Source organism: Ovis canadensis, chromosome 26, assembly GCF_042477335.2.
Source record: "Ovis canadensis isolate MfBH-ARS-UI-01 breed Bighorn chromosome 26, ARS-UI_OviCan_v2, whole genome shotgun sequence".
NCBI classification, from domain to species: Eukaryota; Metazoa; Chordata; class Mammalia; order Artiodactyla; family Bovidae; genus Ovis; species Ovis canadensis.
In genome coordinates, this window is record NC_091270.1 from 25,060,618 (window position 1) to 25,204,796 (window position 144,179).

Here is a 144,179-nt window from a genome sequence, read left to right on the forward strand (position 1 = left end):
CCTACTTGAAAATCATATCCTTTCACCTATTCAATTATCAATGGAGAAGAAATCTTAGTAATAGTATGTCTTATTTATTAATTAAGTGTATGTATTTAAATACACACATAGGCATATGTAAGTATGTGTTAAAATATATATAGGCTTTTTTTTTTAATGAACAGATGTAATGCTTCTCTCTCAGTTAAACTGATTCTGCTTGGTTGATTGTTTTCCCCTCGTATCCTGTGGAAGCCTACATATTTGCTCAGAATTGAAGATATGGAAAACAGAGAATCATAATGGTTGCTTTTTTGAAATGTTGCCATACGTGACTCCTTTTTGCAGACATAATTAAGGTTCCTAACCAACTGACTTTATTTTAACCGAGAGAAAGCTGACCATGGGTAGCAATGACCTAATCAGGTGAACTAGGTCCTCCCTACCCAGGGCTTCCCTGGTGGCTCAAACAGTAAAGAATCTGCCTGCAGTGCAGGAGACCTGGGTTTGATCCCTGGGTTGGGAAGATCCCCTGGAGGAGAGCATAGCAGCTCACTCCAATATTCTTGCCTGGAGAATCCACACGGACAGAGGCGCCTGGTAGGCTGCAGTCCATGGGGTCACAAAGATTTGGACCAGACTGAGTGACTAAGCACACAACCGGTTGACTCTGTTTTAACCAAAAGAAAGATGACCATGGATAGGAACGACCTAATCAGGTGAATCTTTTAAAGAGACTCAAAGCCACAGACACATGCAAAGCAAAGGAGCTACTCCTCCCAGCTTCTAACAAACAGATGCGTGTATTGTGAGTTGTCCATGGAGGGCACTAAGTGGCCAGGACCTAAGAGCGGTCCCTAGATGCTGAGAGTAATCCCAGGTCAATAGTGCGCAAAAAAGTAGAAGCTCCATTTCTCCACGTGCAAGGAGCTGAATTCTGGCAATAACCAGTTGGCTGCAGGAAAACTCAGATGAGAGAGCAGCCTTGGCTGACATCTAGATTTCAGTTTAGTGAGACTCTCAGCAGAAGACCGAATTATCTCCCTGATCCCAGAGAAATTGTGAGATAATACACTTTGTTTCAAGCAACAAAATTTGTAGTGAAGCAATAGAAAACTAATCTAGACTATAAAGAAAAGGATTTAGAGACATATTCGATTTGTAAAATAAAAACATTTTTTTAACCTTTTTTTTTTCCTTTTTTTCTTAGTTTTTTATTTTTTAAATTTTAAAATCTTTAATTCTTACATGCGTTCCCAAACATGAACCCCCCTCCCACCTCCCTCCCCATAACATCTCTCTGGGTCATCCCCATGCACCAGCCCCAAGCATGCTGTATCCTGCGTCAGACACAGACTGGCGATTCAATTCTTACATGATAGTATACGTGTTACAATGCCATTCTCCCAAATCATCCCACCCTCTCCCTCTCCTTCTGAGTCCAAAAGTCCGTTATACACATCTGTGTCTTTTTTCCTGTCTTGCATACAGGGTCGTCATTGCCATCTTCCTAAATTCCATATATATGTGTTAGTATACTGTATTGGTGTTTTTCTTTCTGGCTTACTTCACTCTGTATAATCGGCTCCAGTTTCATCCATCTCATCAGAACTGATTCAAATGAATTCTTTTTAACGGCTGAGTAATACTCCATTGTGTATATGTACCAAAGCTTTCTTATCCATTCATCTGCTGATGGACATCTAGGTTGTTTCCATGTCCTGGCTATTATAAACAGTGCTGTGATGAACATTGGGGTACATGTGTCTCTTTCCATTCTGGTTTCCTTGGTGTGTATGCCCAGCGGTGGGATTGCTGGGTCATAAGGTAGTTCTATTTGCAATTTTTTAAGTAATCTCCACACTGTTCTCCATAGTGGCTGTACTAGTTTGCATTCCCACCAACAGTGTAGGAGGGCTCCCTTTTCTCCACACCCTCTCCAGCATTAATTGCTTGCAGATTTTTGGATCGCAGACATTCTGACTGGTGTGAAGTGGTACCTCATTGTGGTTTTGATTTGCATTTCTCTAATAATGAGTGATGTTGAGCATCTTTTCATGTGTTTGTTAGCCATTCGTATGTCTTCTTTGGAGAAATGTAGGCTCTACTACAAAGCCACAGTCATCAAGACAGTATGGTACTGGCACAAAGACAGACATATAGATCAATGGAACAAAATAGAAAGACCAGAGATAAATCCACACACATATGGACACCTTATCTTTGACAAAGGAGGCAAGAATATACAATGGAGTAAAGACAATCTCTTTAACAAGTGGTGCTGGGAAAACTGGTCAACCACTTGTAAAAGAATGAAACTAGATCACTCTCTAACACCGCACACAAAAATAAACTCAAAATGGATTAAAGATCTAAATGTAAGATCAGAAACTATAAAACTCCTAGAGGAGAACATAGGCAAAACACTCTCAGACATAAATCACAGCAGGATCCTCTATGATCCACCTCCCAGTATTCTGGAAATAAAAGCAAAAATAAACAAATGGGATCTAATTAAAATTAAAAGCTTCTGCACAACAAAGGAAAATACAAGCAAGGTGAAAAGACAGCCTTCTGAATGGGAGAAAATAATAGCAAATGAAGCAACTGACAAACAACTTATCTCAAAAATATACAAGCAACTTATTCAGCTCAATTCCAGAAAAATAAACAACCCAATAAAAAAATGGGCCAAAGAACTAAAAACATATTTTTAAGAAAAATAAAGAAAATTTGAAGCATAAGATGTCTGGTGGGAAGTTTCCTACCATTTGTAGGAATTTCCCAAGCTAGAAGTTCTATATGTTAGTCACTGTCCACTAACTTCACAAATCATAAAGTTTTTTAAGTGAAAGATTAAATCTGAATATCTATTATGCATGATTTAGGCAAAAAAAAAATTGTTCTTATATACACTGACCAACCTCTGTTATTTATTATTTATTTATTTAATCTATTTGCATGACTAACACAGAACAAATGAACTAAATTTGGAGTATTGTCCATGATATAGTTGATCTGAATTTTTAAATATATGGTATAAATATAATTAAATCTTTTTTCTACAATCACAACCTCATCTTGGTCAAAGTATGATATAGAAGATCTGTTGAAACTTTAAGCATCCACCAACCCTAAGATCTTCAAATTTATAAGTAGTGCTGAAATACATCTGACCATTATATAAATCTTCAATATAGTAAAAAAAAACTTTTTTAAGATACTGCGGTACCTTCCCACTTCCAGTGATATGAACTAAGCTCACTGAGAGTTAAGATTTATACTTCCATCCTTCATGAGTCAGGTGAATACTAATCCTGTAAAATAGGAAATAACCGGTAGTGTTTAGTTTTCTGTGTCAATTTACTAGAGGACAGTCCCCAGTTACTCAAACATTATATTTCATGGTATAAGATACTCTAGATGTGATTAAGGTCCATAATGAGTCAACAGTAAGTAAAGGAGGTTATCCGAGATAATCTGGGTGGATATGATTCAAACATTTATAGAAGCTAAGAGCAAAATTGAGACTTCCCGGAAAAAGAATGTGCCTACAGACTGCAGCTTCAGCTGTTTCCTAAGAGTTCTAGGCTGTTCTTCCTGAAGACCTGTCCTGTCAATTTCAGAATTGCTTAGCCAGCCCACAAAATTTTGCAACTCAATACCTTGAAGTAAGTCTTATAATCTGGATATTGTACTAGTTGTGTTTTGCTGGCAAGCCCCTTCTCTGATTTGGATATAAAATCATTTTGGTGGATGTTTTTATTTCAATAATCATCAAGGATATAATATTTAAACAAATAAACAGATATCCTAGCAGGCAAACGCAACTACCATGGAGCAACTGAACATTAAAATTAGCAGCCTTAACAACCCATGATGGATTTCAAGAAAGAAAAATTACCATGATATCCATATATCTTCATATTAGGTGTTCAAAATGTATGTTGCTTAATAAATGTTCTCCGTGTGTATAATTATCACTGAATTGATTTTCAGTTTGAATTACTCACATATTATGCAAAACAAAAAAACAAGAAAAGCTAAGAAGAAGAGGGGCTTCTCAGATAGTATGTACTCTTTTATGAAGGCAAGCTTTAAATGGCATTGAGGTCACATCACCAAGGATTCAATCATTTCTGACAATTCTTTCAACAGCAAGGATTATGGGCTGACATCTCATTATTGGAGAGGTGAAACATAAATAAATATCCTACACTGATGACCAGAGATACTGAAAGTCATACAGTTATGAAGTATGAGAATAAACTCTATTACAAATGAATAATAATGGAAAACAAATATTTAAGAAAGTTTTATAATTATATATTCTTTTTATTATAAAAAACTTGTAGTAATCAGGTACTAATCTTGTTTAAACATACAATTTAAAAAATATTTATAGTCCCCTAATTCTCAAAATTCCTGAGAATTTAAATGGCAAAAAAATAAAAATGAAGAACAGAATAAAGATTAATATTTATTTTAAAATTAAAGGACAGATTGTATAATCCTTCTTGGGGTGGAAAATATACATCTTCTTTTTTTTGTATAATATGGGTTGAAAATAAAAGTGCAGAACAATTGCATATTAAATGAAAAGAAGAAATTTGAACACAACATCAGAAGATGTGTGTCAGAAGAAAGTGTGAACATTGTGCTTATTTTATAAATAATATTTTTAAAGGAAACACTGCTTTCTAAGAATATATAACACAATTCATATTAAAACATAAAAATATGCAAAATCAACTTTATGATGAATTTAGAGCAGTTACTGCTGCTACAGCTGCTAAGTCGCTTCAGTCGTGTCCGACTCTGTGTGACCTCATAGACGGCAGCCCCACCAGGCTCCTCCGTCCCTGGGATTCTCCAGGCAAGAACACCAGAGTGGGTTGCCATTTCCTTCTCCAATGCAAGAAAGTGAAAAGTGAAAGTGAGTCATTCAGTCGTGTCCAACCCTTAGCGACATCATGGACTGCAGCCTACCAGGCTCCTCCATCCATGGGATTTTCCAGACAAGGGTACTGGAGTGGATTGTAATTGCCTTCTCCGTTACTAGAAGGAACCAATATTTTAATTCAATAAGTTTACTGATACAGACTCTATAGATATATCTGTCCACATTCTACAAGGGCACAGAACAAAGATGGAGCAGGACTGGTGTTAAGGACTGAATGCTTGCATTCCTTCCCAGTCATACGCTAAAGCTCTAACCCCCTATGTAACCCCCGTGCATTCAAGATGGTGGAGTAGAAGGACCTGTGCTCATCCTCCTGTGAGAACACCAAAATCACAACTAGCTGTTCAACAACCATCAGTAGAAGGGTGTTGGAACTCAACCAAAAAGAGATACCCCGAGTCCAAGGACAAAGGAGCAGCCACAATGAGATGGCAGGAGGGACGCAATCATGATACAGTCAAATCCCATACTCATCTGGTGTACGACCCACGAACTGGAGGACAATAATACCAAATGAACTTCTCACACTTTGTGAAGCTTCTAGGCTCCACATCAGACTTCCAAGTGCAATAGTATTGAGAAATAGGTCTTTGGGAGAGTTTGGAAGTGAAAATGAAAGTGAAGTTGCTCAGTCGTGTTTGCAACCCCATGAAGTCTACCAAGATTCTCCGTTTCCTTCTCCGTCTGCCATTTCCTTCTCCAGGGTTAGGAGGGTTTAGATAAGGTTATATGGGTGGGGTTCTCATGATGAGATTGGAAATGGCAATCACTCCAAGCCTCTGCTTGCAATGCAGCAGACCCAGGTTCAACCCCTGGGTAAGGAAGATCTCTTGGAGAAGGGAATGTCAACCCACTACAGTATTCTTGCCTGGATAATTCCTTGGAAAAAGGAGCCTGCGGTCTACAGTCCATGGGGTTGAAAGAGTCCAACATGACTGAGAAACTAACACTTTCCCTTTCATTTTCCAGTATTCTTGCCTGGAAAAATCCCATGGACAGAGGAGCCTGGTGGGCTACAGTTCATGGGGATTTAGAGTCAGATCTGATCGAGCAGCTGAGCACAGTTGCAAGCAGAGACTAGAGGACTTGCCCGCCTCTTTCTGCCATGTGAGGACACAGCAGTAAACGGCCACTCGCTGACCAAGGCGTCATCAGTCACCAAATATGCCAGCATCTTAATCTCAGAGCTCTCAACTTCCAGAGCTGTGAAAAATAAACATTTGCTGCTTAAACTCCAGTGCACATCATTCTGCTATAGCAGTCCAAACTAAGACAATAGGTGTCATAGATGTTTAAGCAAGTGTAAGGCATTCAGTGTTGTGGAGAAAACTAGCCAGCGTCATAGGACTGATTTGATATTTCATCCAAACTACAGCATTGCTATCAGTGAGGAAAAATCTCACTTGCCCAAGAATTAAGGATAAATATTCTCCATCTCAGTAAATGAATTAAAATTTTGAGTTACTGAAAACGTGTTTGATTATTAAAAGACACGCATTAGAAAATTACTGGTTATGCTTATACATTTATATTTAATAATATTATAATTTTAAAAATTGGCAAAGAATTATCCTAATTTTATTTCCTCCAAAAATTTTCAGGCTTTGTTCACTGTCTGTAACATCATATAATGGTTTATTCTGAATATTTATCTGAAATTAAATAATGCCTTCAAATATCACGGAAAGTCATATGGTCAGAGAGTTGATCATTTAAAAGTATATTTATTTATTTTTAGCAGAAACCAAAAGAAAGTCAATTTCTATACTACCAAAATTAAAATTCTTGTTATTGATTTATTTGTTCTTATATCTTCTCTTTTGGTGGTATATTAAGCCACAGGTAAGAGATATTTATATTCACAAAGACATACGTAAGGGTATAGACTTTTGAATGCAGTTTGAATAAATATGTTTTGATGAAAAGGAAATAACACTGTCTTGATTTTCAATAATTCATTAGTATTTTAGAACCATCACACACACATTTCCCATGTATACTCAATATTAAGATCACATGATTACTATAAGAAAATCATAGTTAATGTGATTTAAAATGCAAGAAGCACGATTGATTAAATTTTACAGTAAGAAATCAACAGAACAAAAAACAGTGTTCTCTCTAATTTAAACAAAAGCAGAAAAGCTTCTGAAAGGAAAGGACATATTCTATGAAGTATTAAAATCATCAAACTAAAGCAGCATGTAATGTAACCTCCCTCAGATCTTCCTTGAGTGGACTGATTATCTGAAGCCTCATTTGAATGAGAGCGGTGGAGACTTTTCTGTACACAGAGCTGACCTGCGTCTCCTCTGCAGAACTTCTCCAAGTGCATTGTCAGAGCTGGTGACCTTCAAAGGCAGCATGACCAAAAGGGCCTAGAGGGATGAGTTCATCCACATCTTTCTGTGCCCTCTGAGTACACTGCAGTAATTTTGAAGCTGATACCTACCTTTAATGAGCTTGGAATTTTAAACTTAAAAAATTCCTGATTATACTGTTTTTAATGGTGATAATTCCATATCACATTAGTTGTTACCTAGCTTCTCTGAGCAAAGTCACTGTTAACGGACAGTTAAGTTTTTTGTCTTCAAATTAAATGAATCAGAAAATGAACAGACTTTTCTCACCTAAGATTTATCTCTGAAACACTATTTATTTGGACCCATGTCTTCGGGTAATTTTAAGCTAGTGCCTCAAAATTTTGAGAGACATTGCTTTAAGAGTTCTTTTTCTGTTTTTCCATTCCATCTTCCTCAAGATATGGTGATTATGAAATTTATATCCATGCTTAAGACTATATCCAATTTCAGATCCATATCTATAGCATAAATGAAACTATAAATATTAAATCAACTTTGACAAAAAATATGCATTGCACTTCTCCTCATTTTCAAATTATAAACATTCCTTCTCCCTTTAACTGAGTCTTCCACACATACTGTGAAATTTCCTACTTTCTCCTTTATAACTCACTTTCTCCTAAAGCTCTGTCTTGGAAAACACCAGTGAATTCCCATTCACCATATGTGATGGTTTCTCTTAATCCATATTCATTGACATCTCTGCATTATTTGACACTCTCTTGAAAGGTTCATTTTACAAATGAATTTTCCAAGGTAACTAGAGTGTTTCATGAGATGCTTAGTTAAAAAAAAAAAAAAAAATCTCTGGTGATCAAATTAGCATGGGTTAGGATGAACAAAATTAAATAGTTCTTTCCCCTGAGATTTCTTACAATCTTTCACATTAGTAATGTGTTTGCCACCTTCCAGGAGGAAAACTATTGCATTTGCATTCTTTATATTACTTTGATCATGTAACCTGTTCTTAAAACTCTTAGAAGTGATGTTTTGCATCAAATGCTTTAGTTCAGTTCAGTCGCTCAGTCATGTCCAAATCTGTGACCCCATGGACTGCAGCATGCCAGGCTTCACTACCCTTCACCATCTCCTGGAGTTTGCTCAAACTCATGTCCATTGAATCAATGATGCCATTCAACCATCTCATCCTTTGTCATCCCCGTCTCCTCCTGCCTTCAATCTTTCTCAGGATCAGGGTCTTTTCCAATGAGTCAGTTCTTTGCCTTAGGTGGCCAAAGTATTGGAGCTTCAGCTTCAGCATCAGTTCTTCCAATGAATATTTATGAAGCTCCAATACTCTGGATACATGATGAGAAAAGCTGATTCATTGGAAATATTTTTAAGTAATTTCTAATTTTAAAGTAGAGAATATGAGAGAGTAAATATTTACCACATTAATTTTCAGCTAAACTTCTTAGTCTTGCACTTACAAAAAAATGAAATATTGAACAGAAACCAAAAAATCATTTTCTCCTATCTAGTCCCCTTCCTGAATTATATAAGTAAGGTTGTTGTCCTTTTTTATAATGGAGCCTTTATAATTACATTATCTATATGTAACCATATAACAAAAAAATAGCCTTTATAACTTTTTTTTGTCTAACTTACTTCAGTTATATATGCTAACCTATATGATCTACTTTATTTATTTTAATTGCTATATAGCTTTGGATTTACTGAGGTTTTCTGACCCACTCTTTGAATGATAACTACTTGGAATGTTTGCCAATTTTTTTCTATTAGAATCTCCCATCCACTTGTTCTTTTTTTTTTTTTTTTTTGACCACACCACATATGATGAGGGAATCTTAGTTCCTTGACGTATGATTGAACCCACGCCTTCTGCAGTGGCAGCATGGAATCTTAAGCACTGGACCAGTAGGGAAGTCCACTGCCCCTTTTTATGTTTTCGCTCTCACCCTGGACCTTTTAACACTATGATGTTTTTTATCTCTTCCCAAATTTGAAGAAGGTATCTCATATTTAATCCCTGTGATACATTAGTATTCTATTGTTTAATACAGTAGACATATATTTAGATTATGCATCTCTGTGTTCTGTTCTGCATATGAGACATCCTATGTGAGAGCACCTTCCTTCTGCCTAAAATTCATTCTGCTCTTTCAATTTTTTTGGGGGGGTTGTTGTTTGTTTGTTTAAAAAATGCTGTTTGTAGCATTTTACTTCAGCAAGTCTACCACTTCTCTTTTACATACTGCCAGCTAGCACAAACTATTATCCTCTGATCTGCTTCCTTTCAATCTTAATATTTCAAAATCAGATACCAACCTCACTACTGCTCTTTTAAATGTCTTTCTTCCCTGACTGATTCTAAGATTTCTCTCTCCTTTCCATCTAGCAGCATTTTTTCAGCTTCACCATGTTGTGCCTACTGTGAATATTCTTTTATTTTTAAATACTTAATTGTGATATAATTGGCATGCAATGAAGTGGAACTTAGATGTATTTTAACAAATGCCTATACTTGTGAAACTATAAACACTATATGCGCAATGAACATTTATGAATAGATCATCATCAAAGTCCTCTACCCCTGTCTCCCTGTCCCCTCACAAGCCCAGAAATTCACTGATTTCTTTTCTATCGTCAGTTTGCATTTTCTAGAATTTTATATAAACGGAATCATGCAGAACGTACTCTTTTTATCTAACATTTTTATCTCAGTTCATTCTTCTTCATGGCTGAGTAACATTGCTCAACCCTTTATCTGTTGATGAGCATCTGATTTTCTCCCTAGTGATTGACTGTTACAAATAAAGCTGCAGTGATTATTGCAGAGCCCGTATACCAAGGTCACAGACGTGGAGCCTCGTACCAAGGTCACAGGGCAAAAATCTTCAGAACTGACCGAGCCCCATAGAAACTGTTGTCGTGAAATCTCCTGACCTAAACTGTCCAGGTCCCTGGCTCCTCTATTAGGTAAAATACCCACTCTATAGCATCCTGACCAATCACCTAATGCCACCCTACCAGCAGGAATTTTCTTTGTCTTGAGGCTGTAAAAACTGACTACTAATCCACAAAAGGGGTCAGCTCCTCCTGCCCCTCCCTGATCTGTCAGGAGGTCTGCCTGCTGTGTTTGCAGCATCTTCATTATCTCTTCTCTTTGTTCTTAGTAAACTCACTCTGTTCTGAAATACTCTGTGTCTGGCAATTCTTTTTCCACCCACGCACAGACCACAACAGTTACGGGCATAGAAGTCTTAACATGTGAGTCTATGTTTTCCTGGGGCTTCCCTAGTGGCTCAGATGGTAAAGAATCTGTCTGCAATGCAGGAGACCTAGGTTTGATCCCTGGAGATACCCTGGAGGAGGGCATAACAACCCACTCTAGCATTCTTGCCTGGAGAATCCCACGGACAGAGGAGACTAACAGGCTACAGTCCATGGGGTCACAAAGAGTCAGACACGAGGAAGTGACTAACACTTTCATACTTTATATTTCCTGGCACCGTGCATTCAGATTAGAGTTTGACAGGTATTTCCCTGAAACACGCCTGTCTATCTGTGTGCATACTCAGTAGTGTCCAACACTTTGTAACCCCATTGGCTGCACTCACCAGGCTGTCTGTCCATGGAATTTTCCAGGGAAGAATGCTGGGCCGGGTAGCCACTTCCTCCTCCAGGGGATCTTCCTAACCCAGGCATTGAATCTGCGTCTCCTGCATCTCCTGCTTGGAGACTGGGTTCTTTACCACGGCACCACCAGGGAAGCCAACTCTGAAGCACAGCAGTCATTAATTTTAGTCTAATCTGAATTCTAGATCCACCTCTGGCCTTGCATTCCATGAACCAATTCTACAACCTTATAATAACCATTTCTCTTCATTTAATCTAGTGTTTGTATATTTTCTGCTTATAAAGAAAAGTATATAATAAATGATCCCCTCCTTGTTATTTAAACTAGTCTCTGTGGATTTTTATTACTTATAATCGTAGGAAACTTTACTAATTCAGTTGCTCAGATAAAATTTCCTTCAACTCTGCAGCACAAACCTTTAAGTCTGGAAGCCATTACTGTAAATATCAGTGATGATGACAGATGTTATATATTGGGTTTGGCTTAACAATAATCTGTGAATTAATTATATTCTTTTGAGGCAAACTTGTGCATTTCATGTTAATATGGATTATCCAAAACAAGCTTGAGTTTCATTTTCTTGAAGGATCCAGATAAAACTAAAGAGAAGTTTGTCAAAATAACATATTAGCAGACAGGGGCAGCCATAATTATATGTATTTTTATCATGGAAATCTATAGATGGAAAGTTCACTGATACAAGATGAAAATAAACTACTCAATCTTGAAAAAGAAAAGTAATTAAGAATTGATTATTCTGGAAGTTACATATATGACATATTAGGAGAAATCACAATCTCATACAGAAAATAGAGTTCTTTTGGGTACATGGAATTACCTTTCAATAATTCAAGTAGGAAAAATCTAAAAAATGCACCATGGTACCTGTAGAAATGGGAGCATACTATATTTTTACATAGTAAAATTCTTAGAGCTCTTTAAGAAGTTATTTCTGTGACAGAATAAAAAATCAAAGTTAAACAAATTATAGAATTCCATATAATATAAACTTATGAAACAATTACTGAGTTGCACAAATATTTATGAAGCTGACCTTTATAAGGGCACTAACAAAGAAGCATTGACCGCATCCTTTCCATTCTAGTCAATCACGGTTTAAAGTGCATTTTAAACTTTATTCTAGTAAATGCCACTAATCTGGAAAAAAAAAGTAAATATGTAATGTATAACTTTTCTTCTAGGATATATAGGAGCTAGCAAGCTTGGACATTAATAAAAGACATAGCCCAGTTATTTATAACCTTAAAGAATCTAAGGCTTATATATGTATATATTTATGTATTCATAATATGTGTTAATACAGATATCAGATATAGATAACATATGAGTAGAAATATTCCAAAACTACATTCTAGAAATCATTCCCCAATTTTGTGTCTGAACACAGGTTAATATTCAACTAAAAAGCCCACATGCTTCCACTAAGAGCCCTTAGGCTGCAATGGAGATGGACCTCCCTACGTGCTGCAACTAAAATCTGACACAATAAATGTTTTTTTAAAAACGATGACGTTGGTCTTTTGATTATTAATTGTTAGGTGCTATACACTGCAAAGTGTCATGCTTCTAAGGCAAGAGAATTGTCTATTATTTAGATACCATGGTTAATATTATTTTAATAATTACCACTATAAGACATCCACATTAATAATGATTCTAATATTTCAAACTTAAGCTGATTGAAATTTCAGATGTAATTAGAGAAAAGAATCTAATAAGTACCCTTTTGTGGCTTCCTCTTTTAAAATTTTATACATATATAAGGCATATAAACTTTTCTCAGTTCTTTAGAACTTTGTATAAGATTTCCTCAATGCCAAGAGAGTTAATGAAATTTTGGACAGACAGATTAAAGAAATGGCATGACCAACCAAAATTGCCCTTTTAATGATAAATTCCTTCAGCACTGAATTATACGTCCATTCCATAAATCTGATGATCTTAAGGAGACATTCATTTTAAACTTAATTATTTGATAAAATTAGAAATAAAATATTAATATGCATCCCAAAGATATTTCTATTTTATTATATATTTAAAAAATGTTCTCTGTTACCATATACTTGAAGGCAAAATATATTCAAAATAAAAAATGTCCTTTGGAACACAATATTTTAAAGTTCAATAACTACAATGAAACCTAATGGCTTCGAGCATTTCCCCAAGACTATTTAATACTTTTCTATCACAGGATGTGCCTGTATTATGGATTCTTTCAGAAAAACATTCTTCTCTTTACTCCTTTTGAAAAGTTCAATTCTAATAATATCTGACTAATTATAGTTCACCTAATCTCACATATATCTCCATTAGTGAAATTATGAAAAATGTGAAGAAATTTGTATAATTAGAATCCCTAGAATCTTTCATTTAAAAATAATCTCACCATAATAATAATCACCATTATATGATATAATATCATAAGAATGACTGAGGTGTTAGCCATAAAACTTTCAAAATGTAATAAACAACTGTTACAAATTTATGTTATTTTTAAATGAAATTCTAAAATCCAATCCAAAACATAAAAGTCAATTTAAATCCTAATTTAAACAGTGGAGAAAGGGCTTAAGTTACACAGTGGGCTAATTTTTAATTATTTAACTTGATGTAAGTTAAATTGACTTAGACATTTTGAATTACTTTATATTATTAAAACATCTAAATTAGAATTTAAGAGCAAAAGCCTAACTAAACACATAGTTGGAACAGTGCAATTGAACAGAATAGCTCAGGTTCTTTAGGAGGAGAATAAAAACTTGGAAGTTATCAAAATACACATCAGTATTACCTCCCATTCCAAAAGAGAAGTTTAAATCATAGAAAACTTCAGTTGTACACTGGTCTATTTAAAGACATTCCGAGGCGAGGAAGGACGAGTTCCTACATTAACTGCATAGGGTATATTAACTAGAATTGCTGCTGCCGCTATTACCTATGAGGATGAAAATTACACATGAGGTGGTTCTGTGGCAGGGTGGGGTGAAGAAAATTTTGAGCTTTGAAACAAAACAGAACTGGCTTTAAGATCTGGCACCACACTTTGTCAATTGGACAGTTTCTGAAATATATTTAAACACGGTGTCTTATATTTCACTATGTATGGAAGAGAGGGACACATAGTGTCCTCCTTCTTTGGAGGGCTTTTGTAAAAATCACAAGTAATATAATGCTCCCAGCAATCATGCAAGTTAGTGAGGGGGAAGTCATTATTCCACAAACTGAACCTGGGAGGACCGTAGATTTGGGAAGAATCAAAAAACTTTGGGGGAAAATTTGCTTTTTAGAAGCATCTTCTTGATCAATATCTTTTGTTAGAGAAGCAGTGGGGCATTTCTTGTGTGAAGCCCAGGACAAGGCACCAACATGTTATACACAAGGTGAGCAGCGGGCTAGAATAATGAGGGGATATGGAAAATGTGTACAAATGGGAGCAAAGGACACAGTGAAGCTGGCTCCTTCCATGTCCTTTCCCTTTGCTTCTGCACATCTCTCATCTGGGGTGCTGCTCTAGAAGCTTAGCTCTTCTTTCCACCCTTGGCTTCCTTCCAATGTATTTTCAGAAGTTAGAGCATTACTGTTAAATTTAAAATCAGAAGCCAGCTAGGAAAAGACAAATACTGTATGATCTCATTTGTATATAGAATCTAAAAATAGAACTCAAGCTCCTAAGAGCAGAAGTAGAAAGGGGGCTGTCAAGGATGTGGTGCAGGGAAATAGGGTGTGGCCCCAAGGATACAAAGTTTCAGGTAGGCAGGATGAAGAAGTTCTGGGAAATCTAAGGCACGTGTCCTGGTTAACTATAGCCAATACTGTAATGGATACCCGAAGTTTCCTAAGAGAATTGATCTTAAGTGGTCTCACCACACACGAACTATGTGAGATGATGGATCCATTAATGGCCTTGATTGTGGGGATCATTTCACAGCATATGGTGCTGTGCTTAGTCCCACTCAGTTAAGTCCAACTCTTTGTGACCCCATGGACTGTAGCCACCCGGCTCTTCTGTTCATAGGGATTCTCCAGGCAAGAATCTGAAGTGGGTTGCCATGCCCTCCTCCAGGGGATCTTCCCAACCCAGGTCTCCTGCATTGTGGGCAGATTCCTTATTGTCTGAGCCTCCAGGGAGCACTGGTGGTGTCACAGTATATTACGTATATCAAAACATCATGTGTACATCTTAAACGTGTATCAGTTCTGTTCAGTTCAGTCACTCAGTCGTGTCAGACTCTTTGCGACCCCATGAATCACAGCACGCCAGGCCTCCCTGTCCATCACCATTTCCCGGAGTTCACTCAGACTCACATCCATCGAGTCAGTGATGCCATCCAGCCATGTCATCCTGGGTCGTCCCCTTCTCCTCCTGCCCCTAATCTTTCCCAGCATCAGAGTCTTTTCCAATGAGTTAACTCTTCTCATGAGGTGTCCAGATTACTGGGGCTTCAGCTATAGCATCATTCCTTCCAAAGAAATCCCAGGGTTGATCTCCTTCAGAATGGACTGGTTGGATCTCCTTGCAGTCCAAGGGACTCTCAAGAGTCTTCTCCAACACCACAGTTCAAAACATCCATTCTTCGGCGCTCAGCCTTCTTCACAGTCCAAATCTCACATCCATACATGACCACAGGAAAAAACATAGCCTTGACTAGGCAGACCTTAGTCAGCAAAGTAATGTCTCTGTTTTTGAATATACTATCTAGGTTGGTCATAACTTTTCTTCCAAGGAGTTAGCGTCTTTTAATTTCATGGCTGTAGTCACCATATGCAGTGATTTTGGAGCCCAAAAAATAAAGTCTGACACTGTTTCTACTATTTCCCCATCTGTTTCCCATGAAGTGATGGGACCAGATGCCAGGATCTTCGTTTTCTGAATGTTGAGCTTTAAGCCAACTTTTTCACTCTCCTCTTTCACTTTCATCAACAGGCTTTTTAGTTCCTCTTCATTTCCTGCCATAAGGGTGGTGTCATCTGCATATCTGAGGTTATTAATATTTCTCCTGGAAATCTTGATTCCAGCTTGTGTTTCTTCCAGTCCAGTGTTTCTCATGATGTACTCTGCATAGAAGTTAAATAAGCAGGGTGACAATATACAGCCTTAACATACTCCTTTTCCTATTTGGAACCAGTCTGTTGTTCCATGTCCAGTTCTAACTGTTGCTTCCTGACCTGCATACAGATTTCTCAAGAGGCAGGTCAGGTGGTCTGGTATGCCCATCTCTTTCAGAATTTTCCACAGTTTCTTGTGATCCACACAGTCAAAGGCTTTGGCATAGTCAAGAAAGCAGAAATAGATGTTTTTTCTGGAACTCTCTTGCTTTTTCCATGATCCAGCAAATGTTGACAATTTGATCTCTGGTTCCTCTGCCTTTTCTCAAACTAGCTTGAACATCAGGGAGTTCGTGGTTCATGTATTGCTGAAGCCTGGCTTGGAGTATTTTGAGCATTAATTTACTAGCATGTGAGATGAGTGCAATTGTGTGGTAGTTTGAGCATTCTTTGGCATTGCATTTCTTTGGAATTGGAATGAAAACTGACCTTTTCCAGTCCTATGGCTACTGCTGAGTTTTCCAAACTTGCTGGCATATAGAGTGCAGCACTTTCACAGCATCATCTTTCAGGATTTGAAATAGCTCAACTGGAATTCCATCACCTCCACTAGCTTTGTTCGTAGTGATGTTTTCTAAGGCCCACTTGACTTCACATTCCAAGATGTCTGGCTCTGGATTAGTGATCACATCATCATGATTATCTGGGTCATGAAGATCTTTTTTGTACAGTTCTTCTGTGTATTCTTGCCACCTCTTCTTAATATCTCCTGCTTCTGTTAGGTCCATGCCATTTCTGTCCTTAATCATGTATAACTTTTCTCAATTATACCTCAATAAAGCTAGAAAAATAGGCCTAATTCAGCAGGCCGCTTTTCTGTTTAACTCCCCCTTAGCAGCTTCTCCTATTGTTCAGAACAAACACCAGATTCCCTACAATGATCTAAAAAGGCCTCAAGAGACGTGAAACCCTGATCAGCTGACTTTATTCCTATGCCCTACATTGCTCCAGCCTCTGGTTTCACCCGTTTTTCTTGAACTTGCTAAACACACTTCCTTTATAGTGTCTCTGTTCCTGATCTTAGTCTGCCTAGAAGTCTCTACTCCCAATAAAGACATGATTAACTCAGTCAATTCTTTTACGTTGTCATTTAAATAACATTGAGCTTCCCCTTGCCCATTTTATAATATAAAGACTGCTACAAACCAGGTTCTTCCTGAGAGACAGGAGCCAAACCTTGAGACGAGATGTCGAGGTCTTCAGCAAACAGGGCTTATTCACACACAGCACAGCAGACCGAAGAACACGCTGTCTCCATCTCGAGTCCACCCACTGAAGACAAGGGGCTAGGGGTATTTGGGGGATAAGTAATAAAAAGCAGAAGGTGCAAGGCACAGGGAATGTGGGGACGGCAGGGAAAGGTGGCTGAAGAAAGTGTGGTTATCCTGGTTCTGTGCAGGTATAACTTAAGCTGCAGTCTTCAGCTCATTCAAAAGGTCACCAAGGGACATGGGCATGTGCCCAGCTGGAGGGCCGGGATTCTGCCCCTTTTACCAGCTCAGCTCCAACTAGACACAGCTGATTCCAAGTTTCTAAAGAACTCAGGCAAGCATCTTATTGTTTAGTCTGTGTGCCCCAAGTCTTAAAGCAACCTTCACTAGTGAAGCAGGTGAAGTGAATTTGACTCATTACCCATGGTCTTAAGAGTCCCTTCTTTAACACTTGCTCTCTCCATAATTATTTTGTCTTTAGTATTTATTTCAGTATAAAATACTCATATTTCTCTTTGATGTAGTCTGTTTATTACCTTCCTCTGCTGTAGAATAGAAGTGTCTGGTTTACTGTAGCATTCAATAAAGAAATATTTTCAAGTGACCAAATGAATGAGCCATGGGGAAGATAAGTTAAATTTTCTCTGCAAAGAAAAATGACTACAAGGTATCTGGTGCTGTATCAGGCCCTAAGAATTCAGTCTCACTCCTTTCCTCAATTAGTTTACAGAGAACAGTATTTAAGTGAGCTTCCAACCTAGAGATAACTGAACTTTAAAAATAAAATACAATTACTGCCCGAATCATATGTTGAAATATTTTGTGCTCCTGGAATGACAAATGGATGCTGAGATGGCATGATCCAACTTTGGAAAATAAAATAAAGCTTTCTTTATCTATTTTCCTTCTCTTACAACACATATCATCTACTCTTTCATTCAAGAAAAAGTTAAGATATCCACAGGATTTAAAGATATGAAGAAATACAGCTAGTAAAAACAATATATTTTGTTTAATAACACTAGCTACTGGTCAACTGATTTGATCTGAAATTTTAAAGTAAATATTTTAAGTTGTTTGGAATGAATTTAAAAAAAAACAACTATAATTATAAATAATAACAGAAGTGCAAATGAATAGCATTCTAATTTACATAAAAAATGCAGACAGGTACTTATTATCATCATACTCAGATCCATATCTGCAAATTTAGTTTATACATAGTGCATGGCAAATTGGATAAACACATTTATTCATGTTAAAAAAAAAAAAAAAAAGAACAGTGCCAAACACCAAGACAGCCTACACAAAACTACTCTGGAAATATCCTGAAGGAAAGGAATAGTTTTCTATCCCTTTGAATGTGGGTAGTGGAGTGAATGAGGAGTCAGGGGTTTACATGGGCAAACTCCACAATGGAGCTAGCTGGCTCAGTGATGGTGTGCTGACATCCTAGAAACTTTGATTTTATTTTTATAATCTCACAAACTAGGAAAACAGGATTTTTTTTCACATTAAAAGGCACAGACATATTAAGAAACAGAAATCAAGATCCATACATTTTAAAAATAAATTGAGAGTTCACAGGAATTTTCCAAATGGAATAGAACAAAACCGGAGACAAGAAATACTATTTTATCTTTTCCTCTGAAAGGGAATCCATTGAAAATATTGACAGATGCTTATCTAAGAGATTGAAATATCATTGTTTGAAATTTTCAATAGTTTTCTTTTTCTTTTTTTCTTTATTTGGAGGCTAATTACTTTACAAAATCGTATTGGTTTTGCCATACATTGACAAGAATCTGCCACGGGTGTACATGTGTTCCCCAGCCTGAACCCCCCTCCCACCCGCCTTCCCATCCCATCCCTCAGGGTCATCCCAGTGCACCAACCCCAAGCACCCTGTATCATGCATCGAACCTGGACTGGCGATTCATTTCACATATGATATACATGTTTCAATGCCACTCTCCCAAATCATCCCACCCTCGCCCTCTCCCACAGAGTCCAAAAGACTGTTCTATACATCTGTGTCTCTTTTGCTGTCTTGCATACAGGGTTATGATTACCATCTTTCTAAACTCCATATATACGTGTTAGTATACTGTATTGGTGTTTTTATTTCTATAAATAGAGGAAAACAACAGAATGGGAAAGACTAGAGATCTCTTCAAGAAAATCAGAGCTACCAAGGGAACATTTCATGCAAAGATGGGCTCGATAAAGGACAGAAATGGTATGGACCTAACAGAAGCAGAAGATATTAAGAAGAGGTGGCAAGAATACACAGAAGAACTATACAAAAAAGATCTTTATGACCCAGATAATCATGATGATGTGATCATTAATCCAGAGCCAGACATCTTGGAATGTGAAGTCAAGTAGGCCTTAGAAAGCATCACTATGAACAAAGCTAGTGGAGGTGATGGAATTCCAGTTGAGCTATTTCAAATCCTGAAAGATGATGCTGTGAAAGTGCTGCACTCAATATGTCAGCAAATTTGGAAAACTCAGCAGTGGCCACAGGACTGGATAAGGTCAGTTTTCATTCCAATTCCAAAAAAGGCAATGCCAAAGAATGCTCAAACTACTGCACAATTGCACTCATCTCATATGCTAGTGAACTAATGCTCAAAATTCTCCAAGCCAGGCTTCAGCAACACATAAACCGCGAACTCCCTGATGTCCAAGCTGGTTTGAGAAAAGGCAGAGGAACCAGAGATCAAATTGCCAACATCCACTGGATCATGGAAAAAGCAAGAGAGTTCCAGAAAAACATCTATTTCTGCTTTATTGACTATGCCAAAGCCTTTGACTGTGTGGATCACAAGAAACTGTGGAAAATTCTGAAAGAGATGGGCATACCAGACCACCTAACCTGCCTCTTGAGAAATCTGTATGCAGGTCAGGAAGCAACAGTTAGAACTGGACATGGAACAACAGACTGGTTTCAAATAGGAAAAGGAGTACGCCAAGGCTGTATATTGTCACCCTGCTTATTTAACTTCTATGCAGAGTACATCATGAGAAACACTGGACTGGAAGAAACACAAGCTGGAATCAAGATTGCCGGGAGAAATATCAATAACCTCAGATATGCAGATGACACCACCCTTATGGCAGAAAGTGAAGAGGAACTAAAAAGCCTGTTGATGAAAGTGAAAGAGGAGAGTGAAAAAATTGGCTTAAAACTCAACATTCAGAAAATGAAGATCATGGCATCTGGTCCCATCACTTCATGGGAAATAGATGGGGAAACAGTAGGAACAGTGTCAGACTTTATTTTTTGTGCTCCAAGATCACTGCATATGGTGACTACAGCCATGAAATTAAAAGACGCTTACTCCTTGGAAGAAAAGTTATGACCAGCCTAGATAGTATATTCAAAAGCAGAGACATTACTTTGCCGACTAAGGTCCGTCTAGTCAAGGCTAATAGTTTTTCCTGTGGTCATGTATGGATGTGAGAGTTGGACTGTGAAGAAGGCTGAGCACTGAAGAATTGATGCTTTTGAACTGTGGTGTTGGAGAAGACTCTTGAGAGTCCCTTGGACTGCAAGGAGATCCAACCAGTCCATTCTGAAGGAGATCAACCCTGGGATTTCTTTGGAAGGAATGATGCTAAAGGTGAAGCTTCAGTAGTTTGGCCACCTCATGCGAAGAGTTGACTCATTGGAAAAGACTCTGCTGCTGGGAGGGAGTGGGGGCAGGAGGAGAAAGGGACGACCGAGGATGAGATGGCTGAATGGCATCACTGACTCGATGGACGTGAGTCTGCGTGAACTCCGGGAGATGGTGATGGACAGGGAGGCCTGGCGTGCTGCGATTCATGGGTTCGCAAAGAGTCTGACACGACTGAGGACTGAACTAACTGAACTCACTCTGTAAAATAGGCTCCAGTTTCATCCACCTCATTAGAACTGATTCAAATGGATTCTTTTTAATGGCTGGGTAATACTCCATTGTTTATATCCAGCTCTCTTATCCATTCATCTGCTGATGGACATCTAGGTTGCTTCCATGTCCTGGCTATTATAAACAGTGCTGCGATGAACATTGGGGTACATGTGTCTCTTTCAATTCTGGTTTCCTCAGTGTGTGTGCCCAGCAGCGGGATTGCTAGGTCATAAGGCAGTTCTAGTTCCAGTTTTTTAAGGAATCTCCACACTATTTTCCATAAAGGTTGTACTAGTTTGCATTCCCAACAGTGTAGGAGGGTTCCCTTTTCTCCACACCCTCTCCATTATTTATTGCTTGAAGACTTTTGGATAGCAGCCATTTTGACTGGCATGAAATAATACCTCACTGTGGATTTGATTTGCATTTCTCTGATAATGAGCAATGTTGAGCACCTTTTCATGTGTTTGTTAACCATCTGTATGTCTTCTTTGGAGAAATGTCTGTTTAGTTCTTTGGCCCATTTTTTGATTGGGTCATTTATTTTTCTGGAATTGAGCTGCAGGAGTTGCTTGTATATTTTTGAGATTCATTCTTTGTCAGTTGCTTCGTTTGCTATTGTTTTCTCCCATTCTGAAAGCTGTCTTTTCACCTTGCTTATAGTTTCCTTTGTTGTGCAGAAGTGTTTATTTTAACTAGGCCCCATTCATCTATTTTTGCTTTTATTTCCAATATTCTGAGAAGTGGGTCATAGGGGATCCTGCTGTGATGTATATCGGAGAGTTTTTCCTCATGTTTTCCTCTAGGAGTGTTATAGTTTCCTGTCTTACGTTTAGATCTTTAATCCATTTTTAGTTTATTTTTGTGTATGGTGTTAGAAGTGCTCTCAGTTCAGTTCAGTTCAGTCGCTCAGTCGTACTTGACTCTTTGCGACCCCATGAATCGCAGCACGCCAGGCCTCCCTGTCCATCACCAACTCCTGGAGTTCACGCAGACTCACATCCATCGAGTCCATGATGCCATCCAACCATTTCATCCTCTGTCGTCCCCTTCTCCTCCTGCCCCCAATCCCTCCCAGCATCAGAGTCTTTTCCAATGAGTCAACTCTTCGCATGAGGTGGCCAAAGTACTGGAGTTTCAGCTTTAGCATCATTCCTTCCAAAGAAATCCCAGGGCTGATCTCCTTCAGAATGGACTGGTTGGATTTCTTTGCAGTCCAAGGGACTCTCAAGAGTCTTCTCCAACACCACAGTTCAAAAGCATCAATTCTTCGGCGCTCAGCTTTCTTCACAGTCCAACTCTCACATCCATACATGACCACAGGAAAAACCATAGCCTTGACTAGACACACTTTTGTTGGCAAAGTAATGTCTCTGCTTTTCAACATGCTATCTAGGTTAGTCCTAACTTTCCTTCCAAGGAGTAAGTGTCTTTTAATTTAGAAAGTGCTCTAGTTTCATTCTTTTACAAGTGGTTGACCAGTTTTCCCAGCACCACTTGTTAAAAAGATTGTCTTTTCTCCATTGTATATTCTTGCCTCCTTTGTCAAAGATCATGTGTCCATAAAGTGAAGTTGCTCAGTCGTGTCTGGCTCTTTGTGACCCCATGGACTGCAGCCTATCAGGCTCCTCCGTCCATGGGATTCTCCAGGCAAGAATACTGGAGTGGGTTGCCATTTCCTTCTCCAGGGGATCTTCCCAACCCAGGGATTGAACCCAGGTCTCGCATATTGCAGGCAGACACTTTAACCTCTGAGCCACTCAGGGAAGCCTTGGTGTCCATAGGTGCTTGGATTTATCTCTGGGCTTTCTATTTTGTTCCATTGATCTATATTTCAGTCTTTGTGCCAGCACCATACTGTCTTGATTACTGTGGCTTTGTAGTAGAGACTGAAGTCAGGCAGGATGATTCCTTCAGTTCCATTCTCCTTTCTCAAAATTGCTCTGGCTATTTGAGGATTTTTATATTTCCATACAAATTATGATATTATTTGTTCTCGTTTTGTGAAAATTACCTTTGGTAGCTTGATAGGGATTGCACTGAATCTACAGATTGCTTTGGGTAGTATACTCATTTTCACTACATTAAGCAATTATTGGTCAAAATTAATTTATGTGACTAATGTGACTAGGCATTACATAAGAAAAAGAGAAATTAACAAAATTACATAAATCCTGATCATATGGAAGTTACACTCACGTTCTTGTAATCTGGGAATTTCTGTTAAGAAGTAGGCATATTCCAATATACACATAAAATACCACAACATTAATTAACAACATTTACTTATCAAAAATACAATAAAATGGTTATCTAAAGATAAAGTATTTATGGTTTTAAGAAAGTTAAGGTTTTGAAGTATATATCAAAATTCTTATTAAAAACTGAAAACTTAGAAAGAAACAAAGAATTAAAGTAGAAATTAAGACAATGTTTATAGAGGAATACATCAAGAATATGAAACACAATGAAAAATTAGTTAAGAACAAGGTTCTCAGTGGCAAACATCACTAACTACATGCTAATGGCAACTCACTTCAGTATTCTTGCCTGGAAAATTCCATGGACAGAGGAGCCTGGTGGGCTGCAGTCCATATGATCGCAAAGACTCAGACACAGCTGAGTAACTACACACATATACATGCACGAACTTTGGGTTAGTGCTGTTTTATTCAATATGTAAACATATATGTAAGCTGAGGATAGATAAGAGAATGACATATTTTCACTTTTTGTTGTATCACAACATATTAAGAACAGACATTCTATTGCAATATAGAAAAACTACAGTAAGTGGAAGGTAAAATCACATAAAAAATGATGACTGTACTGCTCCAATTTTAAACAGTAAGCAATTAATATATTCTGTATTATTATCTACTTATGGAGAAACTATTATATTATGAAAAGATAGGAAAGAGTTTTTCCATAAGAAAAATAATTCTGAATTTTAACAGTTTGATTTCTTTTTTACACTGAGATAATGAGCCAATGCATATATGGAATAAGAATGGGCAGGGTTATATAAATTTGCTATAAACAAGAAAGAAAAGCAATTTAAAAGAAATAGTATTTAAAACCCAGAAAATAGGCTTGACCTTCTTCTAGAAATTAGGAAATTTGAATGAAAATATAAATAACATCCAACTTTAATATTTCACTTCTATTAAAAAATAATAGGAACTTTTAGGATTGTGTTTACTTTCATTTTAACCACCGTCCTCCCCCCAAAAGAGTTAACAAAGTTACAAACAGTGAGTTATACTACAAAAGTAACATAAAATCACATATAGAAAAAAAGAACGAGTGAGAATAAGATTTATATTGTGCACAAATTTAAACTATCTACTTCTGAAAAAAGCTCCTCTGCTCTGATTCATTCCTAGATGGAGTTATAGAAACTATGTTCTACTTCCTCCTTTCTTTTAATTAAATAAGTGCATATAATATGTAAATATATATATGTGATATCACATATGTGATAGCTATAATGGTATATGCTGTCATTATACCTTATCATATTTTTAAAGATTCAGAGAATGTATCTTTACAAACCTCCATTGTATGAAAACTTTTCTAAATTATCATCATGCCTATATTCAAGCAAGTTAGGAGAGAAATATTTCAAGAAACGGAACAGTCATTCAATATTGCTCAGGGTTCTTACAAATAATAGAATCCATCTGGCAACTCAATTCTAAAAAATCATTAAAAAACAGTAGGCTTAACTTCACAGAATCAAAAGCAGCAAACACTTCACAAGAATCATGATAAAACTAACATTAGGGTGCTTTTTCTTTCTCATATGTAAGTAAGTAAAATACAGTATCTCTTAAAGCCTCTTTTATTCATGCTATTCATAGCCAGTTCAAAAGCTCTTGAAAGTGCATTTGATTGGACGAACAGCAGTTATTTGCCTACATTTTAGCTACAAAGAATACTACCAGAGTAAATTTCCACGATTCTATTTTGGGAAGCCTGGATTTTAAGCAATAACAATGACAGATGTCCACTACAATCTATCCATTGTCTCACCAATATGAGTGACCCCAATGTTGTCCAGCTTGAATTCGGGACCTCCGGGTGATGCCTGTAATCCTCTCATGTAGATATCACATTTATATTCTCTCCTGAAGTTCAAAGTCAAATAGCATATACATGACATAGGTTGATTAACAAAGTTATGAGAATGGAGAACAAGGAAGGAAAAGTAACTCATCCATAAGCAAATGCACATCACATCAAGGAAGAAAGTTTGGTGATCCTCCTTCTTATTTATGAAGTTACTTACAGGGAATTACCAATGTTAATAACCTAAATCAGGTTCCTTTCTACCCAGCAGGAATCTCAGTTTTTTGTTTGTTGTGTGAATTTTCAGGGTGAACAGGACCTTCAAGCTGAAAGAATCTGTTCCTCAGTGGCCCTAAAAGTAGAATTTACTTTAGTTTTTAATTTTTTTCTGCTTTAATTATGGAAATAATCACAATTTTCTCAAATACACTTTTCCTTTGAAGGCTAGCAACTATAGTCCCCCTCATCACTAAAATCAACTGCAAGAGATAATACATAACTACTTTTTTTTTGCCTCAACAAGTGGTTTGAGAAAACTTAGATGGTCAGATTATTTCTGAATCAATGACAGTATTGCTGGAATTTCTTTGTTAAGTTCTATGATTTTTCAATAAGCCCTTCCTAGGGATAAGAAGTTGGACAAGACTGAAACATCTTAGCACACACACACACACAGGGATAAGGAAGAAAACATTCCCAGCATTTTTTAAGGATTGTAATTGCAGAAGGTGGGATCTATATTTACCTCTTCGTGTCTGAGCCCTTTTATATTTTTTATGGAAGAAAATAAACACTTATTTTCATTAGTTCAGGACATATAGCATATCCTATAGTAGATCACAGTTGAATTGTCTATTATTTTATCCCAGCTAGTTCCATATACATGTCTTTGGTAGACTGTCCAATAATTCTACAAGGCTAGAAGCTTCTGAGTGATGGAAAGTGTGGTGAGATCTGTAACATAAAATGTTTCTTATTCAGAAGCAATGTTGTATGCTATAATGCATTCATAAGTATTACATATAAAAATGTTGTCATGGAAAATTTATGCTAGGTAGGGAATAAATTCCATATACAGAATAAATGTTTAAATCAGTGTGAATAAATTGCAGCAATCTTGATGATTAGCAGGGGTCTAATTTGAGCAATATGCCTCACCTCAGGGGCTTAATATCAAACTGGGAGTTCAGTGCTGACTGCAGCCAGTTTAGCTCCAGGAAGAGGAGGACCTGGAGCTTGAGTCCATGTGTAGTTTATATTCTCTGTCACTGTGGCCACCACTGTTGGGCCATTAAGCAAGCTTTGGGGTGAATGTCATGCACAGGTAACTCTCATGATTATTAGAGTCACCTCCTCACTGGAGTATTTTGACGAGAACTCATTTAGGATAAAGTACTTCAACATTCTAGACTCATTTTAAAGATTTCCTCAACAGTACTCTTTCCCAAACTTCTCTAGCACAAATTATCTTATTGTAAATCTTATCCTATCATATCCTTTCCAAATCCCCAAACAACTGGTGAAGTCATGGGTTACTATACAGCAGGCCATTTTTTCTTTCAAGAAAACTGGCCAGGGCAGTATACCACCTGAAGTTCTGACCAATGAGAGGCCACTCAAGCATCACGGGGCTTTTAGGATGCTCCTGGGCTCAGCTGTAGTACTGTAAATGTCAGGGTGTTGACATGTGGTATACTGCTTTCTGTAAAACAGACTCATTTCAAGCAATTATTAATAAACTTTATAGTTATATGTAACACTTCACATGGAAATATTAAGATCCACAGGAAGTGTGTTTTAGGGACCACTTCAGTCTAATTCCGTGATAATAAAGTGCTTCTGGATAAAACACCCAGTTTTCATATGGATGTCAGGTCACAACATACATGATGTCCAAAAATGAGAAATTCAGCCTCTAATATGTAGGCAAATCCGTATTGTTTATCAACATAAGGATAGTTATTTGCCAGGCAATTTGTTCTAAAGCTTTATTATCAGGCTCGCACTATCTGTATTATGTTCATCTAAATTGCGAAGTGAAACCCAAACAACACTGGCTTATAGGAGGTTGTAGATGCAGATTTCCCTTTCAGAAATGGTTGACTAGCTTAGAAAAACTTTAAAGTGGGAACAAAAATAAATTTGTTTGGAAGCACTGGAGAGCTCTCATGGACTTGTAGTGGCAAGATGCTAATGATAATTAAAGCCAAAAAATAAGAGTTCAATGTGTGGAATGACTTTTATTGATTTGGAAGCAATAGCTATGAGAATAGAACACTTAGGAGGTTCAAAGTGCTGGAAGGAAAAAAAAAAAAAAAAGACAAACCTAGTGTAAGGGGCCAGTGCAGAAAGGAGACATTGTAAATACTCCAGGCTTTCCTTTGAAGATTCAAAAGTTCTGGCATAAGAGTAAGAGCAAGCTATAAATAAAGAAGGCTTTAAAATAAATGAAACCAACCTTCAAATACATTCAATATCTGATTGAATTAAGATAACTTCCTTGCAAACTGTTAACCAGAGGCAGAAGTTAATCCTTTTAGATAGAAAATGACATCACCGAAGCTTTGAATTATTTATAATTTTTCACCTAGGAGGACTGTCATTAAAAAATAAAGTAATACAAAATGACTGTGGGCATACTATAAGTAAGTTGAAATTAGGAAGAAAGACAAGCGATGGAGGATGATACACAGAAGTTCTAGATATTCGAGTTTTCAGGCGTGAACTTTAAAATTAATTTGATTAATATTTCAAGAAATAATAAATTGATGAATTTTAGCAGTAAACTGGAAGTCATATTAATACTAAATATAAACTTATAGTATTCAATAAGTGCAAAAGACACACACACAAACACATATACAGTTACCAAAGAGAAATATAGTAATATCTTAATAGCATTAATTTCAATGTAGAAACAGAGCAAATACTCATCAATAATATAGCTAAATAAGTGATGATGAATTCATAAAATGAACTAGTTATAAATATTAAAAAGACCAAATTATTGCTATATACTACAAATATATGCATATTTTTGAACATGCATATATTTATTTATTATAAATAAATAGTTTCATTTATTAAAGTTCAAAATAGCCCAAAACAAAAGGATGACATGCATTCATTTCTCCATGAATGCTGTGGTATAGATTACATTAGAGAACAAGACATTTTCATCTTTAGTTTTTCCTTATGCATAAATTCCATTCACAAGATCATCTTCAGAGCCAAAAGTGATTGCTCCAGGCACAATATCCAAAGTCTAGCCAATATGAAGATAGAAAGTACAGGAGAAAAGACACAGAAACCTCTTCCTTCCTTTGTGGGCCCCTCCTAGAATCTGCACATATAACTCACCATCAACCATTAGCTAAGTTCTGTTATAAGGGAACTTAGTAACGCAGTATTTCTTTTATGTGGTGACATGTTGACTTAAACACTGACACTTCCACTTATATATATATAGAAGACTAAAGACAGAGACAATAAATGAATATTTTAGCATAGTTATCAATTCCTAACAGTGCATCACTTTGGCCACCAAATATCTGCACATACCCTTTCCTAGACATATAAAACACCCCTTCTCCAAGGGAATCATTATTAAAGTCTGAGTTATTCACTTTATTCACCTTAAAGTTCAAGAAATGTGTATGGTCAGGGGTCCTTTTTATCAGATGTGTGCATAGTCCTGATAAACAAATAGACATGTTGCTTAAAAATGCAACTATAAGAAAAACAGAGAAAATACACAATAACATAATAAAGATTCTTAAGAGAAAAAGACCTTCGAAAAAAAATTAATCTGCAAAAACTATGAGCTCAATTTTTGCAAATAAATTAGAGAATATCCTAGGGAAATTCAATTTTCTAAAACAACACATTAAAGATTAAAAAATTCAACTTGTAAATTTTCCTTGGAGATATTAAGAATGTTATTAAAAAATACCTCAGGAAAGACCAAAAGGGCAAGGTGGTATCACAAAAGAATCTACCCTGTCTTAAAGGCCAAATTGTCTCAAAGTATCATGAATTATTTCTAAATATAACATTCATACCTAAACCTGAAAAGACTGTGCAAAAAAGGAAAAAATATATTAATATCATTTACAAATACTGTAACAAAAATTATACAGTAACTAAAAGTACATACTGAACAAAAATAAATAGAATCTAGTATCACAGTAAGAAAATGATATATTAAGAGCAAATAAAATTATTCAGGAACTCAGTTGTTTTGGTATTAGTAAATATGTTTATGTAATGTTACTGTATAATGTAATATACTATGTTAATACTTAAGGAAAAAAATCATATAAATATCTCCATAGATCCTGAAAAACCTTTTGAGGAACTTCAATATTCACTTCTGATTTACAAAAATAAAAGCACAAGAGAATGAGAAATATTTATTTTCTTCTATGATTATATGCAGTATATCTTAATCCTAAATACACTAACTTACTTTTGGGGAGAAACCAAGGGCATTTTCACTAACATTAGAAACAAAGTAAGGTGTCCATTATCTCCAGTACTATTCAGTTAAATAGGAAAACTAATTAGAACAGCAAATAGATGACATGCAACAAAATGATCTCTATGTGCAGATGGTCTATTCAGGTATCTGGAAAATCCCAGATACACAATGATAAAATTAACTCACATAAGAAAAGGATTCAGTAAACCACAAGAAGAGGCCAAGTGGAAGTCAGTATCCCAAGTGAGTTCCCAACCAAAACACTTCAGTACAGAGGAGGCTTTAACAAGAGGGTGTTCATGCATGATGAAGCTGCAAGGCCACCCGAGCTCAGCAGAAACAACAAGTGCAGAGTGCTGCTTCACTCTACATTCTTGCAATTTCTGATGCACAGTCAAGAAAAAACACATACATTTTTAGAAAACAATCTGAAATAGTCATGTCTACAAATGTTCTTTGCACAGATAGAAAGTGTGTGAAAACTAAATCTTTTTACATGTTAGAGTTAGCCGAAATGCTCAAACAATACTTAAAAAGCTAAAAAATTCAATGAAAAAACTTCAGTTCAAGATTATAATTTTACATATAGGGGTTTTGTAAGTTTTCTCCCTCTTAATAGGAAATCAGCATTTTCCATATACATAAATAATAGTAGATACAAGAGAAAAGGTTAGTATCAGAATGGAAGAAAACAAACTAAAAGGGAATTTAACAGAAAATATGCAAAATTTTTATTGTATGAGTAAACTTTTAAAACACTTTTGAATGACATTAAAATGAAGTATTAGGAATAGCTGATTCATTAGAAAAGACCCTGATGCTGAGAAAGATTGAAGGCAAGAGGAGAAGGGGATGACAGAGGATGAGATGGTTGGATGGCATCACCAACTCAATGGACATGAGTTTGAGCAAGCTCTAGGAGATGGTGATGGACAGGGAAGCCTGGCGTGCTGCAGTCCATGCGGTCCCAAAGAGTCAGACACGACTAAGTGACTGATAACAACAATAACAAAAATAGTAGGAAGATATTTCTTACTCTTAGATATGATAATTCAAAAGAGGACTCAGATTCCCTAAATTAATTCATAAATTAAACATTAATTTGTATTTTATTGGCACTAGAGTCTGATGTAAACATTCATATGAATATCTAAACATTAAAGAACAACCAAGAAAACACACTACACCACATACACACACACACTTTAAAAAATCAATTCAATTGGCTCCAATATCAGATAATAAAACACACTATGAAGCCTCTATAATTAAAGCAGTGTGGTACTGACACATGACTATATAGCTAGACCTTTGCAACAATATAGAAAGTCCAGAATTTCCAAATAGAGATGGAATTTTACATCGCAAGAATAGATTTAGGCAAGATACAACAATGGATGCTAAACTAGTAGGTAGACATTTGAAGAGCAACAAGATACTTTGTCTCTACATATCTCTTCACAATAACTATTAAATAGAAAAGGGTTAAAATAGTAAAACACTGTGCAAAAAGTCAATAGACACTATCTGAACCAAGGTATTAAAGTTAACAGGAATAGTAACAGGATTAAGGACTAATAGTAACAGGACTAACATCCGTGTCCAGTTATAAATCACTGAGGGTGCACAATCACTTCTGAGGTATTCCTGCCAAAAGCATATACCTGAATGCAATTACAGGGCAGTATTACATAGATACATGTACTGGCTTGCGCTCCTAGAAAACATAGTCATGAGATATAAACAAGCCCTCGAGCAAATTTGCCAGATTAAAGAGACATGTGATACATGAAACTGAATGTAATGCATGATGTTAGATTTGTTTTGCTATCAAGAATATTGCTGGGTTACTTGATGAAGTTTGATTAAAGTCAGTAGATTATGTAATAGTATCATATTAATACACATTTCCTGATTTTGATACTTTTACTACGTAAGATAGCAACAAAGAAATACCTATTGATCTATTTAACTAAAGGGGCATCATCAGCTTTCAGTTAAGGACCATGTATGTGTGTCAACAAACAAACACATATGGTAAGGAGAGAAAGAATCAATAAATGTAATAACATCTTAAGATTTGGGAATCTGGGGGAAGGATGCATGGAAGTTCTTTGTGCTGTCCATGCAACTTGCCTGTAAGGTCTGAAATTATGTCAAAATTAAAACTTAAATCCTGTGATGTAGATGTTATCCATTTTTAAACCAATACTACAACTAAGACCAGATAGTACAAATTCCCAACAATATACATGGAATCCTGACCCATTATGTAGTAAATAAAGAATGCACTTCAAATAACCAATATTTTTATTAACCCTAAAGCCCTCCGGTTGCCTAGCACTTTCTAATCCATAGTTCTAACTCTAAAATGGAAAGAAATTGAAAGGAATAAACTAGCACAGGTCACTCTTTTCAGAATATGTGACTTAGACATTTAATAAAAATAATTCTTCCTGAGCTAATACCAGACTAGCTCCTAGGAATGTATGGGGGCAAGGACACACATAGAGTATGTGTTTTTCCATATTTATGGTTGGAAACACAGAAACAAATTAACAGGTACCCTATCTTTATTATTTTAAAATATATTTTGTTTTCATGCTATGTCTCTTTAATTTTTGAGGGGCCATTAACACAGTTTCAGAAAATAGTCATGTCTACCAGTGTCCTTTGGCCACCAGCTGCAAAGAACTGACTCACTGGAAAAGACCCTGATGCTGGGAAAGATTGAAGGCAGGAGGAAAAGGGGATGACCGAGGATGAGATGGTTGGAAGACATCACCAACTTGGATATGAGTTTGGGAAGCAAGCTTGGGAACTGGTGATGCACAGGGAAGCCTGACGTGCTACAGTCCAGGGGTCGCAAAGAGTCAGACATGACTGAGCGACTGAACTGAACTGAACAAGTGTCCTTGGGTCAGGTAGAAAGACTATGAAACCCAAATACTTATCTATGTTAAAAGTCAGCTGTACAAGCCCAAATAATCATGGAAGAATTAAAAATTCAAAGACAAACTTAAGACATTCAAGCATTTTATTTTCAAGTTCAAGAGTTTTGTTAACTTTCTCCATAGCTAATAGAAGAAAATAAATCTATGTCATTAACATTTTATTTTCAAGTAGTTATATGAGTAAGATTTACCTCCTGTAATGCATTTGTGATGCAGTAAAACATTACTGTAATGCAATTTTTTTAATGTATAAATTAAAACTGTAAGCATGATACTGTAGCTATTCTCCATAAAATGCCAGGGAAACAGAAATTATTAAACAGAAACATGATGTGAAGTATAGTCATCAGAATGGCTTGATTCCACTTATAAATGAGTAAGCAACTCTATATAATGTACTTTTCTTTTTTAAAAAATAAGAACAAGAAAACCTATCCAGAATTATTTAGATATTGTACTTTTTATAAAGAAGGATATCAAAATAATTCAAAAATCATATTAATTGAAAGAGTAACTAAAATTAGTGGTGGGAAAATATTTTAATCTTATTTCAATAGCTGAGGAATTATGCTCATACATGCACACACGACTTTTTTTTGGTCAATCAAGCAGCAAGAGTACTTGTTATTGACATATCACACACTGAATGATCATCAGCATAAGAATATACAAGTTCAGGTTTTTTTCTTTTTCTAGAACCTATTAACAGTAATTCCAGTTACCTTTCTGTCATACATACATATACACACACATGCACAAATCCTTTTTAATGTACATACATACCTATGGTAAAATTTCATTTATAAATTAGGCACAGTAAGAGATTAATCACGACTGAGCGACTTCACTTTCACTTTTCACTTTCCTGCATTGGAGAAGGCAATGGCAACCCACTCCACTGTTCTTGCCTGGAGAATCCCAGGGACGGGGGAGCCTGGTGGGCTACAGTCTACAGGGTCACAAAGAGTCGGACATGACTGAGCGACTTCACTTGTATTACCTAAGCTAAACAACCAAATCTGTCTAAACATCTTCAATTAAGTGAATAATGATGATATTGTTAAAAATAGAGTTTGAGCAAACACAAGCAGATAGTGAAGGACAGGGAAAGCCTGGCATGCTGCAGTCTTTGGGGTCACAAAGAGTTGGACATGACTAAGTGACTGAACAACAAATTAAGCAGATACAAAAAACACATTTGACTTTTGGACTCAGAGGGAGAGGGAGAGGGTGGGATGATTTGGGACAATGGCATTCTAACATGTATACTATCATGTAAGAATCGAATTGCCAGTCTATGTCTTACGCAGGATACAGCATGCTTGGGGCTGGTGCATGGGAATGACCCAGAGAGATGTTATGGGGAGGGAGGTGGGAGGGGGGTTCATGTTTGGGAACGCATGTAAGAATTAAAGATTTTAAAATTAAAAATAAAAAAATAAAAAATAAAGTTTATCCAAAAAAAAAACCACATTCATTTTTTTTAAACAGTAGAAAGTAATGTGTACTAGGATGATAGAATTTACCAATTAAAATAATTATAATGATAGATATTATGTGAAAATATATTTGTATATTAATTTATCTACATTAAAAATATTTGGCATCACTTATAATAGAGGGTTTTGGCATTTAAAGTCAATATAAATTCTAATAAAATTATATTTCATTTCTAAATATTTTCAATAAAATATATCTTAAATTTTGGAGTTAGAAGTTTCAAATAATTTTATTCAAGTATAATATCACATTGAAGATAATTTCAATTATAGCATATATACAAGAGTTGTTAATAGTGAATCAATCAAGAAAATAAATCAATTTTTGACTCTACCATTTGCTAAATTAGTTATATTAAGCAAGTTATGTGACATTGTTTTTGTTGTTGTTCTTCAGTTTCTTTGGCTATAAAATGGAAATTATAATACATAGTAAAAGTGATTGTTCTAAGGATTAGCTATAACAATAAACTAGAAGCTCCATGCACAAAGTCTTACACAGAGTAAAGTGAAAGTGGCTCAGCTGTGTCCAACTCTTTGCGACCCCATGGACTATACAGTGCATGGAATTCTCCAGGCCAGAATACTGGAGTGGGTAGCCATTCCCTCCTCCAGGGGATCTTAACAGGGAAGCCCAAGAATACTGGAGTGGGTAGCCTGTCCCTGGTCCAGCAGATTTTCCTGACCTAGGCATTGAACCCCTGAGGGTCTCCTACATTGCAGGCAGATTCTTTTCCAGTTGAGCTGCAAGTCCTTAGTATTTGAGAGCTAATATTATTGCTATTAACATAATTATTTTTAAAATGGTATTCCCCAAACCAAGCAAATCTAGGTGTAAAACTGACCAGGGAAGCAATTATTTTAGTTTTGAAATGGGCCAATTTAGTAATCTTGCTACATCACTTTCCTGTAAACATCATTAATGTCATGTCAGTTATTTCTAAAATGTTACCTAAAGATAGAACATCTTTATTTGTTATCATTGGTGATGTTCCCTTTTGATGAAATGGAATTCCCAGCATTATATATTGAAATAAGAGCGTCTCAGATTTACATCTATAACATCAAGATAAAATTAACTACACATGCAAATTTTACTTCATGGATTATCTGAATTGAAGGATTCAGTGTGTTGACTAGTTTCAATGACTTGATTATAATCAAAGAAGATATAATCTTCATGGAAGATTACACAAACATCATTTGAACTGCACCAAATAAGGATTATAAAGTGATGCGTCTTTTCAGTCTGTAGGCCAGTCTTCTACCTAGAATGTGATGGAAGGGTAAAACCTGACAAGAGAACTCTGCATTCTCATGCACTGCTGGTCATGAGAAGAGCAACGTATCTTCTCTGTACTATGGGGTGGTACTTTCCAGAAAAGGGCTAAAGGAATTTGAAGTGAAAAGCTTTAGAAACTACTGTTTTCTTCTACTCTTTTACTCTCAGGTATTTTCAGGGATCATGTATGCGTGCACGCTCAGTCTCTGTCATGTCTGACTCTTTGGAACCCCATGGACTGTAGCCCGCCAGGCTCCTCTGTCCTTGGGATTCCCCGGCAAGAACACTGGAGTGCATTGCCATTTCCTTCTCCAGTGGATCTTCTCCACTCAGGGATCGAGCCTGAATCTCCTGCATTGGAGGCAGGTTCTTTACCACTGTGCCACCTGGGAAGTCCCTTAAAGGATCATATCAGGATCCAATTGGCAAAGAGATGGAGAGAATCTTCATTTTCCAGTGAATCTTCAATTTTCACTGTAAAGTTTTTTTTTTTTTTTTAATCTTTCTTCTTTAGCTACAGTGATGAAAAAAAAATCACACTAGAGGTCTTTGCTGGGAATTAAGTGAATAAATTTACTAGAGTATATCTCATGGTTTTAATTTCTTAAAAACTTGTGTTATGTGACTCTTGCTAGAACTTAAGAATTTTGAGAAATCTGTATGCAGGTCAAGAAGCACCAGTTAGAACTGGACATAGAACAATAGACTGGTTCCAAATTGGGAAAGGAGTGCATCAAGGCTGTATATTGTCACCCTGCTTATTTAACTTATATGCAGAGAACATCATGAGAAATGTTGTGCTGGATGAAGCATAAGCTGGAATCAAAATTGCCAGGAGAAATATCAATAACCTCAGTATGCAGATGACACCACACTTATGGCAGAAGAACTAAAGAGCCTCTTGATGAAAGCGAAAGAGGAGAGTGAAAAGATGGCTAAAAGCTCAACATTCAGAAAACTAACATCATGGCATCTGGTCCCATCACTTCATGGCAAATAGATGGAAAAATAATGGAAACAGAGACTTTATTTTTGGGGGGCTCCAAAATCACTGCCGATGGTGACTGCAGCTATGAAATTAAAAGACGCGTACTCCTTGGAAGAAAAGTTATGACCAACCTAGATAGCAAACTAAAAAACAGAGACATTACTTTGCTAACAAAAGTCCATCTAGTCAAAGCTATGGTTTTTCCAGTAGTCATGTATGGATGAGAGGGTTGGACTATAAAGAAAGCTGAGTGCTGAGGAATTGATGCTTTTGAATTGTGGTGTTGGAGAAGATTCTTGAGAGTCTCTTGGACAGCAAGGAGATCCAACCAGTCCAGCTTAAAGGAAATCAGTCCTGAATGTTCTTTGGAAGGACTGATGCTGAAGCTGAAACTCTAATACTTTGGCCACCTGATGTGAAGAGCTGACTCATTTGAAAAGACCTTGATGCTGGGAAGAATTGAAGGTGGGAGGATAAGGGGACGACAGAGGATGAGATGGTTGGATGGCATCACTGACTCATTGGACATGAGCTTGATCAAGCTCCAGGAATTGGTGATGGACAGGGAAGCTTGGCACACTGCAGTCCATGGGGGTCACAAAAGTTGGACACAATTGAGTTACTGAACTGAACTGAAGAATTCTAGGCAGTTAGGGACAGAGATCATAAACTCAGCTCTTCAAGATTAATACAATATATCTATATATGTAATTAAATATACATGATTAAAGCTTTAATCATATGAACTGAATTTTCTCATTAACAGATGCCTATTAAAACCTGTATACTTAACTCAGTTGCAGTTGTAGATAACTGGAATGGCTAGGATGACCAAGTTGACTATGTCTTACTTGCAAATTCTGTGAATGAAGCCTTGGATTAAGTTCTAAGAGGGAATGGAACAAATTCCACTGGCAAACACCTTCAAAATTATTACTTTTCCAACTGTGCAATCTTGGTTACATTGTTTCAATGCTATTTGCCTCATTTTTTTTGGAAAATAAAGGCAACAACTTCTACACAATGTCAATGTGAATAGTGAATGAGAAAAATATTTGCAAAGGGACATACTGGGTTTCTGGTATTTATATTTCCTATTTTCTGTCCTTTCCTCTCAAAGTAGAAATGGCATACCTCATAAGGAAGAAAAAAAAATTTGACATGGCTATAAATATTTATATTTTTCATTACCCTTTCATTGCAAAATAATTATTGAGCAAATTTCATATGAACACTTGGGGATGAAATGATGAACAAAACTTACTAGGGCTCGTTGTCATGGAGATTACATATGAAACACTCTGAAAACTTTTTCATTTATACTTTTATCTTCGTAATTGATATCATTTGGATCTCTTCTCTTTTACTACAACATCCCTATTCCCAGAAAAGCTATACATCATATAATTAAACTCAAGTGGGGTTTTACACATTTTGATTTTTTAAGACACTTTTGAATTAATATCATTCATTTTTATCATAGTATCAAATACAGACCCGGAACAAATGAAGATTACAGGACTAAATGTTAAATTTTGATCTCTAATCTAAAAGATCTTTAAACATAAAATAGTGAAGTAAAATATTTTTTAATATATTCTGGAGTTGATTTGAAAGATTAGGTACTGCTTCTGAGGTTAATTACATATTTAACTCAATAAATTATTTTACATTCTTATTTTCACATAGAACCCTTGATAAACTGATTACCTGAAGATATTAACACTGGTCTCAATATTTCAAAGCAAATAAATAACTATAATAATACTTTATATTGCTTTCTTTGTAACTCTGTTCAAATGGTAAAATAGTGTGCAATTAAATTTGATATGGTCTACCTGTTTTATATTTATACATATAGATTGAGTCTGTCAGCTACAGAATGCCTGAGATGGAACATGATTTGCCGAGTTAATCAGTCTACCACTCAGCAAACAATGGGTCTCCTAAAATTGTATTGGCATTCACAGTAAGCATTTCTTAATTATATATTTGACAGAGGACAAATAAATTGTTCTCTGAAATGAAACGAAGTATAAATAGGCTACATTTCAGGTTACAGTTTCCATAAGATGATATGAATGTTAATGATGCTAAAACTCTTTAGTAATAAAATGTAATTAATATATGAAGGAAAGGAAAAGAGAAAGGGATTGAAATGAAAGAAAGTGTTTGTCTATGCATATATAATCAAGAAAGAGAAAGAAAAACATATTTTCACTCATGTATCTACCGAAACAAGTCTACTTTAATGCTACATTAAAAAAAGAAACAACTATTTTACAGTTACTTAAAATTATATATAAAATATGGAGCTGGTGCACTGGGATGACCCAGAGGGATGGTATGGGGAGGCAGGTAGGAAGAAGGTTCAAGAAGGGGAACACGTGTATACCCGTGGCGGATTCATGTGGATGTATGGCAAAATCAATACAATATTGTAAAGTAATTAGCCTTCAATTTAAATAAATTCATTAAAAATTATATATAAAATACATATTTTAATTAAATTTTATAAATCACATCTTAATCTTTGCTAATTCATAAAACACAAGAAATTTATTATATCCTCATTCAGCATTCACTGTATGTTTTAAACTTCCATACTTGACTTCAATAGCTTTCTCATAATCATGGGATGAATATCATCAGTTTAAAGCTGCCTTTACTTTTAATGTTATCATTTGTTTACTATTATTAAGAAAAGCAGGGCTATGTCTGTTTTATGACCTGCTGGGTTATCATCATTTACAATTCTTGTAACAAATAATTACCCGTTGGGTGACTGAAAACAAGGTAATCAATATAAGTTCTCTTTGTATATTCATGTCTATCTTATTGTCATGAAGTCCAGTGTAGATCTGCGAAGAACAGCTTGTGAGTGGGTTGAAAATCCATTTATATCTGTGGCTTCCAGAGATTATGAACCACTTCCTAGTCTACATGTAGTTTTTAGCAAAATACTAAAAATAGTCAGTGAATTCTCCAAACCATTGCATATTCCCAGCATAGGTGTGCCCATGCCCGTATCTCATCATTCTGAGTTGGCTTGCCACAGCACTTTTGTTCTATCTGGTTGACTTGTGACTTCAACTATGCGATGAGTTCAAAAAAGAGTTGTTTTGTTTTTCAGAAAAAAAAAAAAGTTTACCCAGTTTTTCTTTTTCTTAAATTAGGGAAACTCTCACTACCATTTTCTACATCTGAGGTATAAGGGGAACATGAACAGTCTCAGCTAATTTAAAGCTATTAGTCAACTTTCAATTTATTACATTAGATGTAATTCAAGATTGTATTGGATTGGACTATGACTAAACTAATCTAGTTTAGAGAAAAGAACATCTAGAGAAGAGAATAACTTGGTCATCAAATACTTCCTTTTAATGAGAAGAGTGGAATTGTATTATGTAAGAGGACTTTTTCACTATATTGTTATAAGCACATTATTTTCAAATTTATGAGTGGAAGGATATATTTCAATACTAAGCAACCCAGATGGTGGACTGTGGTTTTTGGGGACAATTGGCACTCAGTCTATATTTTTCAAACAAATGGAAACTTCTGGAGTTTCTTGTGGTTAAGAGTCTGTGAGTGAATTTTTTCAACTGGAAACACTTAATGGCATTTGGGAGGTACAGGTGACTGGAAATGTTTTCTTATTTTTGGAGACATGGGAGATTAGAAGCTGGCCAGGGTTGCTGTAAAGTGTTGTCAGACTTCTTGGAAATGGAAAAGTGGTTTCAGATATAGTGAAGGCAGAAAAATATTTCTCATCTCTGCTATGAAGATGTAGTTTAGAACTCAGGAACCCATTAATAGCTGTGGCAACCTGACTCTAGATCACTCAGAAGGTGGTTTTAAAACCCCACAATTCATAATCACCTAACTCAGCAATACGTGAACTGAGAACTTCCAGATGTTCAAGCTGGTTTTAGAAAAGGCAGAGGAACCAGAGATCAAATTGCCAACATCTGTTGGATCATTGAAAAAACAAGAGAGTTCCAGAAAAGCATCTATTTCTGCTTTAGTGACTATGCCAAAGCCTTTGACTGTGTGGATCACAAGAAACTGTGGAAAATTCTGAAAGAGATAGGAATACCGGACCACCTAACCTGCCTCTTGAGAAATCTGTATGCAGGTCAGGAAGCAACAGTTAGAACTGGACATGGAACAACAGACTGGTTCCAAATAGGAAAAGGAGTATGTCAAGGCTGTATATTGTCACCCTGCTTATTTAACTTCTATGCAGAGTACATCATGAGAAACACTGGGCTGGAAGAAACACAAGCTGGAATCAAGATTGCTGGGAGAAATATTAATAACCTCAGATAAGCAGATGACACAACCCATATGGCAGAAAGTGAAGAGGAACTAAAAAGCCTTTTGATGAAGTGAAATAGGAGAGTAAAAAAGTTGGCCTAAAGCTCAACATTCTGAAAACTAAGATCATGGCATCTGGTCCCATCACTTCATGGGAAATAGATGGGGAAACAGTGGAAACAGTGTCAGACTTTATTTTTGGGGGCTCCCAAATCACTGCAGATGGTGACTGCAGCCATGAAATTAAAAGACGCTTACTTCTCGGAAGGAAAGTTATGACCAACATAGATAGCATATTAAAAGCAGAGACATTACTTTGCTCTAGTAAAAGGTCCATCTAGTCAAGGTAATGGTTTTTCCAGTGGTCATGTATGGATGTGAGAGTTGGACTGTGAAGAAAGCTCAGCGCCGACGAATTGATGCTTTTGAACTGTGGTGTTGGAGAAGACTCTTGAGAGTCCCTTGGACTGCAAGGAGATTCAACCAGTCCATCCTAAAGGAGATCAGTCCTGGGTGTTCACTGGAAGGACTGATGCTGAAGCTGAAACTCCAGTACTTTGGCCACCTCATGCGAAGAGTTGACTCATTGGAAAAGACCCTGATGCTTGGAGGAGGGATTGGGGGCAGGAGGAGAAGGGGACAACAGAGGATGAGATGGCCTGATGGCGTCATCGACTCAATGGACATGAGTCTGGGTAAACTCCGTGAGCTGGTGATAGACAGGGAGGACTGGTGTGCTGCAATTCATGGGATCTCAAAGAGTCGGATATGACTGAGGGACTGAACTGAGTTGAACTGAACTCCTAGATTAAATGCTTTTCTGCTGGAATATACAGAAAATATTTCTCACTGCTCACAGAATCAGCAATTTAACAACAATGGGCAGGTGACATTATTGTAGTCTCTCATGTATTCTTATCAAAACCTGTCTCTTATGTCTTACTATCTCTCATTACTGTGAGGACTCTAGAATGCATTGAAGAGGTTCAGTTCAGTTCAGTGGCTAGTCGCGTCCGACTCTTTGCCACCTCATGAACTGCAGAACGCCAGGAATCCTTGTCCATCACCAACTCCTGGAGTCCACCCAAACTCATGTCCATTGAGTGGGTGATGTCATCCAACCATCTCATCCTCTGTCGTCCCCTTCTCCTCCCGCCTTCAATCTTTCCCAGCATCAGGGTCTTTCCAAATGAGTCAGTTCTTCACATCAGGTGGCCAAAGTGTTGGAGCTTCAGCTTTAGCATCAGTGCTTCCAATTAACACTCAGAACTGATTTCCTTTAGGATGGACTGGTTGGATCTCCTTGCAGTCTAAGGGACTCTCAAGAAACTTCTCCAACACCACAGTTCCAAAGTTATTTGGCACTCAGCTTTCTTTATGGTCCAACTATCATATTCAAACATGACTACTGGAAAAACCATAAATTTGACTATATGGATCTTTGTCAATAAAGTAATGTCTCTACTTTTAAATATGTTGTCTAAGTTGGTCATAGCTTTTCTTTCAAGGAGTAAGTGATCTTTCAATTTCATGACTTCAGTCAGCAATCAGCAGTGATTTTGGAGCCCAAGAAAATAAAGTATGTCACTGTTTTCATTGTTTCCCCATCTATTTGCCATGAAGCAATGGGATTGGATGCCGTGATGTTAATTTTTTGAATGTTTGATTTTTAAATCAGCTTTTTTACTCTCCTCTTTCACTTTCATCAAGAGGCTCTTCAGTTCCTCTTCTGTTTCTGCCATAAGGGTGGTGTCGTCTGCATATCTGAAGCTATTGTTATTTCTCCCTGCAATCTTGATTCCAGCTTTTGCTTCATTCAGTCTAGCACTTTACATGATGGACACTGCATACACATTAAATAAGCAAGGTGATGATATACAGCCTTGACATCCATCGGCAGATGAATGGATAAAGAAGTTGTGGGGTATATATATATATATATATATATATACACACAATGGAATGATAACTATAAAATGGAATTCATTTGAGCCAGTTCTAATGAGGTGGATGAACCTATAGGCTATTATACAGTGTTATGTAAGTCAAAAAGAGAAAAATATTGTATATTAAAGCATATATATATATATATATACACACAACAGGGCTGTTTATTGCCACCCTGTTTGTTTAACCTATATGCTGAGCACATCACGAGAAATGCCAGGCTGGTTGAGTTACAAGAATCAACAAGATAGGCGGGACAAATATCAACAACCTCAGATATGTGAATGGCACCACTCTAATGGCAGAAAGTGAAGAGGAACTTAACAGCCTCTTGAGGAGGGTGAAGGAGGACAGTGAAAGAACCAGCTTAACACCAAATATTAAAAAAAGCTAAGATCATGGCTTCTAGCTCCATTACTACATTACAAATAGAAGGGGGAAAGCTGGAAGTAGTGACAGATTTCCTCTTTGGGGGCTCCAGAATCACTGAGAATGGTGACTGCAAACATAAACTCAGAAGATGATTGCTTTTTGGCAGGAAAGCTATGACAAATCTAGACAGGGTGTTGAAAAGCAGAGACATTACTCTGCTGACAAAGGTCTGTATAGTCAAGGCTGTGGTCTTTCCAGTGGTCACATATGGTAGTGAGAGCTGGATCACAAGGAAGGCAGAAGGTCAAAGAATCAATGCCTTCAAACTGTGGTGCTGGAGAAGACTCTTGAAAGTCCCTTGGACAGCAAGGAAATCAAACCAGTCAATCTTAAGGGAAATCAACCCTGAATATGCATTGGAAGGACTGATGCTGAAGCTGAAGCTCTAGGATTTTGGTCATGTGATGCAAATAGCTGACTCATTGGAAAAGTCCCTGATGGTGGAAAATATTGAGAGCAGAATTAGAAGAGGGTGTCAGAGATGAGATGGCTGGATGGCATCACCAATGCAAGGACATGAACTTGGATAAACTTCAGGAGATGGTGAGTGACAGGAACACCTGGCACGCTGCAGTCCATGGGGTCGCAAAGAACTGGACATGACTGGGTGACTGAACAACAACAACGAAGCATATATATGGAATCTAGAGAGATAGTACTAATGAACCTATTTGCAGGACAGCAATGGAGACATAGATATAGATAACAGACTTGAGGACACAGTGGGGGAAGGAGAGAGGGATGAACTGAGAGCGTAGCACTGAAACACGTGAAGTACTATATGTACAATAGATAGCCAGCGGGAGTTTGCCGCATGGTATAGGGAGCTCGAATCTAGTGCTCTGTGACAACCTAGAGGGGTGGGATGGGGTGGGAGGTGGGAGGGAGGTTCAAGAGGGAGGGTGGCATATATATACCTATAGGTGATTCATGTTGCACTGTGGCATAAAACAACACAATTTTGTAAGGCAATTATCCTTCAGTTAAAAAATAAATAAATTTTTAAAAAGGCAAGGAGAGGTGCATCAAAGCCTGCAGGGAAATTCACAGCATTTTAACCCACTCCAGGCACTTCTCATCACCAGCACATCACAGTATGATCAGGAGAAAATTCACAACTCGCAGCTTCTTCCTTAGGAGGAGAGAAGGGACTATGTACCTCAGGTTCTTGATTGTGTGGCAGAGCTGCCCCAGAGACAGGTTTTCATATCATCTGACTTGGAGCTCTGACAGGAAGTGTGGTTTGGATGCCAGGCTGAGGAGGCTGAGAAAGAAGGTAAGGAACACTGCAGCTTACAACTCAGGAGTGAAGAGACCATGAATTTCAGAGAAGAAACAGGCCAACCCTCTTTAACTGGGCAATTATAAACAGAACAGGGATGATAAATCCCAAGTAGATTTGGGAGGTCCCCAGAAACTCTATCTGGACCAACTGGTGAACGGCCCTTATCTGTACAGTCAGTCTATAGAGACAGGAAAGGGTGGCTTTTTAAAATTTATTTTAAAAGCAGTTTGAGGTTTAGAATAGAATTAAGGGAAGGTGAGAAACGCTGGGCTGGATGAAGCACAAGCTGGAATCAAGATTGACGGAAGAAATATCAATAACCTCAGATATGCAGATGACATCACCCTTATGGCAGAAAGTGAAGAAGAACTAAAGAGCCTTTTGATGAAAGTGAAAGAGGAGAGTGAAAAAGTTGACTTAAATCTCAACATTCAGAAAACTAAGATTATGGCATCTGATCCCATCACTTCATGGGAAATAGATGGGGAAAAGTGGAAACAGTGTCAGACATTATTTTTTGGTGCTTCAAAATCATTGCTGATGGTGACTGCAGCCATGAAATTGAACGGAAAGTTATGATCAACCTAGACAGCATATTAAAAAGAAGAGACATTACTTTGCCAACAAAAGTCCATCTAGTCAAAGCTATGGTTTTCCCAGTAGTCATGTATGAATGTGAGAGTTGGACTATAAAGAAAGCTGAGAGGTGAAGAATTGTTGCTTTTGAACTGTGGTGTTGGAGAAGATTCTTGAGAGTCTCTTGGACTGCAGGGAGATCCAACCAGCCCATCTTAAAGGAAATGAGTCCTGAATATTCATTGGAAAGACGGATGCTGATGTTGAAACTCCAGTACTCTGGCCACCTGACGTGAAGAACTGACTCATTTGAAAAGACCCTGATGCTGAGAAAGACTGAAGGCTGGAGGAGACGGAGACGACAGAGGATGAGATGGTTGGATGGCATCACCAACTCAAAGGATATGAGTTTGAGTAAACTCTGGGAGTTGGTGGTGGACAGGGAGGCCTGGCATGCTGCAGTCCATGGGCTGGCAAAGACTTAAACATGACTGAGTGACTGAACTGAACTGAAGGGAAGATGAGATTCCCAGGAGACTCAGTGGTAAAGAATCTACCTGCCAGCTGAGGAGACAAGGATATACAAGTTCAATCCCTAGATTGGGAAGATCCTTGGAAGGAGGAAATAGCAACACACTCCAGTATTCTTCCCTGGAGAATTCCATGAATAGAAGAGCCTGGAGGGCTAGAGTCTATAGAATGACAAACAGTCAGACATGACTGATCATATACACATAAAGGGGAAACAGATTTCTCATATATCCCATACCCCAACACATGTATAGCCTCCCCATTACTGCCAAGGTTGTACACATTTGTTTTAATGATGAATCTACACTGACACATTATTACCTAGAGTCTATAGTCTACATAAGAATTCATTCCTGGTGTTGTATCTTCTGTGGGTTTGGGAGATTCATAAAGACATAAGACACAAGACACAAAAGAGTCTGAACTGCAGCACTTGGATGCAATCTCAAAAATAACAGAATGATCTCTGTTTGCAAAGCAAATCATTCAGTATTATAGGATTCAAAGTCTATGCCCTGACAAGTAATACTGAGGAAGCTGAAGTAGGATGGTTTTCAGTTCAGTTCAGTTGAGTTCAGTCACTCAGTCGTGTCTGACTCTTTGTGACCCCATGTATCGCAGCACACCAGGCCTCCCTGTCCATCACCAAATCCCGGGGTTCATTCAAACTCATGTCCATTGAGTTGGTGATGCCGTCCAGCCATCTCATCCTCTGTTGTCCCCTTCACCTCCAGCCCCCAATCCCTCCCAGCATCAGGGTCTTTTCCAATGAGTCAACTCCGCATGAGGTGGCCAAAGTACTGCAGTTTCAGCCTCAGCATCAGTCCTTCCAATGAACACTCAGGACTGATCTCCTTTAGGATGGACTGGTTGAATCTCCTTGCAGTCCAAGGGACTCTCAAGAGTCTTCTCCAACACCACAGTTCAAAAGCATCAATTCTTCGGCACTCAACTTTCTTCATAGTCCAACTCTCACATCCATACATGACCACTGGAAAAGCCATGGCCTTGACTAGACGGACCTTTGTTAACAAAGTAATGTCTCTGCTTTTGAATATGCTATCTAAGTTGGTCATAACTTTCCTTCCAAGGAGCAAGCGTCTTTTAATTTCATGGCTGCAGTCACCATCTGCAGTAGTTTTGGAGCCCAGAAAAATAAAGTCAGCCACTGTTTCCCCATCTATTTCCCATGAATTGATGGGACCAGATGCCATAATCCTCGTTTTCTGAATGTTGAGTTTTAAGCCAACTTTTTCACTCTCCTCTTTTACTTTCATCAAGAGGCTTTTTAGTTCCTCTTCACTTTCTGCCAGAAGGGTGGTATCATCTGCACATCTGAGGTTATTGTGATTTCTCCCGGCAATCTTGATTCCTTCTTGTGCTTCTTTCTGCCCAGCGTTTTTCATGATGTACTCTGCATAGAAGTTAAATAAACAGAGTATCAATATACAGCCTTGACATATTCTTTTTGCTATTTGGAAGGAGTCTGTTGTTTCATGTCCAGTTCTAACTGTTGCTTCCTGATCTGCATATAGGTTTCTCAAGGCGCATGTCAGATGGTCTGGTATTCCCATCTCTTTTAGAATTTTCCACAGTTTATTGTGATCCACACAGTCAAAGGCTTTTGCATGTCAATAAAGCAGAAATAGATGTTTTCTGGAACTCTCTTGCTTTTTCAATGATCCAGTGGATGTTGGCAATTTGATCTCTAGTTCATCTGCCTTTTCAAAAACCACCTTAAACATCTGGAAGTTCACGGTTCACGTACTGCTGAAGCCTGGCTTGGAGAATTTTGAGCATTACTTTACTAGCATGTGAGATGAGTGCAATTGTGCAGTAGTTTGAGCATTCTTTGGCATTGCCATTTTGGGGATTGGAATGAAAACTGACCTTTTCCAGTCCTGTGGCCACTGCTGAGTTTTCCAAATTCATGAAGACCTAAAAGACCTTCTAGAACTAACACTCAAAAGAGTTATCCATTTCAATATAGGGGACTAGAATGGAAAAGTAGGAAGTCAAGAGATACCTGGAATAACAGGCAAATTTGGCATTGGAGTACAAAATGAAGTAGGTCAAAGGCTAATAGTTTTGCCAAGAGAAAGCACTGGTCATAGCAAATACCCTCTTCCAGAAACAGAAGGGAAGACTACACATGGACATCCCCAGATGGTCAATATCAATATCAGATTGATTATATTCTTTGCAGCCAAAGATGGAGAAGCTGTATATAGTCAGCCAAAACAAGACTGGGAGCTGACTATGGCTTAGATCATGAACTCCTTATTGCCAAATTCAGACTTAAATTGAAGAAAGTAGGGAAAATCACTAGACCATTCAGGTTTGACCTAAATCAAATCCCTTATGATTATACAATGGAAGTGAGAAATAGATTCAAGGGATTAGATCTCATAGACAGAGTGCCTGAAGAACTATGGATGGATGTTTGTGACACTATACAGCAGGCAGTGTTCAAGACAATCCCCAAGAAAAAGGAATGTAAAAAAGTAAAATGGTTGTCTGAGGAGCTCTTACAAATAGCTGAGAAATGAAGAGAAGCGAAAGGCAAAGGAGAAAAGGAAAGATATACCCATTTGAATGCAGAATTCCAAAGAATAGCAAGGAGAGATAAGAAAGCCTTTCTCAGTGATCAGTGCAGAGAAATAGAGGAAAACAAAAGAATGAGAAAGGCTAGAGATCTCTTTAAGAAAATTAGAGATAACAAGGAAATATTTCATACAAAGATTGGCATGATTAAGGACAGAAATGGTATAGACCTAACAGAAGCAGAAGATATTAAACAGAGGTGGCAAGAAAACACAGAAGAACTGTACAAAAAAAGATCTTTATGCCCCAGATAACCATGATGGTGTGATCACTCACCTCAAGCCAGACATCCTGTAATGTGAAGTCAAGTTGGCCTTAAGAAGCATCACTATGAACAACACTAGTGGAGGTGATGGAATTCCAGCTGGGCTATTTCAAATACAAAAAGATGTTGCTGTGAAAGTGTTGTAGTCAATATGCCAGCAAGTTTGGAAAACTCAGTGGTGACCACAGAACAACAAAAGGTCAGTATTCATTCCAATCCCCAAGAAAGGCAATGCCAAAGAATGCTCAAACTACCTCACAATTGCACTCATCTCACACGCTAGCAAAGTAATGCTCACAATATTGTTAACATTAGTTGGATCATTGAAAAAGCAAAAGAGTTCCAGAAAAAATATCTACTTCTGCCTTACTGACTATGTAAAAGCCTCTCACTGTGGGTAGATCACAACAAACTATGGAAAGTTCTTTAAGAGATGGGAATACTAGACCACCTGATCTGCCTTCTGAGAAATCTATATGCATGTCAGGAAGCAACATTTAGAACTGGATATGGAACACCCAACTGGCTCCAAATCAGGAAGGAGTACATCAAAATTGCATATTGTCACCCTGCTTATTTAACTTATATGCAGAATACCATAGGAGAAATGCTGGGCTGGATGAAGTGCAAGCTGGAATCAAGATTGCCAGGAGAAATATCAATAACCTCAAATATGCACTTGATACCAATCTTGTGACAGAAAGTGAAGAAGAACTAAAAAGCCTCTTGATGCAAGTGAAAGAGGAGAGTGAAAAAGTTGGCTTAAAGCTCAACATTCAGAAAACTAAGATCATGGCATCTGGTCCCATCATTCCATGGCAAATAGCTGGGGAAATAATGGAAAGCATGACAGACTATTCTTTTGAAGCTCCAAAATTGCTGCAGATGGTGACTGCAGCCATAAAATTAAAAGATGCTTTCTCCTCACAAGGAAAGCTACGATCAACCTAGACAGCATATTAAAAAGCAGATACTTTACTTTGCCAACAAAAGTCCATCTAGTCAAAGCTATGGTTTTTCCAGTAGTCATGTATGAATGTGAGATTAGACTATAAAGAAAGCTGAGCACAGAAGAGTTGATGCTTTTGAAATGTGATATTAGAGAAGACTCTTGAGAGTCTCTTGGACAGCAAGGAGATCTAACCAGTCCATTCTAAAGGAAATCAGTCCTGAATATTCATTGGAGGGACTGATGCTGAAGCTGAAACTCCAATACTTTGGCCACCTGATGTGAAGAACTGACTCATTTGAAAAGACACTGGTATAGGGAAAGATTGAAGGCAGGAGGAGAAGGGGATGACAGAGGATGAGATGGTTGGATGGCATCACCAACTCAATGGACATGAGTTTGAGCAAGCTCCAGGAGTTGATGATGGGGACAGAAGCCTGGTGTGCTGCAGTCCATGGGGTCACAAATAGTTGGATACGACTGAGGGACTGAAGTGAACTGGTAAAGGCATATATCTGTGGTCATTGTTTCCTACAGAGTATTTGCACTGCTCTAAAAAGCCTTTGTGTTCAGGTACTTGGACTTTTTGCTTCCTGATCACCTTTCCCACCAAATGTCTGGAAACTTCTGTTGTTTTTACTAGCATACACTATGTAGCTTTTTCTTATTGGTTTGTTTTACTTAGTAATATGCATGTAAGTTTTGTCCATGTCTTTTCATGGCTCAAGAGCTTATTTCTTTTTAGTAATGATTAATATGCTGGGAGGGATTGGGGGCAGGAGGAAAAGGGGATGACAGAGGATGAGATGGATGGATGGCATCACCAATTCGATGGACATGAGTTTGAGTAAACTCCAAGAGTTGGTGATGGCCAGGGAGGCCTGGCATGCTGCGATTCATGGGGTTGCAAAGAGTCGAACACGGCTGAGCGACTGAACTGACTGAATATTCCATCACATGGATTTACCAGAGTTTGTTTATCCATTTACATACTGAAGGTCATTCCAAGTTTTTTAAATTAATTTATCTTTTTTAATTGGAGGCTAATTATTTTACAATATTGTAGTGGCTTTCACCATACATCGGCACAAATCAGTCACAGGTGTACATTTTGGCAATTATGAATACAGTTGCTATAAACATCTACGTGTGGATTTCTGTGTGGATGTGATTTATCAATTTATTTGGGTACTTATTGTCTATGCCACACACACACAAAAAAAACAGGCAAAGAAAGCAAAAATACACAAAAGACTTTGTGTCTATGCCACAAAAAAGAAAAAAAAAAAAACAGGCAAAAAAAGCAAAAATACACAAAAGACTACCAAAAATTTCAAAAAATTCCATGCATCAAAAACAAAAACCAACAGAGTGAATAGAAAATCTATACAATAGATAGAGATACTTGCAAATCATATATCTGATAAGGAATTCATATCTAAAATAAAGAACTCATACAACTCAGCAAAGAGAAAGCATATAACCCAAATAAAAATGGGTAAAGGACTTGAATAGACATTTTTCCATAAAGATATATAAAAAGTTAGCAAGTATACTAAATGAATCTCAAGATCACTAATCATTAAAAAGAATACAAATCAAAACCACAACACTGTCATTTCACACTATTGGCATTAGAGTGGCCACCTTTAATAAACAAACAAAAAAAAACAACGCAGGGAAAAAATGAAAACTAGACAATAGCAAATATTGACAAGGACGCAGAGAGACTGGAACTCTTGCACACTGTTGGAGAGAATGTAAAATGGGGCAGCTGCTATGGAAAATAGTATGGTGATATCTCAAAATGTGTAAAACAGAATTACGCTGTCATCCAGAAACCTAACACCTGGGACATGTCTAAAAAAGTAAAAAAATAAAAAAAAAATTGAAAGCAGCATCTTGAAGAGTTATCAGCATACTACTTTGCCGACTAAGGTCCTTCTAGTCAAGGCTATGGTTTTTCCTATGGTCATGTATGGATGTGAGAGTTGGACTGTGAAGAAGGCTGAGCGCCGAAGAATTGATGCTTTTGAACTGCGGTGTTGGAGAAGACTCTTGAGAGTCCCTTGGACTCCAAGGAGATCCAACCAGTCCATTCTGAAGGAGATCAGCCCTGGGATTTCTTTGGAAGGAATGATGCCAAAGCTGAAACTCCAGTACTTTGGCCACCTCATGTGAAGGGTTGACTCATTGGAAAAGACTCTGCTGCTGGGAGGGATTGGGGGCAGGAGGAGAAGGGGACGACCGAGGATGAGATGGCTGGATGGCATCACTGACTCAATGGACATGAGTCTGAGTGAACTCCAGGAGTTGGTGATGGACAGGGAGGCCTGGCGTGCTGCAACTCATGGGGTCACAAAGGGTCAGACATGACTGAGTGACTGAACTGAACTGAACATGCTCACTGAAGCACTATTCACAATAGAGCTGTGAAGCATTATCCTGAGAGCTGGAAGCAACACAAAATATTCATAGACTGATGAATGGATGTAAGAAAATGCGGTATATACATACGGTGAAATATTAGTTATAGTAAAGAAGGAAATTCTGTCATATGCTACAATATGGATGTACCTTAAGGAATATTATGTTAAATAAAATATGTTAGTGACAGAAAGTCAATACCATATAATTCCATTTATGTGATATATCTAAAATAGTCAAACTCCTAGAAGCAAAAAGTTGAAATGTGGTTGCAAGAGGATTGGGGAAGGGAGAAATGAGAGGTTGTTGTTAATGGGTATAGAGTTCCAATTTTAAAAAAAAGTTCTAGAGAATCATTGTGTAACAATACAAATATACTTTGTACTATTGAACTGAACAGTTAAGAATGGTTAATGTAGTCAATTTTATGTTACGTGTTTTTCTAACCACAATTATCATAAAAAGCAACACATTTGCATGGAGGGATAATATGTGTATAAATTTATCTTTGTGTAGTTGATATCACACCTACAGGAAACTGATTCTTACCCTGAGAAAAGCTGTTTTTGTGAAGAATATTTTCAGGAGACAATAGGAGGACAGCATGTAAATGTGAGACTTGAAGGGCATAGTAGGATTTGTAAGATATTATCTGGTTGGAATAGACGCATTCGTGTCCAGAAAAGGGTCTATTGGGTAAAAGAGCACAGAGAAAGTTTACAGAAAAAGTAATACTTTTGTGACCCTTGTTTTATTGTGAAGGATGGGATTGGTACTTACCATAGTAAAGCCCAGAGGTGACTTATCCTTTACATCTAGCAATTTTCAGTGAATATATTCACTCATCATTGTTCTAAATTTTGTTTCAAGCCTTTGCCAATTCTTTGTCTTACCCCTAAGTAGTACACTTCCATTTTTAAGTATTGCTTTTAAATGGTTGTAATTTCTTAAAATTTCATTTCAGAATGAGTAAACAATTGATAGATTTAATCCTGGTAGAAGAAAAAAGAATCAATATTTTCCTCCTTTTTTTTAAACAAATAGGTTAGTTTAGGAATCTGCTACTCAGAATTAAATGCCTGTGTGAAGTCTCTCACCTAGCAAGTGTTGGGGCTGGAATTTATATGCTTTTACTGTCTATGGTTTGTTTTTTTTTTTTTCCCCCCATTTGTATGCCCAAGGCAAAGGCATTTGTTGTTAAAGTGATAATCTTTTTTAAACCAAACTGTCCTGGAAACAAGCACATTTTGATTGTATTGTCACTATTTCCTTTTCTAAATAAAAGAAAATTAATTATAGTTTTCATTGCCATACAGTCTGCCCTTTACTTACAATTTTTTTTCCTACTTTTTTTTTTCTTTCTCTAAATAGGCTGTCAGAACACTATGACCAGGAGTTATTCCAAGGCTAGTCTTGTGGAAAACAAACAATCTGCATTCTACCCAGAGCGTAAACTGCAGAAACAGAATTTAACAGCAATTCAGTGCAATAATAAGTCACTTGGGGAAAAATAAGGGGATTCAGTAGAGGACTATTTTAACTGTGATTATTACCAGATACAGTCAGGGCTGTATCTGCAGTTAACAAGGGGGAAAAGAGCTGAACTTTCCTGTATTACTGGAAAATACAAACTTGTGTATCCATACATCTCATTACCTTTCGAATCCTTCTGTGAGTGACTTGTTTTCCTATTTAAAGATCAGTTCACAGGACCATTCAAAAACTATACAAGCCATGATGATAGCAACAATATATTATGCTTTGTTCAATTTGATTTGAGCTCCTAGCATTCACTTGTTTCCATGCAATATGTATGTCTTATCAACTTTATTGAGCTATAACTGACATAAAACCTAGTACATAAACTTATAACCTGATGAGTTTTGTCTTCAATATACACTAAAAATTACTACCACTATCAATACAGTGAACATACCCAGTGCTCTCAAAGTTTTCTCATATCCTTTTTGTAATCCTAAATCCCCAGGCCATCAGTGATCCACTTTCTGTCATTATAGATAAGTTTAAATATTCTAGAGTTTAAACATTTATAAAACATTGCATTATTTACATGTAAATACATAATATATAAACTTGTAATATACATAGTATATAATCATTTTTTATTTAAAAAAAGCCCATTGCTTTTTCTAATATTATAATTACTTTGGTCACTTTTTAAAAAATTTATTTATTTTATTTGGCAGCTAATTACTTTACAATATTGTAGTGGTTTTGCCATACATTGACATGAATCAGCCATGGGTGTACATGTGTTCCTCATTTTTGTTTGACTTCTCTCAATCAACACAATTATTTTGATAGATGATACCAAAGAACCATCCATTAAAAAAAGTGATAAAATGAATTTCATCATAACTAAAATTTTCTGTTCTCAAAAAAACATCATTATCGGGAGAAGGCATTAATAAATCATATACCTTATAAAAAAAACTTTCATCCAATATAAAGAACTCTCAAAATTCAATAAGAAAATGAACAACCAAATTTTTAAAATGAGTAAATTATCTGAGCAGAAACTTCAAGAAAAATAACATAGCAGCAGATGGATGGAAGTTTATCACCATGAATCAACAGGGAAACACAATTTAACCCCCTTAACCTTACATCGGAGAAGGCAATGGCCACCCACTCCAGTACTCTTGCCTGGAAAATCCCATGGGTGGAGGAGCCTGCTAGGCTGCAGTCCATGGGGTCGCTAAGAGTCGGACAGGACTGAGCAACTTCACTTTCACTTTTCACTTTCATGCATTGGAGAAGGAAATGGCAACCCACTCCAGTGTTCTTGCCTGGAGAGTCCCAGGGATTGGGGAGCCTGTTGGGCTGCCATCTATGGGGTCGCACAGAGTCGGATACGACTGAAGTGATTTAGCAGCAGCAACCTTACATCACTGCACATATATCAGAATGGCCAACATTCAAAACACTGAGAGTAAGAGTCTCAGTAAAAGTGAGGAAGAATTGGAATGATCATGTCCTGTTGACAGTATAACATGAGAATCTTTTTTTGAAAAAAAATTGCAGTTTATTTTAAAAAGTTGAACATTTTCTCACATAGGATCCAGCAATTTCACTTTGTTAATTTCAGAAAAATAAAAAAGAAAACATATGAACGTTTTTGTTCAAAAACTTGAACAAAATTGTACATATCAGCTTAACTTTTAACAGACAAAACACTAGAAATGACTCAAAGTTCCCTCAACAGGTGAATGGATAAAGAAAAATATGGTGAATCCATATAGTGGAATGCTACTTAGCAATGTAAGTAATGGACTATGGATAAACAGAAGTATCAATAGGTATTTCCATAGTCAGAAATATTTTGGGGGGGTAAAAAACAGCAAGCATATTATAAGTGCAGGTGATGTAGAAATATTTTTTTTATTAAAATTTTCATATTTGGACCTTCAAAAAATGGCAGTCTTAATTTCAACACGGATATACACAGTGAAAATACCTACATAGTGCAACAGTATATACTCTAAAACAATATATTAAGGTTTGCAATTCAAATTCCAAAAAACTATTTAAATTGATGCTTCATATGAACCATTATATCTCACATAATCCTCTATGTTTATTAGACAATAATTAAAATGATTTTTATTTATTTCATTATTCTCCAATTGGGGATGGAGTAGCTTGGCTGTGTCAGCTATGTCATCGTTTTGACATCTCCAAACTGTCCAGTTTGAAATCTCCACTGTATACTGAGGCACCAGGTTCAGAGTCTCAGCAGAGGAGAAAGATGGTGATGATTCAGGCTTCTGACTCTTAAATACCTAATGAGCTTATTCTCTGCTGAACCTCAGACACATCTCTGTGTTCTGTTCCCTTAGCCTAGTCAGACTGAATCCTTCCCTGGAGCTGTAGCTCCAGGTCCTCATGTACGAGGACCATAGGAAATCACACTCTACTGCAACCATCTAGTAAAGTCATGGGCTAGTAAAAACCATCTAGTAAAATGACTGTGACCTCTGGATCTTTACTGCATCCTGATTGGCTCTCAGGTTTCATGGGATCTGAGGTTGTGGCAGCTAAAATTATTTCCTGTGCCTTCTACTTTCTTATAGGGCTTCCCTGGTGGCTCAGTAGTAAAAAAAACAAAACAAAACAAAACAAAACAACCTGCCTGCCAATAGAGGAGACCTGGGTTGGATCCTTGGGTCAGGAAAATCCCATAAAGAAGGAAATGGCAACCCACTCCAGTATTCCTGTTGGGAAATTCCATACATGGCGGGTTATAGTTCATGGGGTCACAAAGAGTCAGACATGACTGAGCGACTGAGCAGCTACTATTTCCTTGTACTGTCTAGGCTGTTATCATGTTACCTGTATTCTAACCTGTATTCTTTATTAACTCATTATTGACTGGGGGATTTTTTTCAGAAACTAATATCTGTGGCCGGTGATTTGTTAAGTAAGTGAATATTGAAACATATCAGGTCAATAACGTTGAGATAACAGAAGACATCCTGATAGGCCTCTGGTCAATATAGTGTTAAGTATTAATAACATGTTTGCATAGCTTTTTCTCCAAAATTCACTAGAGAATAGGTTATCAAATAACTTTATATTGAAAGAATTTTAGTAAGTCTTTTTTAAAATATAAATTTAGGATAAAATCTGAACATCAATTTTTTTTTTTTTTAGTGAAACTGAATTTAGTGTCACTTCTCATATCTCCACAATGTTTTCTGTAACAGTGTTACCATACAACTTTCTCACCCAGTAGCATTGAAGAAGCCTTAAATTAGAAATGCCCAGAATCAAATCACACCAAACAGCAAAATATGCTTTTATTAGGAGCTTTCCATAGTTGTTTCTAGCCAATCTAAACAGGATAAACTAATATTCTTAGTTATTTGAAAACACTCCATGCATTCTGACTCCTCTTTTTCAAATTCTTAGACATGTTTTCCTTCCTTGAAAGAACATAAAATGCATATTTTGGGCTTTGTTCTAGTAACTTTTGATTTCTATCATGGAACTCAGTTGGGTCCAACATTTTGCAACCCCAAGGGCTGAAGTCCACTAGGCTCTTCTGTCCCTGGGATTCTCCAGGTAAGAATACTGCAGTGGGTTTCCATTTATTCTTCAGGGGATCTCCCTGACCCAGGGATGGAATCTGCATCTCCTGTGTCTTCTTCATTGCAGGTGGATTCTTTACAGCTTAATCCACTGGGGAAGCCCTTTCTATCACCACCCACTCACTTTCTTCTAAATAGTCATCTTTCAGATTAGCCATCTTCAAAATACGTAGTTATATTTCTGGTTTCAACTTACTGTTCTCTCAAATTTAGAATCTGTTTTCTTTAGAGAGTTGGCTGTATTATGGTTGTTCAATTTTTTTTAAGTTCCTGTAATTGGAGAAGTAGTAAAAAAACAATCTCTTAGAGATTCTTGCCAGAGAACCTGTGTAACTTCTCAAATACAGAGACAGCTCACATCAGGCCCTGGGGACAGCTGCAGAAGTCGAAAGGTGGACTTTGCATTTTAGAGAAATTTCCTTTATGAATATGATGTCACTCATAATTATATTTGCTAGAACATTATTTGGCCTAGGATAGATCTGCACAGAGCAAGTCTATGGGCCAGTTCTTTCTTGCTGTAAACATTAAGTTTCCTGAATGAGTTATATCCATTCACTTAATTATTCCCAACATGGTAGTGATTTTTTTTTCATATTAACTGTTTCCTATTAAAGAGATCTTTTTAAGGTTTTAACAAATTTATATTAAAAATTATATACCCCTTAAAACAGATTTCAAATTGAATTAAAATATGCTACAGTTAAAAAATATTTCATATTGAATTGAAATATACCACACTTAAAAAGATATGCATAGATACATTGAAATATTTTAATAACATAAATAGTGTCATCTAGTTTATAGTCTGTGGGACCTTGAACAGAACTTGTATCCTACTATTGGGTGAAAATTGTATAAATCTTAGTTATGTTGAATTGTTTCATAGTGCTTTTCAGGTCTACTATATCCTACTTCTCTGTATATTCATTCTATTAATTTTTGATAGATTGATACTGAAACTCCATGTAAAAATCTTAATTTATCTACTTAAAAGATAATTGTAATATATAGGTGAACAATATGTAACTCTGTTCTGTATTTTCCAGGTCTCCTGTAAATGTGCTATCATACTTTCATAATTTAAGGAAGAAAACTATTTGTTTGAAGGCAAACATTAATGGCAAATGGGCCTTTACAATATTTACACTGAAGCAAGAGAATGTGTCACCCAAGAAACTGACATAGCTGCTTAAAATTATTCTAAACAGCCCTTATCAAATATTTTAGGCATCACTGAAAATGCTTGTCACTGGAAATATAAGGCCTGTTCATAGACCGTTTGTCGCCTATTGTCTGAATGTGTGACTCTCCAAATTGACACCAAATTGCTATCTTGTCAACATGTAAAAGGAGGGATCACTTTATCTCCTGACTGATGAAGTTTCAAATCCACAAAGCACAGGCCGTCAGTCCTTTGAGGTGATTATGATGCCTCAAACCCGACAGCCTGTCCTGACAGCTTTCACATATTCCTGAAACCAAACTGTTTCTGCTTCTATTAGCAGGCAGGTGTATCAAACCTAGAAGAAGAAGACGGTAAATAGGAAAGAAAATTGTCTTCATGTTCCGAGTAATTATAAAAAGTTGTTTCCAGGGAAAAGTGTAGGTATTGATTTTGCCTCTCCTAGTGATGTACACAGAGAAACACAAAGAACCCATATGGGTCCAAGGTTTGCCAGGAAAAGGAATGTCAGGATAAGCAGATGGCAGCCCCATTGCCATATGGCTCCTCAGGAATAAGCCCATGTTATGGAGCAGTGCCACAAGATAAGGCTAGAAATATTTTCATGCTACTATTTTAAAACAGCACAGAGAATGAATACCTGGTTTGCTGACATAAGAAATCACTAGAAAAATATGACAGGAGTCTTTATTACATGCACTTCCACTAACTGGCTCTTTGACTCAAAAGGATCAAACTGATAAGGTTTCCTATATTTTGGATACAAAATTATGTGGATAACACAGCAGATTTTTTTAAAAAATATCTAACCAAAAATCCTAGTCATAGAAGTTAAAACATTTTTAAAGGCTTATGTTATAACCAAGGCTTTGATCCAGAATTTCTACTGTTTACAATAATAAATAAGCTAAATATTACTGGGAACATTACCAGTTCTCATGTAAACTTGATGCAAAATGACAACTATTAAAATTTTCATTTAAAATTCGTTTCTAGTTTTATTGAGTTTTTTGTGCGTGCTAAATCACGTCAGTTGTGTCTGACCCTTTGCGGCCCTATGTCTGCCAGGCTCCTCTGTCTGTAGGATTCTCCAGGCAAGAATACTGGAGTTGGTTGCCATGCCCTCCTCCAGGGGGTCTTCCCGACCCAGGGATCGAACCTGAGTCTCTTATGTCTCCTGGATTTGTAGGCAGGTTCTTTACTACTAGCATTACCTGGGAAGCCCCTTTATTGAGCTGTAGTTGTTATATAACATCTTAATTTAAGATGTACAATATGGTGATTTGATATACGTATATACTGCAAAATGATTAACACAACAATAAGCTTAGTTACCTTATCTATCACTTCACATGATTATTGCTGTTCTCTCAGTCATGTCTGACTCTGCCACGCCATGGGCTGTGGCACGCCAGGTTTCTCTGTCTTTCAATATCTCCTAGAGTTTGCTCAAACTCATATCAATTGAGTTGATAATGCCATCCAAACATCTCATCCTCTTTCATTCCTTTCTCCTCTTGCCTTCAATCTTTCCCAGCACCAAGGTCTTTTCCAATGAGTCAGCTCTTCATACCAGGTGGCCAAAGTATTGGAGCTTCAGCTTCAGCATCAGTCCATCCAATGAATATTCAGGATTGATTTTCTTTGGGATTGAATGATTTAAGTTTAGGTTTAGAAACTGAAGACAAAGGTCCATGACCTGGTAAGCCAGGTCCAGGCCAAGACAACAATGAGAAATCAACCCATCCAAGTTTCACTTTCCTTCTCTGGAAAAGGTTTATGTGTGATGTTACTGGGGAAAAGTGTGCTGTAAAGAACGTAGTAACTTGGGGACCCACACAGAACTCTATTCAAGTTTACCTTCTTCCATTGCTAGTTTCGCTATTATTTTTCTTGAAAGCAGTTAAGACATTAAACTCAATTTGCCTATCTGAAGGAGGAGGCTGACAATACAGAAATCACAGGGCTGTGGTGAGAAGTCAAGGAGATAATTTCCAGGTGACTCTGGGTTATGAGACTAAAGAAAGGAGCAAGATGAATCTCATGACAGCACATGGGTTAGGAGGGAGTGAAGAGAAGTGAGTGGGCCACCTAGCTCACTGGCAGCATTTTTCCTGCCTGAGAATACTTTGCTCCACTCTTGGACTTTCTCTTTTCATACTGTTCATGGGGTTCTCAAGGCAGGAATACTGAAGTGGTTTGCTGTTCCCTTCTTTGCCAAATCACTGCAGATGGTGACCACAGCCATGAAATAAAAAGATGCTTCTCCTTAGAAGAAATGTTATGACCAACCTAGATAGCATATTAAAAAGCAGAGACATCACTTTGCCAACAAAGGTCCATCTAGTCAAGGCTATGGCTTTTCCAGTAGTCCATTAGTCCACTAGTCCATACATGTATGGATGTGAGAGTTGGACTGTGAAGAAAGCTGAGCGCCAAAGAATTGATGCTTTCAAACTATGGTGTTGGAGAAGACTCTTGAGAGTCCCTTGGACTGCAAGGAGACCCAATCAGTCCATCCTAAAGGAAATCAGTCCTGAATGTTCATTGGAAGGACTGATATAGAAGCTGAAACTCCAGTACTTTGGTCACCTGATGTGAAGAGCTGACTCACTTGGAAAGACCCTGATGCTGGGAAAGATTGAGGGCAGGAGGAGAAGGGGACGACCCAGGATGAGATTGTTAGATGCCATCACTGACTCAATGGGCATAAGTTTGAGTAAACTCTGTGAGCTGGCGATGGACAGGGAGGCCTGGCATGCTGCAGCCCATGGGGTCACAAAGAGTCAGACATGACTGAGTGACTGAGCTGAACTGGACTTCTCTAGCCTAGAGATAGATCCTTGGCTGCAAGGTTCCAATAGAACCACTTATTTCATGTGGGCTAAAAGCTTCCTTGATCTGACCTTCCTGGAGAAGATGATGTGACCCAAGTTTCACAAGATCCTCACAAGTCTTAACATCTCATTGAAGGAGCAGCTCGCATCCTATTTGGCCTAGAGCTTGAGGCATGACCAAATAAGGCAGACATTCATAGTGCCAGGTTGTTCAAAGAAAGCCTTGCTTGGGATGGACAGAGCTGACCCACTCTCCTCCAATGTGACCCCACAATCCAATCTCCTAATTTGTTGTTGTTTTTCAGTCACTAAGTTGGGTTTGACTCTTTGTGACCCCATGGGCTACAGCATGCCAGGCTTCCCTGTCCTTCACCATCTCTCAGTTTGCTCAAATTCATGTCCTTTGGACTGCAAGGAGATGAAATCAGTCAATCCTAAAGGAAATCAACCTTGAATATTCACTGGAAGGACTGACACTAAAGCTGAAACTCCAATACTTTGGCCAGCTAATGCAAAGAGCCAACTCATTGGTAAAGATTCTGATTCTGGGAAAGGTTGAAGGCAAAAGGAGAAGAGGGTGGCAGAGGAAGAGATGGTTAGATAGCATTACCAACTCAAATATTCTAATCATGGTATCATTGCTTTTTATTGTTCTCTCTTTCATTTTTAATAAATCTGAAAATTTAAGTAAAACACTTTTCTTCGTGTATCTAAAAGCAATACATCAACATGAGATCATTGCATTCTTTGTAATATCCTTTTCTCCTGTGTTTCTCACTTAATCTGTCTATCAAGTCCATGAGGGTGGCCGTATGAGCCTCCCTTCCCCGTAAACATATAAACCCAGACACATGATATACAGACAGATACATTTAAGTTTTTACAAGATACGATCAACAACAGCTAATTAGTAAGCAGTAGAACTAGAAGTAGCAAATTATCTAGTAAGAATAGACATGTCTTTCCATAATAGTTATAAAGGCTGATATCAGTTAGTGTACTTTTATAGATATTTGCATTAAATTATCAGATGCAGGAAAAATTCCCACATTATTCTCCCAAGTTTTTTTCAAAGGCTACAGATACACAATTACACAGACTATGCTGAAGTATAACTTCTTTTCTATAATATTATTTCCAAATATTTGGTAATCAGATAGGAATAAAAAACTGATAGAAAATTTCATTAAACAACACTATATGTAGAATTACACTCCTGAGAGAGAAGATAGCTATTAATGGTCACCGGAAGGTCAAGAGCAACTCTTCACAGAGAAATGAAAGAAGGAAATAATGAATGAATAACTGAGATGAAGCTGGAAAGAATTATACAACTGACTTTTTGAAATTGGGGTCTGTGATATCTGATGAACTGTGATAGATGCTAAAGAGTACACAGATATAGTATACTCTCTAGAACTTCAATCATGAATTTTTTAAAAAGAAAGAAAACCTGGCAGTGAAGTTGTGGTAGCTTTACAATTTGATGGCACTTTGCTGAGTTTAAGTACCCCTATCTAGGAATCTGAGGGTCCTCCAACCACTGGAGGACCTACAACTCAACAATTCCCAGGCATTCAGTTATTAGCAGAATGAGACAAATGGAAGTGGCCTCCCCTCTGACTTGGGATTTTATATGCGTATCAAATAAAACGTTCTACCTGAAAATATTTCAAAAATGTTAACGTTGTTTATTGTGATACATAGATTACTTTTAGTCACCTCCTTCACAGGGGAGCATTTCATGCAAAGACGGGCTTGATAAAGGACAGAAATGGTATGGACCTAACAGAAGCAGAAGATATTAAGAAGAGGTGGCAAGAATACACAGAAGAACTGTACAAAAAAGATCTTCATGACCCAAATAATCCTGATGGTGTGATCACTCACCTAGAGCCAGACATCCTGGAATGTGAAGTCAAGTGGGCCTTAGAAAGCATCACTACGAACAAAGCTAGTGGAGGTGATGGAATTCCAGTGGAGCTAGTTCAAATCCTCAAAGATGATGCTGTCAAAGTGCTGCACTCTATATGCCAGCAAATTTGGAAAACTCAGCAGTGCCCACAGGACTGGAAAAGGTCAGTTTTCATTCCAATCCCAAAGAAATGCAATGCCAAAGAATGCTCAAACTACCGCACAATTGCACTTGTCTCACAAGCTAGTAAAGTCATGCTCAATATTCTCCAGGTCAGGCTTCAGCAATATGTGAACCATGAACTTCCAGATGTTGAAACTGGTTTTAGAAAAAGCAGAGGAACCAGAGATCAAATTGCCAACATCCGCTGGATCAACAAAAAAGCAAGAGAGTTCCAGAAAAACATCTATTTCTGCTTTATTGACTATGCCAAAGCCTTTGACTGTGTGGATCACAATAAACTGTGGAAAATTTGAAAGAGATGGCAATACCAGACCACCTGACCTGCCTCTTGAGAAACATGTATGCAGATCAGGAAGCAACAGTTAGAACTGGACATGGAACAACAGACTGGTTCCAAATAGGAAAAGGAGTACTTTAAGGCTGTATATTGTCACCCTGCTTATTTAACTTCTATGCAGAGTACATCCTGAGAAATGCTGGGCTGGAAGATGCACAAGCTGGAATCAAGATTGCTGGAGAAATATCAATAACATCAGATATGCAGATGACACCACCCTATGGCAGAAAGTGAAGAACTAAAGAGCCTCTTGATGAAAGTGAAAGAGGAGAATGAAAAAGTTGGATTAAATCTCAATATTCGGGAAACTAAGATCATGGCATCCAGCCCCATCACTTCATGAGAAATAGATGAGGAAACAATGGAAACAGTGACAGACTTTATTTTTGGGGAATTCAAAAATCACTGCAGATGGTGACTTCAGCCATCAAAATTAAAAGATGCTTACTCGTTAGAAAGAAAGTTATGACCAACCTAGACAGCATACTAAAAAGCAGAGACATTACTTTGCCAACAAAGGTCCATCTAGTCAAGGATATAGTTTTTCCAGTGGTTATATATGGATGTGAGAGTTGGACTATAAAAAAAGCTGAGTGCTGAAGAATTGATGCTTTTGAACTGTGGTGTTGGAGAAGACTCTTGAGAGTCCCTTGGACTGCAAGGAGATCCATCCAGTCCATTCTAAAGGGGATCAGTCCTGGTGTTCACTGGAAGGACTGATGTTGAAGCTGAAGCTCCAATACTTTGGCCACCTGATGCAAAGAACTGCATTTGAAGACTCTGATGCTAGGAAAGTTGGAGGGCAGGAGGAGAAGGGGATAACAGAGGATGAGATTGTTAGAAGGCATCATTGACTCAATGGACATGAGTTTGTGTAAACCCCGGGAGTTGGTAATGGACAGGGAGGCCTGGCGTGCTGCGGTTCGTGGGATCACAGAGCTGGACATGACTGAGCGACTGAACTGAATTCACAATTCACAGGGAAGATGAGAAATGGAAATAAATTAATCAGGGTTATCATTTTCCAAGCAGAAAAAAATAGATGTTCTTTTAGATCCAAAAAGCAGTTATAGGAAAGCTGCCCTGGAGTAAATATATTGATGTAGGCAGCAAGAAGGGCAGGAGCGAAAGTATGATCCCAGGTCACATCAGCAGAAAAGACAGGTTGTGTTTTTTTTTTTTTAATTTAAATGTATTTATTTTATTTGGAGGCTAATTACTTTACAATATTGTATTGGTTCTGCCACATATCAATGGGGCGGGAGGTGGGAGGGGGGTTCGGGATGGGGAACACGTGTACATCCGTGAAGGATTCATGTTGATGTGTGGCAGGTCATGTTCTGTAGTGGAGAAATGTTGATGCACTTTAAGTATAAAGAGGACTGAAACGCATGGAAATAAAATGTTCTTTAGAAGGATGCTAAATGATATTTGGGGGATCACAGACTTTTATTGAGCTTTTCTATCATGTTAAATCTGGGAGTTGATTGAAAACTACTCTTAATTAAGATGATGCTGTTTGTTGAAACAGATAAACCCCCCAAAACTCAGTGAATTGGCATAATAAGTCTTTTTCTCATTCAGGTAAGGTCTTATCCAGTGTGTGTTCACATTTGCGAGTGTCTGCCCGCTCAGCAACTTAAGCTGACAGGGAGCTGCCATTTTCACATTGTTTCCAAGGTGATCCTGGGTGTTAGGGCCACTCAAGTTACCAGGAAAAAATGGATAGATGACTACATGGAAATTTTTTTATTATTTTGTGTGCATGCGTGGGAGAAGGCCATTTACCTAAAAGTGGAACACAGCACGTACTTATACTTCATTTACCAGAATTCAGTCACAAGGACATTAAAAAGAAGAATGAAAAATAGGCTGTAGTTGTGCGTCTAAAAAATAAGGACATGAAAACTTGCACCCACATGCTGTCATACTCTGCCTTTCTGTTCACCAAGCAGATATCTATCTTTTTTTTTTTTTTTGGTCCTAACCTAGATCCCACTCATCCCCTCTCCCAAACTCCATTTAGCCCCTGACTCAGATCTACTTGCTCTCTGAGCTAAGGAGATCTGTAAATTCAAAAGACAATTTGTCTAAAAACAAATATATAATAAAAAAAAAATTGTGTGAAACCACCAGGACAATGCTATTTCACAAAAGAAACAAACAAGAGGGACACACCTCTCAGTGGCACAGCTTGCAGGTCCACACCTGGGATAATACAAAGCCTTGACTAGAACATGGATCTGATTTCTGCAGCAAACCTCAGAACAGTGACCTCCTGTCCTGGCTTCACCAGGTGGATGGATTGTACTTATTCATCCACTTCAGAGCTTCCCTGATAGCTCAGTTGGTAATGAATCCACCTGCAATGCAGGAGACCCCGATTTTATTCCTGGGTTGGGAAGATCCTCTGGAGAAGGGATAGGCTACCCACTCCAGTATTCTTGTGGATACTTCCCTGTGGCTTCCCCTGTGGCTCAGCTAATAGAGACTCCACCTGCAATGTGGTAGACCTGGTTTCGATCCCTGGGTTGGGAAGATCCCCTGGAGAAGGAAAGGTTACCCACTCCAGCATTCTGACCTGGAGAAGTTCATGGACTGTATAGTCTATACGGTCTCAAAGAATTGGACACAACTGAGTGACTTTCACTTCACTCACAACAAAGGTGAAACTGAGAAGGATGCCTACTTGGAGACTATCATTTTTTAAAATTTATTTTTAATTGGAGGATAATTGCTTTAAAATGTTGTGTTTACTCTGCCATACATCAACATGAATCAATCATAGGTATACCTAGGCCCCCCTCCACACCCTTGAACCTCCTTCCCACCTCCCATACCATCCCACCTCCCTAGGTGGTCACAGAGCCCCGGGTTTGAGCTCCTTGCCTCATACAGCAAATTCCCACTGTCTGCTTTGTATATGGTAACACATATATTTCAATACTACTCTCTTCCCTCACTGTTTTCACAAGGCTTTTCTCTGTCTGCCTCTCCATTGCTGCCCTGCAAATAGGTACATTCAGTTCAGTTTGTTTCTCTCTTTTTGACTTATTTCACTCTGTATAATAGGCTCTAGGTTCATCCACCTTTTTAGAACTGACATCATTTCTGAAACTGAAAACAGAGAAACTGAAAAAAAAAAGATTGAAAACAAAAGTACACAGGGTAGATTATGGCTGTCATAGGTCTATAAGCCTTTCATTTAATAAAATGAGAATCTTGCATGAGGCATATTGGAAGGAAAGAGTTTAGTGGTAAAATTGAGAAATGGAGTCTAGACACTTCTAACGCATAGTCATGAAGCCTGGAAAATAAGTTCAACTTGACTATGCAAATATTAGAGGAGGTATTTGGTTTGATTCAGGAAAGTGCTTTGGCCACCTCATGCAAAGAGTCGACTCATTGGAAAAGACTCTGATGCTGGGAGGGATTGGGGGCAGGAGGAAAAGCGGATGACAGAGGATGAGATGGCTGGATGGCATCACGGACTCGATGGACGTGAGTTTGAGTGAAGTCTGGGAGTTGGTGATGGACAGGTAGGCCTGGTGTGCTGTGATTCATGGGGTTGCAAAGAGTCGGACACGACTGAGCGACTGAACTGAACTGAACTGAACTGAAGAGCTTAAAGTGAAAGCACTCCTTTTGTGAGAAAAAAGAAAAATTCCTATCTCTTTTGAATTTCATAAGAATATTTACATTTTTCATTACTAGACTAATATCTATATTACCTATGGGCTTCCCTGGTGGTTCAGTGGTACAGAATCTGCATGCAATGCGGGAGAATCAAGTTCGATCCCTGGGTCAGGAGATCCCCTGGAGAAGAAGATGGAAACCCACTCCAGTTTTCTTGCCTGGGAAACTCCACGGACAGAGGAGCTAGTATACCACATTATTGGCAGTTTTTTAACACCATATTATTTCTAATAGAGCCACTGAAGCTGACGCATTTAATATGATGGTTAATATGTTGACCTGGTTATCATTGTAGAAGATGATGAGTTTCTTCATCAAATATATCTAAAACTGAAATGGAGGAAAACTATTGATCTCAAATTTCTTACATTTTTTGGAGAAGTATTTGATACACAAAAATGGGAAAGTGTGTATATGCATAGTATGTTAGATCTCTATTATCTATGAAAATTTTTCTACATGAGAGCATTTTGGTGGTGACCATAGTGGTGGTTGGTTTGGTGGTTTATTTTCCTGGGGCCAAGTCTTGGGCTGAGGTGCATTTTACATTTTTGATATGTTGGCTGAAGTGAACATTTAACCTGATCCCTATAAGAAAATGTGTACTATTTTTGTTTGTTTGTTTGCTGGATAAATGTCACTATCACATGAATCCTAGTTCATCTTTGGAAATACAGTGTAGTTGATTTTAGAATTATAAACATTAAGACAGCAAACAAGATACATGTATTTTGAGCAAGTCTCCATAACATAAAGAACTGTGTAACTTTGGGACTGGCTGCTCTTTGATACAATTTATAGAACAAAAATAAGAGAAGTTCAAACAAATTAACCTGGAAGAAGAAAGAAAGGAGTCTGAAAGATTTTTCCATGAAGGAAGTAAAGACAAAAAAATCAGTCTTCCTCAAGAACAGTCCCTACAGAGAGAGGATGTATTTAAATGATGAACATATCAAATGCAAAGAGGCCACAGAAGAAAACCTGGAGAGAAGCTGGCATATCATCTACTCCTTCTTACAAAGTAAATAAAAGGGAGGTCAGGTAGAATATGGAAGTAAGTTCATGTGGAATTGTGAAGATTTGACACTTCTAAGTGGACTGGGATTTATTAAGTCTACTTTCCCTTGACCAGATTTGGGACTTTGCCTGGAGTTATCAGGCAGAAGCATTTCCTTTACCAATCTGTGTATAATAATAGAAGAATTATATCAGCTCTGGGTGATGCACTAAAAGGAATTTAGTGTGAACAATAAAAGTTCAGGTTATTTTATTTCTAAAGTCATTCAGTCTTTTCTCTGCCTCTACAAAAAACATCAACAGAAATTCGCGACACTCGCAATGGAATCAATGGTTGTCTGAATTAGGCACTCTATACTAAACCCTTGCTAAAATTCTCTCAACACATTCTAGAATGTTATAATTTTTTTAAAATAAAAGAATGATGATCAATTTTGAATCATATTCTTGGGAAGTAATCTCTTAAAACATGATTTTTCAAGACTTTAAAGATGAGTTTGTAAAATTTATTATGTCATGTCTCTGCTCCCACAAACATTCTTGACTATTTTAATTAATTTTATAGCAAATTTTATTCTTCTGATTATTAATAAAGTAATTTCAATCAGAAGACTCTAGGGTAAAAGTTCTTTAAAGTTAAAATATTCTATAAATTAATATGTAAAGTCATATATTTTATCACCTTATTAGAATACCAATAAAACATATTTCCATTACATTGTAGTTCAGGAAACTTTTTTTGTACCATCCTTTGATATTTTCCTTTTTTATTTGGTAATTTTGTAGCATTTTAGAAATATAACCTCTTTAACCTTGAATACAGAAATGTACTTGTGAGAAGGGTTGATAATCACACCAATAAATTATTAGTTTATCATTACTAGCTACACTATTTAATTTTAATAATGTTTATGCTTCTTACAGCTGAGCTGCATCAAATTTCTTGAATGCTTTTAGATACAGGCAATATATAAATCATGCATCTTTAATGAGATGAATTATAGGTATAGAAGTATCTTGTGATTCTTTTTTGAGTCCTTAGTACTGTGCTTAGGGTACAGAGTTATCACAAAGAATCAGTCAGAAAAAGAATACAAAGATCCAAAACAATCATTTATACTTCATCCATTTTCTCTTCCTAATAGATGAAAATTACTTGTTTTGAACTATTGGCCTTAAGCTTCCTCTAATAATCTCAGAACCGAGAATGTCTGTAGAGGGTAGAGAGGTGAACAAGCAAGGTGGAGTGAAAAATGATGTGACATGTTCGGCAATTTACTTCTTGAGACTGGGGGCAGAAAAGCAAGTAGGATGCTTATGCACCACTCTGATTTATTCCACCAAATGGCTATCACTATCTACTGTGGTCATGGGATGATTCTTGCTGAAATCTTTGGGAATAGATAAGAAGTTCAAAGGACAATCAAAACTTATTTTCACATTTTATTCTTATACAGATTATCCCAACATAAAGGGCAACAGCTGCTGTTTCTCACTTTCTCTCATTATTCCTAACCTTTCTCTTATATTCAGTATGCTAAAAAAAAAAAAAAATCCTTCCGCCCCTTTGGTCATTACTATTGAGTGGGTGGTTGATTATACGTACTTTTACAAAAGTTAGAACTTTACATATCATTTCATTACAATTCTATACTTCTGTAAACAGCTCAGTGGTGATTTTATGACTTTTACCTCTTCAATTAATCCATGCTTAATGGTTTTCCCTGGTGGCTCAGACGGTAAAGCGTCTGCTTGCAATGCGGAAGACCCGGGTTCAGTTCCTGGGACGGGAAGATTCCCTGGAGAAGGAAATGGCAATCCACTCCAGCACTCTTGCCTCGAAAATCCCATGGACAGAGGAGCCTGATAGGCTACAGTCCATGGGGTCGCAAAGAGTCGGACACGACTGAGTGACTTCAATTTCACTTAATGGTTTTCTGATATTTATCTGCAAATAAATACATACACGGAATACATGAAGAATAAAATAACAAGTTCTTTAGGATCAAAGACTCCATTCTGATACTGCAAGTTTAACCAGTAAAATATGAGAGGTGATCCCTGAATTTTAGGGATTCTCTGAGAAAAGAGAATTCTAAGTGAGGAAATATAATGGAAATTTTCCATTTCGATGTCTGGTGAGAACAGCCAAGGAGGTAACATTGTAACTGGATATGAGAGGTGGCCCTTCTTAATCCCCTTCCTTATGATTTTTGTGTTTTTCAAAGACCTGAAGAAGTCTAACATTTACTGATGAACTTAGAAGCCAGTAATAGTTGAAGTGTGCATCATCATCCCGAGTCAAAGAACAGCATGTTAGAAAAATGCCTTATAATATCCCTCCCTCAGAGTAGCTAAAATAAGTGGCCAAACACACCAGGAAAATCAGAGGTTGCACCCAGCAAATTAGAATGAATCACTTTCATTGGGCCACTATGAGTGAAAGTGAAAGTGCTGGTCGCTCAGTTGTGTCTGACTTTTGTACACCCATGGACTGTAGCCTGCCAGGCTCCTTTGTCCACAGAATTCTCCAGAAAAGAATACTGGAGTGGGTTGCCATTCCCTTCTCCAGGGGATCTTCTTGACCCAGGGATTGAACCTGGGTCTCCAACGAGATAGAAAATCAGGGGCTGATGCCAGCCCAGAACCACTGTACTCAGAAATACAATGAACCTGTGGTCCCTTCTAATGCCCACCACTGGCATGTGCCCAATTCTGTAAGTCCATTCTTCTGGAGGCTGTTTTGGTAGGTCCATGTTCTTCTGCAGGACACTAATGACAAGAATATCAGGGAATTCTTAAAATGAAGTTTCTAAATTGACTATCATTAATTTATACAACTCGAGAAGACTATTTAATTGAAAGCCCAACTGTCTAGATTAAATTCTCTGCCATGAGGCAAAATCAAAGTTAAAAATTAAAGTCAGTTCTAGAAACACAGTTTTAAAATTACATATCTGAATGTGCTTGACCCAAGAAAATTTGCAATATTAAAGTTACTGCACATCAAATACTATTCCCGTCAAGTTGGCTTCATTAGCAGAACAAATTTTATTTTTTACTTTTTTTTTTGACAAGGAAGAAATTAGAAGACACCATATCATTCAGGAACTGGAAATTAAGTATAGACAGTTCACATTAGGTCTTATTCTTGAGCTGTAAGAACCAAGTCTACGTTATCTCCTGCAGAGTTATGGAGTCGCTCATCACAGCATCTCCTCTTGTGTCTGATTCATTTCCCTCTGTGAACAAATGAGCACCATCTGATTTCAACTCCAGTTGGTCACGTGTCCTTATGGCTTCTCCAAAAGGCACTCTAACTGAAAACTTTAAGACAATGAACACATACACTATCTGGCTTCCGATGTGTGATGGATCTACTCTGCCAATGTGCTCATTCCAAATGTTTTCTCACCATGGGTCAGTCATCCACCGTGGTCGCCTCAGCTGTAATCAGTTGGGTTAATCCATTAGGCACACAAACGGTCTACACATGTACCCTTTCTGAGGGGCTGTGGATGAGCACAGATTACTTTGGGGGGCATCATAGGGTAGTCACAATTATTATAGAAAGATAAAGTACATGAAAATACTCATTTCATCATTTTAAAAAACCTTTAAACAATTTTCAATAGTTCTTAAAATCCACTCACTATATACATTCATGATAAATTTTGATTTCAGAATTGACTGCCTTCATGCTAAATTTGCTCTTTTAAAACAAATGAAAAATCACTTTCCTAACTTTCATAGATAAAAGCTCATAATTAAGGGATGCATAGGACTGATTTTTAAACAAAATTTAAAAATGTGGTCATTGGGCTTCCAGAATTTAAGGATGAATCCTTTCCCTAACTTATTAAACTATCCACTAATCTTTATTTCAATACATACTGGAAGCTTTCATTCAGTAATTGTATACCAGAATTTGAAAATTGGTATTCATATCACATGGGAACAGTGTTGAACCTTAAATCACATTCTTTCTTCAGGTGACATCTTATAACATTGAATGATGGTATAATTTTCCTATCAGGGTTTCTTCAGTCTTAGGACTCTGAGTTTTTTCTCTTGGTTTAAATGACACAATTACAGCAAGGACAAATTTAGTGTTTTGCTCTTTTGGTAACATGTTCTCTAAATAAGAACATCTGTTTTACAGTCACTTCCTGTTTATAGGGTAAGCTATTGTAGTTAAATTTCAAAATGTCAAACTCAATCAAAAATACTGATCTGTTTCAGTGCACAAGCGAAATGGCTAATGTGTGTAAGGAGCCAATAAAATCTTGTGGCAAGAATACTCTGCTGGGAAAAGGGAGGATTGTATTCTATTCCCAGCTCTCTCATGAATTATTGGCCTTGTCTATGAAGGGGATAAAAAGGTATTCCAAGGACAAACAGGCTCATGCATGCAGGCAAGAACCTGCTATATGAACGGCAGGCTCTGATTGCTCTGAAGAAGTGTTTACATGCTCCCTGAAGGTCATACATGGCTATACTCCTTTAAACACGGCTGCATTTCCTGCTATGTCTTTAAGTGTTCATGACACACAGGACATTAGCTAAACATGAAAAGGGATTGACTCACTAGAATAGAGCAGGTTCTAGTATATATATATATAAGCTTCTTATACACATTAGAAGGCTAGGCACTGAATTGACGCTTTTGAAATGTGGTGCTGGAGAAGACTCTTGAGAGTTCCTTGGACTGAAAGATCAAACCAGTCAATCCTAAAGTCAATCAAACTAGTCAATTTGAATATTCATTGAAAGCACTCATGCTTAAGCTGAAGCTCCAATACTTTGGCCTCCTTTTAGAAACAGCCAACTCATTGGAAAATACACTGATGTTGGGGAAAATTGAAGGCAAAAGGAGAAGGGGGCAACAGAGGATGAGATGGTTAGATAGCATCATTGACTCAATGAACATGAGTTTGAGAGAGTTCTCAATGAACTCTGGGAGATAGTGGAGGACAGAGGAGCCTGGAGTGATGCAGTCCATGGAGTCACAAAGAGACAGGACTTAGCAACTGAACAACAATGTGTGTGTCTGAGTGTATCCATTCAACTTGAGGGAACCAAGTCCAGGAAGGCTAAGAAACATGCAGGGTGTGTACAAAACAACAAAAACAACAACAAAATTCTAATACCTGTGGATTTTCTCTGAGGATATAAAAAGGCCTCTTTTTCAGCAGTAGGAACCTCCTAAAACTGAGAGGCTATGTATTTCCCCTTTTATTACTGTTCATAATTAATGATTCCAGAATCTCTTTGACAGTTATTATAGAGAAATTTAATCATCTGTGTTTTAACTACATGATAACATGATTCTATATGACCAAAAAGTATTAGTTGGCTCATTCTGAACAAATTGCCCTGCCAGATCTGTAATCACAACCTCAATGTGTGTGTGTGTGTGTGTGTGTGTGTGTGTGTGTTACAGTCAGCAGCAGAGTGTATGAGCCTGCTTGACTAACATCTGTGAATCACAAATGCATATATATTCTGAGTGAAATTTGAGTTAAATGATTACTTAGTATGGCAAAAATATCTTTATTTGTAAGGTTTTATGTAGGAGAGACTTAGAGTAGCAAAGTAAAACAGAAACAGGAATAAAAACAAAACAAAAACAAATAAGTAAATAAACCCAAATAAACCCAGAAAAGATGGAGCGTTTTCCTCAAAAGAATTTAGGATATTGACATTGATAAATACTATTTTCCTGTCCATTAGGTTTTCCTCATTCCTAACCAGCTGCTATTGGGGATAATCAGTATATTTCAAGTTGATATAAAAGTTGATACAGAGAAAATTAAATCTAAATTCCAGGAAGGATCTGATATGGGATCCTTGTTTCTGGTCCAGTCCCAAATCATACAATAACCTCTCATTTTTCAGGTAGCACCCAGACATTCTCCTATATTTACCTCTTCAGATGACTGTCCCTGCTAGAGATAGCTTTCCCCTTGTTTTTCACAGAGATCACTCCAGAAAATGACCTTAAACTCGCCACGATGATGGCTTCTTCTCATGTAACACCACTTGTGATAAAGTGGACAAAGGAAAGGATTTCACAATCACTAAAGTTAGTGCTTTCTTGTTTCAGAAATTCCTCTGTCTAGGGAGTTAAGGAAAATTGGTTTCCCTTAAAGGGCAAGTCCAGGATAAAAGAAGAATTCCTAATTCAATGAAAGACCCTTTGTGATTACGGGTTATTGCAGTTGGATCTGCTTAGATATGGTGGTACAGGGTTAGAAGTCATCTTTAGAGACCTGGAGAGGGGAAATGGAGGGGAAAGTTTTACTCAAACCCTATATTTTACATGTTTAAAGGGGACCAAAATAGTCATTTATTTATGAGAGAAAGTCTACAAGAAATTTGCATAATAATCCTGGTCTGTCTTGCTGTTGTAAGAAGTGACAGTAATGAACAAACCTGCTGGCTGCTGGTAGAGGTGAGAATCCCTGTAACACAAGGGTGCACCCTCCCCCCACAACAGGCTCCATCACTGAATTCTGGTGGGACATTGCAGGCCCACATGACAGCCTCTCCCCACCACCCTGTTTTGCCCCTACCATCTCCCATCTTCCTCCTTACAGAAACAACTGTCTCCAACTTGCCCACAGTAAGACAGAAAATAACCCATGCTACTGACTTCCTTCATGTTCAGTGAATGGTGGTCACAGTAAGATGGGATGATGCCAGCTGAACTTTACCAGCTTTGCAGTTCCTTATGCACAAGATGGGGCTTCCCTTGTGGCTCAGCTGGTAAAGAATCCGCCTGTAATGCAGGAGACCCGAGTTCAATTCCTGGGTTGGAAAGATCCCCTGGAGAAGGGAAAGGCTACCCACTAAAGTATTCTGGCCTGGAGAATTCCCTGGACTGTATAGTCCATGGGGTTGCAAAGAGTCAGACATGGCTGAACAACTTTCACTCCACTTCACTTCATGCACAAGATGAAGAGAGGGAACCAGGCTGCTCCTGTTAGCAGCGTTCAGAGAAGGACGGTGCATCTCAGACTTTTTGTGCATACAAACTATCTGGATGCCCTTTTTTTTTTTTCTTTTGAACTTTCTATTTTGTATTGGGTATAGCCAATTAACAATGTTGTGACAGTTTCAGGTGAACAATGAAGGGACTCAGCCATACATATGCATGTATCCATTCTCCCCCAAACTCTCCTCCCATCCAGACTGCCATATACCATTGAGCAGAGTTCCCTGTGCTATCCAGTAGTTCCTTGTTGGTTATACATTTTAAATACATTGATATTTCTGACCAACAATCATATTTTCCTGTATTTATTTTTCTGGGTCTTCCAACAGACAGTTATGTCTCATTGTCTTTCTGCTAATTTGAATGAACTAAGTAGTATTTAGTCTAACTGAATAACATGGATAATATCTAAAAATAAACATGTATTAAACATTTTCCAAGTAGCATTCTGATAGACTATAACAATGAGAAAACTGATAATAGAAGTATTATTATTATTCTTATATAATAATATAAGAAATAGGATGCATGGCACCATGTAGGGTTTGGGACTTAAAAATATCTTCACTGCATTACCTCTGTCATCTTACTTAACTGAAACTGGTATCCTACACTGTAAATATTACCACCTACCATCCCTGAAAACTTAAGCAACTCTGCTCATTTAAGAAACTAAAATATAAAAATAAAATCAAATTGATCCTTTCTATCTTTGCTACCAGAATTTATTTAGATGTAATCACATGTGTTTATAGCATTTATGTTTTGTACATGTCCATCCCAAACTCCCTAACTAACCCTTCTTGGTAAAATGAGTACTAAAACTCAGGAGATCTGGGTGGAGCCTGAGAGTCTGTTTTTCTAACAAACAAACAAACAATACTCCAAGGCAACACCAGGACTGTTGATTTTGTTGAAATCAGGTTAGTTCAGTCGCTCAGTCGTGTCCGACTCTTTGCGACCCCATGAATCGCAGCATGTCAGGCCTCCCTGTCCATCACCGACTCCCGGAGTTCACTCAGACTCACGTCCATCGAGTCAGTGATGCCATCCAGCCATCTCATCCTTGGTCATCCCCTTCTCCTCCTGCCCCCAATCCCTCCCAGCATCAGAGTCTTTTCCAACGACTCAACTCTTTGGATGAGGTGGCCAAAGTACTGGAGTTTCATCTTTAGCACCATTCCTTCCAAGGAAATCCCAGGGCTGATCTCCTTCAGAATGGACTGGTTGGATCTCCTTGCAGGCCAAGGGACTCTCAAGAGTCTTCTCCAACACCACAGTTCAAAAGCATCAAGTCTTCGGCACTCAGCCTTCTTCACAGTCCAACTCTCACATCCATACATGACCACAGGAAAAACCACAGCCTTGACTAGACGGACCTTAGTTGGCAAAGTAATATCTCTGCTTTTGAATATGCTATCTAGGTTGGTCATCACTTTTCTTCCAAGGAGTAAGTGTCTTTTAATTTCATGGCTGCAATCACCATCTGCAGTGATTTGGGAGCCCCCCAAAATAAAGTCTGACACTGTTTCCACTGTTTCCCCATCTATTTCCCATGAAGTGATGGGACCGGATGCCATGATCTTCGTTTTCTGAATGTTGAGCTTTAAGCCAACTTTTTCACTCTCTTCTTTCACTTTCATCAAGAAGCTTTTTAGTTCCTCTTCACTTTCTGCCATAAGGGTGGTGTCATCTGCATATTTGAGGATATTGATATTTCTCCCCACAATCTTGATTGCAGCTTGTGTTTCTTCCAGTCCAGCATTTCTCATGATGTACTGAAAAGCTTTATTAAGCTTGCTTTTGGGGCCTTAAATAGGGTGTTGATTAATCAAGTCTTTGCATTATTTTGCAGAGACCGCACTGCTCATGTCTTCAGTTGTTCAGTCGGTCAATCAAGCCTGACTCTCTGCAACCCAATGGACTGCAGCATGCCAGGCTTCCCTGTCCTTCTCTGTATCCCGGAGTTTGCTCAAACTCATGTTCATTGAGTCAGTGATGCCATCCAACCATCTCATTCTCTGTCGCCTGACCCCTTCTCATCTTGCCATCAATCTTTCCCAGCATCAGGGTCTTTTCGTCAGGGTGACTCACAAAACCAAGAATCTCCAGGCAACAGAACTTAAAGAATAGGAATGTTGCCACCTGATCCCGTCAGAAGCAAGTCCTTCAGTCAGGAAAATCCAGCCTTCAGCAGTGCCAGTGACTTAGAAGGACTGAGTTACAACTAGCCAATCATCTTTCAAATTAAAATTCCCCCAATCTCTCACATTTATCTCCAACCCTGAATGAAGGAGATGTATTTGAGAGCCTTGTCTCCTATCCCCTTGACTGTCAACCTCCAGAATGAAACTCTTTTCTCAGAAGTTGCCACCATAGCATTGGCTTCTATGCTCATCTGGCAGTGAGCCCTTGTTCAGTAAAACATTCAGTATGAAAACCTAGGAAAAAATACCTCCATACTTATTGATGGAGAATTTAGAGAGATACCCTGATAAAATTACTCTTAATTATCTGACTTAAAATCATAATCAAGAGGTTTATTATATTTTAAATCCAAATATTTAAAGAGTTAAAAAGACAGAGCTGAGCAGAAAAATCCTCTGCATTAGACACTGGATTTCAACTCTGTGAAACTCAATGCCCCATTTTTATCAAAACTATTTTTATATGCCATTTCTTACTATGAAATAAAATTTATAGCAAAAAATGTATACATACACAGTTTTTAAAGAATCAATATAGTCATGATTATAATATAAATGAAAATAAAAGGAATATATCATAGAATTAGGAGGATTTTAATATGTAAATTTATAGGCACAATCAGCTATTAGACATTAATCATAGGTGCTGAAAAATCCACTCCCTCAAAATTTCAGCATTTTGAGTGTTTTTCTCCATATAAAGGATGAGTTGAAGTGAATTATCAACTTGACATTTTCTGTAATTCAGAAGTAAAATAATACAAGGGTGGTTCTAGAAGAAAACTTTTCCAATTTGCAAGAGACCTTAGAATTATTTCAAAATGAGAATCATCAAAAGGCATTTGGTTTTAAATAATTTTTGAGTATATCTATCTTTAGAGGAAAAGAGAATGTATCATTTTTTTCACAAAATCTATGCAGAAATATGGATTATGAATCATTTCATTCCAACTATGTCCTATTAAAGAAAAAAAGATCTAATGGGAAGTGACAATTGCCCAATATAGTAGAGAAAACGTGTATCTTGATGAAGGTAAGGGATAAAGTTTTCTATCCACTGGAATGAAGCAAAACACACCAAATTTAAGCTAGAATGGGAAATGATGGTATGAATATTAGATATACATATTTAAAAAAAATCAAAGCACCATGTAAAATTATTTGGTACTTCTTAATAATTAGAGATAGATTTTAGGGTAGTTCCTTTCCTTGTAGATGAATTACCCCTATGAGGGTAATAACAATAAGTGAGCTATCTAATAAGCTTGCATGCATAGCAGCAGAACTGGGAGGATATGCTGGGTGATTGTGAGAATATTTCTAGACCTTTTCTCATATGTCCTCTCTGCAGTGGCCACTGGAGCAAACTAAGACCTGCATTTGGCCACCAGGGTCAGCAGCACTGAGAGCAGTGAGTAACAGCTGTGTCAGAAACCCCACTAATGAACCCATACTCATGATACATTTCAGACTGTTTCAGTCACTTTTTTTTTTAATTTTTATTTTTACTTTATTTTACTTTACAGTACCATATTGGTTTTGCCATACATTGGCATGGATCCACCATGGGTGTACATGCATTCCCAAATATGAACCCCCCTCCCACCTCCCTCCCCATAACATCTCTCTGGGTCATCCCCGTGCACCAACCCCAAGCATCCTGTATCCTGCATCCAACATAGACTGGCAATTCGTTTCTTACATGATAGTATACATGTTTCAATGCCATTCTCCCAAATCATCCCACCCTCTCCCTCTCCCTCAGAGTCCAAAAGTCCGTTCTATACATCTGTGTCTCTTTTGCTGTCTCGCATACAGGGTCATCATTGCCATCTTTCTAAATTCCATATATATATATGTGTTGGTATACTGTATTGGTGTTTTTCTGGCTTACTTCACTCTGTATAATCGGCTCCAGTTTCATCCATCTCATTAGAACTGATTCAAATGTATTCTTTTTAATGGCTGAGTAATACTCCATTGTGTATATGTACCAAAGCTTTCTTATCCATTCATCTGCTGATGGACATCTAGGTTGTTTCCATGTCCTGGCTATTATAAACAGTGTTGCAATGAACATTGGGGTATATGTGTCTCTTTCTATTCTGGTTTCCTCAGTGTGTATGCCCAGCAGCGGGACTGCTGGGTCATAAGGCAGTTCCATTTGCAATTTTTTAAGGAATCTCCACACTGTTCTCCATAGTGGCTGTATTAGTTTGCATTCCCACCAACAGTGTAGGAGGGTTCCCTTTTCTCCACACCCTCTCCAGCATTTATTGCTTGCTGACTTTTAGATCGCAGCCATTCTGACTGGTGTGAAATGGTACCTCATTGTGGTTTTGATTTGCATTTCTCTGATAATGAGTGATGTTGAGCATCTTTTCATGTGTTTGTTAGCCATCTGTATGTCTTCTTTGGAGAAATGTCTATTTAGTTCTTTGGCCCATTTTTTGATTGGGTCATTTATTTTTCTGGAATTGAGCTGCATAAGTTGCTTGTATATTTTTGAGATTAGTTGTTTGTCAGTTGCTTCATTTGCTATTATTTTCTCCCATTCAGAAGGCTGTCTTTGAGAGCAAGTAGTTGATTTAATTAGTAAAGGTCAAACATATCGCTTTTAAAATTTTCTCTTCTGGAAAGGGCTACATCGTGGAAATTTATGTCTCAAACTCCCCCAAATAGATCATAAAAGCAACCTGCCAGCCTTCGAAACACACAAACGCACGTGCCACAACACACATACACAGAAAAAGCATTTGCAAATTTTCAACTGATTTTGATTTACTAATGGAGTTGTGCATTTACTCTGCCTAAAATAATCTGTGTGTTGGTCGCTCACTTGCACCTCCATAGACTGTAGCCTGCCAGGCTCCTCTGTCCATGGGATTTCCCAGGCAAAAATATTGGAGTGGGTTGCCATTTCCTTCTCAAGGTGACTTTAGGAGGCAATTATTAGTTGAGGTCATGAAAGTAGAGTTCCCATGAAAGGATTAATATTCTTAGAAGTAAATGATGAGAGAGAACAGAGCTCTCTCTGCATGCATGCACCAAGTAAAAGCCATGTAAGGATTTATGAGAGGTAAGGCAATGGTAACCCACTCTGGTACTCTTGCCTGGAAAACCCCATGGTCAGAGGAGCCTGGTGGGCTGCAGTCCATGGGGTCGCAAAGAGTCGCATACAACTGAGCGACTTCACTTTCACTTTTCACTCTCATGCATTGGAGAAGGAAATGGCAACCCACTCCAGTGTTCTTGCCTGGAGAATCCCAGGGATGGGGGAGCCTGGCGGGCTGCCGTCTATGGGATCGCACAGAGTCGGACACGACTGAAGTGACTTAGCAGCAGCAGCAGCAGCCATCTACCAGCCAGGAAGAGGGCCCTCACCAGACACAAATCTGCTGGCATCTCACTCTTGGACTTTCCTGTCTCCAGACCTGTGAGAAATCAATGTCTGTTCATTAAGCCATGTAGTCTATGCTGCTGCTGCTGCTAAGGCACTTCAATCATGTCCAACTCTGTGCGACCTCATAGACGGCCTCCTACCAGGCTCCATTCTCCAGGCAAGAACACTGGAGTGGGTTGCCATTTCCTTCTCCAATGCATGAAAGTGAAAAGTGAAAGTGAAGTCGCTCAGTCGTGTGCAACTCTTTGTGACCCCTGGACTGCAGCCTACCAGGCTCCTCCATTCATGGGATTTTCTGGGCAAGAGTACTGGAGTGGGGTGCCATTGCCTTCTTTGCATGTAGTGTATAGTATTTTGTTAATATCAGGATGACTAAAACACCACAGAACTCTTTATAGTAATGGACTTGTGTTATTGGAGTTAGGGAAATTCATCTTTAAATATGACATTTCGGCACGGTCGTGGTCCTAAGGTTTATACAATTTCATCTGTGTGGCAAAGTGAACTGGTTTTTACTGAGTTTATGCAGGCAGAAGGAAAAGCAATGGTAAAACACTCTGTGTAATGTTTATCTATCCACTTGCTCAGCTTTGTGGACAAGATAAATCATTTTTGGTCAGAATTTCCCGTGGGTAATCATAGACTTTCCTGGTGGTAATATCAAAAATATGGTTTGTTTATATATATAAAGTTAGAATTAATACAATTTTTTCCAGTATAACATTAATTTTGAGATTTGATCCATGATAACAGATTCACTCTGGTTAACCTAGAAATAAAGCTTTCTATTTACTTATATGACCTATTTTTCATAAAACATGTCATTTCTAATATACCTAGTGCTGAGATAGTTTCTACATAACGCTATAGCAGCAGGTATATATCCATTCAGAGGGACCAAACATCTGGGCAGGCAAGTATAATAAATGAGTAGAATATCTAGCCATCCTAGCCAGAGCTCAATAATAAGTAAGACATAGTTCCCTTTCCTTTCTTGATGCTGTCATGTATGTGTAGAATATCGGAAGTATTTGTATAAATTAACGGTGGTTATAATGACAAACCTAGATAGCGTATTAAGAAGCAAAGACATCACTTTGCCAACAACGGTCTGTATAGTTAAAGCTATGGTTTGAACAGTAAAACAGGTGTGAAAGTTGGATCATAAAGAAGGCTAAGAGCCAAATAATTGATCCTTTTAAATTGTGGTGCTGAAGAGGACTCTTGAGAGTCCCAAGGACAGCAAAGAAATCAGACCAGTAAATCCTAAAGGAAATCAACCCTGAATATTCATTGGAAAGAATGATGCTGAACTGAAGCTCCAATACTTTGGTCACCTGATGCAAAGAGCCAATTCATTGGTCAAGACCCTCATGCTAGGAAAGATTGAGAGGAGGAGGAGAAGGGCATGACAGAGGATGCCCTGGTATTACTGACTCAACGGACACGAGTTTGAGCAAACTCCAGGAGATAGTGAAGGAAAGGGAAGAATGGCGTGCTGCAGTCCAGGGATTGCAAAGAGTTGGGCACCACTTACCAGCTCAACAACAACAGCAACACAGTTTACAAATGGACCATCCCAGAAGTTAGTGGGAAGCTCCATCTATCCTGTTTTCACTGTTTAAGTGGAACTAATCTGATAAAGAAGTCAACTGGACTTTATCAGTGTGAAAAAAGAGATTTGTTATAAGGCGATATCTATGAAAAATGTCATTTCCTGGACTTCCCCGGTGGTCCAGTGGGTAAGAATACACCTGCCAATGCAGGGGATGTGAGTTCAATTCCTGGTCAGGGAAGATTCCACATGCCATGAAGCAACCAAGCCCTGCCACAACTGCTGAAGACTCCTCACGCTGCAACTAGTGAAACCCACGTGCCTGAAGCCTACGCTCTGCAACAAGAGAAGCTATGGCAATCAGAAGCCTGTGAACTACAATGAAGGGTAGCCCCTGTGCACTACGACTAGAGAAAGCCTGTGCACAGCAACAAAAATGCAGTGCAACCTGAAAACAAACAAACAAACAAAAACAATAAAAAAAGTTATTTCTGGTAAAGCTACATTCTAATGAGAAAAATTAAATTAAAAATTATTATATTTACAAAATATAGATGGTATAACACATGGTTATATATAATTGAATGCTGGTAGCAAAAATGGAAAGAACTAGTTTTGTATTTTTTTATTTTTAATTTATCTTTTAGTTTATCTTTTAGTTTAGCTAATTTAAGATGAGCTTAGTTGCTTAAGTTTTCAGAGATAGTTGAAACTTTTGGTAGGCATATTTACTGGTAGGATATCGTTTCAGTTAAGTTAAATGTCAGGTAATGTGGTGAAGATATTTTTAAATCCCCCAAATTATTATGATAGTAAATGCCATATTTCTCTATAACTACTATTATTACATTTCCCATCATTATATTCTGTTAAAATGCTACTTGGAGAAATGTTTGATGTATGTTTATCTGTAGATATTATCCACAATAGTCAGTTAGATTAAATACTACTTATTTCATTCAAATTAGGAGAAAGACAATCATACATAACTGTCTATTGGAAGACCCAGAAAGATAAATCATATGAAAACATGACTGCTTTGGTCAGACATGCCAATGTCTCCGGCTTTTATGTTTTCAGAGAAGTGAATAAAAACTCAATTTGCAAGAAAGAAATGGTACATGTCCTGGTGCAAATTGTCACAGGCTCATAACTATGCATGGAATCAATATGGAAGTTCAGTGGTGACACCTTATTAAAAAAAACAAACTCCAAATTTTTCTCACTATTGTATATGGGCGGTTCACCATCTGTAATATGTCTTAAAAGGAACATGAATATGGAGTATGTGCAAGATTTGAGTGTGTCCTATTTACAAAACAAACTGGCAGATTGCATTTGGCTTGTTCTGAAAAACCAAAATAAATATGTTCTTTTAAATTTTCATTTATTCTGTGTTAATGAACTAAAATAAAACCATATTAAAAATCTGAAAGATGAAATTAAACACAAATATCAAATTTGAAAACTTGGAAGGTGAGTTTTCAAAATGAATTTAATTGCATGTTTATAATTTTTTCTTCAAAGTTATATGTCACTCTTGGAAGAAATTCAGATTAAAAGGACTTGTTCTGTGTACATATATACTATCCAGAAAATGTCACTAATGCCAGCAATGTTTTTTGTTCAAGTTTACTTGTTTTCACTGGTATAATTTGACCAGAAAATTAAATGCTTAGAAGCCAACATGGATTTAAACAAATTGTATAAACATGGACTGTTTTCTTAAAAATGTAGATCTCAAGAAATCAATTAAATCTTCATTGCATTCACTATCTCTGCTTCATTTTGCCATGCACTGAATCACCTTCACTTTTTAATAATTTATTAATGTCTATTCTTTAATATAATTCATCCAGAAATTATATTTGTAACAGACATAAAATTTAAATCAATAATTTAATCTTATGAATTACTTGGCAGTTGTATCAAGTGCTGTTTATGAAATAGTACTTCTTAACCATTGAAAAGAAAATTCAAATATATCAACTAATAAATATATATATTTAAATTTTCCCAAGTTCCCAATTTATTTGTGCAATTTTGCAATATATACATAGATTATATGTATATATGCATGTATATATATATTTAATATATATTTTATTCAAAAATATGTTTTATGTATGTGACATTGGATTGGGGAACTGTATTCTAAACTGTGGAGCATTCCTGCAAAGAAAATGTATGTAGAACACTATTCTCTGTCTAGCATATAGTAAATTCATAATAACTATTAGCTATTATTATTTGAAAAATAAAAATTTGATAGAATTTGAGGCTCCTGAAGGCTGTTAGGCAGTGGATACAAAGAGGAAGACACCATGTTCTGAGAAATTTGTGGACATTTGGGACTTGATGGTATTTCCTACAGCTTTTTGAAAGTATAATTGTAATAGAATCAATTGTAATATCTAAAATGTGTAACCTGATATCTATTGAAAAACTGATAAATACCTATTATAACACTACCACCACGATTGAGTAAATCAATATATCCATCACTCCCGAAATTTTCCTCATGTTCTTCTCTTATCTCTTTCTCTACCTCCCCCACTCTCAAGGCACCATTAATATGCTTTCTGTTACTGTTGATTAGTTTGCATTTTCTAGAAATGTATGTGAACAGGATTATACAGTATGTCAGAACATACTGTATGGTTTTTGGTGTGGCTTCTTTTGTTCAATGTAATTGTTTTGAAATTCATTCAGGCTGCTGATTGTATCAAAACTTAGTTCTTTTTTATTGCTATCTAGCATCTTATATACTGATATGCCACAAACTGTTTCTCTCTTCACCTAATGGAGAATTTGTTTTTCCTTTCCAGTTTTTGACTTTTACAATAAAGTTTCTATGAACAGCAATATGCAAATTGTAGGGTGGTCATGTGTTTTCATTTCTCTTAATTTTTCCTGCCTCTCAACGAATCACTGACAAGCCCTGAACAAATCCTAACAACTGTTTGTTCATATACTTTGTGCTGTTTCTTACTTAAAGCAGAATGGTGGATTTAATTTCAGTTATTCTCTCCTGGCTGAAAGTGGGTCTTTATCCTATATTATTCTAATGACATATTTTCCATCAGTTACCAGTTATAGTTTTTCTTTTGGCAAGAGGTTAAGTTTTGTGAAGGAAGCAATTTTTCTTTCTGCTTTGTTAACTAGTATTTCATATATTTCTACCATTCATGTATTTCTTGAATTAATAATATATGGAGTAACAAAAACATCAAGTAACAGGGGATAAAAACACATGGAAATTTATTTTTTAACCACAATCCATGAGTCAAAAAGTGATCTGCAGACTCAACAAGAACCTGACTTTTTACATCTTTCTGCTTCACTAGCTTCAATACACTGAACTTTTATCAACAGGCTTATAACCTCATGATTGAAAGAAGGTGCTATAGTTGTACACTTTGGCACTCACTTTATCTCATCTAAAGGGAAAATAGGGTGCAGAGAAAAATAAATAGGGAGACCTTAATTATTGGGCATGCATTTTAATTTTTTCATTGTCCTAAATTGTTTACTGGGGTTCCCTAGTGACTCAGTGGTAAAGAATCCACCTGCCAAGGCAGGAGATGTGGGCTTGATCCCTGGGTCCAGAAGATCTTCTAGAGAAGGAAAGGGAAACCCTCTCCAGTATTCTTGCTGGGGAAATCCCTTGGACAGAAGAGCCTGGCAGGCTATAGTGTATGGGATTGTCAAGAATCAGATAGGTATGATTTATTGACTAAATAGCAGCAGCAGTAAATTGTTGATTAGGTAAGAATTTTAAAGATTATTTGTGGACATATCTTTAATCTAAGAGAAATACCTTGCTGAAATCCTTCAATATTACTTCTACTTAGTTTTGTCTCATTGGGCAAACATAGTTCCATGCAAACACTTAAGAATGTGGTAGCTAGAAAAGTCCTTACCTTTTTAATCCCAAGAATGATAGTCAATCAATGGAAATGAAATATGGAACCAACTGTTCAACTGTTTCATAGCCACCTATCAGTGTCTGTGATAGCATGCTTGCCTTTTTTGTGTATATTATTTTTTAATAACTTGATAATTCTCATATGTTTATTTTTATGTAAACTTAAATAGGAAAAGGAGTACGTCAAGGCTGTATGTTGTCACTCTGCTTATTTAACTTATATGCAGAGTACATCATGAGAAACACTGGACTGGAAGAAACACAAGCTGGAATCAAGATTCCTGGGAGAAATATCAATAACCTCAGATATGAAGATGACACCACCCTTATAGCAGAAAGTGAAGAGGAGCTAAAAAGCCTCTTGATGAAAGTAAAAGAGGAGAGTGAAAAAGTTGGCTTAAAGCTCAACATTAAGAAAATAAGGATCATGGCATCTGGTCCCATCAATTCATGGGAAATAGACAGGGAAACAGTGGAAACAGTGTCAGACTTTATTTTTTGGGGCTCCAAAATCACTGCAGATGGTGACTGCAGCCATGAAATTAAAACACAGTTACTTCTTGGAAGAAAAGTGATGATCAACCTAGACAGTATATTCAAAAGCAGAGACATTACTTTGCCAACTAAGGTCCATCTAGTCAAGGCTGTGGTTTTCCCTGTGGTCATGTATGGATGTGAGAGTTGGACTGTGAAGAAGGCTGAGTGCCGAAGAATTGATGCTTTTGAACTGTGGTGTTGGAGAAGACTCTTGAGAGTCCCTTGGCCTGCAAGGAGATCCAACCAGTCCATTCTGAAGGAGATCAACCCTGGGATTTCTTTGGGAGGAATGATGCTAAAGCTGAAGCTCCAGTACTTTGGCCGCCTCATGTGAAGGGTTGAGTCATTGGAAAAGACTCTGCTGCTGGGAGGGATTGGGGGCAGGAGGAGAAGGGGACGACAGAGGATGAGCTGGCTGGATGGCATCACTGACTCAATGGACGTGAGGCTGAGTGAACTCCCGGAGTTGGTGATGGACAGGGAGGCCTGGTGAGCTGCAATTCATGGGGTCGCAAAGAGTCGGACATGACTGAGCAACTGAACTGAACTGAAAAAATCATCTACTTTAAAATTTTAACTTTTATTGAAAATTCACTGAATCTGTGTATTTATACTATAGTGAAAATGAAAGTGTTAGTTGCTCAGTCGTGTCTGACTCTTTGTAACATCATGGGCTATAGCCCACCAGCTTTCTCTGTCCATGGAATTCTCCAGGCAAGAATATTGAGTGGGTAGCCTTTCCCTTCTCCAGGGGATCTTCCCCACCCAGGGATCAAACCCGGGTCTCCTGCATTGCAGGCAGATTCTTTACCATTTGAGCTATATATTATACTATTTGAGTTATGAATATTTATACTACATATTTATCAAATTGCACCTAATTTCTTCACCTAATTTGTTCAAACCTTCTTCCATGCCTTTCATCAAGATTTGATTTTATTTTCAAATTTTAGTCTCCAGGTACATAGTTTTCAAAGAGAACGTACAATGATTTATTTTCAGCTTATATAATTTTACCATATTTTAATTCAAAAGAATTTTATTATAACTTTTGGGTTTTATTCTTAAATATAACCAAACCATCAATAAAAAGATATAGTTTAATTTTTCTTTCATGAAGCTTCAATTATTTTAAAGTAATTTTATTGTGTATTTCATTGTGCAGAACCTCAAAAAATTGAATAATAATAGTAGGCAAGCATCAAATTCTTTACATAACTGATAAAATTAGTGTTTCACCATTTAAAATATTGTTTTATCTTGTTATTTGTTTAATAGATTTATCATAGTTAAATACTTAAGTAGTTACTTATTAATCCACTGAGTTCTACTCAATACTGATTTATTGATCTACTCTATTTAAACTCCTCTGTCCCTTCTATCCTTGTGTACACCTTTTCTGTACCACCATGTACTAAGCATTACAGTTCTGTCACATGTTGGATACTCCTTTTGGATTTTTGCATTAATTCTGCAACATCAATAAAACAGCATGTGCCACCCTCAATGATAAACCCTTGGAAACACTCCAGGAAAAATCAATACATCCTTCCTCTGAATTATTTCTTGCTTCCTCTAAATTGTTTATTGCTCATCCTTCTTATATCACTGCTTTTATAATAACACCAGTACAGTGTCTCAGTGTTTCAAGAATGACTGGCCTCTCACCATTGCTTAGAGAGAAAATTTAAAGGGCAATGTCAGATATAATTGACTGTATGAGACTCTCCCTTCTTTGTCATTTCTTTTCAATTTTTAGCACAACAGACAACAAGAGGCTTAATATGTCATATTATTCACACACCTAACACATACATAAAGGATTCTCTTAGGAAGTATGCCAGACACATGTAGAATTAACCTGTGCTTATAAAATATGAGAAAACTACTAGCTTAGAAATGTACTAAAAAAGAGAAAATTTTTTTTTAAGTTTTATGGTGAAAGCATACAGTTCAATTCAACAAATATCTGGAAGAAGAATAAAAAGGGATTTGCGACATACCAGATGAAAGAGCAGGTATGGAATAAGACAGGAAAAGGAGGACTTAAGTCTATATCAAGAAAGGTGATCAAAGCAATTTTTCTCAGCAAGTAATATTTGACTATATTTTGAGGCTGACAAGTGTACTAGATAGAGGGTAATATTCCTGTGGCTATCTACACATAGATGTACACAAATGTTGCCCAGTGTAGATATATGTCTCCTGATTAACAGCCACTTACTTTAGCATAAAGGAATATGTTTTATGTAATGAAATCTGCGGAGAAGACAATGGCACCACACTCCAGTACTCTTGCCTGGAAAATCCCATGGACGGAGGAGCCTGGTAGGCTGCAGTCCATGGCGTCGCTAAGAGTCGGACATGACTGAACGACTTCACTTTGACTTTTCACTTTCATGCATTGGAGAAGGAAATGGCACCCCACTCCAGTGTTCTTGCCTGGAGAATCTCAGGAACAGGGGGAGCCTGGTGGGCTGCCATCTATGGGGTCGCACAGAGTCGGACATGACTGAAGCAACTTAGCAGCAGCAGCAATGAAATCTGATCTTTCTAGGAGTTTTTATTACCTGCAAACACAATATTTATGTGCTAGGGAACAGGACAGGGATGTAAAAGGATGAGGCTAGAGAAGGAGCCAGTGACTGGTTTATGAAAGGTTGTATATATCTTGCTGGGTGCTTCCCAAGTGGCACAGTGGTGAAGAATCCACCTGCCAATGCAGGAGACACAGGAGATGCAGGTTCGATCCCTGGGTGAGGAAGATCCCAGTGGGGAAATGGCACCCCACTCCAGTATTCTTGCCTGGGAAACAACACGGAGAGAGAAGCCTGGTGGGAGACAGTAAATCGGGACGCAAAGGGTCTGACACAACTGAGCACACACAGACATGTACCATGCTAAACACCTACATGTGCGGCAAGGTTTCCAGAGTTTGAAAGATGACATTGACTATAATGCAAATAATTTGGGGAATGCGTAAAAGGAAAAGAGTTAAGTCACTCAGCTGTGTCTGACTCTTTGGGATCCCATGAACTATAGCCCACCAGGTTCCTCTCTCCATGAAATTCTCCAGGCAAGAATACCGAAGTGGGTTTCCATTTCCTCCCCCAAAGGATCTTCTCAACCCAGGTATCAAACCCCTGTTCCCTGCACTGGCAGACATATTCTTTGCCACCGAACTACCTGGGAAGTGCATCCATGCTGCTGCTGCTAAGTCGTTTCAGTTGTGTCCGACTCTGTGTGACCCCATAGACGGCAGCCCACCAGGCTCCCTGGGATTCTCCATAGGTGGTGTCAAATTTAGTAAAGGAGAAAAATACATTCAGAATGAATATGGATGAGAAAGCCTCAAATTGTGTTAAATTAATATGAAAAAAAGCAATGGGTTGATAATGTTTGTTGTTATATGCCTAGAAATTGGTATTTAGAAAATTAGCAATTTTGATCATATTTGGTATGGCCATCATTCCGTTGGCCGAGTGGTAGATGGGAGGCAGGAAATACAAGGTACTTTTCCTACTTTCCAAAGTTGGTGAGCTCTTTTTGTCTTTCACGAAAGTTAGCTATTTAGGCTTCTAAACAGCCTTTCTTAGAAAAGCGGGGGGGAAAGTCTTTCAAATCATAAAATGTGCCTATGGAGACCTGTTTTCAGACACTATTGTGGATTCTTTTTACCAAAGAAAGTAATCTTCATAGCAGAACTCCAAGCTTAAAAGTTATTTTGCTTTTAGGTTCATCTCTGAATGTTGCTATGCTAAAAGAAACTTACAAAACAAGAATAAAGCATTTAAACTTCACACATAGCCACAGGGAAGCCTTCCTCATGCATAGCCACGGGGATACCCAGGGCTTTAATGCTAAGAAAAAACGAGCAAATCCCTCAACCCATCACACCATCTGGAGGACATTTACTACACTCTACACACACACGCGTGCACACACACACACACACACACACACACGCTCACACACCTGGATAACAATCGATGATTAAGGTTGGCTGAGGAATAACTTGGAAATACTTTTTTTTTGTCTTGTTGGAAAGTGTAACTCCAATTCTAGCTATGACATACATTTTGGAATGCTTTGGAATCTACCTTATGGTTTTTCAAATTTTAGGAATTTATTCATTGAATCAATGTAATTTTAAAATAATCACAGAAAATTGAAATTTACAGAGAGTCTCTAATTATATAGGCTATTTAAAACCCACAGCCAGCAGCAGTTACTAAGTGAAGCCACTCATTTACCTAGCTGTAACTTAAAATTTAAGCATTTACCAGCTAGTTTGTATATTCACATCTAGGGAAATCAGTGAGTGAAGAACATTTTGTGCAGATAAAAACCACTGATTTTCACAAGAGGATGGGTCATTTGAAGGACTTAAGAAGTTCAAGGTGGAAGCACTGCAGTTTGAGTGAGAATAGACAAAAATAGAAAAATAAACAGGATCCGAATTAGGAAGGATCTTCAAGTCAGATGACAAGGATTTAAATGCATCCTAAAGTCAGGGAGCACCTGAAAAGCTTTAATAAGAAGAACCAGTCTGATTGCTTATTAGCTAGCATGACATGAGAAAACCAATCAGATATTTCCTCCTGGAGAAACTTGTGGAGTGAGATATGAAGGGGCATCTAAAAAACTTTTAAAACTCTGTGAAAAGAAGCCCAGAAATAAGCAAAGACAGTCAGAGATATAAGCAGAAGCATTCACCATCACCTACTTCTTATCTTGAACTCATAAATGGATTTTAAAGAATTAATATACTGCCACCATCACTGTTATTCCGGTACTGCATTCAGGTACATGAGCTCTTAGCGACTACATATCATGACTTTTCAGAGCCTGAGAATACTGGAATACAATCCAGTTCTCACCCTGACCACCCCCAGACCCCACAAGATATGTGACACAGTCTCCCACAAGAATACCCTTATTTCAGACTCCAGTTATACTTTGGGGGTACTTAGGCCATTGGCATTTCTGAACAGTTGGCTATAAATTTGGGGTACTTGTAACCTTCTTAGCTTTCATAATTCACTAGAATTAGCCACAAAATAGGATTTTCATTATAAAGAAACAACATAAGTAGAGAACATCTGACAATATCAACTATTGGCAGAAATACTGAACAGTTTGGACTTTCACCCACTGATAAGAATGTACACTGAAACAATTACAATAAAAACAGTATAGCATCACTACAGAGTTTAAGACTTATATTCCTACAGATGCAATATTTCCAGTTCTAGAAATATCTTCAGGAGTAGTGACTGCTTATGAGCATAAAACTAGAGCAAAAAGAAAAAAAAAAAAAAAGCCCTCACCACTATTTTTATTAGCCATAAACAGAGAATTGCTCAGTAACTCAATCCATTCGTTTTTCCCCCTTTCTATTCTACTCTATTCTAGTCCATCCTATTCTGCTCTATGTTTATAATACAAATGAATACTATATAGTAATGGAAAAAATCTAGATTTATGCACTAAAACAAAGCAAGGTGAAAAGACAGCCTTCTGAATGGGAGAAAATAATAGCTAATGAAGCAACTGACAAACAACTAATCTCAAAAATATACAAGCAACTTCTGCAGCTCAACTCCAGAAAAATAAACGACCCTATCAAAAAATGGGCCAAAGAACTAAATAGACATTTCTCCAAAGAAGACATACGGATGGCTAACAAACACATGAAAAGATGCTCAACATCACTCATTATTAGAGAAATGCAAATCAAAACCACAATGAGGTACCACTTCACACCAGTCAGAATGGCTGCGATCCAAAAATCTGCAAGCAATAAATGCTGGAGAGGGTGTGGAGAAAAGGGAGCCCTCCTACACTGTTGGTGGGAATGCAAGCTAGTACAGCCACTATGGAGAACAGTGTGGAGATTCCTTAAAAAATTGCAAATAGAACTACCTTATGACCCAGCAATCCCACTTCTGGGCATACACACCGAGGAAACCAGAATTGAAAGAGACACATGTACCCCAATGTTCATCGCAGCACTGTTTATAATAACCAGGACATGGAAACAACCTAGATGTCCATCAGCAGATGAATGGATAAGAAAGCTTTGGTACATATACACAATGGAGTATTACTCAGCCGTTAAAAAGAATTCATTTGAATCAGTTCTGATGAGATGGATGAAACTGGAGCCGATTATACAGAGTGAAGTAAGCCAGAAAGAAAAACACCAATACAGTATACTAACACATATATAGGGAATTTAGGAAGATGGCAATGACGACCCTGTATGCAGGACAGGGAAAGAGACACAGATGTGTATAACGGACTTTTGGACTCAGAGGGAGAGGGAGAGGGTGGGATGATTTGGGAGAATGACATTCTAACATGTATACTATCATGTGAATTGAATCGCCAGTCTATGTCTGACGCAGGATGCAGCATGCTTGGGGCTGGTGCATGGGGATGACCCAGAAAGATGTTATGGGGAGGGAGGTGGGAGGGGGATTCATGTTTGGGAATGCATGTAAGAATTAAAGATTTTAAAATGTAAAAAATAAAAAACTAAAAATAAAAAAAATTTAAAAAAAAAATCAATTGAAACATCATGATGGGTGAGAGCAATCACAGAAAATTTCCCAATAGATGACTTCATGTATATACAGTAAAGTAGCAGTAAATCTATTCTCTACAATGTAAGTATATCCAGGAGGTACCATCCTCAAAAAGCAGAATGTGATTACCATAAACATCATGATGGTGGTTGCCTAAGGGTTAAAAGAGTGCAGGTAATTGAGAAAGGTTGTTCTAAGTGACTCTGGCAAATTGACAATGCATTATTTCTTGACTATAATGATGGTTTCAAGGATGTTTGTTTTTTTTAATTTATTACACTGTTCATTTACAGTAAGTGTATGACACTATATACATCATATTTCACAATTAAAAAATTGAAAGTCACATCATCACATCCATAACGTCAGCGCTTCATATCCATGCATTCTGCCTCAGCAGGTTCAACTAACTGCAGGTAAAACCTATTCAAAAGAACTGCAGAAGTTCCAAAACCCATACTTGAATTTTCCACACATAGGCAACCATTAACATAACATTTGCATTATATTAGATATTATAAATAATCTAGAGATGACTTAAAGTATACAGGAGGATGTACTAAAGTTATATTGCAAATACCAACCCATTTTATAAAAGGAAATTGAGCATCTTGGGATTTTGGCATTTCATGCAGGACTACCAGGAGTTGACTGTACTTTGAAACACAAATTTAAATAACTTATTATCTATTTTTAGATAGCAAATTGAACAGGTATAGGAGAATAATTTGAAATGTTTGTCAATGTCCCATGCTTTAGTAAAAGCACCATACATTGTAATTAGCATTTATTGTTACTAAGTAAATATATTGTGGATTCTAATAATGAGAAGTGAAGTGAAGTCATTCAGTCGTGTTTGATTCTTTGTGACCCCATGGACTGTAGCCTACTGGGGTCCTCCATCCATGGGATTTTCTAGGCAAGAATACTGGAGTGGGTTGCCATTTACTTCTCCAAGGGAACTTCCCGACCCAGGGATCGAACCCGGGTCTCCCGCATTGTAGGCAGACGCTTGAAGAGCAACACAATTTTTATTGGCAATTTTGCTTCATGGATATTTGCAGTATTATTGCTAGCAGCACCCTTTTCTAGGCATTGCTATAGGTAAAACTTTGCTTAAAATGAAACAAACCCACTTTTTTCAAAATGAAATAAACTGGCTTTTATGAAATTTGGAGTTTTACCAATGAACTCTTATTTGAATCTTCTATCTTTCCATGAATTATTTAAGAAGTAAATTTATTTTGATTAGAATGCAAGTTTTTTTTTTAATATCAAGCAGCTGTTCATCATTTTCATCCTGGTAAAATTTCCATTATTGACAGATTTTATTTGTGTGTTTTACTTCAACAAAGCTACAACAAATACTACAGTAAAATGTCAGAAATACTTGGTCTAATTTTAACCAATTAAAAAAGGAAATCAGCTAGAATTGATTTATAGTCAATGTAATTTGGGATGATGCTTTTTTTTTACAAAATAATATTCCTGAAATAATTTTATTCTAGAAGGAGAATCACCTGTACCCTGGTTTCATTCTCCCCTATGGAGAGGATTCCATTGGAAGAACACTCTTGGCCCAAGACCCAGCTGTTCTGTTCCTGCCCAGGAGCAGGGCATGCATTGGGCACAGAAGGCATTGGGAAGCAGCTGCAAATATTCAGATCTGAAATAACTGGAGCATCAAAATGAACAAAGATAGTATGACCATCTAAAGAATAAAATAAATTATTTTTACTTAACTCTATATGATATAAATGAATAAGGAAGGAGGGAAGAAAGGAAAAGATAAATCCAAGTAATTGATGTAGATAATTTCCACCACAACTCTGGAATGTTCTGCACCAGAAGGTGGAGCTCAGTCCCCTTTGTGTGTGTTTATCCGGGATCCTACTGTATATTCCCTTACCCCGTCTTAGAATCAGCCATTTCTCCAAGGACCCCCGTTCCTTTCACTGGCGACTTGCATTTAGAAACCAAGATGTAGGTAACTGCTCTTTTTATGCAGGTGCTGGCGGGTCCTCCCAGGAGACAGAGCCAGGAACTCTATGTCAGTGTGTTAACTCACGTGTACATACACGTGTCTGTAATTGGTTCAGCTGAACATGAATTCTGCTGATATCTCCGACTCTAAATCAGTTTTACTCAAAATCTAAGCCAAACTAACTCCAAGATTCAGTTCAGTTCAGTTCAGTTTAGTCGCTCAGTCATGTCCGACTCTTTGTAACCCCACGAATTGTAGCACACCAGGCCTCCCTGTCCATCACCAACTCCCGGAGTTCACTCAGACTCATGTCCATCGAGTCAGTGATGCCATCCAGACATCTCATCCTCTGTCGTCCCCTTCTCCTCCTGCCCCCAATCCCTCCTAGCAGCAGAGTCTTTTCCAATGAGTCAACTCTTCACATGAGGTGGCCAAAGTACCGGAGTTTCAGCTTTAGCATCATTTCTTCCAATGAAATCCCAGGGCTGATCTCCTTCAGAATCGACTGGTTGGATCTCCTTGCAGTTCAAGGGACTCTCAAGAGTCTTCTCCAACACAGTTCAAAAGCATCAATTCTTCGGCACTCAGCCTTCTTCACAGTCCAACTCTCACATCCATACATGACCACAGGAAAAACCACAGCCTTGACTAGATGGACCTTAGTCAGCAAAGTAATGTCTGCTTTTGAATATGCTATCTAGGTTGGTCATAAGTTTTCTTCCAAGGAGTAAGCATCTTTTAATTTCATGGCCACAGTCACCATTTGCAGTGATTTTGGAGCCGCAAAATGTAAAGTCTGACGCTGTCTCCACTGTTTCCCCATCTGTTTCCCATGAAGTGATGGGACCAGATGCCATGATCTTTGTTTTTTGAATGTTGAGTTTTAAGCCAACTTTTTCACTCTCCACTTTCACTTTCATCAAGAGGCTTTTTAGTTCCTCTTCACTTTCTCCCATAAGGGTGGTATCATCTGCATATCTGAGGTTATTGATATTTGATTCCAGCTTGTGCTTCTTCCAGCCCAGCATTTCTCATGATGTACTCTGCACAGAAGTTAAAAAAGCAGGATGACAATATACAGCCTTGACGTACTCCTTTTCATATTTGGAACCAGTCTGTTCCATGATTAGTTCTAACTGTTGCTTACTGAACTGCATGTAGATTTCTCAAGAGGCAGGTCAAGTGGTCTGGTATCCCCATCTTTTTCAGAATTTTCCACAGTTTATTGTGATCCACACAATTAAAGGCTTTGGCATAGTCAATAAAGCAGAAATAGATGTTTTTCTGAAACTCTCTTGCTTTTTCCATGATCCAGTGGATGTTGGCAATTTGATCTCTGGTTCCTCTGTCTTTTCTAAATCCAGCTTGAACATCTGGAAGTTCATGGTTCATGTACAGCTGAAGCCTGGCTTGGAGAATTTCGAGCATTACTTTACTAGCATGTGAGATGAGTGTAATTGTGCGGTAGTTTGAGCACTCTTTGGCATTGCCTTTCTTTGGGATTAGAATGAAAACTGACGTTTTCCAGTTCTGTGGCCACTGCTGAGTTTTCCAAATTTGCTGGCATATTGATTGCAGCACTTTCACAGCATCATCTTTCAGGATTTGAAATAGCTCAACTGGAATTCCATCACCTCCACTAGCTTTGTTCGTAGTTATGCTTTCTAAGGCCCACTTGACTTCACATTCCAAGATATCTGGCTCTAGATTAGTGATCATATCTCTGGGTCATGAAGATCTTTTTTGTACAGTTCTTCTGTGTATTCTTGCCACCTCTTCTTAATATCTTCTGCTTCTGTTAAGTCCATACCATTTCTGTCCTTTATCGAGCCCATTTTGCATGAAATGTTCCCTTGGTATCTCTAATTTTCTTGAAGAGATCTCTAGTCTTTTCCATTCTGTTGTTTGCCTCTATTTCTTTGCATTGATCGCTGAGGAAGGCTTTCTTATCTCTTCTTGCTAGTCTTTGGAACTCTGCATTCAGAAGCTATATCTTTCCTTTTCTCCTTTGCTTTTTGCTTCTCTTCTTTTCACAGCTATTTGTAAGACCTACTCAGACAGCCATTTTGCTTTTTTGCATTTCTTTTCCATGGGGATGGTCTTGATCCCTGTCTCCTGTACAATGTTATGAACCTCATTCCATAGTTCATCAGGCACTCTATCTACCAGATCTAGGCCCGTAAATCTATTTCTTACTTCCACTGTATAGTTATAAGGGATTTGATTTAGGTCATACCTGAATAGTCTAGTGGTTTTCCCTACTTTCTTCAATTTAAGTCTGAATTTGGTAATAAGGAGTTCATGATCTGAGCCACAGTCAGCTCCTGTTCCTGTTTTTGTTGACTGTATACAGCTTCTCCATCTTTGGCTGCAAAGAATATAGTCAATCTGATTTTGGTGTTGACCATCTGGTGATGTCCATGTGTAGAGTCTTGTGTTGTTGGAAGAGGGTGTTTGCTATGACCAGTGCATTTTCTTGGCAAAACTCTATTAGTCTTTGCCCTGCTTCATTCTGCATTCCAAGGCCAAATTTGCCTGTTATTCCAGATGTTTCTTGACTTCCTACTTTTGCATTCCAGTCCCCTATATTGAAAAGGACATCTTTTTTGGGTGTTAGTTCTAAAATGTCTTGTAGGTCTTCATCGAACCATTCAACTTCAGCTTCTTCAGTGTTACTGTTTGGCGCATAGACTTGGATTACTATGATATTGAATGGTTTGCCTTGGAAACGAACAGAGATCATTCTGTCGTTTTTGAGATTGCATCCAAGTTCTGAATTTCGGACTCTTTTGTTCGGACCCAAGATGGGTGGGTCATGGTGGAGAGGTCTGACAGAATGTGGTCCACTGGAGAAGGGAATGGCAAACCACTTCAATATTCTTGCCTTGAGCACCCCATGAACCGTATGAAAAGGCAAAATGATAGGATACTGAAAGAAGAACTCACCAGGTCAGTAGGTGCTCAATATGATACTGGAGATCAGTGGAGAAATAACTCCAGAAAGAATGAAGGGATGGAGCCAAAGCAAAAACAATGCCCAGCTGTGGATGTGACTGGTGATAGAAGCAAGGTCCGGTGCCCTAAAGGACAATATTGCATAGGAACCTGCAATGTCAGGTTCATGAATCAAGGCAAATTGGAAGTGGTCAAACAAGAGATGGCAAGAGTGAATGTCAACATTCTAGGAATCAGTGAACTAAAATGGACTGGATGAATGGGTGAGTTTAAGTCAGATGACCATTTTATCTACTACTGCAGGTAGGAATCCCTTAGAAGAAATGGAGTAGCCATCATGGTCAACTCCCAGATTGGTTACATAATTAAAAGTAAATAATATTATCATTAAAAAGCCAGAGTAAAAAACATAGTCCAATAATAACTTGTTGTCAACTGGGGGAAATGTTTTAAGCAGAAGACCCCAAAATTAGGGAAAGAAAAGCAAAGGAAAGGAAACACACACTAACAGAAATTCTGAATAACAAAATTATAAGCCTGTATATTCAGAAGAGTAGGATAATGACTAACTTTCAAAGATGATAAACTCACGTTTAACCTTTTAAATCAAAATAGCCCCTGTGAATAAATCATGTGATAATACTCTAATAAAATAATAAACACAATTTGTCACAGACTATTCAACATATAACTGGTCAACAGAAAAAATACTTCTATCAAATTATAAAGCAATTTACTGTTATAATAACTCACATTATTGAGAGTAGAGTGAGATATTGTTTTGTGAAGTGAAAGTGAAAATCGCTCAGTCATGTCTGACTCTTTGTGATAGCCCAGGTCTTCTGCATTGCAGATGAATTCTTTATTAGCTGAGCCATAAGGGAAACACAAGAATACTGGAGTGGGTAGCTCATCCCTCCTTCAGTGGATCTTCCCTAACCAGGAATTGAACTGGGGTCTCCTGCATTGCAGGTAGACTCTTCATCAACTGAGCCATCAAGAGGACTTCTCTAGTGGCTCAGTTGTTAAAGAATCTGCCTGTAATGCAGGAGACTTGGATTTGATCCCTGGGTTGGGAAGAGCCCCTGGAGAAGGAAATGGCAACCACTCCAGTACTCTTGCCTGGAGGCTTCCATGGACAGAGGAGCTTGGCGGGTTACAGTCCATGGGATTGCAGTGTCTATATGAATCACTTCTGACTTAGTCACAAAGATATTACTTTAATAAATCAAATATGCAAATTGAACATCCTTTTCTGAAGGCAATATGGTCTTTCCAGTGGTCATGCATAGATGTGAGAATTGGATTGTGAAGAAAGCTGAATGCCGAAGAATTGATGCTTTTGAACTGTGGTGTTGGAGAAGACTCTTGAGAGTCCCTTGGACTGCAAGGAAATCCAACCACTCCATTCTAAAGGAGATCAAGCCTATTATACAGAGTAAAGCAAGCCAGAAAGAAAAACACCAATACAGTATACTAACACATATATATGGAATTTAGAAAGATGGTAATGATAACCCTGCATGCGAGACAGCAAAAGAGACACAGATGTATAGAACAGTCTTTTGGATTCTGTGGGAGAGGGAGAGGGTGGGATGATTTGGGAGAAGGGCATTGAAACATCTATAATATTATATGTTAAACAAATCACCAGTCCTGGTTCGATGCATAATACTGGATGCTTGGGGCTGGTGCACTGAGATGACCCAGAGGGATGGTATGAGGAGGGAGGAGGGAAGGGGGTTCAGGATGGGGAACACGTGTATACCTGTGGCGGATTCATGTAGATGTATGGCAAAACCAATACAGTATTTTAAAGTAATTAACCTCCAATTAAAATAAATAAATTTATATTTTTAAAAAATAAATAAAGGAGATCAGCCCTGGGTGTTCTTTGGAAGGAATGATGCTAAAACTGAAACTCCAGTATTTTGGCCACCTCATGCGAAGAGTTGCCTCATTGGAAAAGACCCGGATGCTGGGAGGGATTGGGGGCAGGAGAAGAAGGGGACCACAGAGAATGAGATGGCTGGATGGCATCACTGACTGGATGAATGGGAGTCTGAGTGAACTCCAGGAGTTGGTGATGGACAGGGAGGCCTGGCGAGCTGCGATTCATGGGGTCGCAAAGAGTCGGACATGACTGAGTGACTGAACTGAACTGAACTGTAGAAAATATTTTGCAATGTTCACATATTTAAACTCTTTTAATATATATTAAGGAAGTAATTAGCTGTGAGGTTATATATTAGATTCAAATATATTGTTGTTTAGTTGCTAAGTAATATTTGACTCTTTTGTGACCCCTATGGGCTGTAGCCTGCCAGACCCATGGGCTTTCCTAGGCAAGTATAACTGCAGTGGGTTGCCGTTTCCTTCTCCAGAGGATCTTTCCAACCCGTGGATCAAGCACTTCAGTATGTTTCATTAGTAAGAGGAAAGGTTCTTTTACAACGACAAAATTAACAGCAACAATTACACCAATGTTTAAAGAGACTGAACCCAAACTGGCGAATCAAGTATATACAGATAAATACTATTTAACTTTTGTGCACCCAGATCAAATTGTAAGCGATAGCATATTTTATTTTATATGTTAATGATCAGATTTTCTTTCCAAAGGAAGAATAAAGAAGTTTAACTAAATGTAGTCTTGAGAAACAAGACTTTATCCTGGACTTTTCAAAATCCTTTTTGTGCAGGATTTTCCTACCAGAGTTCTGTTCCTTTCCTGTGTCCCACCTCAGTAAAAGACTTGCTGATCGATCCAAACCACTTCTACGCTGGATGGGTCACTTCTGTGTCAGAACTGATTGAAACTAATTGCAGAGAAGCATCTATCTTTGTCTGCTCTTTTTTTTTTCTTTAGTTAAGACTTTAAAGAACAGAGAATATCCGTTGAGTCGCTTCAGTGTGCATTGTTTCTGTTCTTATTTATTGGCGCATGGATCCCTGTGAATGCAGGAACACGGAGATATGACGTTGTTCTCTAATAGGCAAAATGACTGCTTTGAAAGTCCCTTCTCTCCCTCCGAATTGCTGCACTGGGAGGAGTTTTATCAATTTTTCTGACATTTGAAGGAAAATAAAAAACTTCTGATCAGAGTTCTACAGAAAGTGTCTCTTCAAATCTTGCAATGACCTTTAAACTACAATTACTTCCTTTGTGATTCTTTCAAATGTCTCCTAATAGCAGCAGGGCTGGCTGAAACTGTCCACTTTTGACTCACTAGGTTTTGCTTTTTAACTGAAAATGTGGTACAAAAGCAAAAGACAGCAGATTGTGCATTGATTGCAGTTACCGAAAAATGTTTGTTTGGGCCTCTTGTGGCATCTGGCTAGCACTGTGTGATATAACTTACTCAAATGCCAACTAAAATAGATACAAAGTGAAAATAACTAAAAATGTTGAAAATTTTTAAATATCTAAATGCTATGACCTTTGGGGAAACAAATAATATTACGAGTAACCTATCTGGGATTTCTGCCAGGTTTCCTTTCATGAAGTAGAGATTTCTAAAGTGGAAAAAAAAGAGCAGGATGTTAATTCTTGCATTTCTCAGAATATGTCTGCTGACTCCAAATGGGTTTCATACTTGTTAGAAATGGTTACATCTATATTAAAGAGAAATATACACACAGGGTAAAGAAACCATATATCATATTATTTCATCTTTATGAAATGTTCAGAATAGACACGTTTATAGAAACAAAATTAGATTAGTAGATTGCTTAGGGCTGGATGAGAGAAGGAAGTAAGTGGGTGATAGCTAAGGGTATGGACTTTTTTTGAGATGAAAAGTTCTAAAATTGACTGATGATGGTTCCACATATATGTCAGTATACTAAAAATCGTTGTTTTCTACACTGTAAATGTGTGAACTGCATAGTATACGAAGTATATCTCAATAAAGCTGTTGAAAGGAAGGAAGGAAGGAAAGGGCAAAGGAGTGAGGGAGAAAGGAGAGGAAGAAAGAAAGAAAGGAAAGCGGGCTCAAAACTCTGATAGAAAGAGCACGGAGCCTCCAGCGCAGTCACTTAGTTCACAGAGAAGACCCAAGGTCAGAGAGCTGAGACTGATCTGCTTTCAAACAACGTTTCAAAATATTAAAACATGAATTTCAAAGATTCATTCAAAATGACTTTCAAAACATTCATATGTATTTCAAAAAGGCTCACAGCTAGTTGCATCAATGGAATCAGAATTTGATGCTAGGAGGACAGACCCAGGCAGAGCAGTGAGGCGGCGTGTTGAAGTTCTCACACACAGTGAGGGACAGAGAAGCCGCAAGAGCTCAAGCACCCCAAGTGTCATTTAGGGAGCCCCCAAATAAACAAGTAAGCACAGCACCTACTTCTGTGCCTCTCTTCTCTGACCCTCCTAGAAAACTCAGGTCAACGTTCTGGATCTCTGATACATACTAATTGCTCTATTCTCCCTCCAGTGTAGATAGAGTTGCATTCCAAGCCCTGAAAAATGTGGGTTCTTAGTGTCCTTCCACTTGTTGATGCAAAATGATATTTTTACTTATTTTAACATATTTATGTATACATCCTATCCATGATTAAACTGATACACATGAATAAAATTCAAAAACTTTAGAGGGGACATTTTAAATGACATATTCTAATTCATTCCCCATACCTGGAATAATTTCACTAGTGGATGAAGAATATATATAAAACTGCCATTCCCTTTATGAAGGGCTCTTTTGGGAAATTCTTTCTTAGAGAAGACTAAAAAAATAACTTCTTGGTATTTCATACCTGTGTATTCCAGTTCTGCTTTCCAGAAAAAATAATAAATGCATTATCTTTGGCAAAGCGTAGCTGTCAGATATTTGAATAGAACTATTACAAATGTCTGTGTCTTCTAATTGCTGTATTAAATACATGGGCTACTTCAGTGCCCCTTATGTTACTTTCTTTTCCAGCTCTTTAGTCTTCTGGGAAACCTCTTACGGCCCTACTTCAGATTGTTAGCTTCTTTTTTCATAACATTTAAAAAGCACAAAGTTCAATGTGACTATTACCTTATTTGAGAATGACACTGCATTTGGAATTAACAATGATACAGCATCCTTCATTTAAAACTAATTTGTGATCAAGTTAAATCTCCATATCAAAGTGTATTATATAAATTACAATTAATCTATTGTTTCCAAGATATATTTAAGCAATTAAGATTTTTAAAGAAATACAGATTGTTAATTTGTGGAAGTGATTTATAAGCATCAATGTCTGAAATATGCTTGTGTGAATTATAATGAAATTTCAAAAGATCATTTTAAATTTGGCATCACAGTGACTCTAATTTTAGGTCAATAATGTAGACAAAAAGGACAACATACTTAAGGCTATATTTTTTGGTTTGAATTAGAAAACATTGACATTATCTCGTTGATGGTGCAAAGGGTGAGAAACAAGTTTGTGGGGGAATTGAGCTGAGTTCCGAACACACTGAGCTTGAGTGGCTAGAGAGATTTCCAAGTGAAGAGGTGGAACAAACAGTTGAAGAAAATATCAGACAGAAAATGTAGTAAAGATAAGATGGAAACTCAAAAGTTGATATCAGAGATTAATGAAATCTCAGATTTGGGAGAAATTTCACCTATCCATGCACACAAATTTTAAGTTATCTATACAAAGTGAATTGTTAATGTACTTTGTCTTATTTAAATGTGTACACAGTAAATGTGTAAATTCACTAATTTTAGTAGAGTGAATTGTTAATTTAGCAGTACATATAGTACTCTCCCCATTATGGAACACTCCCTCTTCATCCTGAAGGGGCTTGTGTAACTCAGTGGAGCTATGAGCCATGCCATGCAGGGCCACCCAGGATGCACGGGTCATAGCAGAGAGTACTGATAAAATGTGATCCCCTGGAGGGAAAGGCAAACCACCCCAGTATACTTGCCATGAGAACCTCATGAACTGTATAAAAGGCCCCAAAGATATGACACTGAAAGATGAGTCCCCCAGGTCTGAAAGTGTCCAATATGCTACTGGGGAAGAGCAGAGAATCACCAATTGTACCAGAATGAATGAAGCAGCTGAACCAAAGTGGGCATGATGCTCAGTTGTTGATGTGTCTAGGGAAGCTTCCCTGGTGGCTCAGATGGTAAAGCGTCTGCCTGCAATGCGAGAGACCTGGGTTCAACCCCTGGGTTGGGAAGATCCTCGGGAGAAGGAGATGGCAACCCACTCCAGTATTCTTGCCTGGAAAATCCCATGGACAGAGAAACCTGGTAGGTTACAGTCTATGAGGCTGCAAAGAGTCAGACACGACTGAGCAACTTCACTTTCTTTCTTTACTTTGCTGATGTGTCTGGTGATGAAAGTAAAATTCAGTGCTGCAGGGAACAGTATTGTATAGGAACCTGGAATGTTAGGTCCATGAATCAAGGAAAATTGGACATGGTCAAACAGGAGACGGTAAGAATAAACATCAACATCCTAGGAATCAGAAAACTAAAATGGACAGGAATGGGTGAATTTAATTCAGATGACCATTATATCTACTACTGTGGACAAGAATCCCATAGAAGAAGTGGAGTAGCCCTTATAATCAACAAAAGAGTCCAAACTACAATATTTGGGTGCAACCTCAAAAATGACAGAATGATCTTGGTTCATTTCCAAGGTAAGCCACTCAATATCACAGTACTCCAAATCCATGCCCCTAATACCAATGCTGAAGAAGCTGAATCTGATTACTTCTATAGAGACTAGAAGACTGCCTAGAACGAACATCTAAAAAGTTGTCCTATTAATCATCGGGGGTTGCAATGCGAAGATAAGAAGTCAAGAGATACCTGGAGTAACGGGCATGTTTATACTTGGAGAACAAAGTAAAGCAGGGCAAAGGCAAAGTGAATTCTGCCAAGAAAACTCACTAGACATAGCAAATACTCTTTTTCAACAACACAAGGGACGACGTTACATGGACATTGCCAAATGGCCAAGAAATAAATCAAGCTGATTACATTCTTTGTAGTCGAAGATAAAAACGCTGTATACAGTCAGCAAAAACAAGACCTGGAGCGGACTGTGTCTTAGATCATCAGCTTCTCATGGCAAAATTCAGTCTTATATTAAAGAAAACCAGGAAAACCACTAGACCATCCATGAAGGACTTAAATGAAATCCTGTATGAATTCATGGTAGAGGTAATAAATAGATGCAAGGGACTAGATCTAAATAACAACGTGTCTGAAGAACTATGGACAGAGGTCTGCAATACTGTACAGGAGGTGGTGAACAAAACCATCCCAAAGAAAAATTAAAGCAAGAAGGCAAAGTGGTTTTCTGAGCTGGCTTTATGAATAATGAAAAAATGAAGAGAAGTGGAAAGCAAGGAAGAGAGGGAAATGTACATCCAATTAAATGCAGAGTTTCAATAAATGGCTAGAAGAGACAAGAAGGTCTTCTTCAAGGAACAGTGCTCAATAACAGAAGAAAACAACAAAAAGGGGAAAGACTAGAGATCTCTTCAGGAAAACTGGAAACATCAAGGGAACACTCTGCCCAAAGATGCGCACAATAAAGGATAAAAATGGTAGAGATATAGTAGATGCTGAAGAAATCAAGAAGAGTTGGAAAGAATACATGGAAAAACTGTATAAAAATGATTATAATGAACCGGATTACTACGATAGTATGGTTAGTCACCCAGAGCCAAATGTTCTGGAGTGCAAAGTCAAATGGGCCTTAAGAAGCACTGCTGTTAATAAAGGCAGTGGATGCAATGAAATTCCAGCAGAACTATTCAAATCTGTAGAGGATGATGCCATCAAGGTTTTGCATTCATTCTGTCAGCAATTCTGGAAGACCCAGCAGTGGCCACAGGACTTTAAAGGTCAGTCCTCATCCCAGTTCCCAAGAAGGGCAGTACCAGAGAATGTGGTAACAATTGGACAATTGCACTCATCTCCCAGGCTAGTAAGGTCATGCTTAAAAACTTTCATGCTAGGTTTCAACATTTTGTGAACCAAGAGCTTCCAGATGTCCAAGCTGGGATTAGAAAAAGAAGAGGAAGTAGAGATCAAATTGCTAACATTCAATTTGAATTATAGAGAAAGCAAAGAAATTTCAGAAAAACATCTATTTCCATTTCATTGACTACGCTTTGACTGTGTAGATGATAACAAACTGTGGAAAGCTCTTAAAGAGATGGGAATACCAAACAATCTTACCTGTTTCCTGAGAAACCTGTATGTGGATCAAAAAGCAACAATTAGAACCCTGTATGGAACAACTGATTGGCTCAAGATCAAGAAGGGAGTACAACAGGGCTGTCTGCTGTCACCTGCTTGTTTAACCTATATGCTGAGCACATGACGAGAAATGTCAAGCTGGATGAGTTACAAGCAGGAATCAAGATAGGCGGGAGAAACATCAACAACCTCAGATATGCGGATGATACCATTCTAGTGGCAAAAAATGAAGAGGAAATAGAGAGCCTCTCAGTGAGGAAGAAGGAGGAGAGTGAAAGAGCCAGTTTAAAAGTAAATATTGAAAAAAAAAAAAACTAAGATGATGTCATCTGGTCCCATTTCTGCATGGCAAATGGAAGAGGAAAAGGTAGAATTGGTGAGATTTCATCATCTTCTTGGGCTCCGAAATCACTGCAGATGGTGACTGCAGCCATGAAGTTAGAAGACGATTGCCTCTGGTTAGGAAAGTTAAGACAAACCTAGTTAGCATGTTGAAAAGTAGAGACATTACTCTATCGACAAAGGTGCATATATTCAAGGCTATGGTTTTTGAATTGGTCACATATGGTTGTGAGAGCTGGATTGTAAAGAAGTTCAGTTCAGTTCAGTTCAGTCAATCAGTCGTGTCCAACTCTTTGTGACCCCACGGACTGCAGCACACCAGGGTTTCCTGTCCATCAACAAATCCAGGAGCTTGATCAAACCCATGTCCATCAAGTCATTGATGCCATCCAACAATCTCATTTCCTATCATCCTCTTCTACTCCTGCCTTCAATGTTTCCCAGCATCAGGGTCTTTTCCAATGAATCAGTTCTCCATATCAGAGGGCAAAGTATTGGAGTTTCAGCTTCATTATCAGTCCTTCTAATGAATATTCAGGACTGATTTTCTCTAGGATTGAATGATTGGACTCCTTGTAGTCCAAGGGACTCTCAAGAGTCTCCTCCAGCACCACAGTTCAAAAGCATCAATTCTTTGGCACCCAGGTTTCTTTATAGTCCAACACTCACATCCATACATGACTACTGGAAAAACCATAGCTTTGACTAGATGGAAGTTCATCAGCCAAGTATTGTCTCTGCTTTTTAATATTCTGTCTAGGTTAATCATAGCTTTTCTTCCAAGGAGCAAGATTCTTTTAATTTCATGGCTGCAGTTGGCTGCAGTCACCATCTACAGTGATTTAGGAGCCCCCCCCCCCCCAACCCCTTAAAATAAAGTCTTTCAGTGTTTCCATTGTTTTCCCATCTATTTGCCAGGAAGTGATGGGATTGGATGCCATGATCTTAGTTTTTGAATGTTTAGTTTTAAGCCAAATTTTTCACTCTTCTCTTTCACTTTCATCAAGAAGCTCTTTAGCTTTCTGCCATAAGGGTGCTGTTATCTGCATATCTGAGGTTATTGATATTTCTCCTGGAAATCTTGATTCCAGCTCATGCTTCATTTAGCCCAGCATTTCATATGATGTACTCTGCATATAAGTTAAATAAGCAGATGATGATATACAGCCTTGATATATTCCTTTCCCAATTTAAAACTAGTCTGTTGTTCCATGTCCAGTTCTAACTGTTGCTTCTTGATCTGCATACTGATTTCTCAGGAAGCAGGTCAGGTTGTCTGGTATTCCTATCTCTTTAAGAATATCTCACAGTTTGTTGTGATCCACACAGTCAAAGGCTTTGGCGTAGTCAATAAAGCAAAAGTAGATTTTTTTCTGCAATGCTCTTGCTTTTTTGATGATCCAGTAATCTCTGGTTCCTTTGCCTTTTCTAAATCCAGCTTGAACATCTGGAGGTTCACAGTTCACCTCCTGTTAAAGCCTGGCTTGGAGAACTTTGAGCACTACTTTGCTAGCATGTGAAACAACTGCAATAGTGTGGTAGTTTGAATATTCTTTGGCATTGCCTTTCTTTGGGATTAGAATAAAAACTGACCTTTTCAAGTTTTGTGGTCACTGCTGAGTTTTCCAAATTTGCTGGCATATTGAGTCCAGTACTTTCACAGCAACATCTTTTAGGATTTGAAATAGCTCACCTGGAATTCTATCACCTCTACGAGCTTTGTTCATAGTGATGCTTCGTAAGGCCCAGCTGACTTCTCATTCCAAGCTGTTTGACTATGGTAATTGATTATACTCTCATGGTTATCTAGGTCATGAAGATCTTTTTTGTATAGTTCTTCTGTGTATTCTTGCCACCTCTTAAAATCTTCTGCTTCTGTTAGGTCCATACGATTTATGTCCCTTATTGTGCACATCCTTCTATGAAATGTTCCCTTGGTATCTCTTATTTTCTTGAAGAGATCTCTAATCTTTTGAATTCTAACGTTTTCCTCTATTTCTCTGCATTGATCACTGAGGAAATCTTTCTTATCTCTCCTTGCTACTCTTTGGAACTCTGCATTCAAATGGGTATATATTTCCCTTTCTCCTTTGCCTTTAGCTTCTCTTCTTTTCTCAGCTATTTGTAAGACCTCCTCAGACAATCATTTCACCTTTTTTCATTTCTTTTTCTTGGGGATGATCTTGATCAGTGCATCCTGTACAATGTCACGAACCTCTGTCTATAGTTTTTCAGGCACCCTGTCTATGAGATCTAATCCCTTGAATCTATTTCTCACTTCCACTGTATAATCATTAAGGGATTTGATTTAGGTCATATCTGAATGGTCTAGTGGTTTCCCTACTTTCTTCAATTTAAATTTGAATTTGGCAATAAAGAGTTCATGATCTGAGTCACGGTCAGTTCCCAGTCTTGTTTTTGCATACTGTATAGAGCTTTTCCATCTTTGGCTGCAAATAATATAATCAATCTGATTTCAGTATTGTCCATCTGGTGATGTCCATGTGTAGAGTCTTCTGTCTGTTGTTGGAAGAGGGTTTTTGCCATGACCATTGTGTTCTCTTGGCAAAACTCTGTTAGCCTTTTACTTGTTTCATTTTGTACTCCAAGGTGATATTTGCCTGTTAGTCCAGGTATCTCTTGACTTCCTTCTTTTGCATTCCAGTCCCCTATAATGAAAAGGACATCTTTTGGGGGTGTTAGTTCTAGAAGGTCTTATAGGTCCTCATAGAACCATTCAACTTCAGCTTCTTCAGCATTACTGGTTGGGGCATAGACTTGGATTACTGTAATATTGAATGGTTTGCCTTAGAAAGAAATAGAGATCATTCTGTCAATTTTGAGATTGCACCCAAGTACTGCATTTTGGACTCTTTTGTTAATTGTGAGGGCTATTCCATTTCTTCTAAGGGATTTCTTGTCCACAGTAGTAGATATAATAGTCATCTGAGTTGAATTCACCCATTTCAGTCCATTTTAGTTCACCGATTCTTAAAATGTCAATGTTCACTCTTGCCATCTCCTGTTTCACCACTTCCAATTAACCTTGATTCCTGGACATAACATTCCTGGTTCCTATACAATTGTTCTTTACAGTATCGGACTTTACTTCCATTACCAGTCACATCCACAACTGGATGCTGTTTTCGCTTTGGCTCCATTTCTTCATTCTTTCTGGAGTTATTTCTCCACTCTTCTTCAGTAGCATATTGGGCACCTGAAGACCTGGGGATTTCATCTTGCAGTGTCCTATCTTTTTGCCTTTTCATACTGTTCATGTGGTTCTCAAGGCAAGAATACTGAAGTGGTTTGCTGCTATTCCCTTCTCTAGTGGACCACGTTTTGTCAGAACTCTCCACCATGATCTGTCCATCCTGCATGGCCTTATGTGACATGGCTCACAGTGTCACTGAGTTAGACAATTCTATGGTCCATTTGGCCCGTTCAGTTAGTTGTCTGTGATTGTAATTTTCATCGGAAAGGAGGCAGAGCACCAAAGAAGTGATGCCTTCGCACTGTGGTGCTGGAGAAGACTCCTGAAAGCTCCTTGTACAGCAAGATCAAACCAGTCAATCTTAGGGGAAATCAGTCATGGAAGTACTGATGCTAAATGTCAAGCTCCAGTATTTTGGTTATCAGATGTGGAAATGACTCATTGTAAAATTCCCTGACACTGGGGAATATCAAAGGGAGAAGAGAGCATCAGAGGATGAGATGACTGGACATCATCACTGATACAATGAACATGAACTTGGGTAAACTCCAGGAGATAGTGAGAGACAGGGAGGCCTGGCATGCTGTAGTGCATGGGGTGGCAGAGAGTCAGATATGACTGAGTGACTGAACAACAGCAATATATACTACCCTCCAGGCTTCCTTAGTGGCTCAGATGGTAAGGAATCTCTGCAATGTGGGAGATCCAGTTTTGATCACTGGGTTGGGAATATCCTGGGAGAAGGGAATCACTATCCACTCCAATATTCTTGCCCAGAGAATTCCATGGACAGGGCAGCCAGGCAGGCTATAGTCTATGTGGTCACAAAGATATGACGGTCAGATATGACTGAATGACTAACACTTTTCGCTTTTACTACTCCCCATTTTTCTGTGTCAGTTCAAAATTATCCAGTATGTATATTTTTTAAAATATGTTATCTATATTGGCTAGTTATTTAGAAACATAAATTGGGATGATATTTCTTAGAAAGAGTGCAACGGGAGAAGAAACGTGTCTTAGACAATGAGTTAAGGAAAGCTGTTTATGTTTAATTAAAAGAAAATGAGCCAAGGGAGAAGGTGGAGAGTGTGGCGGGGATTAGCAAGATGCTTGACAAGCCTAACTATCTTCCTGGACACTCCGCTAAAGTACCCTTTCCCAACTTCTCTGTAGTTACAGTTGATCATGTTCCTGACTTCTGGGCAATGGGGAGTTTTAGGGAAATGACAGAAGTCAGTATATGGTTCCACATATGATCGTCACACCTCCACTTTTCTCATTTCTAGGGAAGATACTGTAGTAGGCCTTGGGATCACTGAATATCCTCCTCGAGGAGGTGCTCAGTAGAGTGGTTTAATCAAGCACACCTACAAGAATGAGGAATGTACATTCATGTTGTGTTATTATTTCATTAGGTCTATGCATGGGAGAAAATTCTTTCTAAAACTCTCATCAGAGTCATTTGGTTTTGTTTCTACTGACTGCATTTCTTTTTTCTCAAATTTGGATCATATTTTCCCATTGATCTGTATGTCTATCGGTTATTGATTGAGTTTTAGTATTCAGTTCAGTTCAGTTGCTCAGTCGTGTCCAACTCTTTGCGACCCCACAAATCGCAGCACACCAGGCCTCCCTGTCCATCACCAACTCCCAGAGTTCACTCAGACTCACATCCATCAAGTCAGTGATGCCATCCAGCCATCTCATCCTCTGTCATCCCCTTCTCCTCCTGCCCCCAATCCCTCCCAGCATCAGAGTATTAGGGATACTATATCATAAAGATTCTGGCTGGAAGCAGACTGCAAAGGCCTGAAGAGCTTTGAGTGGTAAAAATAATACTGTATGGCAAAACCAATACAGTATTGTAAGTAAAAAAATAATAATAATAATAAAGAGCACAATAAAAAGAAAAAGAAAAAAATGCATAATATTCTTAAGAAAACTTTAAAACCTAATGGATTGAGAGAGATATAGCATGCTACCTGCAGACAGCATAATTTTTGAAGTATGATTATTAATACTTATTTAATTTAAACAAAGCTTGACTACAGGCAAAAAATCTAGACATAACAGGTATTGAAAGCAGAAGAAAGTGGAGACAATCTATACTTTGGGGAAAGCCAGACAAACATCTGCAATATGAATATAAGTAATAAATTTACACTTTGGTTGCCTAGGATCAAAGGCAGAGCTATGTGGTTTGCCCATAAATGACACACTGAAAGTCATCACATTTGAACATAGTTGATGTAAAATTATAAACGTGCTCAGTCACTCAGTCGTGTCCAACTCTTTGCAGCCCCATGAACTGTAGCCTGCCAGGTTTCTCTGTCCATGTGATTTTCCGTGCAAGAATAGTGGAGTGGGTTGTCATTTCCTTCTTAAGCAAAAATTATAAATATACCTGGCCAGAGTATATATGTACCATGCGTGTGTGCTTGTGTGTTCACTCATGCAGTTGCACCAGACTCTTTGTGACCCCATTGACTATAGCCCACCAGGCTCCTCTGTCCATAGAATTTTCTAGGCAAGAATACTAGAGTGGATTGCCATCTGCTACTCCAGGGAATATTCCCAACCCAGGGATCGAACCCATGTCTCTTGTGTCTCCTGCATTGGCCAGTGAATTCTTTACCACTGCGCCACCTAGGAAGTCCATATGTATCATATGATTCCAGTATTATCTATAATGACATTATAGAGCATTTAAAAAATTTTACTAAAACCGACCTATAGTATCATAGTAGTACCTGAAAGTTGTCAGTCTGGTGTGACTAGTGTAGTGACCGTAAATTGACTCATTATTCTTTCTGAATTTATTTCTGGCCTCTCAAACTTAAACAAATATATCCCTTTTATGAAATATTGTCATTGAGATCTAGATATCCATCCATTAATCTATTTATCTGTCAGTGTGTGCATTTGAACTTCCTGAAATCTGCACATTTAAAATCTGTCAAAAATCTGTGGTCAACATCTTATTTATTTGCTATTACTAAGTTAAATATGGTATTTGAAAATAAGAAGAAAAATAAGAGAAGCAAAATTTCCAGTTGAGAGGCATACAGAATTGTGGAATTTGTAAGATAGGATAATAATATGTTATTTGTGGAAAACACTTGGTTTAATTAATTGAGGGGGAATATGGGCATTATAGAAAAGAAGAGATAAGAGACACAAATTCCACCTGTTTAAATAGCTGCTGCTATGCAGTCTGATTGCTGTTATACACACTATCATTATTTAAATTTCTACCAGTGTTTTTCAAGCCTCCAGACAGATGATGATGCATGTGAAATCATTATAATAACCTGTATTGAAGAAAAGTATTTAAGGAGAAATATCAGAGCGCCACAAATATGGCTTCAAAAATTCTACTCTCCTTTTCTTCCTTTTAAATTGGATCTGTATTTTTACCTATTTTCCTACTCTCCTGCATAGGGAAAAATAAAAGGAAAATACTTTTTTTTTAAAAATAAAATTAGTGGTTTCTCAATTCTGAAACAAGCAATTTCCTAACAGAAATCTATTTTAATTTTTTCAAATGCACAGAAAAATTATAAAGCATTCTAGCAGTGTGCTGCTATCATGCACATGATTGAAAGTTATATTTTTTCCATGTGTAATCCAGGAGCTTCTGGTCCCAGATGTCCCAGAAACTTGACCAATCAGAGAAGATCCCAAACAGCATTTTATATCAATTATGTACAAAACCCCGCCAATTATCTTCTCATATAATCCACATCAATAACTGAGAAGCACAAAAGATATAAACTCAAACCATCTGCTCTCACTACAGTAAGCTACTGAGAGCTTAGACAATAACTCACATAGTAACATACTCTGATACATTTATCTGGGATCATGCTGTTTACGTGAGATTTGTGATTAAAAATATTACCACTTTGGCCTCCCCGCATTAGAAAATATGTTTTCCCCTTTTAGAGAAAGCGCTGTCATTTCTGTTTTATTACAATGGTAAATTAAGAGCGCCACTGCCAGCTACATACACAGAACAAAAACTGCACTTCTACTTTCTGTTTCACCGTAATTCCTTTTCCTGTTGATGCTAACAATACCAAGCTCTTAAAAGAGAAAAGGAAAAAAAAAAAAAAGCCTCCAGAAATTCATTGCTTTGACACCTGCACAATTTTTGAACCAAGTTAAGTGCCAGAGTGAAGCTATATCAACATACAAAATGTTAACCCACAGTGCCTGTATGACCCAAGAGAAGAAGTAAAGACTACAATCACGTAAGATGGCTGATATTTAATATGTGACTGTTCTAAGTGTTAGTGACACAGAACTGGCACTTGCCAAAAATAGGTGTGATTTTAAACAACATTCCAAAGGAAGAAGAGAAGACAGACAATTCCTTCCCATCCCCATCAGAATCCCTATCTTACATGATAGCTTATCAGACCTGTCAAGATATCTATATTTCTCATGTTAACAACAAAAATATGTAAATGAAAATATTAGACTGTCAATTTCCCTAAACAGCCCTGTGTTTCATTTGCAGATTCTCAAATCAATTGGGGGATACATTAACATTTGTAATTCTCATACATCTTAAAGAAACCAGATTCCACTTGTTCCCAGACTTCAATAATATAATTTTGCAATCATAGTTTGGGAATTATCCTGCTTGACACAGTTTTTCAACCGGTGATGCATTACACAGAATGGAGTGGATATTCTCCATCCTGTTTCCAATGACATTTACATTTTAATTATAACCAAAAAACTATGCCCTTGATGATAAATAAAGGAGGGTAAAGAAATGTAACAGCTTATATTCAGAGAAGATGTATATCACACCATTTCAAAATAAGACATTCACAAGTGTTTGAAGAACAATACAATATTTTTATGTTTTGTGCATTAACATTATCTTATATGGTTATCAGTATGTATATGTATCATGATACACAGTTCAGTATTCTTGTTTATACATGTGGAAGTTGGCAAAAAAAAAAATAAGAAAGAGGGTATCCTTGGATCAGACACACACACTTGAAAAAAATAAGATGGAAAAATTACAAAAATCTTTATGCTGTAAGGTATTATGAACCATGGAGAAATTCTGTCAAAAAATTCAGTATACTCAAACTGAGATTTCTGAAATTTGAGGTTGGAAATAAACGAAGATGCAATTTTTCTGATCACTACTTCTAAAGTGTTGTAGTACTTTTCTTTAATGGTCAGAAAACTTGCCTACACTATTTGGAAAAGCCTAAGGTAACCCACTCCAGTACTCTTGTCTGGAAAATCTCATAGACAGAGGAGCCTGGTAGGCTGCAGTCCATGGGGTTGCGAAGGTCAGACATGACTGAGCAACTTCACTTTCACTTTTCACTTTCATGCATTGGAGAAGGAAATGGCAACCCACTCCAGTGTTCTTGCCTGGAGAATCCCAGGGATGGTGGAGCCTGGTGGGCTGCTGTCTATGGGGTCGCACAGAGTCGGACACGACTGAAGTGACTTAGCAGCAGCAACAGCAACTGTACAAAAATATCTTGAACAGCAAGGACGATAAGGGCTATGTTATGGCAGAGTTGACTTCGCAAAAGGGAGATTATCCTAAGTGGACAGACCTGAAAAGGTCATCCTTAAATCTACCTGGGTTTATTCTTGTGAACTATATACAAGGTCCTGGAAGACTTGTGCTTAGTTGCTCAGTCGTGTCTGACTCTTTGTGAACCCATGGAGTGTAGCCCACCAGGCTCCTCTGTCCATGGGGATTCCCCAGGCAGGAAAACTGGAGTGGGTTTCCATGCCCTCCTCCAGGGCATCTTCCCAACCCAGAGATCATACTCAAGTCTCCTGCATTGCAGCTGGATTCTTTACCATCTGAGCCACCAGGGAAGCCCCTGGGAGATTTGACACACCCGAAATTCTCCACTGCTGGCTTTAGGTCAAAAAGATAGTTATGGGCATCAACCAACACCTCTAAAACAAAGGAGTCTGGGGTGGGGTAGGGGAGGAAGAAATGTTGAGGTCTGGCTCTTTATCTAGTCCTGTGACTGGCACTATGTTTAGTCAAGATAGACATCTTTGAAGTGGATGCCTTTGCTATCAAAACTTAAGTCAGGCACTTCCACTATTCAAATGGAAAATACAAACAACTATCAGACTTGTATTACAGAGGACCCTATAATCACAAGTATTCTTATAGGAAGGAGGCAGGAGGGCTAGAGTCAGGAAAGAAATGTGAGTATGAGTATGAGCGGGGGAAATGTGAAAACAGAAGCAGAGTCAGGAAGAAAGGGAGAGAGAGAGACAGCGGAGACGGGACACAGCTGGCTCTGAAAAGAGAAGGAGCCATCAGGCAAGGACTGCAGGTGACCTCTGGAAGCTGGAAAAGGCAACAGAACAGGTTCTTCCAAAGAGCCTCCAGAAGGAACATGGGCTTGCCTACCCACTATAGAATTTCAACACTCTCAACTATAAAATAATACATTGTATGGTTTTGAGCCATCATGGTTATAGTTATTTGCAATAGCAGCAAGAAACTAACACACAGTTTAAAATAAATTGCCATGGTATTTGTGTTGATGGAGGCATGAATGTTTGATAACTAAAAATTCAATTATATATATTATATATATAACTAAAAATTCAATTATGTGTGTATAATATATGTGTATATATATATAATATATATATATGTGTGTATATATATATATACACACATATACACACACATGCAGAATCTGGTTAAATATCTTTACTAGATGTCAACTACAAACTGGCACTTGCCATGGGCACCTGCCATCTACCTTCCCAAGGATTAAATCACATACTACTGCACCTGCTGATTTTCAACACCTCCTGAAAGGAGTTCAGGTTGGAGAGCAGAAATGAGGCACTCCTTGATGGGGGAAAACTAGCAGGAAAGGTCTTCAGATAGTTAGATATTTTCAGGGGTTGATTTTATGAGTCCAATTCTTGCATCTCCTCATATCTAGAAAGGTGCCAAAATCCTTTATGATGACGACTGTTCCTTGAGACAAGCAGAACTTCACAAGACTAGTAAAAACCTTCTGGAAAAATATGTGCTTGATTGCATGTATTCCCCCTTCATCAAAATCATATGTATACTAACCTTCCCTCCTGCCTCTTTGGAGCTGTTTCTCCAAGCTATCTGAAGTGCTGTCTCCCAGGCTGCAGTCCTTATTTTGCTCAAACAAAATTTAATTCACAACTCTCAGGCTGTGCATTTTTTCAAAGTCAACATACACTTTTGAAGAGCATTTTACAGAATAGCCTATATAATAATAAGCCATGCATTTATATGGAAATTTACAAGATATTATAAAATTACTTGAGAGTACATTCTGCTGTTGTCTCTCAGTCTCCCAGTCATGTCTGACTCTGTGACCCACGGACTGCAGCACGCCAGACCTCTCTGTCCCTCTGCATCTCCTGAAGTTTGCCCAAGTTCATGTCCATCGAATCAGTGATGCCATCCATTCCTCTCATTCTCTGATGCCTTCTTCCCCTTCTGCCCTCCATCTTTCCCAGCATTAGGGTCTTTTCCAATGAGTCAGCTGTTCACATCAGATGACCAAAAAACTGGAGTTTTAGCTCCAGCATTAGTCCTTCCAACAGGTATTCAGGGTTGATTTCCCTTAACATTGACTGGTTTGATCTCCTTACTGTCCAAGGGACTCTTGAAAGTCTTCTCCAGCACCACAGTTTGAAGGCATCAATTCTTCAATGCCCCGCCTTCTTTATAGTCCAGCTCTCACAACTGTATGTGACCACTGGGAAGACCATAACCTTGACTATACAGACCTTTGTCAGAAGAGTAATGTCTCTGCCTTTCAACACCCTGTCTAGGTTTGTCATAGCTTTCCTGCCAAGAAGCAAATGTCTTCTGATTACATGGCTGCAGTCACCGTCCGCAGTGACTTTGGAGCCCAAGAAGAGGAAATCTGTCACTACTTCCACCTTTTCCCCTTCTGTCTGCCATGCAGCAATGGGGCAAATGCCCTGATCTTGGATTTTTTAATATTTGGTGTTAAGCTGGCTCTTTCACTTTCCTCCTTCACCCTCATCAAAAGGCTCTTTAGTTCCCCTTCACTTTTTGCCAGTAGAATGGTATTATCCATGTATGTGCGGTTGTTGATGTTTCTCCTGCCTATCTTGATTCCATCTTGTGACTCATTCAGTCCAACATTTCTCATGATGAGCTCAGCATATAGATTAAACAAACAGGTGGACAGCAGACAGCCCTGTTGTACCAATCAGTTCTCAATCTTGAACCAATCAGTTGCTCCATAAAGGGTTCTAACTGTTGCTTCTTAACCTACATACAGGTTACTCAGGAGACAGGTAAGGTGGTCTGGTATTCCCATCTCTTTAAAAGCTTTCCAAAGTTAATTTTGATCCACACAAAGGCTGTAGCATAGTCGATGAAACAGAGTTAGATGTTTTTGTGGAATTCCCTAGCTTTCTCTATGATCCAGCAAATGTTGGCAATTTGATCTTTGGTTCTACTTCCTTTTCTAAGCCCAGCTTGGACATCTGGAAGTTCTTTATTCACATAATACTGAAGCCTAGCATGCAACATTTTAAGCATGACCTTTCTAGCTTGGGAGGTGAGTGCAACTGTCTGATGGTTAGCACACTCTTTAGCACTACCCTTCTTGAGGACTGGGATGAGGATTGACCTTTTCCAGTCCTGTGGCCACTGCTGGGTCTTCCTCGTTTGCTGACATATTGAATGCAAAACCTTGATGACATCACCCTTTAGGATGATTACCTTCATGGCACATTACTTCCATAAAATAGCAATTACTGAGCACCCACAGGTACATCACTACTGTAAGGAATTGTTTTAAGTGAGACACAAGTCAACTTTTAAGCAACTTATAAGCTACTGCCTGTTACAACAGACAGCTGGCAAGGTATGAGCAGAGAAAGGGGGTATAGGCCAGATGGCACAAAACCACACATTCTATAGAAGTAAGGGTCCATGGCAGACAAAAAAAAAAAAAAGCAGGACCCTTCTGACTGACTGGAAGCTGCACATTTTGGGGTGCTATGTGTCCTGGAGGCAAAGGAGGTGGGAAAAGGCAGGAATCTCCTGAGTTCAAATGTAATTTGCTGCCCCTTGTACTCCCATCAGGATAAGCCTTGTAGATGAAACACTCCTCATGTACAGATGCCATGACACTTCCAATCAAAGCTGCGGCTGCTGCTGCTGCTGCGTCACTTCAGTCGTGTCTGATTCTGTGCCACCCAGAGACGGCAGCCCACCAGGCTCCCCGGTCCCTGGGATTCTCCAGGCAAGAAAACTGGAGTGGGTGGCCATTTCCTTCTCCAACGCATGAAAGTGAAAAGTGAAAGGGAGGTCGCTCAGTCGTGTCCGACTCTTTGCGACCCCATGGACTGTAGCCTACCAGGCTCCCTCCGTCCATGGGATTTTCCAGGGAAGAGTACTGGAGTGGGTTCCCATTGCCTTCTCTGCCAATCAAAGCTAAATAAGAACAAAAATCTTTCCTCCCCTCTGGAAAGTGGTGCTGGGATGAAAATCAGGGAATACAGCCCTTAAACCCCTCCCTCCCCATGGGATATTCCACCTCTGCATTTGTTTACACCACTTAACCTACTTGCCAAAGAAACTCAGGGCAACTATTTACCTGAAACTGCTTGCTCTCATCTATCAAGAGCCTACTGTTGCTTAAATAAATCCTCACTTTGCTTTATGAATCTTCCTGTCTTGTCTCTGAATTCTTTCTGCAATAAGACAAGGATATTTCACTAGGAACAACTCTAAACTAAGATCTCCAATTCAGCGAGAGTTGGGAATAAAATAAAACATATAAGTGCTTCAATCCTAATTCCACTGAAAAATAAAATGTGACTCATTATCTTCCAATTTCTTGAACCTCACTGAGCACTCAAAATACCTTAAGGATCTAAAAACCAAAACACTGTAATTAAAAGTTGTCCAGAGATTCATATTTCTCTATAAACTTAGTTTACATTTTCAGGTTTATGTGGAAGATAGCTTATAAGCATATACCATGTATATTAAGAATGTAATGGCATTTCTAAATTAATTTTAATATGATTGGAATTATAAGAATCACCAAAGTATTGAAATAGTAATAGTAATGGTCTATGCATATATATATATATATATATATATATATATATATATATATGTATGTATGTACCCATTTTTGTGTAAGGTGGTGTATGAAAAGGGTTTGTGTAATCAATACTTTTAGAGATCAGAAGTTATCAGGGTCTATTTCAATGTGTTCTTGCAGTTGAATAACCAGGGTTAGAACTGTGCGACATGGAATCTGGTTCTTAGCCGGAAACCTAGGATTCCTGTGATGAGGAGTCCCTCTAGTATTACATATGCGGCATAATTCTTAAACAATGGCACTGTGTGTATTCCATTTCATTATTATTTAAATAAGCTCGTAAATATTTTATGAAGAATTCAAGAATGGAAGCTTTGCATCTGGACACTCTGACAGTATGGCTTCCATCTGATTTGTTTTTCTATCAGATGTAGTTATCATATTATCATAAAATATGGTAATAGCAGAACATTACCCTGGAAAAAATGCTGAGGCTAATAATATAATGTATAAAACATACCATTTCAACATATTTCCAAATCTTTGTATACAGTTTTATAATAAATCCATGGAGGAAGAAAAAGGGCAAAAAAATTCAGGGTGACTATAACTGTACATTGAAGTTTTCTAATATTGATAGTAAGATGTTATTAATTTAAGACATATTAATGAAAAACTAGGTAAATTAAGGTTCTCCTAGGTAGGCTGCAGTCCATGGGGTCGCTAAGAGTCAGACATGACTGAGCAACTTCATTTTCACTTTTCAGTTTCACGCATTGGAGAAGGAAATGGCAACCCACTCCAGTGTTCTTTCCTGGAGAATCCCAGGGACGGGGGAGCCTGGTGGGCTGCTGTTTATGGGGTTGCACAGAGTTGGACATGACTGAAGCGACTTAGCAGCAGCAGCAGGGATGTCAACTTATCCTCATTTAATATATATATTACATGTGTTATTTTAAATTACCAGTTAGGTTTCTAAATACATATTTTATTGTGCAGGCTCTATAATGTTGATAATATAATGCTACCATGAGAACTGTAACTTTTCTGTAATGACATATATGTTTAGATTTGTAACCTTGTTGTTACATTAGCATTGAATTGTTTTTCCTATATATTTCTTATGGTTTTGAAAGAGAAAATGTAGAAAAAGTAATTTTAAAAAGCACCCTCAATTGTGGAAATACACATACTAAATATATACTGTAATATTGGTGAATTATAAAAAAATCTATAATCAATATCATTCTAGTGGTGGAGAACTGGTATTTTGTGAAAATAAAACAATATGTCACTCAATATAAGTATTTTATTATCTTTATCTTTTTAATGCATATACATAGAAATTAATATTTTGAGTCTATGCAGTTTTTCCCATTTATGTTTTAATTACTTAACTTTTAATTTCTCTCAACATATCTGTAAACTATTGTTTACCATTTGTGAGATTTTCAAAATTAAGATTTGAAACTCTAGATTTCCTCATTGTACATTAACATTAACTGCTTTCCTTGAACAATTATTTTAAATAAATATGATGTAGCAATACTGATTAAAACATTTCATGAATGATTGCTTCAATATACACACATTTTAAATATATAGTAGGAAATGAGAGGTTAGACTTCAATATGTTCTGATTCCTTTAAAAATTAGGATAACTTCAACATTAAATACATTTATGATTAATTTATTTCTTTTGAGGGCTGATAATGAAAACAATTTGGATTTTTGATCCTTTATGAGTTAAAAATCTCAACTGTGCACTTCTGTGTAAAATATTATTTTGTGTACATTTACAACATATGAAAAGTCATTTTATTTGCATATTTAAAAATTATAATACCTCAGTTACATTCTCTTAAGCAAAATTATCTATTCTCTAGTTGTGCTAAATCTTAAAACAATGAATATCAAACAAATAGATATTAAACAAGAGAACTGTGGCTCATTGCAACTTTGTTTCACAAGATTTGATACAGCCATTGAAATTATATGTAACAGTGTGTGTGTGTGTGTGTGTGTGTGTGTGTGTGTGTGTGTGTGGTTGAAAGGGGCAAACTATCACAGTTGATCACCAAACACTTGATTTGTGTTTATCTAAAAAATACATCACATTATTAAAACAATAGTCATCTTTGCTAGTGCCGCACCATACGGCAAGTTACAATGAATGACAGAAAAGCCTTCTGAGGACTTGTGTTGGTTAGATCTAGTTGAGTCTGACTGGAAACCATAGACACCAAGTCTCTCTGAGAAAGTGTCTATGAGCATTTCTGGAAAATTCAATATGAAGTCTCTATGTCTCAAAAGATTCAAAGAACAGTATTTTTGAGGACTGGCATATCACCTATGTGAGCTCTCAATGAAGGTCATACTCCAGTAAGAATTTTTAGCTAAAACACTGGAGTGTAATATATAGGCTATAAATAGGACGGGTGGTTTTAATTCAGAAAATTACACAAAGTTGAAATTAGACGAAATAATAGATTGCAGGAGAGAGCGAAATCCACTATCTTCATTCTGTGCATAATATTCATTGCTGCAAAATCACTTCAGTCGTGTCTGACTCTGTGTGACCCCATAGACGGCAGCCCACCAGGCTCCCCCGTCCCTGGGATTCTCCAGGCAAGAACACTGGAGTGGGTTGGCATTTCCTTCTCCAATGCATGAAAGTGAAAAGGGAAAGTGAAGCACTCAGTCGTGTCCAACCCTTAGCGACCCCATGGACTGCAGCCCACCAGGCTCCTCTGTCCATGGGATTTTCCAGGCAAGAGGACTGGAGCGGGGTGCCATTGCCTTCTCCATATGTAAGTACTATCACCCCTCTCTTTTAATCAATCAAGTGTGGGAGACATCCCTGTCCACAGGTCTATGACAATGCGATAAGAGTGCATGAATGCTCAGGTCCTCAGCTGTGTCTGACTTTTTGCGACCACACAGACTTTGGCCCACCAGGCTCTTCTGACCATGGAATTTTCCAGACAAGGATAATAGAGTGGATTGCCATTTCCTTCTCCAGGGAATTTTCCCGACTCAGGGATTAACCTGAATCTTCTGCGTCTCCTGCATTGCAGGTAGATTCTTTACCCACTGAGCCATCTGGGAGTCCCAGAGACAGCACATCTGGGACAAGTCCAGCAATAAACAAAATTTGAATAAATTTTACTATAATTATTACTTCTGCCATTACATTTTTCTACTTTATTTTTTATCATTGAAGTGTATTACTGATAGTTATGGAATAATGGAAGAAGATTACTGAGGAGGTTGGTAGAATTCATTTAGAAATTAAAAATTTTTTCTCAATTATATTAATTTCCTTAAGTGAATATTTGGTTATGCAATGTGGTATGCAATAGGAGATAGGCTAGAATTGGAGGAATACAAGAAAAAAACAATGAATTTGTTCTTATTCCAAAAGTACCTGGGTTTTACTTGTTTTTGGACTGAACAAATTGAAGAGTATAAAAAAAGATTAGAGGACAAACGTAGGATAATAAAGAAATAGAGTGAGCCAAAGAAATTGATAACTAATATTTCAGGGGATGGTATCATCTATACAATTATATTTACTGCCTGCTGTAGAATTTGAAATGGGATAACACTATTAAAGTAAACTTGCTAATAAACTGGTTGTATTCAGGCATACCATTCCCTTCTCCAGGGGATCTTGCCAACCTAGGAAAGGGACCCAGAATGGCAGGTAGATTCTTTACTGCATGAGCCACCAGGGAAGCTGCATTAAATACATATGCTACTCAAAATATTACTAGTTAATGCTATATTTCATTTGTATAGCTTTATCTATTCCTAGTATTTCATACATATTTATTTTTCATCTAAAAGAAGTACATTTTTTTTCAAGGACACTTGCATTTTTAAGGCCAATATATAACACTTCCTTCTGTGTCTGTACTCAGTCGCTCAGTTGTGTCCGACTCTGTGACCCCTTGGACTGTAGCCGCCAGGCTCCTCTGTCCATGAGGATTCTCCAGGGAAGAACACTGGAGTGGGCGTGCCATGTCCTCCTCCAGGGGAGCTTCCCAACCCTGGGATAGAACCCAGGTCTCCTGCATTGCAGGCAGATTTTTTACCATCTGAACTACCAGGGAAAGCTTTGCTAAATTCTTAGCCTTATAATTACCATTATTCAAGAAAGATAGAATTGCATCTAGGTAGAAGTTAGATTTTAGGAGAAGGCAATGGCACCCCACTCCAGTACTCTTGCCTGGAAAATCCCATGGACGGAGGAGCCTGGTAGACTGTAGTCCATGGGGTCACTAAGAGTCGAACTCGACTGGGCAACTTCACTTTCACTTTTCACTTTCATGCATTGGAGTAGGAAATGGCAACCCACTCCAGTGTTCTTGCCTGGAGAATCCCAGGGACGGCGGAGCCTGGTGGGAGGCCGTCTCTGGGGTCGCACAGAGTCAGACACGACTGAAGCAACTTAGCAGCAGAAGTTAGATTTTACAGGAAACCTAATAGAGTAAGTGAAATTCGCTTACACTAAAAATTAAAAAATAAAATGAAGAAGCACTTGAATCACCCATTAAGTTCAGCCTACTTATATATACTTGCATATATATGTATGTATATATACTTGCATATATAACCCTATAATGAAACGTATACATAAATGTACACATATGAGAAGAGTGATATGAAAATGGATACTACATGATACATATATATTTTTTACCTAGCTTGACAAAATTAATTTAAAAAATCTTTTTTCAGAGTGCAGAATTTGTGCTTTCACAATATAAAGAGAATATGACCCAATTTCTAACAGTAGTGTTTAATTTAAACATTGGCTTCTCTGTTTCTAATATCTAAGCTTACAAAAGAAGTATTTTTGATAAATACTAATTAAGTAAACAAGTATTACAAAATAGCAAGTTTAAGAACAAAATAAATTACATCGTTTTCTCTATTGTTCCAAAATAATTATGCATTTGTAATGATCTAACCTACAATTGAAACAGTAATGCATAGTTTGACTCTGAATATTGATAGAACTAAAGAATAAATGCAGGCTACCATCCATATTTAAATAGATTTAGTAGAGTGGAAGTGACAATCAGTTAATTCATTCACTTATTTAATGAAAATATTTACTGTTGCATGCATGTTAAGTTGCTTCAGTCATGTCTGACTTTTTTTGACTCTATGAACTATAGCCTGCCAGGCTCCTCTGTCCATGGGGATTCTCAGGAAAGAATACTGGAGTGGGTTGCCATGCCCTACTCCAAAGCATCTTCCTGACTCAGGGACTGAACCCGTTTCTCTTATGTCTCTTGTGTTGGCAGGTGAATTCTTTACCCCCAGCACCACCTAGGAAGCTCTTACTATTGCTTACTCTATGCCAAACTTGGGGATGTAATAGAAAATGAGAGAAAAATTCTGTGTTCAGAGAGCTTGCATTCTAGTGACTGAGTTAGCAATGAATAAGCAAGAATATGACACATTTTCAACTAGTAAAGATTATTGTAAATAATAGAGCAAAAATAAACTGTACTTGATAGTAAGAATGACTGTGAGAAAGGCAATATATTAGACAAGGTAAAGTTAGGACAGAAAGAATTGGTAAATCTATAAAGGTTTGGGGATGGTTAGAAACAATTGTTTTATGTCAACAAAGGACTCCAGTGAGTCACACAATCATTAACACAGTCTTATTTTCTAGATAAGTAAGTAAGCTGGAACAACAGAAGAATTCATGGGGAATAGGATGTTTGAAATTGAAATATTGGGGGTAGTAAAATAATGGACAGTGTCGAGTTCTAGAATATCATTATATGTTCAGGTGTGGAGTTCTAGAGGAAAATGTTTTGAAGTGCAGATATGAAATAACTGAGAGGCAAGTATAGTAGGTGGTTCACCTGCATGGTGTTCAACCTGTTGCTAAGGACGACTCTGGGAAAGATAACTGAAAATTTCTGACTGGGTAGAGCTGACCTGAAGATTCCTAGATGACCACAGCAAAGAGGTTTCGAACAAAGAGTGATAATCTGGAAAGAGCTGTTACGAGCAAATAGGACAATACCCACTCACAATTCTGTGTTATTTAGGGTACAGTTAGGTAAAAAATCAAACAAAATCCAATCAAATATAAAAGAATTCATTTGAATCAGTTCTGATGAGATGGATGAAACTGGAGCCGATTATACAGAGTGAAGTAAGCCAGAAAGAAAAACACCAATACAGTATACTAACACATATATATGGAATTTAGGAAGATGGCAATGACGACCCTGTATGCAAGACAGGGAAAGAGACACAGATGTGTATAACGGACTTTTGGACTCAGAGGGAGAGGGAGAGGGTGGGATGATTTGGGAGAATGACATTCTAACATGTATACTATCATGTGAATTGAATCGCCAGTCTATGTCTGACGCAGGATGCAGCATGCTTGGGGCTGGTGCAAAGGGATGACCCAGAAAGATGTTCTGGGGAGGGAGGTGGGAGGGGGGTTCATGTTTGGGAATGCATGTAAGAATTAAAGATTTTAAAATTTAAAAAATAAAAAACTAAAAATTAAAAAAATAAAAATAAAAATAAAAAATAAAAACCTTTTCTTGGAAGGGCAACAAAATAACTAATGAAAGCTATAGAAAACCAGATACTATTAAATGAAAACAGCAAAGGGTCTCTTCAAAGCAAAATATGATGGTGATTTTCTGATGTTAGACCATGGATGGTCCATGTTAGAGCAGATGGCAGAAAACTGGGTGAAATTGGAGAGGGTGGAATGGTGGATGGGATGAAGGGAGGCATAAAATCATATGGGATAAAATCCTAGAAGACAACACACAACCTCAGATCTCCGGTATTTTTTTTCCCCTTACTCCACATATTTCCTATTATAAAATCCATGGAATATTTATCCACACACATTTATTTTTCTTTTGTGCATGTGAATATTTCCCTAGTCTCATTTTAGGTAATCCCTTGGTATGATCAATTCCATCACTTTCTATTTCATGAAAGTTTATTATTCCCATTCTCTGATTTGTATTCACTCTTTATTTCAGTATTGGATCTTTCCAGCAAGATTTTATATATGTTTATAGTTCTCCCATCTTCAACAAAATCCTTCCTTGAGAGTCTATATTTAGAGCTCAACTTTAGTCCAGTTTATGACCTTCTTTCTCAGGAGAGGTGTTCTTTTAGCTTCCTGAACCAAATTTCATCATGTGGAGGAGAGGTTCTCACCCACCAAAAGGCAATCCTTAGACACCAGCTGGGTGTCCTACAATCCCACTCCTTTCTGACCCTGTCTAGTGTGTGTAAGTTCAGTTGTGTCCAACTCTCTGCAGCCCCGTGGACTGTAGCCCCTAGGATCCTCTGTCCGTGAGATTTCCCAGGCAAAACTACTGGAGCAGACTGTCATTTCCTCCTCCAGGGGATCTTCCCCTCTCAAGGATGGAATCCATGACTCCTGCTTCTCCTGGATTGGCAGGTAGAGTCTTTACCACTGGGCCACCTGCGAAGTCCACCTGACTGTATTTACCTAGAGAGAATGTCTGATCGCACAGGCTAAGGATGCAAGATCGCTCCCCCTTCACCCCACTGCAGACATCAATTACAAGCCCGGGTTCTGACTGTCTATAAATCAAACATTTCCATGATCCACTTCTTGGGTTCAACTAGGTTGCTGTAATGACTCACAGAACTCAAGAAAGCTTTTCACTCAGGAGATCACTGATCTATTACCAAAAATTTTAAAGGACAGGAATCAACAGCCAGATGATGAAATACAGAGGGGCAGGTCCTGTCCAAAGGTACTTCTGTCCTTGCGGAGCCTGGGGTTTGGCATGATTGTATGTGGGTGGGGGTTCCCCAACCTGGAAGCCCTTATAATTCTGTTCTTCTGGGGTTTTATGGAGGCCTCATTAGATTGATTAAATCATTGACTGCAACCTGCAGTCTTACTGGTTGTCTCTTAACATAACAAAAGACACCTTTGTTGCTCTCAACACTTAGGAAATACAAGGATTTTAGTAAATGTGGACAAAGACCTAATACATATTCCTGACTACAATTCACATTATCACAGGTATGGATACTTTTTTTTTTTTTTACATTAATTAACTTCCAACAGACAGGAAACTTTTCTAAGCATTTTAAAGTTATTTTTCTATAAGAATCAAAATGTATATATGTTTGTGCTTGTATCTACACAGAAAACGTTTTGCATAGAAAACATGTATTTATTTTACATTATTTTAAATAAATAAACAGAAAGTGCTGTCACCACACTTATAGCTCTCTTTGGTCCTAACATCAAACTATACTCTAAATTATATGCTTTCCATACCTTAAAATAATTCTTAGACAAAAACTAAGAAAAATGCACTGTGAGACCACTGGAGTGACAAGGTAAGAGTAACAGTAGAGTCTAAGTGCCTTATTATGCTAAATGCAGGCACTTTTACTAAAAGATTTTCTTGTGGATAAATACTTTTAAACCCACATAGTAGACTCATCATTAAATATATACTGAAAGACTTTCATGAAGGTCTTACTGTAAAATTTTAATGTCAACTTCAAGTATGTGCTACCTATAAATATGCTGAAAATATTACTTGCATTCTTTAATCCATTATGACTAACTCTTTTAACCTCTGCTGTTTATAAAGCACTCAAATTACTGATAAAATTATAAGAGGCTGCAGAAAAGAAAGTGAAGTTTAGCTCTCACTTCACATTAAGTAGAATACTGTCTGAACCACAATAACCAAAATAACAGTTTTTAGGAACTTTTGGGAGATAAAAGACAGAGATGATCATCCGAAGATGTATTTGATGTCACAAATTATTATTCAACACTTCACTTTTAAGACAGAAGCATCCTCTTTCAAAGTGCTTTATGAATAGGTATATATGAAGGAAATATTTCTATCTAATAATTGGTAACAGGCCAAACCTTTTTTTTTTTTTAAGTTCTGAATTACTGCTCTACAGAATGGAGAAGTCACTGAATGCTGGTGGGAATCAGGCTGACTGGTAAAGAAGGTCCCTTTTTTCTTTTCTATAGCAAAATCCTACATAGAATTTGAAAGAAATTGAAAAAAGTAATCTAAAACCAGGCTTACCTGTAACACAGGAAAAAGGAGAAATGTATTACTGGCTTCTTATTTTGTTATGTAGATGAAAAGAGAATGATAAAATTTAGCATTAGTGCTTTCAGAAAAATCAAAAATATACATATTGCTCCATGAAATTATATTTCCCATATGTAAATTATACTATGCATATGGATATACACAGGCTTCCCAGGTGGCACGGCAGTAAAGAATCTTCCTGCCAATGCAGGAGATGCAAGAGACGCAGGTTCAATCCCTGAGTCTGAAAGATCCCCTGGAGTAGGAAAGGGAAACCTACTCCTGCGTTCTTGCCTGGAAAATCCCATGGACAGAGGACCCTGGTGGCCTACAGTCCATGGGGTCACAAAGACACAACTGAGCAACTGAGCACACACATACGATTCTCTTTGTAAAGAGGATTCCCTTGTAAAGGGGATTCCCTTGCAGAGTCCAAAGTATAATTACTATCTTTCTCCATACGTTGTTTCTCATTTGCTTTACGCTGAATTTTTCTGACAGTTATTTACCTGTTCCCATTCCTTCTCTCCTTCACACACATCTTTTTGTTCAACATATTATGAGAATTCAAGGAAAAAACATATGTGCAAACTTCTTTGCCTCTTATATTCCTCTGATTCAAAATGCATCAATAGTTGCCTTAGAAAATGCCTAAGGCCTATAGGAATATAAATGAGTTTCAAACTTGTTTGTAGAATGATCTAGATAAGAGCAAGGTGATAACACTTCAATTGATTTCCTTTTCCATAAAATGAGTATTCTATTAGAAAGACATTTCATGTAAGACAGAATGAATGTTGTCCTCTAACACTTGGACAAAGACTTAGATTGAAAATATCAACTCGATGCATACCAAAGTCAGAAATCCCTTCTCTTCTCCCTAAAATGTCTCCCATTCTTAGGATTTTTAGAAGATGCCTTCAGATGTTCTGTGGCCTGTTGATGTCAGAGGCATGACAATCCCACATATAACAGGAAAGGAACTGGTCAATCATAAGAAACGATTTCCATTAGATACCCAGACTAGGGTATCACTAGTCTGTAGTATTTCATAAGCATAAATTAGTTTATTTGGGCAAAGGACACATTGTTTTTTCCATTTCTAGACTATGATTTAAATAAAGACAGGAGTTAGAATTGAAAGTTATCTAACAGGAATGTGATTTTTGTCTACACAAAGGGCAATCTTAAGAGAACTTTAGGGAGTCTGATGAATAATATCATCAGGCATATATGTGAATCACTGAAATTTCCATTATTTGCTGCTTATTATTTTAATAAATATGCTGAAGTTATATACTAGCATCACAACCTTTTCAAGATGTCTTAGTTTTGCTACTCACCCTGTTTGGTCCATTTATTCACAAAATCACCACTGGAACTGAGCTTGATTTGCCTGTCATGAATTACAATCCCAGGAGTAGGAAAACACAAGTGATAAAATAGAGGTACCTTTGAAGAGAAGACAGAACAGAATGACACCGCTGTTGATTCAAAGGGGGATCAAAAAACAGCAGCTTAGTATTAAAGCAGATGTTGCTGTTTAATTGCTAAGTCATATCTCACTCTTTGTGACCCCATGGACTGCAGTAGGCCAGTCTCTTATGTCCACGGGATTTCCCAGACAATAATACTGGAGCGGGTTGCCATTTCCTTTTCCAGGGGGTCTTCCTGACCCAGGGAATGAACCTGCATTTTAAGCTTGTCAGGTGGATTCTTTATCTCTGAACCACCTGGTAAGCCCCAGTAGAGCAGATATGTTTGCATTAAAGCACTGTCACTGGCCATTACCACCATTCCCTACTCCCCCAACGAAAGAAACCAGTCTGTCCTTAAATGAAGACCTACTGGGACTAAGGCTGTGATGATGTTAACAATGACGTTGATAATAATTACCTTTATTCATTTAGCATTAGTTGTGCTGATTAATATCTAAACTTTGAACATATACTAAGACAGTTCTAGTGAAGCAGATGCAACTATTTCAACAGATAAATATGAAGCATAAAGAAGGCTAAGAAAAAATCCAAAGTCACAAGTCACAGGAGTTTAGGAAAGCCTGGGACATGTCACTTGTGATTAAACCTGATTTAATCATTAACTTTGAAGCAACTCTTCCAAAACACTGCTAAAGTCTGAAGGTTTTGAGAAACTCCACGAAAGATTTCAACTTACTCTGTATTATTTCATAAAACCAGAAAATGTCTGGAAAGATAACTTTTATATCAGATATCTTGCCAGAAGCCTAATATACACTGATGAGCACACAGACAGAGCCCTGGGCTTTTGGAACATCATGGCTAGTAGGTTAACTCAGTATTTCTCAGGTCCCAGTCACATGCTGTTGCTTTATTTTTCAATGTATCGCTATATCCTAGTTGAGTTCATGTACTCCAATTATTCAAGTTGGAGGACTTATACTACCTGATTTTAAAAATCATTATTAAGCTAGAGTAAACAAAGCAGTGTGATTTAGGCATAATGTGACAGGTTTATAAATAAATTGAACATAATAGTGAATCTGGGAATAGACCTACACAGTTAAGGTCTATTTTTTTTAAACAAAGGAGCCAAAGTAATTCAATGGAGACTGATGACCTTAAAAATATAGGACTTGAATATTTAAATATTCATACAAAAAAACTCTAGATCTAAATGAAAAAACATAAAACTATAGAGAAAATAGAAGAATATATTCATGACCTCAGATTAGGCAGAAATTCTTAGATCAAAAAAGTGTAAATTATAAAATAGAATTAATAAATAAGTTATAACCTATAAAAATTTAAAATATGTGCTGTTCAAAGAAACTAAAAAGATAAGCCACTGATTAAGAATAAATGTGGGCAAAATATATATCTGACTAAAGGTTTCTATTGAGAATATATATAACTGCTAAAACACGATAAGAAGACAAACTAACTTAAAGATGGGCAAATTATTTGAAGACATTTCCCAAAAGAGTATATATTGGAGGCATATACATTTGTGAAATGATATTCAAAATCATTACTCATTAGCAAAATGCAAATAAAAGACATAAGGAGATGTTGCTTTATACTTATTACAGTGAGAAGGAGAAGGAGGAAGAAAAAGAAGAAAGGAGGATAAACAGAAGAAGCAAAAAGGAGAAGGAGAAGAAGGGAAATAAGAATTTCAGAAATGCTGGTGATGAAAATGATGAGTAACGAGAATGTGTATGCACTGTGAGTGAGAATGCAAAATGGTTGTTGTTGGTTAGTCACTCACTGGTGTCCAACTCTTTGTGACCCCATGGACTGTAGCCCACTAGGCTCCTCTGTCCATGGGATTCTCCAGGCAAGAATACTTGACTGGGTTGCCATTTACAGTTCCTATGTAAAACAGGATGGCAGGTTTCTTACAATGTTAAGTACAGACAAATGGAATTTGTTAACTCAATAAATATCCTTTACTTATGGAGTGAAAAACTCAAGTTTTCTTCTGGCACATATAATTTTGGAGTCTGTTCCTAAAGATCACAGCTACAGAAGACACGTTGGAACGCCAATAATTTCACCTTGGTTGGATGTGGAGAAACCTTCCATGGCCGTCTTCATATACACTCTTCTGTGCTTGCTAGTGAAAGTGAAAGTGGCTCAGTTGTGTCCAAATGTTTGCGACCCCATGGAGTACACAGTCCATGGAATTCTCCAGGACAGAATACTGGAGTGGATAGCCATTCCCTTCCTGCATTGCAGGTGGATTCTTTACCAGGTGAGCCACCAGGGAAGAATGTTTAAACTACTGTACAATTGCACTCATCTCACATGCTAGCAAACAATGCTCCAAGCCAGACTTCAAAAGGACATGAACCATGAATGTCCAGATGGTCAAGCTGGATTTTAAAAAGGCAGAGGAACCAGAGGTCAAATTACCAACATCTTCTGGATCAAAGAAAAAGCAAGAGAGTTCCAAAAAAATATCTACTTCTGCTTTGTTGACTACATAAAAGCTTTTGATGGTGTGGATCACAAAAAAATTTGGAAAATTCTTACAGAGATGGGAATATCAGATCACCTTACCTGCCTCCTATGAAATTTGTATGCAGGTCAAGAAGCAACAGTTAGAATGGCACATGTAACAACAGACTGGTTCTAAACTGGGAAAGGAGTACGGTAAGACTGTGTTTTGTCACCCTGCTTATCTAAATTATGTGCAGATTACATCATGCAAAATGTAGGTTGGATGAAGCACAAGCTAGAATCAAGATTGGCAGGAGAAATATCAATAACCTCAGATATGCAGATGGCACCGCCCTTATGGCAGAAAGCAAAGAAGAACTAAAGAGACTCTTGATGAAACTGAAAGAGGAGAGCGAAAAGGTTGGGTTAAAATTCAACATTTAAAAAACTAAGATCATGGCATCCGGTCCCATCACTTCATGGCAAATAGATGGGGAAACAGTGGAAACAGTGACAGACCTTATTTGGGGGGGCTCCAAAATCACTGTAGATGGTGACTGCAGCCATGAAATTAAAAGACACTTGCTCCTTGGAAGAAAAGCTATGACCAATGTAGAGAGCATATTAAAAAGCAGAGACATTACTTTGCCAGCAAAGGTCCATCTAGTCAAAGCTATGTTTCTTCCAGTAGTCATGTACAGATGCGAGAGTTGGACTATAAAGCAAGCTGATCATCGAAGAATTGATGCTTTTGAACTATGGTGTTGGAGAAGACTCTTGAGAGTCCCCTGGACTTCATGGAGATCAAACCAGTCAATTCTAAAGGAAATCAGTCCTGAATTTTCATTGGAAGTACTGATGCTGAAGCTGAAACTCCAATACCTTGGCTACCTGATGTGAAGAGCTGACTCTCTGGAACAGATCCTGAGCTGGGAAAGGTTGAAATTGGGAGAAAAAGGGGATGATAGAGGATAAGATGGTCAGATGGCATCACTGACTTGATGAACATGAGACTGAGCAAGCTCCAGGAGTTGATGATGGACAGGGAAGCCTGGCATGCTGCAAAGAGCCAGACACCACTGAATGGCTGAACTGACTAACTGCTTGCTAGTGTTAAGTAGCTTCAGTCGCCTGCCAGGCTCCTCTGTCTAAGAGATTCTCTAGGCAAGACTACTGGAATGGGTTGCCATTTCTTCCTCAAGGGGATCTACCTGGCCCAGTGATCAAACCCATGTCTCTTGCATTGCAGGCAGATTCTTTACTGTCTGAGACACCAGGGAAGCCTGCTTCTAATATTTCAGTCACATATAAAAAGGGGTGTATCTTTTTCTAATGCTAACAGATGTTGGCAGTCAATTATAAATGATACATGATTTTGTTATTGTGGGAATATTCTGAAGACTATCCAAAACTATCTTTAGTATTCATTTCCAAAGTACCCCAACTTAAAATCAAATACCAGAAGACCTGGAATATCTCTCCCATAGTAGGAAATTTGTATTCCTGTCTAAACTCTCCTAATCATAATTCTTCACTCTCTTTCTCCCTTCAGCTAGCTTTATATGGCATATTATATATCAGCCTCTTGAATCTCCAGTACCATTCTCTTCTTTCTGACAAAGTAGCATTTGGAAGCACTAAGGTATTAGCATTCTAGTCAAGGGAACATCTGTACCATTTCCAGGGCTCTTTCATTTTCATTTTGCTCTCTCAGCACGCACTGGAGGAAGGCGAGTGTGCAGGCTGTCATTTTATTATTTAATGAATAATGAAAACATAAATCTGATGAATATTGAATATGTATTCCTCACTAAAATTAATACAAATGAATATTTGAAATAATAGGAGCAAGGTGATTCTAACAGTAATTGTGATATCATAGACTTACATTTGGACTAAAATATACAAGGTACTGTCATATATTCTGACTATAATAACAAGCCTCTAAAATAATCTTGCTTGAATGTGTTATTTGCAGTTTGTGTTTTGTGTAAGCCTTTCTGTGGTCCTTTTCTCACTTTCGTTAAAGGCAGCAAGTAGACATCACTTTTGAACCAACATGCCAATATATGTAAATAAAATTCAGTTTTTGTGGGAAAACTTGCAATTTTTGTTGACTTCCTAGAAAACTTTCAGTTATACAAAGGTTTCTCTTATGAGGTAATCAAAGGTATATGCACGCTATCTTTCATTTCCTGGATAAAGAGAACTGTCACTTAGACATTTCCGTAAAACCTCCTTCTTTTTCTAGGGGTTCTACCTTCACATGCTTCCTCAGAGTTTTCAGAAAACCTGAAGGAGACTATCTTGGGGTGAACACCACTCACTAGTGAAAAAGAAATCTGCAGTTAGTAGATTCTGAGAAAATGAAACACAAAACTTTCTTTAAGACTGAAGATAAGTACTAGAAGTATGGAAATCACCGAATTGAGTCTCACATAGCTAGAAGGGAGGAGGGCATATCTACAGTGAGATATTTTAGCAGGGCCTGGTATTCTGCGAATCACAACTAGAACATGAGTCTGTTGGGTCAGCAAGGGCAGGGCAACTGAATGGAACTTCAGAGGAAATCTCTCAAGTGGAAAGGCACTGGGGCAATTTCTGAAAATGTACTGATGGAAAACGAGCAGAGAAGACAGAGTGCCTTACTCACCTGCCTAACTCTGCTACCCAGTAGGTGTTTGAGAGGATTCACATGTTTTAGTTGCAGAGGCTATTGTCATTGATATTAATCATAGAGGGACTTGTAATTCAAATAAAATTATAATCCTCCACTTCCCTTGTTCTCTGCTAGGAATCTGACATCTCCTCAAAACAGAACATCCTTGAATGGAAATGCTTTTGCCTGAAGATTTTTCAGTTGTTTGTTGTGCATATTTAACACAATTCACTGATTTAGAAAACCTTATTTTCAAATGCCTCTTATGGGAACTCAGAATCCTCACTGACACATAAAATGTCAGTGAGGATATTTGGATAATTAATGCTGAGTATACTGATAGTGTTTAAATCCTAGGATAAGAAAAGATGAGGAGAAACCCCATGGATAAAAATGCAGCAGAAACCTCTCCTGGTGCCTCTGCTGTTACTGCAGAGAAAGTGGGAAACATTGTAACACATGCACGCACACGCACACACACACACACACACACAGCAATACTGGAGCCTATAAATTCTTTATAAAAGTTCTCCTTCTTGGAGCCAGGATATAAACTGAGCATGGCATGGAGAATTCGGAATGATTTTGATCCATGAAATATCCTGTTTTGTTCAGTCATGAAGTCTCTCTCTTGAATCCAAGAAGCCATGGCTACTATTTTTAAAAAATGGCCATGGATAAAGTTGTTGGTGTATGTTAGCACAAAACTAACAACAATTTACTCTTAGCACTGGGTTAGAGTGAATCAATGTTCATGTTCTCAGTCACTTCAGTCCTGTCTGACTCTTTGCAACCCAAAGGACTGTAGCCTGGCAGACTCCTCTGTCTGTAGGAATCTCTAGGCAAGATACTGGAGTGGTTTGCCATGGCCTCCTCCATGGGATCTTCCCAACCCAGGGATCAAACCCACATCTCCTGGGTCTCCCGCACTGCTGGCAGATTTTTTTATGGCTGAGCCACCAGGGAAGCCCAGAGTGGATAACTTGATCCACTAAAAGAAGATCAATTTCGATCTGTAAGGCACTAGTTCCGTTATCTATAAACTGTGTTTGAATACAGAGTAAGGCAGATTCTGTTTTTCCTTAACTGTGAAGGTCACATACTAGTCTATGAGCAGCAATGAGGCACCGGAGGAAATTAGCTGTGAGGAGATCCCTCATTTACTTGTATATTGCTACTTTATTGAACAGTATAGAAATAATTTTTCTGCTAGAATTACATAGATAACTGTATTATATTGAGGATAAATCAGAATTTCTTGTCTTATATTTTCAGAGCATGCTTATATTATATAACTTCTGGATAATAAGTCTTTCCCACAATCTTTCCATAATAAATATTTTTATATTGGACTTGCCTGGTGGCTCAGATGGTAAAGAATCTGCCTGCAATGCAGGAGACCCAGGTCTGACCCCTGAGTTGAGAAGATCCCCTGGAGAAGGGAATAGCAATCCACTCCAATATTCTATATTTCTCTTTCCCTATGTATAGACAGGTTTTGGTGGAGAAGGCAGTAGCAACCCACTCTGGTACTCTTGCCTAGAAAATCCCATGGATGGAGGAGCCTGGTAGGCTGCAGTCCATGCGGTCACGAAGAATCGGACATGACTGAGCGACTTCACTTTCTCTTTACACTTTCATACATTGGAGGAGGAAATGCCAACCCACTCCAGTGTTCTTGCCTGGAGAATCCCAGGGACTGCAGCGCCTGGTGGGCTGCCGTCTATGGGGTCGCATAGAGTCGGAGACGACTGAAGCGACTTAGCAGAAGCAGCAGCAGCAGACGGGTTTTGGGGAGGGGGTGGAGGCAAAAAGATTAAGTCTGACAAAGATCCCTGAAAGTATTTACAATGATTTTTAGATACACTGAAATAAACATAAAGTATGCTTTTAGAGAGAAAAATCTCCAAGTTATTTTGGTGATTAGGTACCTTGGACTTTTGGATGAAGACCCATTTGAGCCGTTTACTAGAATTTTTTCCCGCGGCGCCATCCTTCCCGGCATTCCCCGGATCGACGCGGTGCCTTTTGGGAGAGGTCTTCCTGCTCGGCGCTGCACGTGCAGGGCGCTTTCCCCGCCTCGCTACTATCCCTGCCCTCGGGCGGGGTCCGGAGGCCGCCTCGCCTAATCTTTCCTGCAGATAATTTTTTGCCCTTTGAAAAAGAGAACTTCCATCCCACAAATAATGTTTATTTTACATAATGACTACACATTAAAACACAGGCTGAAAGTAACCATTTCGTTGAGTTAAAAGACCTAACTATATAATGTGATTTATTTAAAATTGTATCCCTAGATAAGATAAATTATTAATCCAGTAAAAGTTAGACTTCTGTTCTAACTGTTTTGTTTTTATTTTTCAGGAGCAGTCTATGCAGTAACAGGCTTCCCCTTCCCACTGCCTTTCTCACATGCCATCTTGGTCCCACAGAGCTGAATGAAAAACTGAATTGAAACAGGATTTTCTCAAATGTGCAGGTGTGAGCGTACATGTGTGCTCGTGGTGGGGACAGAATTTTAAAGTGTGTGATCACTGACCACAGAATGAAGTTGTATTAGTTGGAGTTAGTTCCATTTTGTTAAGATAGTATCATAGGACCCAATCTTCTCTACTAGGGCTCTTTAGAATTGGAAAAGCAAGGGGTGACTCATATCTCTGAATCAAGATTCAGCAGAGATACTAATTTTATCTACTAAAATATAGAGCTACAAATGTTAGTTTATCTCCAAAGCCACCTCTTTCTTAATGAGAAAGATGAACGTATAAGGCACATTATTCTGTCCTAGAGCATAAACAATGAAATAGAGGTGGGCAGGCTTGATTCCATTATCTTTTACATATGGTTCATGTGCTCATCAACTACTGTCTTTCCCTTTTTAGTTCCTGGGGCTTCCCAGGTGGCTCAGTGGTAAAGAATCCACCTGCCAATGCAGGAGACACAGGAGATGCAGGTTTAATCCCTGCTTTGGAAAGATCCCTTGGAGTAGGAAATTGCAACCTGCTCCAGTATTTCTTGCCTGGGAAATTCCATGGGCAGAGGAGCCTGGTGGGCCGCGACAGTTCTTGAGTTCACAAAAAGTCAGACATGACCGAGCGACTGAGCATGCACATGCATGTAAGAGCACACAGTTCACTTGGATCATGAACATGGACTAGGGAGAACTGCAGCGAGTACAGGTTATTAAAAGCAGCTCGGAAGAACCTACATACAGTGGCCACTTACGCAGGTTAAGATTGTATAAACTGTGTCTGAATACATCTGTCAATCTCTTTCCTGAATTTAACTGAAAACATTTTTTAATTGCTATTTATTCTCAAGCAGATAATGGTAAATTTGCTTAAATTTGTTCCAGATAAAATACATACAAAAGGCATTCCTTTATGTCTTTAATTTTCCTCTGAAAAGTGTACTTATTACTTTTTTTCTTTTTAATTACCTGGCTGGAAGCCATTGAGTATCTCTCCCAGAATCCTGCTTCTACTTATGGTCCCAGAATTTCAGAGTAATTTTGCTGGTGAAAAAAAAATGTTTTCCTTTAACCAGTCCAAATACTGCTGCTGCTGCTGCTAAGTTGCTTCAGTCGTGTCCAACTCCGTTGGACCCCATAGACGGAAGCCCACCAGGCTCTGCTGTCCCTGGGATTCTCCAGGCAAGAACACTGGAGTGGGTTGCCATTTCCTTCTCCAATGCAGGAAAGTGAAAAGTGAGAGTGAAGTCACTCAGTTGTGTCTGACTCTTCGAGACCCCATGGACCGCAGCCTACCAGGCTCCTCCGTCCATGGGATTTTCCAAGCAAGAGTACTGGAGTGGGGTGCCATTTCCTTCTTCAATGCATGAAAATGAAAAGTGAAAGTAAAGTCGCTCAGTCCGAATCAGGAAAGTGAAAAGTGAGAGTGAAGTCACTCAGTTGTGTCCGACTCTTCGCGACCCCATGGACTGTAGCCCACCAGGCTCCTCCGACCAAAGGGTTTTTCAGGCAAGAGTACTGGAGTGGGGTGCCACTCGCCTTCTCCAAGTCCAAATACTAGAGTTACATAATTAGTCTACCCGTGATGACATATGACCAGAATGTTCTATTTTACATATATTTTAACTCGGCTCCTCAGAGGTGTCATCTGAATAGGCAGATGCATGGGTGTGTGGAATGTTACTTATTTTCTCTTTTATATTTCCAATTGTTTTACTGCAAAAAAACCTTTTAATTTTATTATTGCATGTGTTTATTTTCCATTTTTAAAATAATTAGTGACCAGTTTATTCTTTTTCTAATTATCTCTGGGTGAGGAAAATGAGCCTCTCCAAATCAACTTTATATAATAATTTTATCTCTGATAGTGTGAAATACAATGCATGACGGTTCTCAATGCTGTTTTCCCATTTGTTTTTCTTGATAAATATTCAGATGCTCTCAAATCTGCTTTCAGATATGTTATATTGTACTTTGTTTATAATGATATTCCCTGTTTTCAAAATCTGTATTTGAATGTCATTGCAAATGTATATATTTCAAGTGTGTGTTGGATCCTTATTTTCAAGTATGTACATGAATCCTTTTGCAAATGAATTATGAGCCTTTTTTCTACCTATGCTTCCTTTCCCTGCATATCACTATCTACCCCAAAACAAGTGCTCATGTGGTGTCTGTGAGGAGTCTTTGATTATATTTATGCATTTTTTAAATTCTGTAAAATCAATGCATAGGTGTGGCCTATGATGGTTCACACTCATTCTTCCCTGTACACAGATCTTGAGAAAAATATAAATCCATGTTAAAAATAACTGGATTATTATACAATTTGTACACTTAAAATTCTAAGTTTGCTAAAAGCATTCAAAGTAAACTTGTATATGCTAGAATTTCTCACAAAGGAATATATTATTGAAGAGACAGTATTAAGTTCTTATTTCTTTACGCACATGATAAAATAATATTTTTTGTAAGACAACATTAGTAAAGATATTTACATAAGATGCAACTGTTATAATAAGCTTTTAAAATCAAATGGTTTTTTTCCTTCAAAACTATATATTTGTATGCAAATATGTCACAAATGTAGTCTTTGTCTTGCAGGAAGTCTTACATTATTATAAACAATATAATACAGCTTGATACAGGCAAGCCTAAACAAATATTTATGCAGCAATTCTCAGGAGAAAAGAAAACCAAAATTCTGAACAAAAACAAGCATTAAGATATTTACATTTTGCATCTTATCTGTTATATTGCATATATATGTTGATCAAAAAATTATGTATATGTTTGTTGAAATACAATGATCTGAAAGTTAAAAACATGATTCTTAAATAAATATGAAATGTATGCATTCAGGCTTAGCTCTGTTAGACTCTTTGCAACCCCGTGGACTGTAGCCTGCCAGACTCCTCTGTCCGTGGAATTTCTAAGGCAAGAATACTGGAGTGGTTGCCATTTTCTTCTCCAAGCGATCTTCCTGACCCAGGGATTGAACACATGGCTCCTGCACTGCAGATGGATTCTTCACCACTGAGCCACCCGGGAAGCCCATAAAATGTATAGGCATTGACAATTTCATTTGATGCACTGATTAAAAAGGACACCAGAGAGATGGTAAGGCTTGATCAAAGAACATTTGAGGAGGTGAGTAGTTATGAAAACTTAATAAATGAATTCAGGATCAGTTTTCTGTTAAATATAAGACTGATTAATATCCTTTGGGGCAAATAACTATAACCCTTGGACCTAACTTTTCTACAGGGAGTTATTCTGTAACTCCACTAAATCTAAGATCGTATCAGTAGGAAACAGGAAGGAGAATGAAGAACATTTCCTTACATAATCTGTGGGCAGACCTGTTAAGGACTTGGTGGCTCAGATGGTAAAGAATCCACCTGTAATGCAGGAGACCTGGGTTTGATCCCTGGGTTATGAAAATTCCCTGGAGGAGGGCATGGCAACCCACTCCAGTATTCTTGCCTGGAGAATCCCCATGGAAAGAGGAGCCTGGTGGGCTACAGTCCATGGGGTCACAAAGGGTCTAACAGCTAGGCACGAATGCACAACTGAGTAAGCACAGGCCTGTTAAACAGTGTTTTCATATGATATGAAACAATATGCTGCTAACCATGCCTTATTTTAAGTTCATATTAAAAGTTAATCAAGAGGACAGTATCCATTGGCATTTAAAATGCACTTCAGTTCAATTCAGTTCACTCGTGTCTGACTCTTTGCGACCCCATGAATCTCAGCACGCCCAGCCTCCCTGTTCATCACCAGCTACCGGAGTTCACTCAGACTCACGACCATTGAGTCAGTGATGCCATGCAGCCATCTTATCCTATGTCGTCCCCTTCTCCTGCCTCCAATCCCACTCAGCATCAGTCTTTTCCAAGGAGTCAACTCTTCGCATGAGGTGGCCAAAGTACTGGAGTTTCAACTTCAGCATCATTCCTTCCAAATCCCAGGGCTGATCTTCAGAATGGACTGGTTGGATCTCCTTGCAGTCCAAGGGACTCTCAAGAGTCTTCTCTAACACGACAGTTCAAAAGCATCAATTCTTCAGTGCTCACCTTTTTTCACAGTCCAACTCTCACATCCATACATGACCACTGGAAATACCATAGCCTTGACTAGACGGACCTTTGTTGGCAAAGTAATGTCTCTGCTTTTGAATATGCTGTCTAGGTTGGTCATAAGTTTTCTTCCAAGGAGTAAGCGCCTTTTAATTTCATGGCTCCAATCACCATCTGCACTGATTTTGGAGCCCCAAAAAATAAAGTCCAACACTGTTCCCACTGTTTCACCATCTATTTCCCATGAAGTGATGGGACCAGATGCCACTATCTTCATTTTCTGAATGTTGAGCTTTAAGCCAACTTTTTCACTCTCCTCTTTCACTTTCATCATCCTCTTCACTTTCTGCCATAAGGGTGGTATCATCTGCATATCTGAGGTTATTGATATTTCTCCCAGCAATCTTGATTCCAGCTTGTGCTTCTTCCAGCCCAGCATTTCTCATGATGTACTCTGCATAGAAGTTAAATAAACAGGGTGACAATATACAGCCTTGACATACTCCTTTTCCTATTTGGAACCAGTCTGTTGTTCCATGTCCAGTTCTAACTGTTGCTTCCTGACCTGCATACAGGTTTCTCAAAAGGCAGGTCAGGTGCTTTGGTATTCCCTTATCTTTCAGAATTTTCCACAGTTTCTTGTGATCCACACAGTCAAAGGCTTTGGCATAGTCCATAAAGCAGAAATATATGTTTTTCTGCAACTCTCTTGCTTTTTCAATGATCCAGTGGATGTTGGCAATTTGATCTCTGGTTCCTCTGCCTTTTCTAAAACCAGCTTAACATCTGGAAGTTCATGGTTCATGTATTGCTAAAGCCTGGCTTGGAGAATTTTGAGCATTACTTTACTAGCGTGTGAGATGAATGCAATTGTGCGGTAGTTTGAGAATTCTTTGGCATTGCCTTTCTTTGTGATTGGAATGAAAACTGATCTTTTCCAGTCCTGTGGCCACTGCTGAGTTTTCCAAATTTGCTGGCATATTGAGTGCAGCACTTTCACAGCATCATCTTTCAGAATTTGAAACAGCTCAACTGGAATTCCATCACCTCCACTAGCTTTGTTAGTAGTGATGTTTCCTAAGGCCCACTTGACTTCACATTCCAGGATGTCTGGCTCTAGGTGAATGATTACACTATCGTGATTATCTTGGTCATGAAGATCTTTTTTGTACAGTTCTTCTGTGTATTCTTGCCACCTGTTCTTAATATCTTCTGCTTCTGTTAGGTCCATACTATTTGTGTCCTTTATCAAGCCCATCTTTGCATGAAGTGTTCCCTTGGTATCTCTAATTTTCTTGAAAAAATCTCTAGTCTTTCCCATTCTGTTGTTTTCCTCTATTTTTTTGCATTGATCACTGAAGAAGGCTTTCTTATCTCTTCTTGCTATTCTTTTGAACTCTGCATTCAGATGCTTGTATCTGCCCTTTTCTCCTTTGCTTTTCGCTTCTCTTCTTTTCACAGGTATTTGTACAGCCTCCTCAGACAGCCATTTTGCTTTTTTTTCATTTCCTTTCTACTAAATAATATTGAATGAACTTACAATATATAGGTTTAGATACACTTGAAACTTGGATAATTTATAAAATATGAAATATCAACAAATCACAATTTCGGAATGTTCTAAAAGACTCTGAATTGTCTCTGCTTTCTTTAAATCCTAATTCTTTATGTTTTCCTTGGTTCCTATGAGACGCCTGAAGAATTTTCATTGAATGAACTTGATTTGGCATTATTCTTCTTGCTTGTGTTTGAACTCATCAAGCCTGTTGCTCTATCACAGTTTTGCATTAGCAATGTCCTCTGCCTGTCATCCTCTTCCTGTAACTCTAATTGCTTTCTCTTTCTCTTCATTTT